At 37.0% G+C, this 144,179-nt stretch overlaps 13 protein-coding genes across 21 annotated transcripts in view; 5 read left to right on the top strand and 8 right to left on the bottom strand.

Moving 5' to 3' along the window:
* LOC124389930 (BTB/POZ domain-containing protein 7-like) overlaps positions 1–14,250 on the bottom strand; it is a 30,710-nt gene extending 16,460 nt beyond the window's left edge. Inside the window, exons 1-3 of one of the 2 annotated variants that reach the window (XM_046855536.1) lie at positions 13,866–14,250; positions 2,001–2,223; positions 1–759 (exon numbers count right to left, since the gene is read on the bottom strand). The exon at positions 1–759 is cut by the window's left edge and continues 423 nt beyond it. In XM_046855536.1, the coding sequence (XP_046711492.1) occupies positions 1–759; positions 2,001–2,082 (841 nt within the window). In that variant the 5' untranslated portion in view covers positions 2,083–2,223; positions 13,866–14,250. Of the gene's footprint in view, positions 760–2,000; positions 2,224–13,319; positions 13,461–13,865 lie in introns of those variants that run through there. The other variant, XM_046855537.1, reaches the window with a different exon arrangement.
* Positions 14,251–24,300: 10,050 nt separating this feature from the next.
* Positions 24,301–60,895, top strand: LOC124390359 (protein unc-79 homolog). Its single transcript, XM_046856251.1, is given in 52 exon segments — positions 24,301–24,857; positions 26,786–26,906; positions 29,638–29,951; positions 30,686–30,856; positions 31,892–31,914; positions 31,917–31,986; positions 32,081–32,136; positions 32,221–32,281; positions 32,284–32,349; positions 34,029–34,093; positions 34,779–34,867; positions 35,239–35,279; positions 35,551–35,579; positions 37,440–37,669; positions 38,091–38,262; positions 38,545–38,775; positions 38,868–39,058; positions 39,882–40,005; positions 40,606–40,746; positions 41,134–41,349; positions 41,427–41,654; positions 41,782–41,914; positions 42,085–42,164; positions 42,237–42,385; positions 42,622–42,779; positions 44,385–44,566; positions 44,776–44,977; positions 45,181–45,360; positions 45,676–45,744; positions 46,133–46,434; positions 46,607–46,789; positions 48,996–49,161; positions 49,267–49,416; positions 49,615–50,862; positions 51,414–51,515; positions 52,092–52,425; positions 52,993–53,133; positions 53,320–53,358; positions 53,475–53,587; positions 53,697–53,782; positions 54,627–54,800; positions 54,893–54,961; positions 55,079–55,189; positions 57,646–57,750; positions 57,837–57,914; positions 57,997–58,086; positions 58,245–58,420; positions 58,518–58,701; positions 58,805–59,008; positions 59,818–59,895; positions 60,036–60,077; positions 60,172–60,895. Coding segments are annotated over 52 exon segments (8,178 nt in total). The 5' UTR covers positions 24,301–24,835; the 3' UTR covers positions 60,361–60,895.
* A 5,060-nt stretch (positions 60,896–65,955) lies between these two features.
* Positions 65,956–74,492, bottom strand: LOC124389607 (proline-rich membrane anchor 1-like). 2 transcript variants are annotated; one of them, XM_046854990.1, is made up of 4 exons: positions 74,142–74,492; positions 72,629–72,770; positions 71,029–71,155; positions 65,956–66,441 (listed from the first exon to the last, which is right to left on the bottom strand). In XM_046854990.1, the coding sequence occupies exons 1-4, from the start codon at positions 74,322–74,324 to the stop codon at positions 66,348–66,350; spliced, it is 546 nt and encodes a 181-aa protein (XP_046710946.1). In that variant the 5' UTR covers positions 74,325–74,492; the 3' UTR covers positions 65,956–66,347. The 2 variants fall into 2 exon arrangements, with proteins under 2 accessions (XP_046710946.1, XP_046710947.1); XM_046854991.1 differs by having other exon boundaries at positions 73,824–74,284.
* A 4,733-nt stretch (positions 74,493–79,225) lies between these two features.
* On the top strand, positions 79,226–81,257 carry LOC124390525 (protein FAM181A-like). The gene is made up of 2 exons (XM_046856524.1): positions 79,226–79,741; positions 80,029–81,257. The coding sequence occupies exon 2, from the start codon at positions 80,080–80,082 to the stop codon at positions 80,905–80,907; it is 828 nt and encodes a 275-aa protein (XP_046712480.1). The 5' UTR covers positions 79,226–79,741; positions 80,029–80,079; the 3' UTR covers positions 80,908–81,257.
* Positions 81,258–81,394: 137 nt separating this feature from the next.
* asb2b (ankyrin repeat and SOCS box containing 2b) lies at positions 81,395–88,455 on the bottom strand. Its single transcript, XM_046856522.1, is given in 10 exon segments — positions 81,395–82,159; positions 82,299–82,446; positions 82,886–83,214; positions 83,217–83,485; positions 83,959–84,130; positions 84,854–85,099; positions 85,607–85,762; positions 86,231–86,394; positions 86,626–86,706; positions 88,301–88,455. Coding segments are annotated over 10 exon segments (1,851 nt in total). The 5' UTR covers positions 88,420–88,455; the 3' UTR covers positions 81,395–81,992.
* A 671-nt stretch (positions 88,456–89,126) lies between these two features.
* si:ch1073-416d2.4 (coiled-coil domain-containing protein 42 homolog) lies at positions 89,127–92,466 on the top strand. Its single transcript, XM_046856523.1, has 9 exons — positions 89,127–89,439; positions 89,624–89,681; positions 90,546–90,722; positions 90,924–91,081; positions 91,185–91,276; positions 91,379–91,551; positions 91,674–91,784; positions 91,913–92,029; positions 92,144–92,466. The coding sequence occupies exons 1-9, from the start codon at positions 89,333–89,335 to the stop codon at positions 92,351–92,353; spliced, it is 1,203 nt and encodes a 400-aa protein (XP_046712479.1). The 5' UTR covers positions 89,127–89,332; the 3' UTR covers positions 92,354–92,466.
* Positions 92,467–93,378: 912 nt separating this feature from the next.
* On the top strand, positions 93,379–95,114 carry LOC124390405 (ubiquitin thioesterase OTUB2-like). Its single transcript, XM_046856313.1, has 5 exons — positions 93,379–93,851; positions 93,927–94,051; positions 94,127–94,211; positions 94,414–94,605; positions 94,684–95,114. The coding sequence occupies exons 1-5, from the start codon at positions 93,771–93,773 to the stop codon at positions 94,894–94,896; spliced, it is 696 nt and encodes a 231-aa protein (XP_046712269.1). The 5' UTR covers positions 93,379–93,770; the 3' UTR covers positions 94,897–95,114.
* ddx24 (DEAD (Asp-Glu-Ala-Asp) box helicase 24) lies at positions 94,894–99,550 on the bottom strand. Its single transcript, XM_046856311.1, is given in 10 exon segments — positions 94,894–95,349; positions 95,441–95,570; positions 95,759–95,947; positions 96,029–96,104; positions 96,310–96,630; positions 96,632–96,820; positions 97,021–97,174; positions 97,252–97,677; positions 97,949–98,730; positions 99,138–99,550. Coding segments are annotated over 9 exon segments (2,487 nt in total). The 5' UTR covers positions 98,721–98,730; positions 99,138–99,550; the 3' UTR covers positions 94,894–95,119.
* A 1,137-nt stretch (positions 99,551–100,687) lies between these two features.
* serpina10b (serpin peptidase inhibitor, clade A (alpha-1 antiproteinase, antitrypsin), member 10b) lies at positions 100,688–103,293 on the bottom strand. The gene is made up of 5 exons (XM_046856017.1): positions 103,137–103,293; positions 102,243–102,853; positions 101,816–102,089; positions 101,512–101,659; positions 100,688–100,901 (listed from the first exon to the last, which is right to left on the bottom strand). Exons 2-5 carry the CDS (start codon positions 102,832–102,834, stop codon positions 100,710–100,712), a joined length of 1,206 nt encoding a protein of 401 aa, XP_046711973.1. The 5' UTR covers positions 102,835–102,853; positions 103,137–103,293; the 3' UTR covers positions 100,688–100,709.
* A 214-nt stretch (positions 103,294–103,507) lies between these two features.
* atxn3 (ataxin 3) lies at positions 103,508–111,562 on the bottom strand. The gene is made up of 11 exons (XM_046856018.1): positions 111,470–111,562; positions 110,735–110,899; positions 110,599–110,643; positions 109,201–109,286; positions 109,037–109,103; positions 108,709–108,796; positions 108,464–108,596; positions 107,999–108,162; positions 107,273–107,420; positions 107,092–107,150; positions 103,508–104,951 (listed from the first exon to the last, which is right to left on the bottom strand). Exons 1-11 carry the CDS (start codon positions 111,491–111,493, stop codon positions 104,914–104,916), a joined length of 1,017 nt encoding a protein of 338 aa, XP_046711974.1. The 5' UTR covers positions 111,494–111,562; the 3' UTR covers positions 103,508–104,913.
* LOC124390208 (gamma-aminobutyric acid receptor subunit rho-1) lies at positions 110,910–122,542 on the top strand. 6 transcript variants are annotated; one of them, XM_046856016.1, is made up of 10 exons: positions 110,910–111,055; positions 116,114–116,164; positions 116,619–116,713; positions 117,616–117,683; positions 118,321–118,544; positions 119,388–119,470; positions 120,373–120,513; positions 120,590–120,742; positions 120,980–121,176; positions 121,674–122,542. In XM_046856016.1, exons 2-10 carry the CDS (start codon positions 116,133–116,135, stop codon positions 121,968–121,970), a joined length of 1,290 nt encoding a protein of 429 aa, XP_046711972.1. In that variant the 5' UTR covers positions 110,910–111,055; positions 116,114–116,132; the 3' UTR covers positions 121,971–122,542. The 6 variants fall into 6 exon arrangements, with proteins under 6 accessions (XP_046711972.1, XP_046711970.1, XP_046711971.1 ...); XM_046856014.1 differs by having other exon boundaries at positions 116,607–116,713; XM_046856015.1 differs by lacking the exon at positions 110,910–111,055 and adding an exon at positions 113,402–113,486 and having other exon boundaries at positions 116,607–116,713.
* Positions 122,543–125,098: 2,556 nt separating this feature from the next.
* fam98b (family with sequence similarity 98 member B) lies at positions 125,099–130,335 on the bottom strand. Of its 2 annotated transcripts, none has more exons than XM_046855038.1 (8): positions 130,193–130,335; positions 129,577–129,722; positions 129,325–129,438; positions 129,069–129,247; positions 128,795–128,875; positions 128,333–128,449; positions 127,153–127,320; positions 125,099–125,884 (listed from the first exon to the last, which is right to left on the bottom strand). In XM_046855038.1, the coding sequence occupies exons 1-8, from the start codon at positions 130,228–130,230 to the stop codon at positions 125,615–125,617; spliced, it is 1,113 nt and encodes a 370-aa protein (XP_046710994.1). In that variant the 5' UTR covers positions 130,231–130,335; the 3' UTR covers positions 125,099–125,614. The 2 variants fall into 2 exon arrangements, with proteins under 2 accessions (XP_046710994.1, XP_046710995.1); XM_046855039.1 differs by having other exon boundaries at positions 129,325–129,435.
* Positions 130,336–136,007: 5,672 nt separating this feature from the next.
* spred1 (sprouty related EVH1 domain containing 1) overlaps positions 136,008–144,179 on the bottom strand; it is a 22,983-nt gene continuing 14,811 nt past the window's right edge. Inside the window, exons 3-6 of the mRNA XM_046855762.1 lie at positions 143,060–143,228; positions 141,330–141,376; positions 137,111–137,266; positions 136,008–136,996 (exon numbers count right to left, since the gene is read on the bottom strand). Coding sequence (XP_046711718.1) covers positions 136,343–136,996; positions 137,111–137,266; positions 141,330–141,376; positions 143,060–143,228 — 1,026 coding nt within the window. The 3' untranslated portion in view covers positions 136,008–136,342. The remainder of the gene's footprint in view (positions 136,997–137,110; positions 137,267–141,329; positions 141,377–143,059; positions 143,229–144,179) is intronic.

Here is a 144,179-nt window from a genome sequence, read left to right as displayed (position 1 = left end):
CGCTAATCCCGCCGACAGCATCACAAGCTTCTATACTTTCAGGCTCAGAACAGAAGCTGAGTACAGAGTCGTAGTAGCACATGGAGTGAAACAGCATCCTCATGTCTTCCTCCAGAGGGTTAGGCATGCCAAACTCCTCACTCAGCTGCCTGAGGACATCCACGTTCCTTAGTCGTGTTTCCGCCTCTCTGTTAGCATCTCCTAGATCACCTGTGTACAAGAAATGTAGCAGGGCAGAGAACAACAAGACATCCATTCCTGCTGTGCCCACATCAAGAAGCACCTCTGGTCCATTGTAGCTTAAATTGGCTGAACCTGTGGATGACAGCAAGCTTTTGAAAAAAGGGCAGCGGGCAGCCAGGATGGCACGATGGGCAGGGAAGCAGGCATCCTGAAAGAGCAGGTCCACATCAGCACAGTGTTTATGCTGAAAAAGTGTAGCCATGCAGGATCGCAGGGTGGCAGCTTCAGGCCGGGCCAGACTTGAAGCCAGGCTCAGTTCTTTGAGGGCAGTTGTGCCCTCATACTCTTCCACAAGAGCATTGACATCACAAACATGCCAACCTGAGAGCAATTCACGCATATGCCGGGCATGGTCGGCTGAGCGACTCGCCCTGCGACGCCGGATAAAGCGGCGCTTAAGTGTGGCCAGGCCAGAGCTCTTCTTCTTCCGCTCTGGAACACGGTCATGGCCGCCATGCTCTAGACTGTACAGCTTTGGCTCCCATGTGTAACTCTGCTGAGAGTATAATGATGTGCCTGACAGGATGAGACAAAGCAATGTTAGAACTCTGTACATCTCATTAGCCTTAAAATGTCATTATGCATGGTTTCATTTTCATCATCAGTCTAATCCGAAACATTTCTTATTTCGATAGTACATCTGTATTCCTCTTAAAGTGATTTTGTATGCATTTTTTTGAGAATGGGGCCATGCAGATAAGTATTAGGATTTCGTACCGATGTACCGATGCCTATGTTTTACATTTTCCAGAGGGCTTAAAACCTAAAAGCCAAGTTTGGTACAAAGGTGAAGTTGAAAGGTATTTGCTCTGCTTTGTGAACAAGTTCCCAACTTGAATTGATGTGATAATACTTGCAACAGTCTGCACTGCAAAATGATCTAAAACATTTACATTAAACACACTATGACCAAGAAGAAAATCAGTCCTTTGAAACAAAGCAGCACCTCATACAGCTTTAATGGGTTCTTATAAAATTTAAGGGTTATACTAGAAAATTTTGCCCTCTAGTTTGCAGTGGTTTGTAGTATTGTACCGGGATGGCAGTCTTTCAACAAAATCAAGATTTCAACTCATTTTTACTGAAACAAACAACGACTTGTCATGTACTATGTCTGTAAGATAGACAGTCAGCGCTTTGCCTGCCATTAATTTCCAGCCTCTTGTCTTGAAACACAAAATTACTAACCATTTAGGGTGAATGAACACATTTTCCTGGAACTAAGCTGACCTGAAAACTCCAGCTACCTCAAAAAAAAAAAAAAAAAAACCTACACAAGCAGCTGAGTAGGCTTCGGCAGCATATTAGCAGTTTCTTCTCTTAATGGTTTTGGTGACACTCTGTTAATCACAGTCTCCAGCTCCATTTCATTGGTAATTGAACTGCACTTTCCACAGTAAGGAATTAAAAATCATTACAGAAATGCCACCAAACTTCACAGGGTAAGGTTAATCATCAAGAAAAAGCCATAGGCTCCACTATCCTTTACATAAACTGGCAAGTGCTGAACCAAATCCATTTAGTTTCTTTACTACATTTAGAGCGGTAATCAAAGCTGCCTCAAAACACTCCATCTAAAGTTTAATCAGTGAGTGAGTTTCTGTTGAAGCCTTAAATGTTTAGAAAATGCCTTTTCATGGTCAAAAGAAATATATAATTTTGTGCAATCTGACATTCACTGATGAATACTTCAATGAAAATGGATTATATATGCAGTTCCAGAAAGTGTTTACCAGCTTGATTATTTAAATACCCACCAATGAAGGTCTGCTGAGCCTGTGTGTTTCCACCAAAGCGTGGAGAACACGAGTGTGGGTAGCTGGAAACATTGGCTCCCATCTTTTCCTTCCTCTTCCTTGTCACTTCACTTGTCTCCTCATCATTACAGCCCAGCGGGGAGCTCGCTTCCTCAGCTGCCTTCTCTAGAAGTTAGTGCCTGGACTGGAGTTGCAGTCGAAGTGAAGCACAAAACAGCCATGCCTAGTATAGACAAAGGGTGGGGACAACCAAGAGTCATGATACTAAACTAATCACTGAAAGCAGCTTTAATCTGATCACAAAGACAATTCAAGATAAGGATTTTGATTTCAAAGTACACTGTATCAATGAGATATGAAGGGGTCAGAATCAATTGTATGTGATTTAAAGAGTTTAATATTTGGACCTTAATCAATGCAAAAAAAACATCTTATAACAGGATTTCCCAAACTAGTAGTCATGAACCAACAATGGGTCGCTTGGTTTCAGATGTCCTGAAAGGGAAAAATAATTTCCTTTTCATTTAAAGTGAATATCTTATCTTTTTCACCAAACAGTTTCAGTTCTGGAGTTTGAAGAAAGTTTGAGTCATTCAGCTCATCTCCTTTTTTCCACAGCTATATCAACAATATTTATGGTTTTGAAATTGTATGTCTGTCAGATGTCCAAATACTTTTGGCCATATAGTGTATATCTTGAGGGAGAAATTTCAGTTGAGTGACACAAACATCTCCATTCAGCCTTGTGCATTTTTAAAAATAGGACACAAATATTTAAATCACTATTTATTGTACGGCTTCACTACTTCATGAGATTCAAGTTTGGCATGTGGCTCCACTCTAGCACAGACTTTTCATTTTCACAAACAAGCTTCTTTAGATCCTGGTAAAAACGGTTGAGCTGTTTCTTGTGGTGAAGAATGTTTTGTCTATCTGGACCCCTGGTATGTCTGAAAAACTGCTCAAATGCATGGCTACGTGACCTGGTGGAGGTGAAACTATGCTGAAATAAAAGCCTATGATCTGCTTATCTAACCAAAATCATTTTAACAGTAAAAAAAACCTCACACAGTAGAGTTCATGTCTCAGTGAGGGAAACTTGTAAGAGATGTGATGAGTTAGAAAGATTTCAGTCACAGTATCAGGTTTTATCAGAAGTTGCATTTGGGTCTTTCCAGTTTAAGATCACTGATCTGTAACAAGACAGAATCTAGCTATGAAATTAAAACTAATATTAGCAGTGAGAAAAACTGTATTAAAAAGATTCCACTCAGTTTCATTTTTACAGTACACTTAAAAAAAAAAAAAAAAAAAACCCTGTTAAATGTTATTTATAAGTTGTTATAAGTGCATAAAGCAAACTCTTTCAAATGATAGTGGTAGCATCAAACATTGTACATACAAAAACCACCGCACCATGAAAATACACCGGATAAGGGGTGGGTGAATAATATTATATATAATATATAATATATATAATTTGCAAACATTGCTTTGGCACATGGCATCAATCATGATAAATAAAATCGTTTAAACGTATTGATAGACACCAAGAAATGTGTCTGTACACACATACATATACATGTGTGTAATATATATATTTCCAATCTTTAGATCTTGTGTCTGTGTGTCTGTATGTAGACCATGGCATACATATCAATTATGTGCATCAATTTTCAAAAGTTAATGTCACAATATCAGTATTATTACGGCTTCTCATCCAGTCCTACAACCAGCACACAATCCGAGTAATGTGTTCAAAGCAGGTTCTTGGCCATTATAAACAAGTCAATACTTTTTATTTGAGCTAAACAAAGAAACACGTTCAGGCTCAACATGAACAGCAGGGGTTCATTCTCAGGCCGTGCATCCCCAATAGAGTTACTACAACAGTGTTGATTACTTTAGGTTGAAGTTTAGTTTCCGCATAAATGTTTTAAAGCTACAGGTACACACTATTTTCCTCTCCTAATACAATTAAATATCCTTTCCAGAGCTGTGCTGAATTTTATAAGCTGTGGTTACATTTGCTGTCATTACATTACTGACATCTGTGGTTCCCAATAGTGCCCCTGGGGATTGTTTAAAAAAAGAAGACATATGTATTCATCTGTATGTATGACTGTTTAAGATTTCAAAATCAATAGGAAAGGTGGAGCTAGAGAAGTGCAAAATATAATGCAGTATTGCCAACACTGGATTTTTCCCGCATGTGATTAATAAGGGGTTAACGAGTAGGGAAATACTGTGCTGATACACACTGTCTAATGTGCAAGTGAGAGGAAGTGAACGATTTTATTTCAGCGAGTCATTATTTAAATGGCAGTTTTTGCTAGCCTATGGGACTTCTAATACCCTCCAAGCTGATTTGTTCTGACACCGACTCTGCCTGCACTGTCGGGAGAAGAACAGTAATATGTCTTTACTAGAAACAGCAATTAGGCTCTATAACACGTCATCCTGCTGTCAGGGAAGCAGTGACCTCCTACTGTCTGAGCAATACTGAATCATTCTGAACTGATTATTGCTCCCTGATTTAGAGCATTATTCTGACTAGCATCACTTAATCACTAATCGTACAGATAATTTCAAAATCTTAAAATGTTTGCATGCTGTGAATATTTAAGTGACAGTAAATATTCACAGTTTTTTTAAAAGCCAGATACTTCAGTCCTGCTGCTCCAAAAAAAAAAAAAAAAAAAAAAAATCTCCACCACTCCTTTTTGCAGTGTGTAAAATGCCAGACTTCCAAACACTTATTTCCTTATGCTCAAGTTTACTGCAAATCTATAGCTATTAACATTAAGAATGCTAACAGTTTGACCTCTAGAGCATTTCCTGGAAGTGGTCTATGAGAAATGAACCAAATACTCTGACTAAATTGCATCCAGCCTATAACTTTAACACAAAGCATTTTTTAACCCACAATGGTAAATTCATTTCATTGTTCAGCACTTAATCATGGCCAAGAAGGATCTTGACATTTCTCTCCAGCCATGTGCTGTTCTCAACATTCCATGTACCTCAAAGGTCATTCATGAAATTCTCCTGATAAAATTTGTATACAAAAAAAAAATTATTATATATATATATAAAATGTCTGCTTCTTGCATACACTAAAAAATATTGTAATCTTTCGTTTAGCCATGGTTTAGTTAATAGGTTGCATGTAGCTGATTCTGGTAATCTTAGTTGGCTTGCGATTAATAGCTAACCAATTCAAAATCAAATAAATTATTATTTACATATCATTCACAGCACTTTACTCCACCATTTTGTTATGTTATTGAGCTCAAGTACATCCTGTTACCACTGATCACCCTTGAGATGTTTCTACAACTTGATTGGAGTCCACCTGTGGTAAATTTAATTGATTGGACATGATTTGGAAAGGCACACACCTGTCTATGGTCTCACAATTAACAGTGCATGTCAGAGCACAAACCAAGCCATGAAGTCCAAGGAACTGTGTGTAGACCTTCTTAGAACCTTATCATCACTCTGAAAGAGCTCCAGCTTTTCTCTGTCGAGAGAGGAGATCCTTCCAGAAAAACAACCATCTCTACAGCACTCTGAATGGTAGAGTGGCCAGATGAAAGCCAATCATCAGTAAAAAGGCACATGACAGCCCACTTGGAGTTTGCCAAAAGGCACCTGAAGGACTCCTCCAAGGAGACCATGAGAAACAAAAATTAAACTATTTGGAATGTGACAAGCATAATGTGTGGAGAAAACCAGGCAAACACCAACCCTACAGTGAAGCATGGTGGTGGCAGCATCATGCTGTGGGGATGTTTTTCAACTGCAGGAACTGGGAGTTTAGTCAGGCTCAAGGGAAAGATGAATGCAGAAATGTACAGAGACGTCATTTATAAAAACCTGCTTCAGAGCGCTCTGGACCTCAGACTGGGTGACTGTTTATCTCCCAACAGGACAATGACCCTAAGCACACGAGACAAGATAAAGGAGTGGCTACAGGACGACTCTGTAGATGCGTTTGAGTGGCCCAGCCTGAAGCCAGACTTGAACCTGACTTAACATCTCTGGAGAGATTTGAAGATGTCTGTGCACAGATGCTCCCTGTCCAACCTGATGGATCTTGAGAAGTTCTGCAAAAAGAATTGAAGAAACTGCCCAAATATAGGTGCCCAGCTTGTAGCATCATACTCAAAAAAAGACTTGAGTCTGTAATTTTGTGCCAAAGGTGCGTCAACAAAGTATTGAGCAAAGGCTGTAAATGCTTATGTACGTGATTTTCTTCATTTTTTATACATTTGCAAAGATTTCAAGCAAACTTCTTTCACATTGTCATTATGGAGTATTGTTTGTAGAATTTTGAGGAAGATAATTAAATCCATTCTGAAATAAAGCTCCAACATGAAACGTGGGAAAAAGCGCTGTGAATACTTTCCAGATGAACAGTCTATTTTTTATTTAAGCAAAAACCTCAACCATAATAAATATTAATCAATTTCAACCACCATCTACAACAAGATATTACAACTATTCCCCTGAATAAACAAAGTGCAACACTTGTGGCTGTGTTCGTTTATTTGTCATGCAGCATTAAACAGGAACATTTAACCGTTGGATTATAGTTGTTGGAACAAGAGCCGTTTTTTCTATAAGTAACTGTTCTCAGCTGATGCTTGATTTTTGGTCATTAGTATTTAAGAGAAATGAAGTCATGAATGCAGTAAGCAATTAAGACTGAATAAACAAACAAGCAACAAAACAAGAAAAAAAGTGACTGAAATTATTTAATGGTTTTGAGAAAAGCAGTAATTAGAACAAGAACTGTGCAGGTAATTGGATTCCAATCATACTCATTTCATAACCAGGTAAAACAAAGCACATGATTATTACTCAGCAGTGTTCAGGTAGGTTTTGTGTCTGGGTTACTCGTTTTATTAATTCATGCTGTGAGCAAAAGAATAATAGTAAAGTCCCTATTGAGGTTCGCAGGACTAAAGTTTCTTTGTTATGCACATTTAAAATGTGTGTGCTTCACAGAGGTGCAACACGTTCTCCACTCCTCCTGTAACCAGAGTGCAATATTTTTGTTTCAAATCCTGTTGTCATTCATCCACACCTCAACCCTGGTCTGATCTGTCTGAAAACTTACCAGGCTCATTAATTATTAGGCACAGATGACTGATGATCCTTTCAGATTCAGGCACAAACAGGTGGATATGCTACAAAAATAAAAAGACCATACCAGGCACAAATAACGTTGTTATATATAAATAGGATTTGTGATGTGGGGGAAAGAACAGTGCAGTTCATAGATAAAACATTCAACCACAACAGAGCGAGCTTTGTTGAAGGTAAAGACACAATGTGCCTCGTAAAAAAACCTTTATCAGGGGAGGAGAAGAACGGGCTACAGTTATACTCTCCCAGAAATTCTTTTCTCTCGGTTTGCAGTAATGCGTTTAACTACCTGACTAGCTGGCCATATGTTACCACATTATGGTAGCGACCATTTTTATTCTTTTCAATTAGGTTTCCAGGCAACCAAAACACGAGACTGGACAGACAATAAAGCTTCTACTGGCCCAGTAGGCTAGCTAATTATTTATGATTTGTCCACCATTGACTATGTTAGACAGATTTACTACATCTTTTTGAGCTTTATGTGCACATTTCATTATTTCATCCCAGATGTTTTAAATGAATTTAAAAATCTAGAACATATAAAAGCATGTGTTCATGAGTATAACAAGGGCATCAGTAAGTAAGAAGAAAACGAGACCAGTTGTTCCTGCCAACTCGGATTATTCCTTATATTCATACAACACTGCAAAACAGTCAATAAGCCAATATTAACCAAGCATACAGATACAACACACTTACACAGAGACACACCGACACACTTTCAATTGTGCAGGTGCTGAGTTTTCTTGGGATCTGTTTTAGCTCAGACTACTATTTATATCAGTTTCACATTCTCGTGTAGGCTAATGAGCATTTGTGTGTGCATGTGTGTGTACTGTGATGAATCTTCTCAGTTGCACAGCCAGTCAATTGCTCAGCAGAGTGAAACGCAAGCTTTTACCCAGCGCTCAATCTGTACTCAGGATTAATCCACCACCGAAATCACACACTCCCTGCTCAAAACCTGGCATTATATTTAACATACTACAACAAATGAAAACGCAAGTACACAAGAACAAAAAAAAGGCTCCATTAAAATAAAAAAAAGGACAAGTCTAACACTCCAAAGTTATTTGTCAAAGAAAACAAATGCATTCAGTGATTACGGCTACGGTAACCTAAATTCAGGTTAAAAGTGTGTGTGTGTGTGGGGGTGATGGGGCACTAAGGCTGGGCAATGTGACACTAATGAGAGGGGACAGAACCAGGCTACAGGCAACTGCCTTAGCCTCTTCTGGGAGTGACCCCATGGACCATCACCAACCCCCCAAGCTAACCTCTTTCTCCAATAAAATCAACACTGAAACATTTGAAAACAGATGAAGAACAATGGATTAAGCCAATTCTGAATGGGGAAAGATTTTTTTTTTCTATCTTGAAGGTTAAAGAAAACCCCTTATCATTATGGTTAACAAAAATGACCTACACTGAAGAAGAAAAAAACCCATAAAAAATAAAAATCGCATGCATTCTCTCATTCGTAGTGCACATGACTGCTTTGATTACATGTGATAAGGATTTTTGACTCCACATTAACTCAATAAGTACTTTAGTATGTAACACTTCCTAAGAGGAAAAAAAATAAAAATTAAATAAAACAAAACAAGTTACCACTAGTATGAAACAGCTTCAAACTAACCAATCACTCACTTTTACACATTGGTACAACAAACCTAAAGCCTCAATTGTTTAAAATATGCAACTTGATGCAATGTGGGACTGAGATTTACTAACTTGCGATAAGAAGCATTGAGCTTTCAATCATTTAACAGCTTACCTAAGCCTGAGGCTCATGATTCAAAGCACTGATATGGGGAAAAAACCCACAGGTGTTTGAAAAACTTTCCGTCAGGCATGCAAAAAAAAAATAAAAATACTCTGCTACTGTGCGCTTGTTCCTTTTTCAAGTACCTGTAGTCAACAACTCGTGACCATAACCCCATCAACCCAGGTGGCCTGGTAGCATTTTCCATCACACAAAAAATTGTTCATAACTTGTTCTTATAGTGAACAACATAAGAACAAAAAAAATATAAATAAACAGTGGCAATATAATACTTCATTTGAGATGACAATTGTTCAGAGTATCGACAGCTCGCTATGGAGAATCAGAAATTCCGATACTGTTCTCCACTGAGCTTTAAGTATAGATTTTGTTTTTGATTGAGGCAAAGAACTATCAGTAATACAGTTTAAAGGTAGATAGTGAGCTCCATGCAGCCACTTTACAACTGCAACCTGCCACCCGAGAGCCTCATTGTACACGTAACCAGTCTCATCTGAATGAGCAAATAGAGCACTAAATTATTAATAAGTTGTGGTGCTAATACTTTCATCAAGAATGGTGGGCAGTTTATACTTACTTACAGTGCATTCATATATGAAAGTCTCCATTTTATTTAGTCATAGAGATGGTCAGCAAAGAAAAATGATTAAAAAAAAGCCATTTATCTTTGCATCTTCATGAGATTATATAGCAAATCATTGGATATTGCACCAAGTAGAACACAAATTCAGCCAAGTTCTGAATAAGACCATCTTTTTTTTTAAATCATTTCTTTTTTTTTTATAAATCAAATGACCCTGGGCTGATTGTGTTGATCTGCACTTGAAGGTGGCTGCAGTCCTCAATGCCCAATTGGACAGAACATAAGACGTTCTACTGCTCTGGAACACATCACACTCACATTCCTGCAGTGCTACAGCTCTGTACTATGGCCCAGTCTGTGCCTTGTGGGTCTGCATAGCCATTCATCTCAGCCGTAAATAAATAAATAAATAAATAAATAAATAAATAAATAAGTAAAGTAAGTGTTGCTCACAGCCCAAAATAGACAGCATGTTTGGTTCACGTCCTACAGGTGGCTGAAATGCTCTCTCTGAATTTAAAAACATACTCAAGTTCACTTTTGAACTGAACGGAGCCCAATTTGTTTAGACACTTGTTTTGGTCCGTACCAGAGTGCGATCACTCTGTTCTCACCTGCGCTAAAAGGAGATTAGGGAGCAGGATTCAATTCACAAAGAATAAATGCATATGTGCGTATGACAAAGCACTCCAACGTTGTTCCGAGGCAGCAGGACCTGATTGGCACTCAATAGAAATCTACATGCCCTACTTTCAAGAGTCCTGTTAAAACAAATTCAGGAAGCAGGAATGAGCTTTTCTTGTTCCGTGCCAATCTGTGTGAGCATGCCACTGCTAGGTTATGTGCCAGAGCTGCTGAGACAAGCCAACAAGTTAAAGGAAGCGTCAGAGCATGCACACAAACAGCTGGTTAAAAAATAAAATAAAAAAAGATTTATCAGTGGCTCTGCTAGACCTGTATAGCAGATGTAGGCCTCGGAGGTGTGCTTTACACCAAACACACACATGCTAGTGCACACATGCTAGCATCAACCACTGCATCTGCCAACAGATGGTAGAAGTACACACCCTGGTCTTGCTTCATCCCAAACCAAATGAGTTACTGAAAGTTGAAAAATACCACAGTGAATAGATTTTCATTCACTCCGGCAGTATTTAAAACTAACAATCAGTGCAAAGAGCTTAATTGAAAAACCTAATTCAGTAAATATGCCCAATAATGATGACGCTAGCGATTCTATTTCTTTATATTTAAATCAAAACCTCGGAGTTCATTTACATTTTTAAAAAGAGATTATTCAATTACTGATGAATAAGCGCTATAATGAAAAATACAAAATCTATAAAATGCCTACTTGAAGTTTTTCTTGCCATGTCAGTATCCCCCAACCCCCCCGCCCCCCTCCTCAGTAGAGACTGCTGACTTGACAGTTTTCAAATTTTGCTGCTGCACATGCCACCTAATAGGTAACAGGCAGCTATAGGATTCCCTCAGGCTAAAACGCAACATACAACGTCAACACTTCTCAGTCAGAAAGAAAGGCTAAACAATGGTGGCCTGTGTGGACTGCACGCATATTCAGCCCACACAGGGTCAGGTGGCGGAAACTACACAAACCACACACTGTTAAAATCTACTGGGGACAAAAGCATGATGGATAACGGATTTAAAAGGCAGAAAAACGGTTCGTGTCGCACGATTTGAGTACGTGTTTAATAGGCAAAAAAGGTTACAAATTTTACATAAATAAATAAATAACCTCACAACTAATAAGTTCAGTAAATGTGTGAGCCTGAGGGTACAATGATAAAATGAAAAGGCACTGATAACTTGAACTGCTAGTTTAAAGCAAAAGTAAATAACCTTGTTCTAGAACCTTCAAGCACTATCAAGAATTCTAGATAAATCAACAATTTATGCGTGTGGAAGAAAAGCTCATGCTCTCTCTCTTTCTTTTTAACCACAGAGTTACAACAAAGGCACTGCAGCACAAAAACTATTACATTTAATAGATCATTCAGGGAGAACAGAACAATTTCCACCGCTAGCTCCTAAAAACAAAAGAGCAAGAATTCATCTCACTCACCTTCATCATAGAATAATGAAAAATCCAACAAAGTAACAGAAACAGCAACATCGTAGACAAAGGAAGACATTTCCAGAACACACAACTGCTTTCCAAGCTGACCTGCATGACTGTTGATTGTGGATGCTAGTATTCGCAGGAGCGTGGACGTTTTCGAAGAACAGACTGAAAAACAAAAGCGCTGCTGCATCTCAGTAGAAGGTAGACGAACAGCATTGTGGGTGATGTAGGAAAAATATTAAGCAAAACTAAACTAAAAATAAAAATAATCTCGGAATGTGTTAAAAAATAAATAAATAATAATAAAAAAAAAAAATCACGTCATTCAGAATGGATTTTACATTTTAAATTATTGTACGAGTCCATTTTTATTCACAGCTGAGAAATAACCCAAAAAACATCATTTAGAGTTTCTAAGATCCCGATATTATGACGTGGTCGCGCATCGTTTACATCACCGAGACACGTTTTTGCACACGAGTTTCTTTTTAAGTTTGAAACATGGTGAATCGGAATGTTGCTCGAACTGCTCCGACCAATGAATACGATTTACAATTATACAAAACAACCGTAAAAAGAAGTGATTTAAAGGAGAGAAATTAACAAGATTATTATTAGTATTTTCCTTTACCTTCATAATGATGCATTTTGTTACAGTCATAAGCACAACCACAGTTTCAAATACACCAATGGTCAGATGTTTTATGATCTATGAGACGGCCAATGAGATTTTTCTTTGAAATGCTACATTTAGTTTGTGCATTTTAGGAATTTCCCTCTAGGATTAATTAAAAAAAAACAAACAAACAAAAAAAAAAAAACTATCCATCTATCTATATTGATTTTTTTATTAGCCTTAATAAAAAATCTTGAATTTCTAATATCATAAAAACATGAATTTGTGAACCAACCCTGAATGAAGGTAAAAAGGTCTCCCCAAGGAAGAAGAAATGCAAGAGTAGAGATAATTAATGGGTCAGAAATCCAACGCTCAAATTATGTTGAAAGCCGTCATTTGAAAGACTTTCATCGCCCTACATGAACGCAAGGCAGGACAACAGTGTACACATCTTAACTGAAATAATAATAAGACACCTACAATAGTAAGTTCCCACAGAGTGAAACTGGAGGACGATTCCTGCACAGAGGGCGTTCGTTTTAAAAGCACAAAAAAAGAGCATTGAAGCTATTGTGACATTTTGTTAGATGAGCTCTTGAAGCCTTAAGCGTTGGATTCAACAATCAAGTAAATTTCAAGAGCCAAGCTCGCCCAAAAGGCGCTGGAAGATCATACTTCATTCACCACTCGCCTGTGAAAACAGGGCAGTTCCTGTAGAGTCTGCATAGTGTGTGTGTGGAGAGAGGTATACAAATCCCCACCACTCAAACCTTCAGCAGAAGTAATCAGGGGTACGCATGAAGAGCCATCAATATGCGTTTGGCCAACTCCCATGAGGTTCTAAGGTGGCACCGAATCAGTCACCTCTATTTTTATGCTCTTGATCTCTCCATAGGATCACAGCAGCTGCATTACTTTCCATTCTGGGACATTGGGAATGAAATCTGGTTGCTCTTGATTCATGGCAGTGCACTGCAACATTCCCAGAAACCAAAAAAACATCCCTCTGTGATCTGTGTGCTCCAGGTTCCAGCACACACACACACACACACACACACACACACACACACACACAGGGCTGAACCTACCTGCTTGGCTACCTGTGTGTGGATGCTGCACGCAGTGTAATGCTTTTGTACACCTTGGAGTCTCTCATTAGATGTCAAATGAACGGACAAAAGATCTTGAATAGGCGATATAATGAGCTGTTAGAGGATTAGCGCACACACACACACACACACACACACACACACACAGCATGCTGGATCTCCAGAGAATAGAGGACAGTAGATGGGATGGCTTTGTCTGCACGAGCCGCTCTGTACACCGCGAGCTCGTGTTACATGCCGGAGCAAAAGCCTTTTCTTTCTAATAGAACCGATTAATTCGGATTCGTTCAAGTGCAAAGGATTCGGATGAAACCCGGAGAAAAAGAAACAGATGACAGTGTGCAGATATCTGCGTGCAACAAAGTCGCCGATCAAGCGATTTTCTCAGGGAGTCCGGGCTTTTAAGCTCTCTCACACACACACACACACACACACACACAGAGACAGAGACAGAGAGAGAGAGAGAGAGAGAGAGAGAGAAATGCAAAGGGAAAAATGAGTTCAAAGTTGAGGATAAACCTTTACCTTTTCATCGCTGAATCATATTCCTTCGACCTGAACGGTGTGTGGAGCTGCAACCCCCTCTCTTTATCTCTCTCTCTATCTCTCTATCCTGATCTTTATTAAGTTCAGAGATTCCTGTTCACTAACACACATATCCAAACACACTTTACGGCCCGGATCTGGATCTAAAAATATTCCCACGGCTACTTAAAACCTCACTTTTGGTCCATGCTCGCCTATCCAAAGTAAACACGTTGATACAGAAGTGTTTTTTTTCCTTTTTTAAAAGGAAAACCTTCCTCCTCTTCCTGCTCCTACTCCTACTGCTGCTGCTGCTGCCCGGATCAGCTCCGTGTTATTGTGGCCTGCGGTGGCGAATGACGTTACTGAGCTGCGTTTCAGCGACTCTACCGATCTCTCAATGGAAGTCTGCGTTATATGTATTTTGTCGCCACTCAGCGGTGAACAGAAGTAATGCACGGTCCCTCACGCCCCATTGACAAAAATGAAAAGTTCCAAATCTAGAATGGTTTCCGTAGTGAACATGTAGTGCACTAGAAAGCGTGTGGATACTATTATTGTACACCCTTTATGGGGCATTTGTGTAGGGAATAGTGAGTGAATTGGGATTTAAAGAAAATAAAACACATGACAAAAGTGCTATACACCCCCCACCCCCCCAACAACCTTAAGTCTTACCCAACCTCTCTCTCTCTCCCCCCTCCCCCTAATCTTTTTTTAAAGATTTGAAAGAAAATATTCATAGCTATGAAATTAATCTGGACAGTTTTTGATTTTCCAACTTATCTAAAAGTTTTAATAAATAAAACCATAACACACGATAAAACCATAACACCTGTGGTGGCAAATGTTTACATTAGGCTTACATTAAAATGATTTTTTAACTGATTCATTTTTCTCATTTCAAATTTCTCAAATTTTTTTTTGTAACCTTAATTATATTTTTTAAACCATTTTTATATATAACATCGTATATTTAAAACCAATTTTAATATGAAATTGTATATTTAAAACCATCAATAAATCAAATTTCAATAACAAGAGATAAAATCTTTCTCCAAATTCATCATCAGTATAATTTATTATCATTTATTATAATTTTTTATTTATTATGTGAACACAACAGAATACGCAAATTCGACTGTATATTATGATGTTGGTCTAAGCAGCATTTTGTAGTTAATTTCTTGCATTCATTTCCTACACTAACAACAGGATTTTCAAAAGTATATGTTTTTTAAAATAAATTTTATTTTTCCATATCCAATATTTTTAAAAATTTAATATGAATATATGGGAAATTAATTGATAATATGATAAAATGATAACCTTTCCTTTTGGAAGAGCAGCATAACGTAGGGTAAAATATGAATCAATTAATTATAGATTTAAAATTACAGACATGCAAAAATATATTTGAAATATGCTATATAATATATAATATTACATAGAATTACACATATATTTAACTATAATTAGATACGGTAAGTAACACTAATAAAAATCTGCATACTGAGTAAAGTATATATAATTAAAATGAAATCCATTAAGTAACACACTAATAAAAATCTGCACACCAATTAGTAAGCATAAGTATCGTTCCAAGAGGGCAGAGATAGATTATATTAATGTGTAATACTTTACTGGAAAACCCTTCTGATACCAATTAAACCTTTGTCCCAGTAGTATGCCTGAATTCACCATAACTGTAAGAAGAGAAGTTGCAATAATACAGTTAGTCGGATGAGGGCGACACCAGGTTGCGTTCTCATTTGCTTCAAACTAAGAAAATGAAAACGTGTAAATAACTAAAGTAATATATTTTCAGTTCAGTTCAGTTTCTATATGTTCAGATTTTCTTTCTCTTTAATAAATGATTATTTTAAAATAAAATAATGATTAACACAGTGTTGTTCCCAGTTGGACTCAGCCAGACATGCCAAAACAAGGGGTCTCAAGCCAAATTTTGCTCGTGATGACCTTTGATTTGACCCACCATGCCATTTATGAGAAGAGCAAAAAAAAAGGGAGAAAATGCCACTGACACAAATCTTAATTTCTCTCTTAATATTTAACACGTCAAAAGTTTAGTTTTTGTAGTTGTGCAACAAAAACTTTGGCAGTAACTCCTAGAAGCAAAATAACCTACACTTTGTCAGCAAGTCAGTTGCAGCCCAATTTGTAAAACATTTTGTATAACAAGGAGCAGTTACATGCCTCTGAGAGGTCACTGATAGTCAGTGGTGGACAGTAAGTTAGTAAATGTAAAAATGTTAAAAGTCAAATATCGTACTTTTAACTCAACTTCATTTTGTGAAATCAGTTGTTCCTTTTTATTTATTATTGGATAAACACGTAACTGGTCAAGCACGCAGCGAGCCACCAATCAGGGTAGAGCGCATGCTCTGTTTTAAACTAGTTTTTAGTGGTGGTATCTACGCATCACCAACATGCAGTTCAGCATCAGATCAACAGCAAGCAATACATTTTAAGAGTAATAAATGATGGAAGAACCTCCTTACTCTAACTTGCCACAACATCTGTGGCCTTATTTGCACGATTTTTTGTAGTAGTTAAAAAGACGGTTTTGGGCTCTTGATACTTTTAAAAGATATCAATGTGTTTGACTTATTAATATCATTCTATTAACAGATTGGTCTTCTAAGAGTAACATTAGAGTTTTTTCCACATAAACTGAGTTGATTAAGGAAGAGTCTTGTGACAAAAATTATAATTGGTACATTATAGCCATAATAAATCATAGTACTTTAGATACTTAAATACATTTACTCAAATAAAAGTTTAAAGGGAACACTTTTACTTTTCCTGAAGTAATATTTAACAGAGTGTATCTCTACTTTAACTTAGTTCAAGTAGTTGACATGGTTTGTGTACTTTGTCCACCACTGCTGATATTACAAGCATAAAGCTGTGCTGCTTATAGCTTGAATTGTATTAGGCTTTGAACTCAATTGTACTATAAATGTTTCCTTGTACTATATGTTTCACTGAAATACATAGAAGACTTAGAAAATGTAAAAAAAATTGCATTAGTGAAGCAAATTACAGAGTAATATTTTCTTTTTATGTATTTGTTTATTTCTACTTATTATGAAATCAGAAAATAGGGGAACCATTGCAAATTTAATATAATATAATATACTATTATTTGATATAATGCAACATTAACTTTTGGCCCACGGCCATCAGGTTAGATCATTGGCCCTTTATAGGAAAAAGTTTTGGCATCTCTTGTCTACACTTAAATCAATGTTCAATGTATTATTCCCAATGATGCTTTAGTCAAAGAGCATGCTTCATCTCCTTCTATAATACATTATAGAATACTCTTCCATAATACATAACTAAGCATTGTGTTATTATTTATATGTTTGCAGCGTCCACAGAGTTTATATACCCTTCTAAAAAAAGGGCCATCTGTTGTGGAAACTTAATGACTTCAGGCTTCCTCTTGAGGGACACAAAATCCAGCTGTTGCTACATAATGGGCATTATTTTGTTCTTGTGCAAAATTAGACTGAGACCTAGTGCTAATAATCATCATCTTCTGTTCACCATTCAGAGATGGATTTCTGTAAATTCAGTGATGGACCCAGGCTTTTGCTGTTATATTATATAGCAGCATAAATTCGTAAATTCATTTATGTATTTATTTCCTATGTAAAATACAAGTATATAACAGAAAATCTATTTGCAGTTATTCTCCTGAGACAGCGGATAGAGCAGATTTGTGGATCGTGACCACAGCCCAGGAGTGAAGACTCCTCCCTGATGCTAGGATAATGACTGGTTTTGCTGTAGTTTCTAAACAGGATGTGTATTTTCAAGTCACTCTTGTGGTTCACACACATAAATCATTCAGGATCTCCCTGGGAGCACACATTACTACTGTACATAGAATTATCATCAAGCATGTTTTCAGGCCTGCGAGGACAAGTCAGAGCCGTGGTGCGTGTGAAGCTGGCCAAACAAGAGCACAGATCAAATATCTACTGCAAGCCACCTAAGGAAAAGATTGGACCTGGGGTAAATATTTAGATTACCACTGTCATGTTTTATCATCTCTGCATGGTATCTGATATCTGCTTTAAGCTTACAAGAACAGGAAAAATTGGCAATCAATATGTGAATTTTTCATTAGATATACTATAAAAAAAAATAATAGACTTCTCACCTTCTAAAGCACCATCTTTGCCAAAATAAAAATCTTCTAGTAGAATCTTTTTTACATTTTAACATTTCAACCCAGAAATACAGCATTAATGGTTTAAACAAATTCTAAATGCACATTATTTAGGTATATTTAATGTTCATATTCATGCTATATAATGTCTTTTTTAAATATAATGTTGTATATACTCTATTTGGCTTGTTATTTATTTATGTAAGTTTTATTTCTTACCACCTCTGTATTAATAGTAAATGATAAATGTTATAGTTTAGCAGCGTTTTATGTCTTTCTTTATATGGTAGTAGTTAATAATTGTATTTAATTATAGCACAATAATATATAATAAAAAATAATGTTGAACAAATCTTTTAATGGAGTCTAGTCTGACTATCTGACTCATAAATAATACTTATTATTTATCACTGCAATTGAAAAAACACATTTTTCATTAAAAGTTACAGTTAGACAAGCAAGAGACATTTGGTGAGTAACTGCAACCGAACTGGAGTATATATTTTTATTTTTCTTCTTGGCATGGGAAAAAATGCCTTAAGTGTTAAGTTAAGTGTAGGTTTCATGACTCAATGACTGGTGGGTTTTGCTCTTAAAATAAACTTTATTGTTTATATATTTTTTATTTAGATATTTTTCCACTTAATTTCTAGTTAGCTTTGTTACAAGTTGGCTTAGTTTCTGTTTAGATGTTTAAAAAACAAATTCCTTGTTCAATAATTTATCTAATTGCAAAAGAAGTGACATAAAGTGTTTGTAAATAACTAGTAAGTTTCTCTGATCATAGATTTTTTATAAGACATGAACATATTGGGGTACTGCTGCATTCTGAATTGATTTTCGCATATTAGGATGACATGAAAAAAATACTTTTAGTTCTTTCATAATTTGTTATTTAATATTAGACCATTTATCCCTGGGTATCTTAAACAATTGCGTAGACTTAAGAGGGGAAAGTGGAGTATGATGAATGTAAATATAAGTGCTGAGAAACAGGGGATGAATAAATCTCACACAGTTTAATCAGAGTTGGAGAAACACTACTAGCCAGTTTTTAATCTCTTACTTCCCACTTGTGTCTCCACAGCAGACGGTGTTTACCATGTCCATGTTTGCACTTGGTCTCCTGGTCCCTGCTGGTTGGATCATGTACCATATTCCAGTTTACCGGCAAACACCACCTTCATAAGCCTGACTATATGGCCCACCAACCTTCACTCACCCTCTGCCACATCACAGAGCTTGTTGTTTGCTAAAATAAAATGTGATTTGTCATGAGACAAAATCTAAATACAACAGTTTTGCAGATGTTTATTTACTATTGGAAATAACTGCATAATCACACTTATTAAAGTAAAGTAAATGCAAATATGTATTTCAGTCATTGTGGAAAAACTGTAAACTCTCCTTCAATTGCATGTGTTTTTATTTTTCAGGACCTTAATAACAAGTTTGAAGTAACATTAACAATTACAACAACAAAAATAGATTTCAAAGTGTAATTTCCTTAACATGCAAAATTTAGAAACCAGGTGGAAAAGTAGTATGCACTATGATTCAATAACGTATTCAACCACCTTTAGTAACAATACCGTGCAGTGAAAGTGTTCTGAGTGTGTTCTGATTTGCAGAAAGTTTAATCCACACATTCTTTAAAAACATTGCTTCAGTTCATCAAAGTTTAAGGTCCAATTACAGCATCTGAAAGTGTTGAGGTGTGGATATAATTTTCTTGGTGTACTTGGGATCATTGTCCTGTTGCATGACCCAAATGTAGCTCCTGATAGGTAGATGGGCTCATTTTCACAAAAATATTCTGACAAAAAAGGATACATTAATGTCTCAGTAACTGCAAGTTTACCCGAACCTGTGACTGCAAAACACGTCTACATTAAAATCCCTCCATCACCACGCTTAACAGTTGGAATGAGTTGTTTGATGTTTGACACCCTGTTTGGTTTTTGTCAGATATGGTACGGTGCAAGATGACCCAACATACTTGGTCTCATCAGTCCAAAGGATATTGTTCTATAAATGTTAGTTTCTTGGAATTCAGTTTTACAAAATATAAATGATGCTGCAATATACTTTTTTGGAGAATTTTTTTGTCTCCTAGACTCCCCCTCACGAGAGCCATACTACGTACATACTTGTCATTTTATGATGCTGCTGTCATGTACATAAACATGCTTATAGAGGCCTGTAGGTCATATGTTGTAGCTCTAGGGGTTTCCTTTAGCATTTAACGATCTGACCTTGAACTGAATTTCCTGGGATGCCAACTTTTGGGAAGATTTGCAGCTGTCTTGAAGGCTTTCCATGTTTAAGCTTAAGTAAAGAATGATGAATTTCAAATTACTTGGAGAAAACCTTATAAATCTTCAGAGACAGATGAGCACCAACAGATACTCCTCTGAGGTCATTCCCAAAGTCCTTTTACTGGGTATAATGTAGACACATAAGCAAAGTGCTCCAGAACATGAAACTTTCTGCTTTTATACAGGCAATCACAGTTATTGTAGATTTAATAATCTTATGCATTTCTTTAGTAACATTTGGCTGCTAATTACTTTTATAATAACTGTGGAACTAGAAAGTGTGTACCTGGTTTCTGAATCTTGACTTAGAAATTAATTTGTTTTTTTCTGAGGCTATATGTAGCTACTGTATTGCACAAAAGTGAGTACACCCATCACATTTCAGCAACCATTTTAGTAGATCTTCTCAAGGGAATACTATAGAAATGAAACTTGGCTATATTTCAGAGTAGTCAATGTGCATCTTGTATAACAGTACAGATTTACTGTCCTCTAAAAATAACTCAACATACAGCCATTATGGTCTAAATAACTGGCAACAGAAATGAGTACACCCTAAGTGATGACAGCTGTACGTCATGTAACCATGGAAAGCCACATGTACTATTCATCATATTCATGTTTTTGTCTGCAACACAAATGTGATATTTTGTATTAGAGCAGTTAAAATTTGGTGTTTTGAGTTTAATTCTCCCATACTGACCACTAAATGTTTAACATGGCACCTCATGGTAAAGACTCTCTGAGGATTTGAGAATTAGAATTGTTACTCTTTACAAAAATGACCTAGTCTATAAAAAGATCAGTAACACCCTGAAACTGAGTTCGAGTGCAGTGGACAGAGTCATACAGAGGTTTTCCAAGACGGGTTCCACTCGGAACAGGCCTCACAAGGGTTGATCAAAGGAGTTAAGTCCTCTTGCTGTGCATCAGGTGCAGAAGCTGGCTTTAAAAATACAAACGCATGAGTCTTGCTAGCATTGCTTTGGAGGTTGCAGAAGCGGAAGGTCAGTTTGTCAGTGCTCAGGCCATATGCTGCACACTGCAACAAGTCAGTTTGCATGGCTGTCTTTCCAGAAGTAAGCCTCTTCTGAAGTTGGCTCAAAAGAAAACCCGCAAACAGTTTGCTGTAAACAACATGTCCAGAAGCATGAATTACTGGAACCATGTCCTGTGGTCGGAAGAGACTAGGATAAACTTGTTTGGCTCAGATGGTGTCCAGCAAGTGGGGTGATGCCCTGGTGAGGAGTACCAAGAAAATTGTGTCTTGCCTACAGTCAAGCATGCTGGTGGTAGTATCATGGTCTGTAGCTGTATGAGTGCTGCTGGTACTAGGAAGCTGTGGTTCATTGAGGGAATCATGGATTCCAACATGTACTGTGACATTTTGAAGCAGAACACAATGCTCTCCCTTCAGAAACTGGGCCGAAAACCAGATTTCCAACAGAATAACGACACCAAACACATGCCAAGATGACAACTGCCTTGTTGAGAAGCTAAAGTTGAAGGTGATGATGTGGCTAAATATGTCTCCAGACCTGAACTTTATTGAGCACCTGTGGTGCATCCTCAAGTGGAAGGTGGAAAAGCGCCAAATATTTAACATCCAGCAGCACATGATCTCATTATGGAGGAGAGGAAGAGCAAGAACCTGTGCAGCTCTGGTGAATTTCATGCCCAGATGGATTAAGACAGTACTAGATAACAATGGTGCTCACACAAAATATTGACTCTTTGGGCACAGTTTTTACATGTTAGGGTGTAGTCACTTTTGTTGCCAGTTATTTGTACAATAATGGCTGTATGTAGAGTTATTTTTAGAGGACAGTAAATCTGTATTGCTATACAAGCTGCACATTGACGACTCTAAAATATATCCAAGTTTCATTTGTATTGATCCTTGAGAACATATAATAAAATGGTTGCTAAATTGTAATGGGTGTACTCAATTTTGTGCAATACTGCACATATTTTATTATTATTATGCAGATTATTATGCAATTACTGCGCATGTAATTTGCGGAAATGGGAAGTAATGAAGTCCAAATACTTTGATACAGTACTTATGTAGATTTTCTGGTATCAATACTTTAATTCACTATTTATTTTAGAACTTTTTGACTTTCTTTTTTTCTTTTTTCTTTTTACAACAAAAAATGTCTATTTGTTAAAAATGTCGGCTCGTTACTTTAGTTTTAATCGATTTAGTGACATTATCATTATTATTTTTTTCTCATTCGCATTGTTTACAAAGCTAACAACAAGCAAAGCAGGAAGCAACAAGAAGTTTGGCTAACGTGGATGAGACAGAGGGAGTCAGTAATGTAAACATGACTGAGAACAGACACATTCCTGATCACCTGGTCATCATCATCTTTTCTCTGCTTGTGGTTTATATGGTGGATGTTCAGCCTCGATACATTCATTAGATAACAAATTCTTTTGTATCAATATATTAATATGATGTGAGGTCCAGTTACCAGTGTGACACTAATACAGGTAACAGTAATGTCTACTATTTAATTAAGTACATGTACATGTCAGAGCCCAAACTTCTTACTTTAACTAGAAAAAATGAAGTCAGTAGATCAACTTTTACCAGAGTCTTTTAAAACATAAGTATCTCTACTTCTAGTTGATTGAAGGATTTGTGTACTTTTGTCACCTCTGGTCATTTGACCTTAGAATGAAGGTGTAAGTGCAATCTACGTACACGTTCCATTAAAAAGGACAATTGCATTACTTATATTACAAATATCCTTTATGTCTAAACGCATCCTTAGTTACAGTTATGTGTCATTGTTTTAACCATTTAACACTATGTGTAATACTCAGTACAACTATTGTGCTATAATATATTCAAAGTACACATGTGCAATAACAATACTCTAAAACCGAGCAATATTACCTGTGTGCAATATGTTTGATAGCGTCATTTCTTACTTGTGGTCTCTTTTTTCTTCTTTTGTATTTATACATTGTGTTGTGTATATAATTATCTTAGGGTTGTGTATATAGTATCTTTTCATATCATATCAAATCATATCATTTCATATCATATCATATCATATCATATCATATCTCAAATCATATCATATCATTTCATATCATATCATATCATATCATAAATCATATCATATCATATATCTTTTCATATCATATCAAATCATATCATATCATTTCATATCATATCATATCATTTCATTTCATATCATAAATCATATCATATCAAATCATATCATATCATTTCATATCATACCATATCATATCATATCATATATCATATCATATCATTTCATTTCATATCATATCATATCATAAATCATATCATATCATATATCTTTTCATATCATATCAAATCATATCATATCATTTCATATCATATCATATCATATCATATCATATCATATCATATCATATCATATCATATCATATCATATCATCTCAAATCATATCATATCATATCATATATCATATCATATCATATCATATCTTTTCATATCATATCAAATCATATCATTTCATATCATATCATATCATATCATATCATATATCATATCATATCATATCATATCATATATCATATCATATCATATCATATCATATCATATCATATATCATATCATATCATATCATATCATATCATTTTATATCATATCATATCATATCATATCATATCATATCATATCATATCATATCATATCATATATCATATCATATCATTTTATATCATATCATATATCATATCATATCATATCATATATCATATATCATATCATATCATATCATATCATTTTATATCATATCATATCATATCATATCATATCATATCATATCATATCATTTCATATCATATCATATCATATCATATCTTAAGTATATGGCTATTCTGCTTAAAGTAATTTGTTCCAAACCAACTGTTGCACCTTCAGCTCACCTTACAGCACACATATTATAAGGGACAACCACCTTATGCATTATTTTATTTTATTTATTTATTTTGAAAAAACCTTAAAGAGATGAGATCCTCCTCCACCACCACCACAATCACCGAAAATTAATATCATCAATGGAAAATGTTCGACACGGAATAGTCCATTCGCGGTACAAAGGTGAGTCGGGTGGACTAGACTACCTTTTTTTGTATTGTTTTTACGAGAAAACCAGAAATGCCAAATAATCATCGAGGCTGCCTTAGAGGAAAAAAAAGGACACGTGAGAAAACGACAGACTGAAGTGAAATGTAGAGAGTGTTCAAGCAGATTTGGGTTAGAGAACGGCGTTTGGAGATGCCGTGGTAACAGTGGTATAACCTGCGTGAGCCGGAGAGCGAGGGGGGGCTCCGCTCACTTTTTTTCAAACACGGACGGGGAAGAAGACAGCAAACACCGCAGGGTTCAATACCGTCTCCGCTGTGACTCCTCTGTGATGCTCGTCGCGCTTTCAACATGTCCACGAAAGCAGAACAGTGTAAGTACATTTTGGCACATGTTTGTGTTTTATGTCACGCCGCCGTGATGGTGGTGGTTGTTGAATATAGGATGTGTGTAACGTAGCTGCCCTTCGTGATGAGAGAGAGAGAAAGAGAGAAAGAGACCCTAACCGAAAGATGAAGAGAGAGAGAGAGAGAGAGAGAGAGAGAGAGAGATGTTGCTGAGGCACAGCAGGCTGCAACACGTCCTCCAGACTGCAGGACATGAAGGAGATGTCTAGGTGATCAAGGATCAGGTGATCAGGTGATGGATTCTGATTGAAAGGTTAAAGATTTGGGGAAGATTTGAGCATTTCTCAAGGTCGAGCTGGAGAATGGACTTTTAAATATGACTAGTAGAAAGCTCCAGGTGAACCTTCTGCATGTTCAATTCAAGGGGGTAAAAAACTAGCTTGTTTATTAATATTATTATTATTATTATTATTATTATTATTATTGTATCTGACGGCAACTCAGCATAAATGAATAATAATTCCTATGCAATAAAATCAAGCTCAATGCAAACAGCTCCTTTCCTCTCTCTTTTTCTCGCTGTTGCTTTCTTATGGGTTTGCATGTTATTTTTTGCTCGACTGCATGATGTATGAACAGACTATGTGTGTTCGGAGAGTTTGCATTTCATACACATTAATGTGAATCAGAGGAAACGTGGAATTAATTTATGGGTCAACGCTGACCTGAACGACCTCAAACTAAATGCCACATAGTGCGCACAGCTCAGAACAACCTGAATATTTTACTGAACATGGCTACAAGATCATGATGCCACAAAACAAAAAATAAAAACGGCTAACATATGGCTCATTTATGAATTTATGCAATGGTTGAAGGTTTGGCCCCCCAACACATGTTACTGTTATGAGTCCTAAAAAAAAAATCAGTGTTTTTATTATATATTTTTGTTATTTTCAACATTAATTATTGAAGACATCCAAATTATGAAAGAAAATGTATGGAATTATGCAGTAAAAAAAAGCCTTGTTAAATAACCAAGAATGTGTTTTATATTTTCGATTCTTCAAAGCTCTTGGCATTCTCTCAGTCAGCCTCATGAGGTAGTCAAGTCAAGTAAAGAAGTAAAGTAAAGACGTTTACTTCAAAATGTAATAAACTTAAAAGCTAACAAAGGGGTTAAAAAAAAAAAGCTGGGTTGTCCTCTAATTGCTTTTTTGGAACACATTACATGTGATTCACTGCAGCTTTCAGGTTTTGAATTACCTAAGATTTTCAGCCTATGAGAGAGTTTATCCCTTCTCAATGTCATACACCTTCATAGACATTAATGGATGGAGACAAAATGGAAAGACAGAAGTTTTGCATTTCCCTCATAAAAGTGCCTTTGAGCAGGAATAAATAGTTAGAACTTGGCTAGGTGGTTCCAGTGATTTTCTAAACTAGAGTTTGCGATATGTGTAAACAAGAGAAAAAACACATTATATGGAACACCAACATTTAGCTAATCTGGGCAAGGAGGCTTTTGAAACCTTCAGAAAGCATCTCTCTTGCACCAGAATTTAGATGTTCACATTGTGCTTGTGTTTTTTGTGCACACAACATTTTTTGTATTTGTTTAAAATTTGAGTTTCAAAAAAACAGATAGCTTTGGTTATCATTCGGCAAAATAATTTTTGTAATCTGGGTTTGTCTTATATTTTTGGTGTCAAATCTGAATATCATAAACACTATAAATTGAATAGCTTCTGGGATTAAAAAAGCCGCCATGACAATGATCATATACTTTGCCATCACTTTGTGTGTAAGTGTGCATGTTCTGTCATGGTGTACAGTGCAGTTAAAAGCAGCAAATCTTTGCTGATCTATAGTCCCAGCTTTTTTCTGTAATCTTTAATGAAGGCATTGAGGCCTTGCCTGCTGTTGATCATGTATCACTTTGCTCTTTGTTTAGTTGCCTCTAAGATTCGATACTTGCAGGAGTATCACAACCGTGTTCAACACAATATTTACCCTGTGCCGTCTGGGACGGACATTGCAAACACACTGAAATACTTTTCTCAAACCCTGCTCAGGTAAGTGTACTACGCTTGGACCAACAGGTGAAGTAAAGATACGCACTACAGATATTTGTGTTATTTGAGTTTTAGTGTTCAGCTATAAATTCGCATTAAGGCATTTAGGCACAATAAATATCTTGAGGTATATTATTAATGGTATTGTAGTGTAGAGACAATAGTGGCAATGGTACAGTACAGATTGCTTGACTGTTAGAAGAATGCCTAGTTCTATAGTTGTGTATTGTTCTATTGAGCCGAAATAACAAAACTATTTTAACATTTGGCTTGCTCCATTCTCTATCTGTTATCCATACTTGAAAAAAAAAAGTAACTTAAATATATAATACTTCAGAGTGTTTATACTGTACCACAGTGCTGCTGAATGCTTGATTCTGATTGAAGAAAATTCAAGTAGAAGCTTTTGATCATTTAGATTTTTATAAGTGCATTCATTCTAATATTTTGTCGGTTTAGAAGTAACATCTTGCACAAACACTTGTAAATCAGACTAAGAAAGTCTTCAAGTAAGATGGATTTTTTGGGGAAAAAATATTCTTGATATGTATTTCTTAAATTAAATGACCCTGGCATTTAAAACACCTAGAGAATAAAACACATCAGGATTTGGTCATATTGGAAAATAATCAATACCCTTTCAGGTTGGAAATTTATCACACCACTGTGTCATTGATTATTTTCCTATAACAGCATGCCCCATTGTGTTTTATTGCTTACCTAATAGAGCATGATGTAGCAACCTTGCACATGGGTTGGTTATTAATTGTAAAATAATAAAAAAATTATTTGGGCTTTTATGCTATATATAGGTCACAGTACAGCAGCACTGATGGGGCCATAAATCACTTTGCAAAAAGATACAGTTTAAAAGTAATATTAAGCTTATATTTTTTCAGACACCTGTTTTACAGCCTGGGGTAAAAAACAAGCAGTGAAGCTTGAGAGCAGGATGGCAGGGACACAGCATATGTCACAGTTTTAGAGAGAATATCAGCCAGACAGAGAGAGGATCGAGCAGCCAAATAGATATTTGATACACGGCAACAGTAGTGCTTTAGCAGGACTGCTGCAGGGGGCTAATGACACGTAACTGAAAAGGGCAAGAAGTCTTGTGGGAAATTTTATGTTGTCTGAATCAGGAGACAAAAAAAGATTTGATTTGCTATATAAGTAGCATAATTGTATTATTATTATTATTATTATTATTACTATTATTATTATTATATTGTATTGCAATATTTAATCAAATAATTTGTATCAATTATTTATCAATAAATACTAATTATATTACAATGTAATTATACATTGTGCCAATAAGACAGGATCCTTTCCTTTCTTGCTTGTAAATGGAATCTTGAATTAGACATGCAGAGTAGCATCGGTGTATATATGTGTGTGTGTGTGTGTGAGACTGAGATTTGTGCTGAAGAAAATATACTGATGATTAGCAAATATTATTATTTTAAACCTTAGTTATGACTTAAGATTATGTTTTTTATGATTCAGTGTATTCTGGTATAAATATCATGTGTTGTCCATTATGTATTTGCAAAACATGACTTATTATCTGATAGATTATCATATTAAGCTGTTCTGTTTTTGTATTTGCATCACTGCTATCAAGAACTAGAAATGTACATAATTTTACATGCATATGTTTATAGTATAGATAATTGTTTTTAGAGTTTGCACTTTGACCAATGACACATCACACTGTTTTTATGTAATGTGCATCAAAAGACAAATTTTTCTCTTCCCAATGCTCTCAAGCCAATAATAGATCAATTAAATTTTTGCTGCCATTTTCCTTCAGAGAATTAGGGAAAAATACTCCCAGGAGACAGCAAACACAAACGTCCATCCCCCATTAGTCCACAAGCATAATGCTACCAGCCATTCCGTTTGAAGCAACCTTATTCCTTTTCCATTACAGATTCTTCCCTAACCGTAGACTAGCTACATTTATTTTAGAACTGAAATCCATATGCTTGTTGGATCTCATTAGTTCTCCTCCCCAATGATACTGAGCAAGTATCATAATGTACTTACATACTGACATTATTTATTTATGACGCAATAAACATGTGTTGTGATAAGAGAACTTTTAGTCGAACCTCACATACATGTTTATTACTGGCTGAAGCATGTTTCAGAAGTGTCATCTCTGTATTGTGCCCGAACCAATTTGAAATTGCTCTCATCTTTGACAGCCCCTGCCATTCTTTTTTTTTTTTTTTTTTGAACAAAGCATGGTTATTTGGCCTCCTAACTGATTTGACCTGCACGGCTGCCCCGCAACTGATTTAATCAGAGGGGTCAGTGTTTATTTAACGCTTTTCCTCTGGAGAAGTACGGGGCTGCCACTGAAAACATGCCATATTTTTTTTTTTTATATTTTGCTCCTTGTTACCAGATACGCATGAGATGCAGTGATCATTGCAGTTCTTTGCAAGTTTCTGTTGGCATCTTTTTGTTTTTCAATAAAATTAAAATTAAAAAAAGGAAGTAATGCCTCTTTCAAGTTAAAAAATTATTTACAAAATGAGAAAAATGAAAAACACATGCTCAGTGATATAAAAGTAGAGACACTGCATCCTATGTGGGATTTATCTGGGTTTGGTTCTTTTCTACTTACACTGTCTCTGTAGAGCCATTTCAATGTAATGTGCTGTTTCTTTGTGTCTTTGTTGTCTCTTTTTTTCCCCTGTTCCCCTCTCCCCCGGAGCAGCATCCTGTCCCGTACAGGCAGGAAGGAGAGCCAGGAAGCTTCCAATTTGGCCGTGCCCATGACCATGTGTCTTTTTCCTGTGCCATTCCCACTCACCCCATCTCTAAGACCACAAGTCAGTTCCATCAACCCTACAGTTACTCGCTCCCTCCTTTACAGCGTTCTGCGGGACGCCCCGGCCGACCGGGGGGGGACCGCCCAGCAGAGTCGGGACGCTCAGCTCTCAGAGTACCCTTCTCTGGACTATCAGGGGCTTTATGCTACCCTCGTCACCTTGCTTGACCTGGTGCCCCTGCTGCAGCACGGTCAGCATGGTGAGTGATCCAAAGTCAGAGACATACTAACATGTCATTCAGTCCAATAAAACAAAAAGTGTAGGACCAAATTTGTACACTTTGGATATACATAAATAACTATATATATATATATATATATATATATATATATATATATATATATATATATATACACCGTATATCAGAATTTTATTATATTCTGAATAATGAATGAAATCTTTAGATTCTTAGTAATCAAAGAAACTCTGACCTGATAGCTATGATTTACCAAACTTCATTTATAAGTTGTATATTCAGAGGTAGGTATTATAAAAAATAATAACCTCCTCTAGTGTCTTTGCCAGCATTTTGGGTCTTTGCATGGCATGAATATTTTATCAAACCTTAGAGCACATATTACTGGTCAAATGCTCTACACCCCTCTGAAGATCAGCTGTCGATCGTGGATATTACTGAGCAAAGAGTGATCCATACTTTTTAAGTCTTTTATTAAAATAGCTGTAAAATTTATTTTTCTTTATGCCTTAAATTCTAAAATTTGCTGAGTGTCTGGTTTTATACCAGTGTATATACAATACATTTGCTTACAGTATTGTTTAATATAAACAATGTATATAATTTTGATGATCTTTACCAATTTTTTTTTACAATTTGCATAAAATTATGTGACTCTAAATCCATATGGAGACCAAGAGTATGTTACATTAGTTTCTTCTCTCGTTTCTTTACTTTTCTACTCTTCCCCTCATCAGATCTGGGGCAGGCCATATTTTACACGACAACATGCCTACTACCCTTTCTCAGCGATGATATTCTCAGCACTTTGCCCTATACTATGATCTCCACCTTAGCCACCTTCCCTCCCTTCCTACACAAAGACATCATAGAATATCTGAGCACGTCTTTCCTTCCTATGGCTATATGTGAGTATTATGCTGTTATTTATATAAAGGGCACTGCTTGCAACTTTATATTCAAAATCTATTATATCAAATGTTTTTTATTTTATATATATATATATATATATATATATATATATATATATATATATATATATATATATATATATATAGTATTTCATTAGCAGAGTTCAAATAGCCAAATAGATCATGCACTATATGGGCATAAATGGTTTGTTCTTTATCTCTAAAATAGAGCAAGGGATGACAGATTGGGGGCTTGTAAAGACCAAGGGCCATCTTCAGTAAAGTAGATTTCACATCTAGAGCCAAGTAAAATGGAACACTCTGTCCCAAAGATCAACATGATGTTCTCACAGCTTGAATTCCCAGGGTATTGGTGACAGTGACAGTAAAAATGTACACATCTGTTTGTTATAAAAAAATCATTTTAATGCGAGGTGAATGCAAACTACAAACATTTGTGTTATTCAGTCTTCCAGACAATAGTTTTTCATTTATTCATACAGCATATTTAAACTAATAATTAATACATAATTAAATTATAATAAAATAAATTAGTTATCTATTAAGACAACTTACACACCAGTATATCACTCAAAGTTAAAACAATTTTTATCTATCTATCTATCTATCTATCTATCTATCTATCTATCTATCTATCTATCTATCTGTCTGTCTGTCTGTCTGTCTGTCTGTCTGTCTGTCTGTCTGTCTGTCTGTCTGTCTGTTTTATATATATATATATATATATATATATATATATATATATATATATATATATATATATATATATATATATATATATATAATACATATATACATATATACATATATTTATATATATGTATGTATATATAAATGCAGACATTTTAACAATTAATTATATTAATATATAAAAATATATATACTTGTTTTGTTATTTCTTATGTTGTTTTCCTGAAGTTTCTTTTACCTGCTAACTCATGTAGTATTTTAAATTAAGGTAAAGCTTACCTATGAGATTTCCATAAACTGATGCCTTTTGATTTTTTAAAGTGGGTTCAACTCGGAGAGAAGGAGGGTTCCTGCATACGTCAATCTCTCTGCTTCATCTATGCTAATGATTGCTATGCAGTATACCTCAAATCCAGGTAGATATATTGTTCCTTTATGGAAAAATGTATACAATGAATAATGACAAGAAAATAAACATAAGCTGATCAGATGCTTTTATGCTCATGTTAGTGTACCACTGTCAGCTTTTGGAGTGCCTGATGAAGTATAAACAGGAAGTGTGGAAGGTAGCGTTTTAAGATTCTATTATCTTTTGAGAAAATTTACATGCTAAGCATTGTCTCTCAAAATGAATCTTTTACTGTTTTAAGGACCTTCTGTACGTAATATCCTATGGCCCATCCCAAGTAAAACCTCCTGCTGTTCAAATGCTCTTCATTACTGGCCTAATCTCAAGCCTCCAGGTGCTATTAGTGAGTACAGGGGGCTCCAGTACACAGGTGAGTCATTTTCTCCCATTGTGTTCTGTATATGTAAACAATCAAAGGTTTATACAGTGGGGAAACAATTATTTGATCCCCTGCTGATTTTGCTAAATTTACCATCTTATAAATGAATGAACAATCTAGAATTTTATGGTAAGTTTATTTTCTATTCAATATTTTCTATTACTAGTTCTATTCAAAGGTCTTCACCACCAAGGGCAGGACCAAAGAGCTGCCAAAGGACGTCAGGAACAAGATTGTAGACCTGCATAAGTTGGAACGGGCTACAAGACCATCAACAAGAAGCTTGGTGAGAAAGAGACCACTGTTGGTGAGATCATTTGAAAATGGAAGAAATATAAGATAATTCAATCGCCCTCACTCTGGAGCTCCATGCAAAATCTAACCTAATGGGGTAAGGATGATTCTGAGAAAGATGCCCAGAATTACACAGGAGGAGCTTCATGATCTCAAGGGAACTGAGACCACATTTACCAAGAAAACCATTGGTTCCCTCTGCTCAAGAATGCACATGAACAGGCTGGTCTGAAGTTTGCCAATGAACACCTGATTGATTTAGAGAAGGCTTGGGAGAATGGGATGTGGTCAGATGAGACCAAAATTAAACTCTTTGAATTCAAATCGACTTGTCATGTTTGAAGGCAGGAAAATGCTGAATATGACCCCAAGATCACCATCCCCACTGTCAAACATGGAGGAGAAAACATTCTGCTTTGGGGCTGTTTCTTTGCTAAGAGTTTAGAAAGACTTCACTACATAAATGGGACCATGTGCTGTAGAATCTTGGATAAGAACATTCTGGCCTTAGCCAAAAAAACTGAAGATGGGTTGTAGATGGATCTTCCAGCATGACAGTGAACCAAAACATACAGCCAAGGCAAATGTCTGATGGTCTTGTAGCCCATTCCAACCTTGTGCAGGTCTACAAACTTGAAACTCCTTTTACAGCTCTTTGGTCTTTCCCATGGTGGTGGAAAGGTTTGAATGAAAGAGGTTGATTCTGTGAATGGTGTCTTTTACACACATAATAAGATGATATTAGGAGTTATTCCTTAGAGGGACAGTACTAATTTGCTTGTGTGGGATTTAGAATTCTTGCTGGTTGGTATGGGATCAAATACTTATTTTACTCGATCAAATGCAAAATATTTAATCACCTTTATTGATTTTTTGTTATGGATTCTTTTATATTATTTGTTAAAATAAACCACCATAAAAATTCTAGACTGTTAGGGGGTAAATTTAACAAAATCAGCAGGGGATTAAATAATTATTTCCCTAACTGCACATACCTGATATATATTTTATGATATTAAGAGCAGTTATTGTTGTATAAAACTATTTTAAAAAATTTGTTTTGGAATCCAAATGTGTTGAGCAGTTATTTTGTAGTAATTATAGTGCTTAGGACATGTGAATTGTTTTTCAAGACAATGGAAAAAGCATTTTTTATAGCGCTATGAAGAGAATTTGTACGAGGCTGTGATGTCAACGAAGTTTTCAAAAAATGTCTAAAATATTTAAAATAGGAATAGAAAATTATAAACCTTTCTGCATTTAAGAAGCACTCTAAACTATTAATCAACAATTCACTATTGTTTCTCTTTTTTTTTAAATCACTGCATTAAAATGTTCCTTTCTTCCTCCTTTGCTCCTCTCACCCACTTCTGCAGCCTGGAATCCCATTCACTGCCAACATATTGAGTGTCATAATTCAATTAATAAGCCAGCAGTGAAGGTACAGTAGAATCTGGTTTACTAATAATGAGCTCATTTGAGTATGTACACATTTATATGTATCTGTTTTCTTTCATTTACATTTTTCACTATATAAGGGCTATATAAAAAAGGCACGCACCTTTGCAAGCATGAGTAAAAACACACATACAAGCACACCCACGCACTAACGTCTCTAATAATGTCTGTAGCCATTTGTTCTTCTTTGTCAGTATTGACTCCGCTTGCACACTCAAGTGAAAATGAAACAGGAATAGACATGCCCCGCATTTCAATTACTGCAGGTCTGAGAGGGGGCAGTGCGTTCTGAGCTGGAGGTGGGGAAGCTTAATTGGAAGATATGACCCGGTGCGGCCGGAGGATGGGGTGATTGCATGAGTAGAAGAGCTCTGTAAATTACTGGACATTGTATTAAGAGCTGCCGCCCAACTGCTGAAACCCTTTAGGGCTTCAATATGGCAATAAATTAAAACCAACATATTTCAGGATGTACGTGCTTGTGACGTTTAAATCCCAAATGATTCAGATGTCAACATATCCTACTTTTAATTGCTAAATGATGGACAACCAAAGTGCATCATCCTGATGTTTTTTCCTGTTAGTAATATTGTCTAATCTATGCGACAGTTATTGTGATAATGTGGGTCTGGAGTCCAGTAACATGCCTGTTGTATTTTTCCACTCAGATGTGCATCGACCCAACTCTCTCGGTTGCTCTGGGAGACAAGCCTCCTCCTCTGTATATCTGTGAAGAATGCAGTCAGAGGATTGCAGGGTAGGCTTTATTTCTTAGGTACATTCTAGGAAACCAGTGGTCTGTAAATGTGTGCCTGACCGGTCATGGTGTTTGCTCACCTGAGTAGTAACCATGGTTATATTATCCCCTCTGTAACATTATCATTGTTAATTAAACATCTGTGGGCTTTACCCTGATCATTAATCTTGCCTTCCACGTGACCTCATGTGGTAAATGACCTGTAGCATTGTGTAAAAAGATATCGAAAGAGTAATGAAATTGAGCCACAGTACGCAGGGTTGGTTAGAGGGCTATGGGTTGTCAATATTGTTTTTTAAACAAATCTTATAGGAGGTATAAATCTTTTATGTGTGTTCTCCTGCTCATTTTTCTTATGTTTGCATCTGCAGAGACCATGCAGAGTGGCTGGTTGATGTGCTCTTACCTCAAGGTCAGCATTATTATTATCTTGTAAATATTACATGTTAAATAAAAACACACCCAACACATGAACACACTTACAGAAACATAGTCAATTTTGGTACACATTAATAATTTTTGCCTTTTTTTCAAGTGTGCCAATAAACCAGTTGCTCATTTTACTGTATAAATAATTCACATATAAAGCTTTCACCAGATAATTAAGTATGTTGCACATTTAGATTGAGCTGTGCTGGAACATCTAGCATATTAATAACAATAACCTATGTTATTTCACACAGCTGAAATATCTGCTATTTGTCAGAAGAAGGTAAGATTTTTACTGATGTCTATTATTATGGTGTATTTGGATGAATATAATCATGTCACTAGGACATCGTGTCTTTCATCATCGAATTGGGTCATTCATTGTGCAGAAGCCTGTGTTTTCCAATAGAATTACAGTTTTTTGTCTTATATTTGCATTTTTTACAGAATGCACTCTGATAATTATATTCAGGTTGCACATGCTGTATTTAGACTGGTTCACATTGTGACCATTCTAGTGTGTTGCCTGGTGGTTGCCATGGTAGTCAGATTCTCATCTGTAATAGATATAATCAGCTCACGTTCTTACATCTGCGTGCCTGTTACTGCCGCTTGGGCAATCAAATATGCAGCATCAGCCTGAAGATTTTAAATGGCTGAACAGTAAACAATAAATATTTCTGTTCAGTCATTTTCAAGACATAAGTAAAGACATTAGAACTGAAACATATCTTATCAGTCTGAAATAAATTCTTTAAACTTTTATAATTCATTTTTTTATTATTCATTTATTCATTTTAAAGCATACTACTCAGTAACATCTATGAATTATTCAGAATGACACTGAAAGTAATAGAAAAGAAATGTAGGAACAAGAGTGATTAATATAAGTATGAATCCATTGACAAGTCCTTGAGGCTTAAATATATTAATGCTAATTTATCGATAGAAATAAGGAAAATATATGATGTAGACTGTGCATCATAGATATCAGATTATATTTATTTAAAGATTACATTTCAACATGATAAGGTTGATCAGGTAAAAATGCATTCATAGTTCTTTTTAGAACTGTCCTTGCAAACACACAGCATAGTGTTCATGTTCATCATGGAACTAGAAGGCAATGATGATGTGTGTCCTGGAAAACTTCCTCACTGTGTTTTCACAGTGAGCCAGCAAGCAGTTGGTGGTAATCTCAGGTACAGTGCCTGAAACAGTCACACTGTGTTTTCAGTACGAGGCAGCTGTCCGGAAGCTTAAAGTGTTTTGCTCATTTTTAATCCACAACCTTTTAAATAGGCTTTGTCATTGTATAATGCAAAACGTTATTTTCTACTGATGTGCATACTGGGCCAGGTTTCTCATTTAGATAAGTGTATTGCTTAGAATGCATCTTATTAATGTGTACTCTTACCATTGTACATCCTTTAAGAACCAGTAATAATGATGATGATAGTAATAATAATAATAATAATAATAATGTGTTAATAATTTTTCAATCATGATTTAATATGCCTTTATATCCTAACCAGTCGAAAACAATTGCATTAATTAGCATTTCTAACACTAATATTCTATAATGCTGGATTTTGGACAATTTTGACCATCCAGACTTTTATGTGTTTTTAGCACAAAAACATATCACAGCCTGATAATCAATTCAATGCCCAAACATTTGTGTCAAAACCTTGTTTTTAAGGATGTCTGCAAAGCGATGGGCAGCAATCACATGCTCTTAATGTTTTACTGACAAATAGACCCAGTAAAGGAGTATCCAATATTTTAATAACTAATGCTTCTTTTAATACTTAATATGAATAATGCATATTTTAATATAACAAAATAACACTATATTAGGAATGCGCCAGAAATACTGAATGATCAGGTTAAGGTTGTCTCGTCCTTGACCATGCTTCATATTTTTTTCGCAAAATGATGCATTGTTGGTTCTTTTTGTATTCCTGGCATCCCTGTATATGCATTGCTAATAAATAACTGTGCTTCTTTTATGTGACATGGATGGATTTTATTGATTTCTTTTCCTCTTGCCACCTCCTTCTGGTCCTCTGTTTCTGCCTGTCTGTCTGTTGATTTACTTACCCTCTCTGTCGCTGGCTCTCTCTCTGTTTCTGGCCAACAGAACTGCAGCTCTCATGTGAGACGGGCTGTTGTCACCTGCTTCTCGGCCGGCTGCTGCGGTCGGCATGGCAACCGGCCCGTTCGCTACTGCAAGCGTTGCCATGTCAACCACCACAGCAGTGAGGTGGGTGCTTCAGCAGAGACTCATCTGTACCAGACTTCTCCTCCCCCTATAAACACCCGTGAGTGCGGAGCCGAGGAGCTCGTCTGCACTGTGGAGTCTGTCATCAGGTACCCACTCTGCAGTGACTCGCACTGAGCTTAAAACTGTATGATGTACGTAGGATTTACACAGTAACAGACTTTCATGTGATGCATTATATATTATAAGGTCCTTTTTTTTTTTTTATTGCGCATAATTATTCCTATACAACTGGGTACTAATAATAATTCACATAAATGTTAATAAATTATCTTATACATGTATGTATCAAATAAACTGTATATACAGAGTACATTATTTATACAATTTATCAATTTACTTGTCAGCTCAAATCTAACACTGAAGCCTCATTCCCCTATTTATTAACGCAACGCATTTTGGTTTACAGGACAGTAAAAATATGGACTTATTGACATTTTTCTGTATTATTAGCTGAATCGTTCATTGTGTCATTAGGTCTTGTCTGCTATTTGTCTCACACTGTGTTAGCCTGCTAAAAGAGGCAGAGATCCATGCAGAGCAGCGGGAGTTTGAGATGAACCGCCGGCGTCAGATGGGCCTCTCCACCTCCCACCACTCTCTCGACAACCTGGAATTTGATAACAAAGAGGATGACCAGCATGATCAGAGGCTGCTTAGTCAGTTTGGCATCTGGCTCTTGGTAAAGAGTGTATCCATGTTCTATATGTGTGTATTGGATTCTGTGTAAAAAATTGTAATATGCTCAGGTTTTCAGGTTTTTTTTGGTATTATAATGATAATAGACTGCTGTATTCCACAAAAACATTATCACTCTATCCTTTACTAAAGCAGTCACTCGACTAATGCCATATCAATACAGCTAATGCACTACTACAGCTGTACTAACAAGTTACCTGCCCATCTTTCAAACCTTCATCTCCTTTCACCTATCCATCCTTCCATTCTCTTTATACTGCTTTAGGTGAGCCTGTGTTCCCCAAGTGAGAACACGCCCACAGAGAGCCTTGCTCGTCTGGTTAGCATGGTCTTCCAATGGTTCCACTCCACTGCTTACATGATGGATGATGAAGTGGGCAGTCTAGTAGAGAAGCTCAAGCCCCAGTTTGTCACAAAGTGGCTCAAGACTGTCTGTGATGTGCGTTTTGATGTCATGGTCATGTGCCTGTTGCCCAAGCCAGTGGAGTTTGCCAGAGTAAGAAGTCTTTGCTTATAAAATTGCTTTAATGGCTCCCTTGACTATATGACCATTAGTAAATGCACTTATTTGTGCATGTGTGCTTACAGGTGGGTGGCTACTGGGATAAATCCTGCAGTACAGTTTCACAGCTAAAGGAGGGCCTGAACCGAATCCTGTGTTTAATTCCCTATAACGTGATTAGCCAGCCACTTTGGGAGTGTTTTATGCCTGAATGGCTGGAGGCCATACGTACTGAAGTGCCAGACAACCAGCTAAAAGAGTTCCGGGAAGTCCTTAGGTATAGTTATTAATTTTTAATAGAACACTCAGTATTATTTTATTATAGTTATTTTTAGTTACTGTTAATCAAGCAGCTTTGCTGACTTTTATTATAAATAACATTGAACATGTGGTTTTGTCGAATGAGTTTGGCAACAAAGCTCCACTGTACACATGGTGCTGTTTGTTTTAAATGATAATAACTGTATTTGCTGAAAAAACAAGTAAAAAAAAAAAGTCAGTCACACATTTTACACTCTTCTTTTGTTCTAAACACACTTAGATTTCAGATTTCTTAGGAATTGGGTGACTTCTGGAAACTAAAAACTGATGAGACTTCTGGATCTGAAAACACTACACAGAATAGAAAAAAATGCACAAAGTGGAGAATTTGTGTGCTATACATAGGATGCCATGTATTTTCAAGTGTGATTAACACTCAGGTGTTGTGATGCATAGCTCAAAGAAAACCCCAATGGCTCTCACTTGGCCTGTCTTAGTTACCATGGCAACCCACTAGGTGCTATTGACCTTCATCACGAATAAGGTCAAACATGAAAGCCCCTTTGGCTCTGTGGAATTATTTCTGTACTAAGCAGCCTTATAGAGGTCACTATTAATGAGAAGTTAGCAGTTTGTATGCCTTTAGCTAAGTCTCCTGTCCTCATTTGTCTCTATGAAGAATCCTCAATGAGTTTACGTTTTAGATTAATTAAGTCTCTTCATTAGACTTGAAGTTAATGTTGGACCTAAATATTTCTTTCATGGGTTTGACTTTATTGTGAAGCAGGTGTTGCCATGTTGTTCTCTCTTACCTCTTTGTATTTGCTTTTTTCCTACAGCAAGATGTTTGATATCGAGTTATGTCCACTGCCTTTCTCCATGGAGGAGATGTTTGGTTTCATAAGTTGTAGATTTACTGGCTATCCTGCCTCAGTACAAGAACAAGCCTTACTATGGCTACATGTGAGTATATATATATATATATATATATAAACAATATGTATATGAGAATACTACATATGTCCACAATAAACATACATAGGCAATGTGGTAATCACAGTAACAATTTCTGGACCTTGATTCTCTAGTCAACTTTAAGAAATAAGTTTGTACATGCCATGTATCTATTTTAAGAGGATTATGGGAAAAATATATATAAAAGCATGGCACATGCTGAGTAGGGATCTGGGCCAGTGGTATCTTGAGACAAACACATTGAGCCAAAGCTCCCAGATTTTAGTCTTTGATGTCACATTTTTTTAGCTACTGACTTTTCTTGTGCATCCTAAACACTCAGCAGAGAGCCTCATCTTTAGGTCCATCAGTGTCATTAAAAAAAAAAAAATTTACATCCATGTAAGAAAGTGCAATGATGTCATCCCTAAATTTAGGACACTACATTGACATGCGTTGACAGTTTTTAAAGTGTGGCATCATGATGCTTCAGTTTTACACGTAACCATCTGTGTGTATATTTGTGTGCTTGCACTAAACCTGATGCTTGATGTAGGTCTTTCAGACAATGATGTCATAATATATATTTTTATTACTCAATGGGTGCAGGTGCTGTCTGAGCTGGACATCGTTGTGCCCCTGCAGCTTTTGATTGGCATGTTCTCAGATGGTGTGAACTCTGTGAAGGAGCTGGCTAATCAACGGAAGACTCGAGGCACAGACCTAACAGGAAGTTCTGGGGCCCGAAGGGTATTTATTAACTCAATTAGATTCTGTATAGTATTAATAATAGTACAAATAGATAATAATAAACAATAGCAGTGTGCAGATGCTTGTGCAATGTGCAAAGACTGCTCAATTATTGGGTGCAATATTAAAGGGAGGCCGGTTGTCATGACAACAGGGCAAAGACTAAATATAGTCTCTTTAAAAGGCTTGATTGTTGGCAAGGAAGTGATACATCCAAAACCACTGGATTACTGAATGTAAAAGAGGATCATGGTGTTCAATGCTAATACATTTTAATAGTGTTTTTTAAAAGACAACTAAAATTTAAAATGTGTGAAGAATCTGTTTTAATTAAGTAGGCTTATATCATTTGTAATGATCTTGCTGTGTCTGTGTATCTGTATGTAGGTGAGTGTGGTGTCAGACCCTGGTAGAAGAGGGCATAACAACACCCTAAGTCCTTTTCCCAGTCCTTTCCGAAGCCCATTTCGCAGCCCTTTGCGTTGTAGCCCCTTTAAGAACCTGGGTCATGCCACAGGGAACTGTGCTCTAGACTTGGACTGTGATGATGATGACATGAACCTGGGCTGCTTCATCCTCATGTTTGATCTCATCCTCAAACAGGTGAATAATGCAACAGGACTATAAATGACACTACTTCAGAAATTGTAAGTGATTCCAGTGTTTTATTGTTTGTGTAGATGGAGCTTCAGGATGATGGAGTGACTCTAGGATTGGAAGGCAGCCTGGGAAGAGACATTGTGGGGATCATTAACAGTGTGTTTCAGGCTCCCTGGGGTGGCGCACACACCTGCCAGAAGGACGAGAAGGCTATGGAGTGCAGCCTGTGCCAGTCCAGCATCCTCTGCTACCAGCTGGGCTGTGAGCTACTCCAGAGACTCACACCTCCTGAGGAGATATGCCTAGTGGTGAGATAGCATACTTAGAAACACACACAAATCAACATCAGAAGAAAAAACATGCAAGGAGTTAATAGTAGTATATAGTAAATAAATAAAGTAGCCATATTTGCTTTCCCATATTTGCTTTTTACAGGAGCCTGCAGACGGTCTTGAGGAGAGTCTGGTCTTTCCGAGATCTGAACAATGCCTCAAAGCTGAGAATAGCACAGAAGAGGGGGCATGCCAGGACAACCCTGTCAACCAGAGTGAATCCTTTGATAATCAGCGTATGTTTGCATTATGGCTATCAGAAAAATTAGATAACGTGCAGCAATCAGTGATATTAAGCCATATCTGATGTGATGTTTTATGCAGACAGCAGTACCCTGATTGAAAAGACCATCATGATTCCATGTTGTATTCCTGTTTTCATGTTGTATTATCTTTTTTTCAACAGCTTTAAAGAATAACACTGAAAGGAAATTTTCATATCAGCAGCTTCCAGCTTCTCTTAGGCTTATTTATACCATACTCCAGGTAAACATCAATTTCACTTGTTTAATAGACTGCACACAAGACTTTCAGGTAAATACTGTTTTTCCACTGTAGGAGATGGCTAAGTTTGAGGAGCCTGACATCCTCTACAACATGTTGAACTGTGTGAGGATTCTGTGTTTGCATGGGGAGTGTCTGTATCACGCCCGCAAAGACCACCCTCAGTTTCTGGCCTACATCCAAGAGAAGATGCTTATTCCCAGGTATTAATTAGAGCAGGGATAAGTAATAGCCTGAATAATATTATCCTTTGTATGTAATGAAAATTATGTCTACCCCATTTCTAAAAGCATTGTGTTACATAATAACTATAACCATAAATCTGCTTTTTGACTTTTGAAAGCATTTTGGAAAATAGGACAATGGCTTATGACAAAAAAAAAAAAAATTTGTTCGTCATTGTGTATGTGTGTGATCCAATATCTGCTCTGGTGCCCAGCCTGTGGTCCATGCTGAAGTCTGAGTTCTGCCAGCTGGCCTCCCTAGCAGTTCCTCAGCTGCTCCATGCTCTCTCGATGTCCCATGGAGCTGATATTTTCTGGAAATTGGTGGACAACAGTTTTAACAACAAGGACTGGAAGATTCGTTTTGAAGCAGGTCAGCTGTATTTGCAAATCTGGTCTTTTTGTTGTTTTTTTTCCCCGTTGGCTGACTAAAGGCAGCGGTATTGTGTCAATCCTAGTATGAAAAAAATGAGATCAGTAAGCCAATATACTAGAAATAGGTATGCTTTTTTTCAATTTAACTTTGATGTCCTCTTTTTGAATACTGCATCAGAGTTCACCGTTTTACTAATCTAGGATTGTGCATATGTGTGTTTGCATGTAAGTTCATTCTCTATTGGTTGCTATGGTTACCAGGCTGGCTCCTACAGCGTTGAGGAAGAGTGGGATTAAAGAGGCTTCTTATGATGATAGTCAGAGAGCAGCTTTGATCTTGTAGGGGTAGTGAGAGGATGTTTGACTTGATCATTACATAGTAAAAGTATGCTTGAGATAAAGTGAATAATGGTGAAACAGAGTATACAGTCTACAGCTTATTTTGTCTTTAAATATTTTTCTCCGTTTTATCCTCAGTGTGCTAGGGTTAGGGTCAAATATTTTATTTAAGCTAATACACTATAATAATAATAAGCTGATACACTATATTACCAAAAGTATTCAGTCACCTGACATTTCCTGCTATATGTGGGGTTTTTTCAAACTGTTACCACAAAGCTGGAGGCATTCAATTGACTTTAGATGTGATATAATAAAATCTAGCATTTACTTGGAACTTGGAAACCCAAACCTGTTCCAGCATAGCAAGGTCCCTGTGCACAAAGTGAGCTCCTTGAAGATACATGCTTTGGAGAGGAAGCTCTTGAGTGGCCTGCTATAGAGCTCAGATCTCATCCCTACTAAACACCTTTGGGATGAATTGGAAAGCTGACTGCACCCCAGGCCTCCTCACCTACATCATAACCTCCATAACACCCTTGTGGCTGATAAACACAAATATCCATAAGCACCCTCCAAAACATAGTGGAATGCAATGCTCAAAAATCACATACCAAACTTATGGCCAGGTGACCCAATACTTTTGGCAATATAGTGTATATCAGCAGGGTAGAGCACCCTATTCAGACAGAAAGTAATAATCACTTTTCATAAGCATGCAGTATTCAGAGTTGGCTTTTTCATGCCTAGTGATTATTTAATATTAGAATCGTGCATTAGTGCATTAGTACTCAAACCTCATTGTTTCATGCAACCACAGAATTTCACACTGAAAACTGTAAAAACATTGAAAAAAATGGAACGCTATTTAAACAATGTTCATCTAAAATGATTTTTACAGATCGCTGTAAACATAGCAGATTAGTTGTTGGTCATCTTTTTCCTTAAATCATAGGAACTGTTACTTATGTAAATGTTGATAATCATTTAAAAAACAAACATCATTGTTGTGTTTTTTTAATTCTGTAATTGTATGTATATTATGTAGTATTATAATAAGATATAAAATGTAATGTGCTCTGGTGACTAGTCTCAGAAGTCATATATGGCTGATTATAGTGCGCCATCTACTGATGCTGCAGATTACATGTAACCCATCTATTAAGGAACTAAATATCCAAATAAATGAAAATATTTGAGAATAATTACAAAAAAGGGCCTTTTATCAAACTAGTAACTGAACTGTAAGTATATGTGTTTACAGTGGAGCGAGTTGCAGTGTTGTGTCGCTTTCTGGACATTTGCTCAGTAAACAAGAGCCACTTGCTGAAGTACTCACTGGCTCAGGCTTTCTGCTGCTTTCTGGCTAGTATCGAGGACGTCAACCCTGCTGTGGCCACCAGAGCCAGGCTACTATTAGACACCCTTAAACGACCATCACTGCAGGTGCATGCACATGCACATGCACATGCACATGCACACACACACACACACACACACACACACACACACACACACATGCACAATAATAATTGTCAAACCATAATAACTATATAACTATTACCATAACTGAAATGGAACCTGCAGTAATGTTAAATAGTATCGATTCTGTGCTTTGTGATATTGTGTTTTAATGTCTGTTCATTTCCCATCAGGGCCTGTGTCTGTGCCTGGACTTCCAGTTTGACACAGTCGTGAGAGACCGTCCTATAATCCTAAGCAAATTGCTTTTGCTGCACTCATTAAAGCCGGATATCCCTGCACTGAGCTGGGAATTCTTCGTTAATCGTTTTGAGACGCTGTCCCTTGAGGCTCAGCTACACCTAGACTGCAACAAGGAATTTCCTTTCCCTACCAGTAAGCCTGCGTCTATATGTGTATACTTGCATGCTTTATAATCACAGCTTCAAGGCATTAGCTTCTTGAATAGACACAATTTGGTCTCACAATCTGTTTAATATCTGTGTCTTTCCTAAAAACACATACATTTTTGAATGCAGTTAGAATGTCTGCATTGTGCTGCTTTAGTAACGGTTTGGTTTTCTCCTTAATAACCCAAGCCATCACTGCAGTGCGAACTAATACAGCCAATCTGAGCGATGCAGCCATGTGGAAGATCAGACGAGCTCGTTTTGCACGTAATCGGCAGAAGAGTGTCCGTTCACTCAGAGACAGTGTGAAAGGAACATCTGGCTCGAAACGTGCCTTTTCTCTGCCCGAGACATTTTGCACCAAGCTGCGTGAGTCATCTCACTTATCTGTCACTGAATTTGACTCTTTCCTTCTGTATACCTTCATCTTTCTGCTGCCTTACTCACCACAATGCTAGGATGTATTAATAATTTATAACTGTCAATTTTTATCTTAATACTATAGTCACTGCACACAACACTTTGAGTCTCAGAATAAAAGCTCACAGACAATTAGTCATGGAGTATAAGTAAAAGTTCAGAAATAGGCAATATTTTGATGTAAATATCTGTGGCATTGGTTAAATTGTGGCTGAATAGTGTGCTAATATGTGAGTCATTATATTCCTATTTGTGATTTCTTAGCGCTAAAGCTTACAAGACAGGAGCATTCGGCACCCACACTTGGAGATATGCTTGAGAAAGTCTTACCAGGTAATTAATTTTGGCAACTACCATTGGTTTTCATGAATAAATTAAAAACCTCTTTAATGATGCAGCAATGATACTAATCATTCTCAGTTAAGCAGATAATCAGCTCATCACTTTATTGATAAGGTGTGTTTATGCTTTTTTTTTTGCTTTGTTTAACCACTTACCATTTTGAAGATTGGTAAATCTTGCTGTATCGATGGTACATAACACGGTTTTCACGGTAGACATTTACAGTGATAACCTTAAAATTAAATGAACCAGTTCTTTCATCCACCTTAACCTTTAGATGAATCACTGGGCTAAGTTTAGCATTCAGGTCTTATGACTCAGTTTATATTCGGAAGCCCTCCAATCAAATACTGAATATGCAAACCTCTACTTTTTGCAGCACATCTGCCAGCTCAAAGCTCTCCTCCTGAGGATGACTCAGGCATTAAGGACCTCCTCCCAGAGGACACTGGCATAGACCACCAGACTGTTCACCAGCTCATTATGGTACTTATGAAGTTCATGGCAAAGGATAAGAGCAGTGCAGAAGCTGACATTGGCAGTGCCAAAGCCTTTAATACGGTCAAGAGGCACCTGTATGTATTACTAGGCTACGATCAGCAGATCGGCTGTTTTATGATCGCACCTCAGAAAATGCGTTCCTCCACCTGCTTCAACGCATTTATTGCTGGCATTGCACAGGTGAGATGTTCACCAATTCTGTTCATTTATCACCAGCCTTGAAATGAATCAAAAATCTAACAAAACAGAATTATTCATTTTAACAACATCAGCAAACTAATAAAAATATATTCAAATAAATGTTTACAATTAAAGCAAATATGTATTGTATTTGTGTTAATGCTTCTATAAGGTGATGGATTACAACATAAGTTTGGGGAAGCAGTTGCTGCCTCTTGTGGTCCAGGTGCTGAAGTACTGCACATGCCCTCAGCTTAGACCTAATTTCCAGGAGGCACCACGCTGTTCACTTTGGGCTCTGAGGCCACACATCAGGCAGATGTGGCTTAAAGCTTTACTTGTCATTCTCTACAAGGTATAGAATTTCCTTTTTGTCCTTCTTAGGCACCTTGTTTTCAAATACAAATTTTTATGTGTTTGTAGATGTAAGTCTTAATTTCGAATTCTCAAACAATTACAAACAAAAGTTTTTTTTTGTCAGTAAAGAAATATTTGAAATTAACAAACCACTGTCCAGACATTAAACATAATAAAGGATTTTGGGTTTTGTGCAAAAGTAAAAGTCACTAGAGCAACTGTGGCAGATTCTCCAAAATGCTTAATACAACCAGTTATTTCCATATAAATATTCACAAACTCTACCTGAGACTTATAATCCATTTTAAAAAGTGAAGGTTAACCACATCTATTTTTGACCAGTATAGTTTATTACTGATTACTTTTTTTACAGTCATTTTGTGTTGAAATGATTAGTCCTTTTTGAAAGCATCTTAGCTTTACAACATTTTATGTTGCATGTGCCTAAGACTATATATTATTTATTACAAATATGCAGACAGATGACTTTTTTTTTTGTGTAATGAAAAACATATAACTTGTGTTGAAAATTGTGGTAAGCACCAAATTTGACCCAATTTGTTGAACCATATCCTCAAAAATGGTATATGAAGCTTGTTCCATTTATTATAATTGCAAATATTTATAGAAAGTGTTCATATACCTTTTTGATACAGCTGTATCTCTGCTTGTATTTTATTCATAATAGAACATAGAAAGCATATCAACTGTCTTATCTGTGGAAATATACAGTTTTAAGGAATAAATTAGGTAATTTTTTTATTTGATGGCCATAACATATCACAAAAAAGTAATAACAGGGCAATGTTTACTACAGTGTAGCATCCCCTTTTTTTTAACAACAGTGCATATGTGTCTGGAAACTGAGCAGAACAAGTTCTGGAGTTTTGGGAAAGCAATGTTTGTTCACAAATGTCTAATACCAAATTCTATCTGCTTAATAGTCCTAGGTCTTCTTTGTAATATTTTCCTTGATGTGCCAAATGTTTTCAATCAGTGAAAAGACTGGTCTGCAGGCAGGCCAGTTCAGCACCTTGAGTCTTCTACTATGAAGCAATGCTGTTTTAATTAACGCAGTATATAAAACCTATTCTGTTTAAGATAACTAAAAATAATTATAGAATGCCTACAAAATGGAACAACGTGTGATGCTGATAAAGCTAGTATCTCCACTTCTTTAAATAAACAAGCTCCATTTATATTTTATATCAAACTTATATACTTACATATACTTTAGTATTATATACTAAGCATATTATTCAGTAAATACTTAGTATTAAGCAATAATTAAAGTAAAACTAATAGGAAAGGTAGAGGACATAATCAATAATATCAGTAGTTATATTAATTTCACTGAATATAAAAAGAAATAAAACACACTACTGAATAAATGCCAAATATTTAAAAAACCAGCCACCAAAACAAACTAATGAATAAATACCTCTTTGACCTGGTATAGTTTTGCCAGCTTTACAAATATGAAACTAATGATAGCGTTGCAATTATAGTCATTTCATCATAGGCCAACGCTCAAAGATACATAATGTATATAAGGAACACAGACCCTGGACCCCAAGCAATGGAAATAAGCTGAAATTCGTAATCTTTCCAGCATCACCTCAAGATTACATTTGTACGATTGCCGACAATTCTTTTCATGTATTTTGCAATCGTTTAAGTTCAATAGTGGATTTATGTGAAAATTGTAATCAATTTGTAAAATTGATTACAATTGTGAAAATTGTAATTATTATTATAATAATAATATGTAATATGTAATATTATATGTAATATGTAATATGTAATATGTAATATATTAGAATATGTAATTATTATAATTATTATAGCAGCCAACAAATCTGAGACAAATGTACAGGATCAGGTGCATCAAATGCCTCGAACATTCCTTTTCCCAGATAACATTCACAGATACATATGGTACATACATACTGCAAAAAATTATTTAGGAGTGTTTAATGAACACCTGGCTGCAGGCAACTATCCTTAATGCTCTCCCCAAACACCAGATTTTTAAATGCCATTATACCTTTTTGGAAAGTCCTGGAGCACTGGTTACATTCTGGTTATTTGGATCCAAGGATGTAAAAAAGAGAAAAATATATATGTTTATGTTTAAGTATATGTTGCTGTGAATCTATGCTGTGGTTTGTTGATATATCTTCTAAATACACTTCCTGTTACAGTACCCATACAGAGACATGGATGTAAGTAAAGAGGTTGTGCTGCACCTGATCCACATCACCATCAACACTCTAAATGCACAATACCACAGCTGCAGACCTCATGCATCAGCTGGCCCACTCTACAGTGACAACTCCAACATTAGCCGCTATAGTGAGAAAGAAAAAGGTAATATTATAGTTGCCCCAGTGAACATTACAAAGCTGAAAGTAAATTTAACATTTTATCTTGGTTTGAAATTATTACAATTCATTGTCATGGCTTGTTTTGCAGAGGAAGATAGTGTGTTTGATGAATCCGATATCCATGACACTCCCACTGGAGCAAGCAACAAGGAATCACAGACCTTTTTTGCTAGGCTTAAGAGGATTGGAGGCAGCAAGTCTGTCAAGTATCAGCCTGTGGACCTCAATGCTCAAAGAAGTAGGTGCCTGTATAGTATGCAACGAATCTTGTGAGATTTCTAAATAATGCAAAGGTTCTTTTAAACAGCACTGCACACAATCAGACATACAAGTAACATAACCATGTTGTTTAATGTTTCATAAAATTTTTGACGTTTTTGATGTTGCTTCCAGTTCGGTCTTAAAACAATCGCTTAAGCCTGACAATCTGTTGCAGGTGAGATTGAATTGGCAGAGTACAGGGAGGCAGGAACCCTACAGGACAGTCTGCAGCAGGCAGCACGAGAAGAGAGCAGCAGCAAGAAAAAACGACTACAGGCCATGCACAAACAGAAATCTCTTGACATTTCCAACACAGACTCCATCCTCTTCAACCTTGATGAACACCGACGTAAATCCTGCATTGACCGTTGTGATTTGCATGGGCCTCCGCCTCCACCACCCTCCTGTTCTAGCTCAATAACCAGACAATCACGCAGAGAATGGCGTGCCAAAGAATCCTCTGAAGGATCTAATCTCCATTTTGATAACATCAGGCCTGTTATTCCAGAAGTGCGTCTGAGCTGTATGGAGACTTTTGAGGATATATCCCTAGGGCTCGAGTCTTCCCTTGTTATTTCTTCCGACCCTGCTCATGGTAAAGAAGACGGTGACCTAATTGATCTTTCGTCAGATTGCACTTCAATACCAGAGAAGCGCTCCATTCTTTCACTGTCTGACAGTGACTCACTAGTCTTCGAACCCCTTCCACCACTGCGCATTGTTGAAAGTGATGAAGACTTGTTTGAGGCACTTTCAAAACCACCAATTGGAATGCAGATTAGATCTGAACATCCATCACCATCATCTGCTAGCACTATTCTACGCCTGTCTCCTCTTGTTCAAGTGAGTGTGGAGGATTGTTCTAAAGAAAAGACAAAAAAATCTAGCAGCCCTGCCAAAGAGAGTCCTCTGCAGGCACCTCTGAGTAGAAATCCCTCAATAACCCCAACAACTTCTCTGGATCTCCCAGATCCCTCATATCATCCTGGTTTAGAGAGTCCCATGACCCTGAAGCAAAAAAGAGATCTGTTAAGAAAGTCACCGCATGTACCAGATACATCTGTAGATGATGGGTATCTGGAGTCTGAAGACAAAGCCGGAGGAAGCCCCTCTGGTAAATCTGTCTACCTCAGCATCCCTGAGGATACACTGGAAAGCCTGGACCCACTGAAAGCCAGGAAAGAGAAGGAAGGAGGAGCTAAAAATGAGGAGGAAAATTATGCTGAAGATGATGAGGATACTGGCGATGAGAGAGAGAGCGATCCAAAGCCAGAAGATGAAAGCGACGAGGCTGAGTTTAAGATTCAGATTGTACCCCGTCAGCGAAAAGAGAGGAAGATTGCAGTCAGTGCTATCCAGAGGGAATACCTGGACATTTCATTCAATACTATGGACAAGATAGGAGAGCAGACCACAGATTCTGGTAAACAATTTTGTGACATTGCTGTGTATTTTACTTTTATCTGCCTGTTATTTATTTATTCATTCATTCATTCATTCATTCATTCATATGCAAGTAAACAAGTGCACGTTGTCCTTGTGTCCATGCCCATGTTTTTATGTGTATAAACTGTCCTAGCATGTAACCTCCATGAATGTCTACTAATCAGAGAAAGTAAAAATATTAATCCAATTCAATGCATTTTAACATAGTGCCTTAATTGAGAATACTTCTAAATGTATAGAACAACATAAACAAAGTAAATAGAAACAAATACACATTAAACCAAATAACACCTGCCATTTGTAAAAGTGTCTATAGTGCTATATCTATAACTCTAAGCCATCTATACGTCTGTCAAGTTGGTCATCCGCTACTGTCACTCCTTGAAATATGAACTGTTTGCTGATTTGAAATGATATATTTTCTAGTTATCATTCAAATAATTATAGAGCCACCATAAATTAATTAACATTTGAATATAAACAGTTGGATGCAACCCTTTGAGATCAAAGTCCTGAATTGCCTTTCAGATCACAAAGCTCTGTCCAAGCTGGAAAAGCCCAGAGAGTCAGCCTCAGCCCCAGCACTCGAAGCCACAATCCCAGAAACAAGCAACCGCTCCTCAGTAACAAGTAGGAGCTAAATACCCTCTCATCCATTACATGGTGCTTATGGCTCATAAAGCTGTCTTCGATCCATTAGGATAGCCATATATCTAACTCAATCCACTCATCCTCACATGTAAACATAATGGTGTATTTTTTACTGTCATTAATGCGTTTGCTTAATTTATTCTCTCTAGATTGAGACACTGTGATTTTAATAGATGCACATACATTTTCTCAAATCACATAGATATAATGGAGATTGGATGATTTCCAAACAGTCTTTACATGCTGAAACTAAGCACCATTTCAAAATATGTTCTTTTTAAGAGAAGGAACAAAAAAAAGTGTTAATTATGTGTTAAATCTAAATTTGAACAGAAATAATACATTTCCTTATGCCCATAGTACCATAACGTATGGCTAGAATAAATGCCAGTGTTTTTTTTCAGCGAAATTAAAAGTTTGATTGAGGTTAATTAATTAATTAATTAATTAATTAATTGTTTTGTGCTCAATATCAAGTCGTATCCTGCTGTCGAATTTTGTCTGACTTGTTTTTCATTCCTACATACCTGTCTGCATCTCTGTTTTGTCTGACAGCTCAGTACCGCCTGACAAAGCGAGGCTCTCTGGGAGCTGTGACAATGAGCCAGCTGATGAAGAGACAGCTGGAGCATCAGTCCAGTGCACCACAGAATATCAGCACTTGGGATACAGGTTCTTACCCACCCTGTAGAAAAAAACATTTCCAAAACAGTGTTCACATTTTCTTTTGATATAGACAGACTGAGGAAGTCCTACTGCTAAACATTAATGATTTTGTCTCACCAGGTCTCACCAAAACCAGCCTGTTGTCAGCTCCTAGCACAGTCAGCATGTTTGTGTCTGCGCCAGAGGACTTTTGTGATGACCAACCAATGAATATGTCTGACAGGTGAGTTTATTTGATGTGCATTTTTTTGCGTATGGCTATAAAAAAAATTTCATTTATTTTTAATGAATAACTGTTATTATTAAAGAGTATTTTCTATAATATTTCCCCCTTTTCCTGAAACTTCTGTAATGCAGATTACCAGTCTACATTACAGGTCTAACCTAACATTCTGCAATGCATTGATATTGTGTCTGGAATGGGTCATGGGTCTTATACAGTGCTCATTTTGTTTACTTTTTTTTACTCTGATACCAACATCTAATATCATGTGCTAAGGAACTTAAAATATGAAATAAAAAGCTTTCTAGCATAACCAGATGTTTCAAGTCACACCTGATCCCTCAATACTAAGTTAGTCATTCAGTAAGGTATCAGTATCTGTGTTGGTATCATTGATTCCCAAACCACTTGTATTTGTACTTAGTCTAAAAAAAGCATATTATTAGTGCATAACAAACAAAAATGGACATAAAAAGCCACAATGATTATTCAATTATGTTAATTTGTGTGTGTGTGTGTGTGTGTGTGTGTGTGTGTGTGTGTGTGTGTTTGTCTTCGTGTGGAAAGGTGTCGAGACTGTGGTGCTGTTTTAGAAGAGTATGATGAAGAAACCCTGGCTTTGGCTGTAGTCGTTCTCTCAATGTTTACCCACCTGAGTCCAGACCTGGCTGCTCCACTGCTCCTCGACATCATGCAGTCAGTGGGCAGGTAAAGTTCAACAAATCAACACATGGCTCACCCTGCACAGCACATTGTGCACACTGAAACCATCTACAGAAAGCACATAAAATCCACAAAGTGTGAAATTAAAAATGCTAACTGATAAAAACATGGTGCTGGGCTGTGAAATAAATTAACCTCTTCAGTATGTTCTCCAAATGTTTTGTATTATAGGTTGGCATCCAGTGCCAGTTACTCAGGCCAGGCGGAAAGGTAGGTGTTTGTGTATTTGGCTTTGGGTGTATGTGTCTAGGCTTTATGTCTTAAGTGTGTATGTGAATATGCCTGTTTACTCTGCAACTTATATGTGTCTTAACTTATCATTCAAGCATGTTGATCCCTGGTAACGCTGCCGGTGTAGCTAAGCAGTTCCTGCGCTGTGTGCTCCATCAGCTCGCCCCCAATGGCATCCTGCCACAGCTATTTCAGAGCAACATCAAAGGTAACCAAACATCTGCTCATGCTTACTCATAAGCACACTCCTTATGTTCACTTACACACAAAGCAAAAAAACAATGAAAATAAAACTTCGAATATATTTTGATTTTCAGATGGAAGCTTCCTTCGTACACTGGCCACGTCTCTCATTGATTTCAATGAATTGAGCTCTGTGGCAGCATTAAGCCAGCTGCTTGAGGTAGATCCTAAAATTATTGTTCTTTTGTGATTTTGTGAAATCAGGCGTAAGATCAAAGCTCTGAAAAATATGCAACATTTAAAAAGGTTCTTCTCCGAAACCAGTTTGTAAAAATGGGACAAGAAGTCTAAGCCCTTTGCAGTGTATTACTTTAGCAAAAGAGAATTAAAAAAAATACCACTGCACCAGCAGATTTCTAATGTCATACCTATTATTGCTTTGCTGTGTCTACCCCAGCATAAGCTGGCCCATTTCTCGCCAAGAAAATAGTAACTGGGAGAGAAGAGGACAAAATGGCCTATGTCCAACCATATTAGTAATTACGCCAGCATTATTCTACTAATCTATGCTGGCACATGCAGATGTCCAGATGGACACAAATGCACTCTGTAGGAGTTAATTACAACACACTGTAGGTGTTAACACTGGAAATGTTGATGTGTAAGATTTTGACCCAAAGCCATTCTTTATCCTATGAGCTGTTCTGTTAGATTTTAATAGACAATTAAATTTACCCACAAGTCGCCAGCAGATGGCACTATTGTCAAAGAGTCAAATCGTTAATTTTTTATCATCAGCTCCCAGGGAACATTGTGAAAATGGGATTTGCATTATATTTACCTTTGATGTGTAACTTTTCAATTATAGCACAGGAAATGCCTAAATGTGAGTCTCCTCTATAAAATCTAATAAACTTGCACTTGATACTATTCTATTTCTGTCCCTAAATGCAACTGTGCAGTTTGGCTGTTTAATAGTGTACAGTGTCTTATATAACACAAATATTGTTTATATTAACTAAACAATCTTCATAATAATGCGGTGAGATGTACCTTCCTTGTAGGGTTTAAACAATAAGAAGAGTTTGCCTGCAGGGGGCACTATGCTCCACTGCTTGGACAACATTGCCACCTTCATGGAAGCTCTTCCTATGGACTCCCCTAGTAATCTCTGGACAACCATTTGTAACCAATTCCAAACCTTTCTGACCAAAATTCCTGCTGTGCTTCCTCTAAAGGTATTCATTTCTGGACTGTTTGGCTTTTAAAAATGAATTTATATTGTACGACTTTTTTTTATACTCTTAATCTGATTTTTTTTTTTGTTAAGTATCCACTGGACTCCAGTTTGAGAATCATCATCTGCTTACTAAAGATTCCAACTACGAGTGCAACCAGAGTAAGCTCATTTGACCATACACATAATAATGCAAATTACATTTAAAGTGAATGCTGGAGGCTTGAGGTTTATTTAGGGCAAGGCTAAGATGTTTGTATGATTTTTTTTTTTTGCCAGAGTTTGCTGGAGCCTTCCTCTAAGCTGCTGAGTTTTGTAATTCAGTATGGTGTTTTTAGTCTCTCATACCTTGTTGAACTCTGTGGCCTCTGCTACAAAACCTTCAGTAAGGTAAGCATACAATCAATAGGCTAACGGTGCATGGGTTTCTGGGAGTAAAATGGAAATATCAATTATTTGTGGAGTATGTTGTAATGGACAGCTTAGCAGTGTTTATTTTTATATTATATTATATTATATTATATTATATTATATTATATTATATATATTACAACACAATTAATTTATATTTCTATTTTATATATATATATATATATATATATATATATATATATATATATATATATATATATATATATATATATTACACAACTTATTCGCACATTTTTATCTGTTCTAAAAAGACCTTAAATTAATACTTTTCAAATTTTTATTAATTTAATCAACATGGGCATGAACAAATATATAGATGCTTTTTGTGAATTAATGTTTATTTATACTGAAACCACTATAAACATAGAGCATATAGAACATAGACCTGTTTCAAAAACGGTAGACATGCTTTTTAAATAACTTTATAATGTCTATTTAACACATGGAAAAAAGCACATAGAAGAAACACAGGTTCCCATTACTTCTCTTTCTTTGCACTGTTTACATTTTCAGATGACAGGAGAGCTCGTAAAATAATACACTTTGAAATGTTTTAAAGTAATTATGATGTTTTAAATTACATAAATCATCAGGACACCAAACGGAAATTTTGCTATGTTTCCACACGGACGGTTTTAATTGCCGGATGTGTGCATCATGGCGGATTTTGGTGCTTGATTTAAGACTTGGGGCATCAGTAAAACAAATGCTTAGTGAATTTTTTTTTATTTTATATTTTTTATTAAAATTAATGCTGTTAAAATTAATTTGCTTTATATATATATATATATATATATATATATATATATATATATATATATATATATATATATATATATATATATATATATATAGAGAGAGAGAGAGAGAGAGAGAGAGAGAGAGAGAGAGAGAGACACACACACACACACACACACACACACACACACACACACTTCATATCTCTGCTGAGCACACTACCCTTTTTGTCTTTGTGAAATATGGCCTCCTTCTCACAATCTCTTTTCCTACCTACCATTTGAAGAATTCCATCAGTGTCTATTGATTTTCATATTTTAAAAAGCTGGTCTAGAGGAGGATGATATACATCCACTTCAGAGGTGTGCTGTTAGTATCATAAGTAAATCCCTGCAGACTTTATTTTCCTCAGTGTGGGGGATTTTCCCTCAGCATGGATTTCCATAACGTCCCATCCATCAGAGTTGTTTTTAGTGCTCACAGTAATATTGATTTTTCTTAGGCAGGTTCCCTCTCAGTGTCCCACAGTAATTCTTTTTCATTATGTACTTTAATGGATAGTTTTGATATTCTGATTTAAGAAAACAATTTGTATACAACTGAATAATTAGACTGTGCAAAATGCCATCCCAACATGACATCCATAAACATAGCAGAAATAGTTTCATTGCTATAGTTATGTTGTGTGGCAGTGGCAGGCCGTGCATTTGGTACCTGGGCCTTCAGTGAGGACTTCACCTCTTCACCTCTATAATTCACCTCTTAATACCACCACTATCACATCGCTAGCTAGCTTCAGGTTTGGTCGACATCCTCACGATGTCTAGCTTTTCTGGAAAATTAATTTTTAAGTATGTCCGAGACCAATTCAATTTCTCTTCCTGCGTAGGCGTAAAAAGTATAAGAGCACTAAGTCGTACTTGGCTGTAACAGTTTCCCTTTGACTAACCAATCAGAGGATGGAAAAATGCTGACGCTATTTTTGGGCCAGCTAGCTGTGAGGCAACTATGAAGAAACAGACTCATTGATAATATTCTCTATGGTAAAATAGCCAGCAGGACAGACTTTGAAGGATTAGATTGACTTGGCAGCACATAGAGGCTGAAATCTGATTTGACAAAACATCTAACATCCACATACATGTACTGGAAGCAGTGCAGCCAAGAGAAACAATATGAAATTACAAGAATAAACTGTTGGGAATAAATTGATACAATTCCATGGAACAAATATTAGAATTTATGTTCTAAATGTGGGTCAGTGCTTCTGATAGTGTTTAGGCCAGCAGAGAAGGCTTTGCTGGCCCTGACCGCCCACCACTGTTGTGTGGGCTTCTCCTCGTACCCAGAAGGTTTAAATATGCTGACATAGCTTCTTCTGCTGAGAAAAAGTGAGAAGGAGCAGTACAAATGGCTTTTTATCTGGGCTCAGGCTGTATAAGTAGAGCTGGGCTGACTGCCATTTTAATCTGCTGGTCTTCAGCATACAATATGGATTAAGAACATTATACTGCCTGGGACAGCAAGTAAAAGATTATTAAGACATAAGAGACAAATAGTCATATCGGATAAGGAAGCAGAGGCAAGAACTGGGAAATGAAGAGACATAAAAATAGATTTTTTTACATTTTAGTGTACAATTTCTCTTTCTGTACCTTTCTACTGTATTTTTGCAGGAAAGAGATAAGTTCTACATGTCCCGTGTAGTCGTTCTGGAGTTGCTACAGGCACTTAAGTTCAAGTCGCCAATTCCTGACACTAACCTACTACTACTGGTCCAGGTATTTTGTTCTCTACTAGTTAATAAGTTACACTGAGAAGCTGAAATATACTAAATATAATTAACTTTTTTTTTGGTGTAAATAAGTTTGTATGTGTCGACATTGGAACCCGGCTATCTGAGTCTACCATCCTCCAAAAACACATGATCTCATTGTTACCTGTGGTAGGTGGCGTACTTTATATTATTATTTGATGTCCTTTGATTGATACTAATATTTAAGACTTTTATACCTCTATTTTTTCAGTGCACAACAGCTGCCATGGAGTGTTTGAGGCAATACCTAAGTGAGCTGCTGGATTTTATTGCAGACATGCACACTTTGACGAAATTAAAGGTTCAGTATATTTTAACCAGAAGAGATAACTAGACATAAGATTCATTATCTGTTTTGCATAAATTCTGAAATTGTCAATGGTATGAATAAATTTTAATTCTAATTATTGTTGAAACATTATTTTGTAATGGGAAATGCCCAATGTATCCGTCCCCTAGAGTCATATGAAAGCTTGCTGTCAACCACTTCATGAAGATACTTTTGGTGGAAATCTAAAAGTGGGTTTGGCTCAAGTAGCTGCCATGGAAATCAGCAAAGGTAATCACCGGGATAACAAGGCTGTGAGTCGCTATCTGCCATGGCTTTACCATCCACCCTCTGCAATGCAACAGGGGTGAGATCATCATGGTGACCTTCATGCTATTTTTAAAGTTATGTGAGTACATTTGTTTAACAGGTTGACAGAGGTTGTCTTTATCTTTCTTCTTCAGGCCCAAAGAGTTCATCGAGTGTGTTTCACACATTCGGCAGCTTTCCTGGCTCCTGCTGGGCTCTCTTACCCATTGTGCATTGCATCAGGGTTCGACGTCTTGTATGCCCATTCCACTGGATGCTGGCTCTCACATTGCAGACCACCTTATTGTAATCCTTATTGGTTTTCCCGAGCAATCCAAGGTACATCTGTAGATCAGCTCAATCCTAATTTGTTCATCCTTATGCAGCCTTGACCAAGAGAATGAAGCAATGGTATTACTGCTTTTTTTTTTCTTTTCATTAGACATCCGTGCTCCACATGTGCTCCCTCTTCCATGCCTTTATGTTTGCTCAGTTGTGGACTATCTACTGTGAGCAAGCAGCTGCAGCACCAGCTGGGCAGAACCAAAACCAGAACGAGTTCTCCTCAAGCGCTATTCTTACAGGCCTGGAGTTTTGGAGCCGAGTCACACCCAGCATCCTCCAGCTCATGGCACACAACAAAGTAGTAAGATCATTTACATTTCACTGATATCCCCTATGTACACTGTATAAACAAAAGTTTATGGACATGTGACTATAAAATACGCACGTGCTTTCTGAATATCCCATTCCATGTTTAGCCCCCATTTGCTGTTATAATTACCTCCACTCCTCTGGGAAGATGTTCCACTACACTTTGGAGTGTGCTTGTGGAGATTTCTGCTTGGTTAGGTACAAGGGCGTTATTAAAGTCTCGACTAAAAAGCTGATATAAGGTGAAAAAACCTGGGTGCAAAATCTTTCACTTCAACTCATGTTAATGAAACATCTTCATGCTGGAACAGGTTTGGATCTCCTTTTTCAAGTGAAAGAAAAACTTAATTATTACTGCATCCAAAGACATCCTTAAAACTGTTAATGTTTGGAATATGGCAGGAAAAATCAGCTGTCCTGATACTTTTGTCTATATAGTGTATTATTATACCTCATTTTCTTTATTGTCATACACCGCATGTTTATCTTTCTTATGAGCTAATATAGATTTATATTATATTGTGAGAATTAAATTTTTTACAGCAACAAAGATAGTCGGAATCATTACATAAATAATTTATGTATTTGGTTTTTAGAGCACAAAAGAACATTTGTCAAATAAATAACCTGAACAAATTTCTGGCTTTGTAATCTGATTTTGCAAAATAATTTATTTCCAGACATTTAAAAAAGATCTTCTCCAGGAGAGCTGTGCTTGTGATTGCATGATTTGACGCATAATGCTATTATGTAAATTCATCACAACAGCTGTTCTAAGACTGCCTGATTTCTTCGTTTTAGATGGTAGAGATGGTGTGTTTGCATGTCATCAGTCTAATGGAGGCTTTGCAGGAATGTAATTCAACCATTTTTGTAAAAGTAAGTTTGGGATTTTTAAACATCTTTAAATGATCAAATTATTCATGTTGATTAAACAGACCATGAAGGTCAAACGTCTTAAGGCTTCCTTCTCTCATCTCTGATGTTTAACCTGATTCTCTTTTTGCTTTTTGCTTCAGTTAATTCCTATGTGGCTGCCAATGATTCAGTCCAGCCTAAATGTAAGTATTCATCATACAGTGTTATGCCACTACACATAATTCAGACAGCAGCTGTTTTACTGTTAGCCCATTAACTTGGTGTATTTATTCGCAGCACCTATCTGCTGGTCTCCAGCTGCGTCTCCAGGCAATCCAGAACCGAGTGAATAACCAGTGTCTCCAGAGTCCTGCTTCCAGTACTTTTCCCTTTGCCTTGCGCAAATGGCTGCAGTGTACTCAGTTTAAAATGGCTCAAGTGGAGATCCAATCGTCTGAGGCCGCCTCTCAGTTCTATCCCATGTGATGTATAGAAGCTTCTGCAAGACCAGCAACAATCTGTGCCAACTCAAATGTAGTATTTTGCAGCAGTGCTTTTGTATAAATATATATGTTATATGAATAACAGAAATATATTACAGTCACACTTAAAAGGTGTGAACTGTAAACACCATCTTCAAGCTCTTACTGTCTGCATAATTATCATCATCATGCATAAGGGGAGAGACGCTGAATTATAAAGTGCCAGAACAGCAGTTTATGTGATGCATACAGGCGCAGGAGTCTTCCTTCTGTGTGTGTGTGTGTGTGTGTGTGTGTGTGTGTGTGTGTGTGTGTGTGTGTGTGTGCGCAAGGAGGGGGGTGTGTTTCAGTTAAACTTTTTAAATAGTGTGAATGTTGCACAATGTAGAGTACACACCTGTAATATGCATCATCAGAGTATATGTGAAAGGTAATCGTGAGAATGGTGATTGATATTTAGGGCATATATATTCAATTTGTTTATAATATAGTATGTTTATTTCATTAAAAACAAACAAATAAAATCAATATGTTTTTAATTTGTACTCATTTTGTCTGAATTTATACTTTAGAACTTATTGTCATAGTATATAGACTCATAAAAATCTAAACCTCACATAAATATAAACCTCACAAAAATCATTAATCGTCAACTATTGCAGTGCAATACATCTGAGTGATTTCTTTATAGTTTCTGTAAATTTTTTTGGCTTAGAAATAGACTCCACTACCAAAATGAAAGCTGTATTTGACTCTGCGTCACGGCTTCGGATTTCTAACTTCCAACCAGGAAAAGCAAAATAAGTCCCCCTCAACTTGAAATTCCTACCCAACAACTACAGCAAATCTTCTTAACTATGAGATTTTCCACTTTGTTACAGTGATATCAAATCAACATGGCGAGACACAGCATTAGAAGTACAAAAAAGGAGCACTTCTTTGAGTTATGTAGTATTCTGCATATGTGCTTTAGATCTATAAAGACACAACATATTCACTTATTATATTTATAACATTGATTATACAGACCATTGTTTGAGGGGAAATTTGTATGACACAAACAGAAAGTGTACTTAGTTTTTTTTCATTTGTATAACAGCCAATATACAGAACTTTTACAATATTACTGATCGTTCATAACAATATACACACTGAGTGAATAAATAAATGTGAATATCTTATTACAGTGGTGATGAAACATACTGCCCATTTCAAATGTATGTGTTGGAAGTAGGAAAAACAGGCATCTAGATCTAAGCACTTTGTCAAGGGTCAAATTGTGTTGACTAGATGACTGGATCAGAGCATCTCTATGACAGGTTTAGTAGGGTGAATCTCTCACTGGTGCATGTGGGAAGCTTAAATGTGCTGAGCAAAGAAGTCCAATCTATGTAGGACCAATCCCACAACTTACAGATACCAGAGCACATTCAGAGATGTTGCTGAGTCTATGACTTGGTGGGCCAGAGCTGTTTTGGCAAAACAAGTGGTTATTAGTCAAGTGGTTCTATTGTTCTAATGGCTGTTTGATGTATATCTCAAACTGCTATTCAAAAAAGATCGAATACACATCTGTTAATAAAGGACAGCAAAATGCCATATTGCATGCTGATCTAATTAGCCATGTGGACCAGTACCACCTGCCTTCTGTTCATGTTCTAACATCAGGTCTATCTATATCAGTACAAATCAATCAGACCACAAACCAGGCCCAGGCAGCTGTGTAACTCAATAAAGTGTTCCAAACAGACAATGGAGATAAACAAGTCAGCTGAAGCTGGAGAGTAGTGTTTTCACTCATTAATCTGCCATGCGTTTTTTGGAAAGATAATTACATCTGCTCAAAGTGATTCTGTGCAGGTCCCATTAAGTTACACATTAGCAGCATTCCCCCATTTTTCATCCAAAATTTTTGTGTAATTTATTTTTTAGCTTTGGATTTGCCTATAAGCAGTCACACTTTTATTATGTGGCCTTCATTACACAATAACATTGGCATAAATACGATTAAAATAATGATCTCTTTAAAAGTATCTCTAATATTCAGAATTGTATTGATACTGTGTTACAAACGTTCTCACTCACATAAGCACACAGCATCTCTGGTGATTTGCCCTGCCCTCAAGGAAATCAGAGGGTTAGGCACGCTTCCCATCAACCTCTAAACCCCGCTCATCAAAGAGACCCTGTGTGTGTGTGTGTGTGTGTGTGTGTGTGTGTGTGTGTGTGTGTGTAATCAACTCCCCATGCTCAGATGCAGCATATGCCAGACGCCTGCCATGGTCGTTTGAACTCAGAGCCCTTTCAAATATCCCACTCATTAAGAGCTGCTTATATAATCATTCTCACAGATACTGGCTCTGCTCCTGCCTGATCCTGCCTTGCCTCCAAAGTCTGAACCATATGTGTGGATAGCTAAGATGATGAGCGGCCAGCTGGAGGTCAGTAATTAAAGATGGCCAGAAGATTTTGAGAACCCTCAGAAAAATATCTGAGTGTCTTGGGTTTGATGAAGGTCACTTTCACCTTGCAACACTGTCTGATTTTGTCCAGTTTCTGTGCTTGAGACTGAACACGTCACAGCACATTTTACCATTTAAGTATCAATTCTAACATGCCAACATAACATTGACATTTTAAATGAACGTTTACTGCATGCTATAATTGCAACCTAGCCTTAAAAAAAAAGGAAAACAACACTGATTGTCCAGTGTACTGAACATGATTTTAAAGTATAACGCAATCAATATTTTGACATCCTGATCCAGATTATTCAACATGACTCTACCAGCACTGGATAATATATGTGGGAAATGTGTGTATTGTCTAACAGTATTGAATTGACATACTGTACACTCTCAAACAACAATCTCAAATATGTTACAAATGTATTTTCTTCACTGTCAAAAAAAGAAAAAATATAAATCAAAATATATAGTTATGAGTTTCTTATATATACACAAAAATAAAAGTGCCAAACTGTTTTCCTTGGGATTAGAGTGGTACTCTACCTTTTGTATGATTTGTACATTTAGTGTAAAGATATATAAAATATGTACCCTTGATGGTAGCACCTCAGGGACAAAGAAGAGTATAGTTTGATACCCTTATTTCTGAGAATGTAACACACTGGTCAACTACAGTATGTGTGGCTTTCACTAAGACTACAGCTCTCAGTAATCATTTTTTTGTTGTTATTTTACAATGCAGGAAAAAACAATTATTTTGCTTATTCAAGTATATGAGGTAAAAGAATTACCAATTACCCTGATAGACTAGGGACTAAGTATCCTGTGCTCTTACTGCTGGATTTGATGCCTGGGCAGAGAACCAACCCAGCCCCTGGGGGTTACACAAACCAATGCACTCTCAGTGCTCATCCCAAGCCTGAATAAAATAACAGGATTGATCAGGAAAGGGTTCTTGTGTAAAGCCCTGTGCCAAATCCAATATGTGGACCAGTGAAGTGATGTGGAGTGACATAACGGGAGTGACTGAAGGATGATTGTTTTATAAGCAAATAATTTCTCTGCTGTCATGTATTTTACTCAGTCATATTTATTCATTTATTCAATCATGTATTTATAATAACTTTATCCTTGTCAGAGTCACAGTGGATCTAGATCTCATCAATGGAATATAGGGTGCAGGATGGAAACATTATTCCTTGATAATTCCGTTTAATTAAAGCACATCACACTTTCACACTTTCACACTTTCACACACACACACACACACACTCACACACACACACACGCGCGCGCTGCATTCGGGCGATTTAGGGTCTCAAATGAATATTTCAGACAAGTTTTAAGACATTGGGCGGGAATTGGAGAACCTGAAGGAAACTCCATGCAGGTAGTAACCGGGCTGCAGGATTAAACCAAGCGCCTCAGGACATAGCACAGGGCACAGCCATGCATTACGCAACCCTTGAATCAGATGCAGTCACTTTTAAACAATGAGACTGTGTGCCATCTAACAAGTAAATCATTTAGATAAACATGTCAGCTAAATGTGAAAATTCTAAATGTCATAATTAACCCCAAGTCAAAATGTAAGCATTATGCAATAAATCATGATTAAATAAAAGTGAAAAATAAACATAATGGGGAACATAGGCTTATCTCTGATACTATGTAGATTAACATTAGTAAATGGCTGCCATTGCTTTTAATGGCTTTGATGACTAATAATCATAAAAATAAATACATACATAAAAAAATCTCATAATCCTGAGAATGAAGACATTTAGTTATTTGGCCATAGTATGTCATTTGAGACAGCAACTCATCACAACTGCTATTAGCATACTTGGATCAAACAACATATATCTATACATTATATAGATGACACATAACTGCATTATTAACTGAACTATCTGTTTGCATGGTTTTATTTCTACTATGTATAAACATATTTAGTCACTCTAGATGAGTGAATAACAGTCCAGGAAATACAGTATGTTGACATCACTGTTTACATTCATGCATCATTCCCTCTCAATTGTACATATAATACATTATATATATATATATATATATATATATATATATATATATATATATATATATATATATATATATATATATATATATATATATATATATATATATATATATATATATATATATATATATATATATATATATATATATATATATATATTTTATATATATATATATATATATATATATATATATATATATATATATATATATATATACTGTATATAATAGCTGTTTGATTTTCTAGAACACAGTGCAAATGAAAACAACCATTACAATTGTATTTTAGATAGACATAGAGACATCACTCAGACACAGAACATGATGTTCAAACCACTGAAACAAACCATTTGCAAAACATATACCCAGATTTGACCTTCTATTGTAATGTATTTTTTATTAATATTTAGCATGATACCCATTATAATGTCTTCAGTATTACATTAGTTCTTTATCTTTCTTATAGTGGCATACATGACCTTATGCTCACTTGAAATACTGACATCCTTCTGCAATTATTCATCAGTGAAGTGCTGATGTTCATCAGACATCTCAGAAGACTTGTTTGGAAGGGCCCTTATCTGGTGGATTGTGAAGGGAACAATTATCTTGATTGTCCACTCTTCTTGTAATCACTAGTATTTTGCACAGACAAGGGATTGTTTAGAATGCTAGCCCTAAGAAGGATACAAGACAGGCATTAGTAGTCTCAATGCAAATATAATACCATGCTATACCACAGAAATAATGCAGAACACCAGGAAAGACCTCCAGGGTTCGTCCTAGAATGATGATGTAACATGTTGTGTAAGTATCTGTGCATAGGCTCGTCTCAATGTTATATCATGTTTAACATTTATAAATACAGCAACAATATGAAGCCACAGCCTTGACTGTGCAATGCAACCGATCTTCTGAACATATTATAGATTCAGTTAAAAATTTTTACAGTGAGGATTTCAGTTGGATGTGCACAATATACCATGCAAACTCATTTGTTCATATTCTCTTAGACACAGCTGAACAACACAGCCATGTCCCTTTTTTTTAACATCTCCTCATCAGAAGACATGCACTGTTCCATAGCAATGTTGACAAAATAAATGTCATAATTTATTAAATAAATAGAAACCGCTATGCTTAGAAATTAGATTAAAGACCAGTGTGTCAAATGTAAAATAAAGCATCTGGTATTATATATTATATATTGATATATTGCCATTGAAATAAGAATTCATGCAAATATATGTGTCATTGTCTCTATGCCACAGTTTACCAGTTGTGCATTGGAGTGGATCTCTGAGAAAGCAGAGCAGTAGTGTAACAGACCTGGCTGCAGTCTTCCAGCAAATTAACCTTCTCCATTCTCTGCTCAGTCTTTGGAGGTACACTATAGTTAGCACTTCTGCTGCACATTGGGTCAGTAAGTGCTAAGAATGCAGCAATGCAGAGACATCATTAGCTCTTTATATGAGTATCTGTTTTACACTACAACACTATTAGTGGTCTTTTTCTTGCGGCAGCTCATGCCATATTCTCCACGACTGGTGCCATTCTCCTCTTTTTTAAGAGGTTTCCTGCAAAAAATAAAAAAAAAAGGTGCTGAAACATTTTCTGATCTACATATATTTGCCACAAACACATATGCACACAGACACGAACAAACAAATGATAGACAAAAACACAATCAGGTTGGTACAACAATTTTATTCTAGCACAATAACGAAATGAACAATCTTAAAGTCCTCCTACAGTCTCTCTAGCTCTCTAACATGAACAAGGAATGGAGTTTGCTACGCCCACATGATGCTGGATGTCTCTTGGTCTGTGTAAGCATTATTACTCAACATGGACTATTCATCCATTCCTTCATCTCCCTTTCATTACCTCAGTGGTTATTATATTTCTCCACTGCACTATGCCTTATACGCCAGCATTCATATTTTGCGTTACATAACACAGAATTGCAATGAATACAGTTAGTGCAGGCATTGTTTCTTATACTACTATACAGTATGCTCTACTGATGCTAAGATGCCTAAAGCTACATAAGAACATCAAGGTTTAAAGAAAAAAAAATCCAGTCTAAACCTGAATTCTATATGTTGTGTGATTGTGTACAGAAAAATGCTTCTGAAGGACAGCTGTCTCCAACAACATGCTGAACTAATGCCATTGTTCAAAACATCACTGCTTGAAGCTTTATCATTCAAGATTAATACATTCAACCCAATGAATATTCATAGATATTATTATTCATAAATTCAAATCAAATCAAATCAATATTATGGATGGATCGATATGTTTTTGGACATCAACTGAAACGCTGACTTGTTAAATAATTTCTGCAAACTTATCACAAAAGATCATTATGGTGATTTACAATTTTGTTGATTGTTTAACTAAATGTTAAACTCTGTTTATACTAAGGTCAAATGTCCATTTGGGCATCTAATGAGCCTTGTACCACCCAGGCTCCTCAATAATAGATGCCATTAGTTGACAGATGACATGTCGTGACATAAGACTTAATATTTCATACGAAAGCTGTTTAAGTGCAGTTCACATCCGTGTTTTCATGTTTAGAGGAGAACTTTGATACCAGTACAAATGCTGGTGGGTGGATTAATCTTCAAAAACATTCAAATAAATGTTGTTTTATTGTTCTTTTTATTATATGCACCTTTCAAAATTTAAAGTTGTTGTTTTTGTGTTTAAGGTCATAAGCTTGTTTATGACATCTTACTTGAATTTTACACGTTTATGTATCTCCAGTGTTTGCATGTGTATGTGAATTTGATAGCAGCTGAACCCGTAATTTATAAAGCCTTGTCAGGATTTAATTCATGGGGGTGTAAAGACAATTTCTGAACATTGTCAGTGACTGATGATTTGCTCAAGAAACATACATGGCTTACAGTCTTAGTCAGCAGAAATTTCCAAAGCAGGGTCTCTTCTGACAGTAGCATTTGAGAGGATTGGCCCTCAGCCAGGTCAGATTTATTAGGAAATTCAGTGGCTGTAGAGACTATAACACTTTCTTTGAGTCTGAATGAATTTCATCTTTCTTCTATCCCTTTTTATTGCCCTATTTGTCTTCCAGCATTCTGGCCTTACTCCCTCCCCCTGAGAATAATATTTTGAAATTAACTGGAAAACCATTCCAATTTAAAAGTATTTATGCACTTACGTGCTTTTGTCTTCTTGAGCTTTGTTTGTAGTAGAAAACTTATCAAAAATGTGTGACTTTGTGCTAATAACAAAGGTATAGCAAGTCAACAAAGCACAGACTCACCATCTTTCTCTAATTTTAGTTCATATTGTACTTTCGATCCCATTTTAACCTTTATTGTGTGCATCTAATGAAATAGTTCGCTTTCCTACCCTGTACCTGTCATATGCTTTACCCCAGCCTGTTACCAGATTGGATGTGAAGTGTTTTCTGTTATTGGAAATGGGATTGCTGTCAGATCAGACTGAGACCAGCACCATCAATCTTCTGCAGCTTATTTATTTTTCAACCCGATAGAGAGAAGAAGGCAAACAGGCTTAAAATTGTGAAATGGACTTCATCTGAAGCAAGAACAAAGAGTTAAGGACCAAATTTCAGCTTCTCAGTGTATTGAAACTGTAATGAACATAACTGACATGTTAAATGTAAAAATATTGGCCAGTATTTAGTTGGCCTAATGTAGTATTATGCTGTTTATATTATTACTTTTATAATAACTAGTATAACTTGTTATTATAATATTTGTAATAGAAAATAACGATAAATGCAAAAATGCAACAAATAAAACGGTAAATATATCAAAGATTTTTTGTATTTGTTTCAGATTTTTTTGTAGGTCTAGCTACCAACCTATCTCTCTCTCTCTCTCTCTCTCTCTCTCTGTCTTTGTTAGTTTTGTTACACTTTAGTTTTCCCTGTAGATTTTCAACCACAAATGCTATTGATAATTTGATTGGCATGTTCTTTGGTAGGTGTTTTCATCTCATCAAATAAAGCCTGAATACAACACTGAAGTTAAATTTACAGATGATAAAATTGGATTAAATTCAATACAATACAATTGGATAAAGCTATCTTGTGTGCCTTATCAACTCAAAGCTAAGTTTACAAGGCCAAGGATAGACTTGTGCACCTACCACAAAAAGGAAGCCAATGATTTCACCACATCCACCAAGCCAGGGAGCAAATTGGCCATGCTCTCTAAATGAGAGGGATTGCATACATTCTCTGCTCTGTCAATCAAGCAACTCTATCCAATCATGAGCATCTGTGACTGCATGTTTTTGGAGGAAAGCCGATGATGCTTTTCTCAGAGTTATTTTGCTGGGCTATGATGCAGCATGGACAGCAGTTGGGGTTGGCAGGATTTATATGTCTGTAGTATTGGCTGGCTGGTAGTTGGGAATTGGCAGCCAAACAAATTTGGGAAAAGATGCAGTAGGGGGTTTGTAAAAAAGTGAACTTGAAAGTTATACATAACTGAGTCAAAGTTTTTATTGTGGTTATGTTGCTCTCTTGTATTTATTGTGGTTATGTTGCTAACAGTTCTCTATGTTTATTTATTTTGTACGTAGCTGTGTAATAAGTAAGAGCCAGCTTTCTGCTTCATGCCATGATTGAATGTCCTTTTGTGGATATAGTTAATTAATAATAATAATAATAATAATAATAATAATAATAATAATAATAATAATAATTGTATACTTGTGAGTGCAATACTGTATTTTTGTTCTTTTTTTTTTGCACAGACTTTTTAGTAATACACCTGCAACAAAAAATGTTGGCCATATTAATTATTGTTTGCATTCACTATTATAGCAGCCATGTCTCTGGAAAAGGAGTACAGTGTTAAACTGAAGATGCCCCTGGGCTACAGTAGGCTGGAGAATTGCCATGATGAATTTCAAGGCCAGCCACACATTATTTCTGCTACTTGCATTTGTCCCTGCTTTTCTCAGAAAGCAGGGAACATGTCCTTGATGAAAATGTTCATGATAAAAACCTTGTGTTTTCCATTTCACATGCTGATAAGGTAATTTTCTTTTGTCACCTTAATGGATTAATTTTTCACCTCTGTGTGGGTAATAAATAGATTTTTAACATGATTAAAAACAGTGTTACGAGTCCAGAATCTGATTCTTTTCTGGCTGGTTATTCTATGTGATATCAGTAAAAATGTTAAATTATTATTTATCAGAAAGCTGTTGCATTGAGATAATTGACTGGGCAGCTGTTAATGAGCTAATGCCCATAGATCATAACATATCTTGTGTAGCAGCCATAAAGGAAGTGGAAATGTTTCCCTGTTGTTAGCCATCAGTATCTAGGCATGCACTGGCAAAAGCACTTTATGGATCTATATGTAATCAACCCCTGATAATTCGCAGTTCGGAGCTCGCAGCTCGGAAAATTTGCAGGTTCTCAGCAAGTTGCAGATTTTCTTAAAATTCGCGGGAATCCGCAGCGGGACCGAATGTTCAGGAACGTTAGGAATAACATTTTAAACTATGTATTCAATAACAAAATCCATATGTAATGTGTTTAAAACACATTATTGTATTAAGGTGACATAATGTCTAGATAAATCCACTAAGGTACCATAGGGGCTGCGGGGGTGCATCCAAAATTCGCAGTCTTAAATCGTAATGTTCCGGGGGACCACTGTAAAGTTTAGTTTTATACATACTATATATATATATATATATATATATATATATATATATATATATATATATATATATATATATATATTTTTTTTAGGTCAATACAGTAATAGGAGATAAATCTACAGAGTCAAGTTCATCCGAATTTCACTGAAATAAATACATTTCTCTAAGATGGTTAAATAGCCAACAAACTAGATAACAGAGAGCAGACAGACAGAAAGTGGGTTCTACTGCAGCTAAATCAAATGCACTATATAGAGTTGCTAAATAATCAACCATTAACTATTAAGGTTACTGTTATAAATTCACTGAGTGGCAGTAGCAGTAGATGATTTAAATGGATGTAAGACATTTAAAGCATATTAAATTACCCCAATAAAAACTACACATTTAATAACAGCTAGTTACAATGACAGATGTTAAATATTTTCCACACTGAATGTACCGACATTACATTTAAAAAAAACAATGAATGAAGTAAATACCGTTTAATGGACTTGTAGCAGAGGAGAAGAATTAAAAGTAGAAAGAAAGCCGATGTGCATCCTACTGTCACAACCAAAATGAAGTCCATCCACCATGGCCTTAGCAGAGGAACTGGAGGCTCAGCCACTGAAATCACAACAAAGTGGTGGATGATACAAGAATGAAATTCTAAAAAAATTTAGCCATTCTTACCAAGAAAATTCAATCATAATAAAAACTGCCCCGTGTGTACATATTCCTTTTTTCCTGTACACACAAGATCATATTTCCACATGCATTCTATTTCAGATATAAGTAATGGATCACTATCTTTATTTACACCCCACTGAAGAGCAGAACATTCTACACAGCTAGCATGAAATACAGTTTTCCTCATGATCATTTAGAAAGAACGATCATTTTGCTAGATGCTTTAGGCTTTATCGTGTGTGTCCTGAGGTGCTTTTCAACTCACTACAGTTGTGTAGAGTGGTCATTCATGGCAGCTTCAACCAGCCTCACTATTCTCTGCTGATTTCTCTCACAAAAAATAAAAAATAAAAAAGGCTTTTCCATGAAATCTCAAGAGATCAGCCATGTCTGGCACCATCAACAATGGCATGGTCAAATTAACTGAGAACACATTTTCCTTATTCTGATTTTATCTGAAGCTCTTGACATCTTGCTGGTGCCACATGATTGGCTAACTACACAAATAAGTAAGTGTGCAGGTGTTTTCATTAAAGTGAAAAAAGTGACAATATTTCGAAGGTATAAGATTTAAGACACTATCTTTTAGTGCATGAATTAGGAAGGTTCATAATTTAAAAGGATTTCCATATTACCTGAACCAGAAATGACTAAGAGTAATATGATACTGCATTACTAGTGTAATGTGTAAATGGAAAGTGTAAATGATTGCTCCTTTGCACTTTACAACTTTTACAAATACACACTCAGTTTGCAGTTTGTTTAACCTTCAGTCCTGAATGTAAAAGTAGAAAAAAGTATATTCGTTTTTAAAATGGCCCAATTCTTCTGTATAAAATTTGACTGCACTGTTGGCTTAATTCGTTTTCTCCCTGGCTGTATTAAAACACTAATATAATTAACTCATCTGAGTTTTAATCTGAGGCTCCTCCAGGGAAAGCTGACTAGAGTGCCTGGCAGAACAGCATGCACACATCTCACAAGCTGCTTCAGGCATATGGGGAACTCCCTAAGGGTAACCAGGACGTGATTATTCCGCTGTTTGTACGATCACTGCACAAGAGCAAAAACTTTCATATCTGCAGTAGAAGCAATACTCTCCAAATCATGGTCTGTCACAGCCAGAGTTCTTAGTGAAGCAAACTCTATAAACCTTTAAACAAGGTTCTCTATTAGTTTCCTGAAACAGTGTTTGTTGACAATTCGTTCAACTCAAACAGCATTCCTGCACTATTCATTTAATTCATTGACGACATGGCACCATAAAATACACACAAAAATAAGATACATTAGAATAGAATAGATTACAGCACAGTTGGCATTAAATCACTACTAATTAAAATTCTTAGTTATAATTTGTGTGGCAACCAAAAAATTCATACCAAAGCAGATTTGGTTACATGTTCCTACCTGTTGTTATAAGTAGCCGAGGAGGGGGTGGAGGTGGTGGTGGAGGAGGTAGAGGTGGATAGTATCTGCAGTGGCACAGTGACTGGCACTGCTCACCTCGTCTTTGAGATCCAAGCTGTGAGCATGACCTCTGAAGCTCAGCCTAAGTGGCAAAGACAACGGTGAAGGAGACTGTGTGGGTGGCAGTAGGAGAAAATGGATGAGAGCAAAATGAAGAGAGATATATGCCTCCACAAACCATGCACATACTACATGATAAGTTGTGTGGGCTGAAAGGCACGCAGAGTAGATCTACTATCAGAGTGAAAATGCCTGTATGACTGTGACCTAACGTTTTCACAGCTGATAATATGTTGAAGCATGACAGCTGACAGATTGATAAATACAGTAGATGTGTAGACTGATGATCATTTATTTTCACACATTTGATTAGGTCCCCCGAGGTGAAATAGAACCGAAAGTGCTTTGCTTACAGTAGAATTTAACATAGTGCATATTCAGCACTGTGAAGTGCTTTGTAAAAGAACCTCCTACCCATAAAGTGGGATTTTTTTATGCTTTCAGGAGTGCTAGTGGGAGGCCTTTGGGATATGAGGAGAATACATTACACTTGACCCATCTGTAGCCTGCAGGATCTCACTAGCATCTGTGTGGGCATTTGTGTAAAGGCTCAAAATATGTTCACAAATATTAGGACTTTTAAAACTATATGACCGTTCATGTTTTCCACAGTTTAAAAAGCAGTCATTATGTTCTTTAAAAACACATTTTTCTTATCACATTTTCTCCCATATATTAATATGAACCAGACACTAGAAACAGAGACTGGATTCATATTGAATATATGAAATGCATATTAGAGAGAATGGCCATTTCATTTTTCTCTAAGGATGCCACATGCCAGGTCAGGATTTAACTCTACATCTCCAGTCCTGTAACTCTACTTCACTGCACAGTTTGAGAAATTGCCTGTTCAGGTGGGTCCTGAATTGGAACAACTTGAACCAGGACAGGTTTGAGAAAACCCTAATACAATAAAGTCTACTCTGCACAGTAAGGCAAAACCTTCTAGCTTCTCAGAATTTAGACAAACCCCACTACAAAAAGGACCCTGAACACCAAACCAGACTTTGCAGAGTGGACGACGCGCAAAACTCCATGTGATGGTCAACAATCATCTTAGAAACCAACCTACCTGGCATAAAAGAAGAAACGACGAGAAAAAGCAGTGGCCTAACAGAAATGGCCGAAGCCTTGATGTGAAAGGTGTTCTGTCTTGACTATGCATCCCTCCTTCGTAAACAGATCGGCGTGTGAGCAGGCGAAAGGGCGCATAGAATTGGAGCTGGATCAACCTTACAGGATCCAAAGGACACCTGAGCACTTCACACCAACGGCAGCCACACGAATGCAGGATTCAAGATAGATAGGCATAATACTTTTTTTTCTTCTTTCAATTTACCAAGGTCTTCCACGGAAACTTTCCCGAGTTCCCGAACGTCAATCATCGTACCCATGCAAGTCGCAGGTTCATCGCTGCTTCGTGTGCGTCTGCTTCCTGGTCGAAGCGCGTGCAGCTCCACAGCATCTTCTCGCTTGTGTAGTGTGAGAAAACGTGCATGAGGCAGGCGAGTCGAGTGGTCACACGAACTAGGTGGATGTATTCCTCCCCGTGTAATCCGCACGAGCTACGCATTGGTCTTTTCGGAATCACGTTTCATGTCCGAAATCCTGAAATATGCAATTCCGAGTGGAGTGTTTTGATGCCAGGCGAAAATAAGTTGGAAATCAGAAAGACGCAAAGTTTATGAGGCGCGGCTTGTGCGCTCGAGAGCCTGTTTGATCACACACACACACACACACACACACACCAGGAAAGGATGTGGTTGCACAAACATCCAGGCAGAGCAAGCAAGGAGGAAAAATACTTTCCAACTGTATTTGACTATTATGGCATTTCCCATTTAATATCTGACATTCATAGTTTTTCATAATTATCATTCACCAAAAACAACTTAATATTATCTTATATTATATATTACATACTATATGCTACAGGTGCAATGCTATTAATGTTTATCTGGTTTACAATACAAAATCAGTAACAACATCCCCAGAGTGGATAGAGTTAATAATAACATTCTGTTAATAATAAAGAGTTTTGTTTAAAAACAGAGAAAATAACTGTGTGAACCTCCAGGATACTGTACATCCAGTTGTTCTGCCTTCCTTTTCTGTCAATTCAGAAAGGTCACTTACACTAATATTCATGTTCCCTAGTCACTGTTCCTGATGTAATCATTGTTCAAAACCTGACTTTTTTAATAGTAACAAGGTTTAGGATTGGTGTATATGAGCAGGGGATCAACAGATTTTGTTCAGTTCCAGCCTTCCGGGGTTAAATCTATGTGCGCTATACATAGCTGAGTTTCAGAGATCCACTGTGGTGTTTGCTTACTCATCTATAGGAATTTACTATAGGGATTATACAGTCAACTGAGTAACACTGATAATAAGCGTGCATTAGGCTATCCAGTGTAAACAAGAGGTTCTTCCCACCATGAACTCTGTAACTCATGGACACATGAGGACTTCTTAGGAGATTAAACATGTCAGATTTGTTATATGTATATATTAGTACTTGATCTGCAGCAGTCACTTAAAGGAAGGATGTGACGAAAGGAGAACTAGTCAGAGAACCAGGTTCTTGTTCAGTATATTAAAATCAGTCATTCCATTTTGATGTTTTACAACATCAGCAACAAGATCTTTTGCAAATAAATACACCTAAGATATAACTTTTCCATTCCAAAAACACTCCTTATCTCTTGGGTCCATTATGTTCCACATATTCATCATTCAGAGCTCATTCATATTTTTATGAGTATACTTTTGAATTCTTTGCCTTCAATCCATTATCACCCTTCTGATGCTTGTGGATAATGCTAATGGAGAACGACAAGCTATCTGACTGGTTATTAACTGTTACTGAGTATTAACGGGCGTTTTGCAGTGTGTGGTCAGATATGAGCAGTGCTAATGCATATTAGAATTCTTTTATCAGTGACTCATCTTCTAATTTGAGCAATTATAATGAGTTTTGATAAAGATCACACTTTATTTTATTGTACATCATTGTCATTAATCAGGAGGGAATCCTACCTGCATTGTGTTGTAGATATGAATTCTTCTGAAAATATAAAATGCAGACATCTGGAAATCTTTGCCATTTGCCTCATTTACACAGTGCCTTATATAAAAAGAACACATGTGCCACAAGAGTATTACAAACTCCCAGAATGGCAAAATGTCATTTACTGCCCTTTAAATATCATTTTAAGGGCAAAATTCATGAGGCGTGCTTTTTTTTTGGACAAATCGTGGCTAGATTATTTTACAAAGCATTTTCGTTGTTGCAGCATAGTGAGCTGTACTTGCATTTTTCATGTGTCGATTCAACAGAATTGCCACATATAAGAACCATTATAAAAGAGAGATGTGCTTCAGCTCACATTGCACTGCTGCGAGGCATATTCCTATTCTATAACCAGCTTGCGTGTTTTGAGACACGCTGGCTTCTGTTCAGTACAGGGGGCTCCAGCTGCTCCACACCATATGCCATTCTCCACTCTTCCCCTTCACCTTCTAGACAGACAAATCACACATCTAAAATACTGAAATGCCAAAACACAGACCGACTTTGTACAATGATATAAAGTAGACTGCATTTGGACCAATGTTAATAATCAATTCGCTTTAATTAATTAGAATTAATTTTGTAGAGAGAAAAAACATAATGGACATGAAATAACATAAAATGTCCACTGGTTTACTATGAGCCCTAGATATCATCTACTATACTACTATGACTTTGAATTGAAAGAGCTATTGAATTGTATAGCTTTATTTTACCACTTTGGGCCCTGCACAAACTTATTACAAATATTAGTGCTCTCACCCTTTTAATGTAACTGATTTAACCTAAATGCAACAGCAATGCAGAAATGTTTACTGTCGAATAGCAGCTCCAGGTGGCAAGTGGCTTTTTAGTCAGTGTTTAAAATGTGCAAGGAGAATAACAGAGCTGCAAGGCCTTTATGTTATTAGTGATAAAGAGCAAGGTAGACCTGACATTTAGAACTCCTAGCCTTGCATCAGCCTAATCTTATTTTGCCCTAGAGGATGGACCCAATAAAAGCTATGCAGAGGTCTGCCAGGTATCATGCGCAACTAGAGGTCTCCGAAAATACTATTAGTGTTGGAGGAGCTATGTGTCAGCCTTCCCACTCTCATGCAAGCACTCATATCAGGCAGTCAAAGAACAGAGATCTAGATCTTAGCAGTAAAAGAAAAACAAATACAAATATTTGTATACTTTTTACTAGTGTGATCAATTTTACCTAAAGTCATGAACAAATAACAAATAATAATAGTAATCATAATAATAATAAAATGTATCATAATTATCATAATTAACATAACAACCATTAACATATACATTTTCTAGGAGATTTAGTCTGTGTTGTTCTGAAAAGTATAAAGCATATGGAATAAAATTTCACAGAAATGCTTTATGTTCTCGTGTTGTATTGAAGAATAAGTATATTTATTATTTTATTGTTGCCAAAGCAATGCTGGCCTCTAGTGGGAGATATTGGTAACACGGTCCTTTAAGAAAGCATTCATCAAAATGTATGCATCCTATTAGCATTTATTTTTGTTTCGAAGAACCTGTTTCATTAACCTACAACTGATGCTAATTATCTATTTTCAGATGCTGAATTTTACAATAAAGATATCAGGAATCATATTGTGCAATGCCGCAAATGTAAATATTGGCAGAAGATATCAATATAGACGTCTTATGCTGACTTTAAAAGAAGTCGTGACGACGCATTAAAAAAAATTTAATTCACTGTAGCTATTGAGGTAAAGTGTCTTGTATATTTACTCAACCCCTTGACTTTCATTCACTAATTTACAACCTGCAATAAACTTTGTCAGAATGTTTAAAATTTGGTTAAACTATCCAACGACCCAAATTTAAGAAAGATTTCTTGGCTGCATCAGTATTCAGTCCCCCTGAGTCATTACTTGGTAGAATCACTTTGGGTGCAATTACATCTCCAAATCTAGAATATTTTGCTGACTTTGCTTGATTGTGATATTTTTGACCATTCAAAATATTAAGCTGTGTGACAAGATAAATGTTTTCCTTTTTTTTTATGTATTCCAAGTCTCCAAACTAGCATTTGGTAAGCATGAACTTGCCACTTCTTTTTGCCACTCTTTTATAAAGCTTAACTTTGTGTTTGTAGATAAGGCTTGCAGTACTTAATTCTTGTTAGAGAGGTCTATAGGTCTTTAATTAGGTCTATTGTGGACAGCATCTATAGAATAAATAAATAAACAATGAATGAATACATACATAAATACATCCATATGTACACTTGAAGCATTATCTGTAGCATATATGAAATCCACTTTTACATTCATACACATTCACACCACGAGTTAAAAATGAATCAATCATCTGTCCTATAGACCACCCATTCATCTTTCTCAGGCAATCAGAGCAACTAGGAGAGGGTAATAGCCCATCTTCCCATCTCACTTTCTCCTTTTGGCCCTTTTCTTTGTCACTTCAAAAGAGCAGGAATGAACCATACAGCCTTGAGAGAAGTGTGCTATTGTTTAATTGGCCTTTTGAAATGGTGAGAACAAAAAACAACAACAAAAAAGAAAATGGTATTGCAGTCATGTGAAAGAGCTGGAGTGCTGCTGATGCTGGCACATGACTTGAAAAGTTGCCTCTCTCTCTCTCTCTCTCTCTCTCTCTCTCTCTCTCTATATATATATATATATATATATATATATATATATATATATACACACACACACACACACACACACACACACACACACACACACACACACACTAATGATATACATGTGTGATGCTTTGTGCTGTAAGGACCACCATGTGAAGATTTTGGCCCATGCTTTGAAGAGTGCTGTCCAGACAGCTGCTTCCTCACAGCACTAACAGGCCTCTGTAGAAAGAGGTGGATAGGTAGTCTTCTCTCTTTTCCCCCCTTTCTCAATGTGGGACGGAGCTCAATTAGCATTTCACAAGTCCCTTTTTCCTCTTTTTTGCCGCGACCTTCCCCGCGGAGTCCGTGCTTTTTTTCCCCCCTTACGCGCGCGGGGATTGTCCTGTTTGCGGCCCTCGGTGCGGTTGGCAGGGTGACAGTATTCGAGTGTGCAAACTTGCGCTATTGTCCGCGGGCCAGAAGGAGTCATGGAGACCCCGCTAATATGACACGGGAAAATGTTTGCTGATGGCAATTCTATGGGCTTTGTCTAACTCTTTCTCCTTCACGACGACTCGATTTAGGTCTCTAAATGTTTGCCTACAAATGCGGGGAGTGCTATCCAGGCTCCTCCGCCTTTGTCCGGCGAGGTTTGAATGAGTAATTCAGCTTTTGTGCGGCTCGATTGAGGGGGCAAACAGAAAGACAAGATTCTTGAGCGCTCAAGCCCCCTTTCCATGGTTATGCCCACCTTTTTAGGAACACCCCCCTCCTCCCCCTCCCTTCTCTTCTCTTCCCCTTCTTCAAAATCCAACTGTTTCTGACATCACTCTGAGGTGGAGAGGAGAGAGGGATAGATCGGAACAGTTGGCCCCGAAATCCTAAAAGGCGCGCTTTGTGCTTTTGCCCTGAAGCATGCCAGCACGGGGAACAGAGCGTTTGATGGTTTTAAGATGCCCATAAGAGGTTGCGCACCGGGCAACTTAAAAAAAAAAAAAAAAAAAGTATCCGAATAGTGTCTAAAAAGTATCCGAATAGAAAACATCAAAGAAAAAAATCGCAACTATTAGTCGCTTCATCTCTCGAGATTGCCATGGCAACAATATGCACGGGGAAAGAATGCGCTGGCGGGGAGCGCGCGAGCTCATTGGGGGGCATTGAGGGCGGATTGAGGTCGCTGATTGGCCCAAAACGAAGCACCATAACTACACGAAGTTTATATTCATTCAGCTTGTTCAAGTGGTTAAACTACTGCAGTTAGAGGGCAACCAAACCCGGACAGCGTTTCTGCACAAAAACAGTGAGTTCTGATCAAATAAGATTTCATTTATTTTTAAACTTTAGATCTATAAATTGGCATCTCTAAGAGCAAACATCATCTACTGGGCCTAATATTCTATAAACTGGGCACCATCAGACCCATATTCATCTTAACCTGCACTGCAAACTGTTTCACTAGGACGTGTGATGGTTCATTTCAGGAAATTGCTGATGCGGCAAAAAAAATCTTCAGAAAGATCCTCCAGGAAAGTTTTTTCTTTTTTGTATATGAAGTGAAATTGATTTGTTGTTGTTTTTTTAATGCAGATTGACCACTGAAAACGCGGGATGTCTTGAAAGCCAGGTTCTATCATAAAAATGGCAAGCTCTGACAGCGAAGTGAAAACCTTACTTAACTTTGTGAATTTGGCTTCAAGCGACATCAAGGCGGCTCTGGACAAATCGGCCCCCTGTCGACGCTCCGTGGACCACAGGAAGTACCTTCAGAAGCAGCTAAAGCGCTTCTCGCAGAAGTGCCCGAGGACGCCTCGGTGCCACGCGCACAGGATCAGCGATTCCGGTGCTGCAAAACTGATCGAGCGTGTTGAGTTTCCGCAGCAACGAGCTGAACAACATCTGAACGAGAAGCAATCTGCTCATACACGTGGAGAGGAGAACGCAGACGGAAACCCGAACACCGAGAACAGGAGCGCACCGGGTCATATTCCCATGCGCAAACGCCAGCTCCCTGCGTCCTTTTGGGAAGAACCGCGCTCATCTCACATCAGTTTTGAATACGCGTGGAAGAGCCACTCGAACGGGATTGTAGATTACGGATCATCAAAGACTGATCGAGAGAAAAGGACCTCAATTGAAGATGAACTGAAAACTAACTCGTGGATGCGGGTTCGGCGCGGATCTTCTGATCTGGAGCCTCTCAAGTTGGATCTGACTTCCACCAATGTGGCTGTGTGCGCGTACTGTCCGCTTCAATGCCACGGACACCGGCTCCTCCACAATCACTTCATAACGCCACATAGTGCATTCACTGAGCCAGGGCTCAGGTCTAAAATCCCCGCGACTGAACTGGACATGCTAAAAGTCAAAGATGGACTGAAACACCGTTCAACAACACACGTCGTGGTGAAGCCCATTCCAACGAAACCGGTTACCTCGTCCATTTTCAGTGTGTTCGGTTTTATTTAGAGGTCTGTGGAAATGCCTGAATATTCATTAGAACAAATAACAAAGACTACGAACTGTAAATACTTGATCATTTCAAGGGTTAAGTCTGTATTTGTCTTAATGTAAATACCGCAGATAGAAATCTCTTGGCCTGCCAATGACTTAATGAAGCACTTAAAGGGGGCAATAAATATGTAGCATGCTCAGAACAAAAATAAGCTATAATCTCATGTTACTGAGGCTGGGTTTAGTGTTTACCAAGATCGTTTAGAAACATTAACAATTTATAGGCTACTAACCTCGTTGGAATAGTGAGCTAAATACTGGGGGTTAAAGTATATAATCATTACGAGATTTATGGGTTTTTTTTCTGTAGAGGGAATGGGACATTTCTTAACACAAGCTCATTCCATACAGCGATAGTATACTACATGTAAACATTGATATAGTGAAAATGTTTAGAATTGGCTGCCAGCTACCTCAAATTATTAATTTTCAACAAACCAGCTTAAAAATATTATTTTAATACCAATGTTTTTTTTCACAGTTCATTGTTTGGCTTCATGTACATCCTCTTCACACATCTTACATTGTAGTCATGTTATACCTTACCAGCACAGAACTTCCACACAAATATATTCATATTAACATTTCAGAGCAAGCAGGCTTCTTTTCATTCCTCCTGTATAATTAATGCACTTCACTGAGAAAGAACATTTTGGCTTGAAGTAGGGCCTATGATATGATAAAAACTACCAACCCCTGACCACAGACGTATCACATGTTAAAAACAAAACTTTCAGTAAAGAAAATTTACATTACGTGTACATATTTCAGTCACAACCCACATGAAGCTTGTTCAGCTTCTCTGTTCCAGTGTAATGAGTACAAAGTATGTAAATAATTGTCACTTTGTGTTTGTTGTGGATAATGGTTACTTTCAATTGTATATTACACCATCATAAATTAGAAGTACCTAAAATGTTCTCTCTCTTCTCTTCTTATAAATAGATAAACTGTGCACAACCATGTAAAGGCATGATTGATACAAACTTCTCACAAAGTTGAATTAGAAATCTCAAGTAACTTGCAAATTATGTTTGAGTTCACCCGAGGTTAAGGACTGTATATTCAGTATTGCTGTCCTGTGAACAGTACAGATAGTGGAGCAATCTGCCTGGTAGTGGAAGAGTATTTAAAAATGTCAGTCTTTGGGCACCAACTTGCTCACGAACCTTCAGTCTGCACAGATGCATCAGTGGACGAGGAGATGCTGTGAAGATGTTTTATACAGGTCAGCACAATAATTGAATATGTTAAATGTTTTAATAATGCCAGGTCCATGTAAATGATAAGTAAAAATAATCGATATATAGTTTTTTAAAGAAAAGATAAATTACACTTTTACTTACATGCTTTTACCTTAATTGCAGCCCACTCTTCTTTGCTTTTTAATTGTTCAATGACTCTACAACACAATCGGACATTTCCAACATAATCTAGCAGCAAGCTGATCAAAGGTGCAGCCATATGGCTCACAGAGGAAATCCACTCACAAAACTGGAGGTGGGGCACAAAGAGAAGAAAAAAATATTTAGCTAGCAGAAGAATGAAATATATAAACTACTATGCACAATTGTATAGTAGTGTATGCATATTTGTTTAAAGTAATAACACAGAATTTATCACAGTAATATATATATATATATATATATATATATATATATATATATATATATATATATATAGACAAAATTGATCATGTAGATAATTTAATAAAACATTTTTTAAATAGTTTCTTAGCATTATTTTTTCAACATTAAGTACAGGAAGAAGTTAGTAGTGATTTATGGAGATTTTTTATTCTACTCATCAGTGATTTCAACTAAATTATCAGGAGAATTAAAATTGCCAGTTGAAGTTTCACTGCTTTTGCAAGTTTTCACATTAATTCATATAATCCCAATTAATAGCTACAAAGGCAAAATTTTAATTTTACCTGAAGATTTCTGATTGTTGATTCTGTACAAACTGTTTGCGATGGAAATATTTCTCCCATTATTGAGTGAGTCCTCTGGCCAGTGTCCTCACTTCTGCTTTGGCTTGAAGTTTGCCTGGTGTCTGTATGGTCACACCTGAAACACTCCTGTGCCTCACATCCATTGTCCAGCAAATACTGTAAAATCTCCATGCTATGGGTATACAACAGCACTCCTGGAAAATCAGTGGGATGAGCTGGTACATGAGCATTAACATCTGCACCATGTTTCACCAGTGTGGATATAGTCCTAAAACAGCCTTTGCGTAGGGCGACTAGAAGTGGGCTGAGGGGTCCAAGTTGGGGTTTGCACCAGCTTTGAGCAACAAGTCCACAACTCCTCCATTACCAGCTGTAACAGCACAGTACAGAGATGTGCTGCGGTGATCATGAAACATGGATGAGCGTTCACGGGACAGCATTGCGTTCACATCACAGCCTGACTTAATCAAAAATTTTACAACATTTTCCTTGTTGAACTCAGCTGCTAGATGAAGAGGAGTGATGCCACTTTGTCGTAACTTTGAACGGCTAGTGACAGGCAGCAGTAAGGACACAATCCTAGGAAAATTAAACAAGTAAAGTAATAGTTAGCCTTCACTGAATATCTAGTTATTCATCCTATGTGTTAGTATATAGGTATAATTAGTATATTTAGTATATTTATTAAGATTTGCAACTTTAAAACACTTGAGTAATAGGGTCATTCTTGGCAGCTGCATCCTAAAGCACATGTTTTGTTGCATCACCTGTCAAGGCAGGCACTGTTGAGATAAAGCACTTTGTCACACCACCTGCTCTTCTACTCAACCCCATCACACAAATGTTTTGCTCCCCCTAAAAAGGGGCCATGACATAAAGTCACGGTAGGGTTATGTCATACTGTTGACACAACACCTGTCACTAACAACAACTTCTACTCCAGTTGTATAGAAGCAGCTATTTTAAAAGCCATAGAATGGAGCACATTATTAATGTTAACATTTTTATGGGTAATAGACAGCTATTCGTATTTGGCAGATGATTGAGCTTACTCTTCATGGCCATGCTGGGCAGCAAAGTGCACAGGCAGAAGTCCAGTTTTGGAGCCTTTGTTTGCATCTGCATGGTGTCTGAGCAAAAACTCCACTGTGTCTGTATGGCCATGTTTACAGGCTTCACTTAGAGCCGTAGTCCCTTCACATGATTGTAGGTTCACACCAGCACCTTTGAAGATAGAAAACAGGTGTTCTCATGGACTTTAATGTTCCAATCAACATTATATAGATAAAATTTATTCCAAACAATGTAACAAAACTATTAAAATACAGAAAAATTGTATTTGTGTAACAAAATATCAATGATGTTCACTTCTTTGAGATCTAATGATCGTTAGTTATTAGAGTAAAACTGATATTACACTTATTACTGTATTATATATACAGCAAAAAGGGTATATAGGCAGGTCATAGCAATCTGATAAACCTTGGCAAACCATTGGACATCTGATAAACTGCATTTATATACACATACAAACAGATACATATATGTGTGTGTGTGTGTGTGTGTGTGTGTGTGTGTGTGTGTGTGTGTGTGTGTGTGTGTGTGTGTGTGTTTATAGTATAGTGACTATATTTTAAACAAAGTGTACCATAGGATAGTAAAAGTTTTTTTTACTCATATATCGCATGGTGCAAATCTTCTGCAGACACCCGATGTAACGTTTATACAAAATGCTCAATAGTTTTGAGCTTGATTTGAAAGTTTTGATTAGCTGATGTGTGCTGTATTCGTAGAAAAGGCTAGGAATCTTACGGTGCCACTGTCACCCACCTCAGCAAATTGAACACTAAATATGAATGTCCAAATCGATGGCATATTACATCTGCACTTTAAAACTGAAATACCTCCTGTTAGCCCTACCAGTGATGCTAAAGTATCCCCCCCTACCTTTACTAATGAGGAAGTTCACAATATTTGTCCGCCCATGCCGAGCTGCCTGTATGAGTGGCGTGATGCCATAAGCATTGGTGGCATCAATGACAGCTCTGGCTTGTAGGAGAATCTCACAGAGCTGTGTGTTTCCCCGTGTCGCTGCTTCATGGAGAGCGGTCCAGCCACGATGGCAGCGCTGGTTTACTGAACCTCCAAATGCCAGGATCACCTTCACTATATCAATGCTCTCTTTTTCACAAGCTGATAATAGAGACAGAAGACAAAAAAATTGGAAAAATTAATGGATTTAGTGTTGATTTGGATCCTCTTCTTGACAGAAAAAGGGTACCTACATAGTAATAAATATATTCTGGCTAATCACATGTATGTTAACATGAAACATGTCTAAATTTACAGCATTTACAATTCAAATCATATTGTCTGGTCTTCCTTTGAGACAATTCTTTGCACTACAAACAATTCACCAACTGATGAATATCTTTTGGAAGACTGATATCTATCCCTCCTGTACAGTTCCAGATACTTGTAGAATCTATGCTAAGTGACACTAAATCTATTCTGGTGAATCTTGTTGGACCAAGATCTTAGTAAGACACTTCTTTTTCACGCATTTGTAAATAGTACATGTGCAGTGTAAAGCACAAATTTCTGTTATAACTTTCTCACACCGTTTAACAATGCTTGTATACCAAACACACACACCTATAACACAAAATGTTGATGTTTATAGAATGAAACAGCTTTTACCTTTATAAAGTGGTGTCTCTTTGTTTTTATTGCTGATATCTGGGTCTGCACCTGCCTCCAGAAGACACCTCACACAGTCCAGGTGCTTCCCATTAGTTGCAATTAGAAGAGCAGTTTGCTCCTGGAGAGTGCGCTTATCTACTGAAGTGGGTTTACCTTATCAGGAAACACACACACACACACACACACACACACACACACACACACACACACACACACATACGTGGGTCATACTTTCCTTGTGAAGACCTTTCAGTTTATAAATGAAAGGCAAATAGTGTTGTAGTCAAATTCTAGTGAAATGCCCCCACCACTGACAGTCAAAACTATTTCCTAACCCCCAGCCCCCCAACACACAGAATACTATTCTGAGCTTAAACTTATCTACTTTATAAAGCAGATGATAACGGCAAAGACACAACAGTCGCTCAGCTTGCAGAGCAAGTTTATCTTTCCATGCAAAATTCATCAGAAACAATTATAGCAATAAACTCTGTTCCACTGCAATCTCAAGCCGCCTTCGCTTTCATAAGCTACGTCCGAGAGGCATAAACGTTTTTTTGAGATTTAACATTTCTTAAAATTTTTCATTCTTATTTCTTTAAAAGTCCTAAACATGTTTACCTTTAAGCAGAGCTTTTAAACAGGCAGCTTTCCCATGGTATGCTGCTTCATGTAGGGCTGTCCAGTCTTCTTCTGCACTGTGGGTTTTGATGCATGATATTGATGTTGCAAGTTCAGTCACTGTCTGTACATCACCTCTCCTTATTGCCAGCATTATGGGCTCACTGGAAAATGCAACATATGTCGATTGACTTTTGATGATTTCATGACATCATGACATATTAAGTAGTCTGAATTAAGAAATCTAATCGGGTATCACTGGAATGATCTAAAGTAAAGAGCTGTGATTTAAAGTGTCACCACAAGTCTATACTGGAAACCGGATAATGCACATTGTACATGGAGGCAAATAAAAACCATCTGCATTAAACAATAACCAAACACAAAGGACTCACTGTGATGGTGCTCCCGTGACGTCAGAGGGATCCTCGCACCGTGCGCCGCTGTCAGAACCCTGCCGCTGACTCTTCACTCCACTGGAACGGAACAATGAGAGATATTCGGTATAACTGAATCGAGTCATGTTCACGTAGAGCAAGCAATAGAGACAGAGAAATGCGAGAGAGAGAGAGAAAGAAGCGTGGACGGAGAGAAAGAGAGTGTTGGGGCTCAGCTGTTGCCGGAGGTAATTTTAGCCATTGTCATGTGGGGGGAGGCCGCTGAGGTTTACCATCTATGAGCAGCTCACACTATCAGAAATGACATCATGGCGTGGGCGTGGATTGTCCTCGTGTTTTGGTTTGTGTGTTGTGTCGGCGCAGGCTTAACTGATTACCACGGTGAGAAGGGTGAACCTTTGAGAAACTCACTGTCTTCCTCCTCCAGCTTTACTTGAATTACCTCTGCAGAAATTCAACAGTGTCGTGTGTGAATGGCACTAATGGCACGCATTTAATACCCTGGCTTCCTACGAATTCACTACAATAGTGAAAAGTATACGTGATCCAAAGTCATTTTTACCAGTGAAATGGAAACGAAACTAACCTGCACAATGAGGTTTTTAATATAATGACAAGAATAGATTTGTATTTGAGGTGATATTATTGTATATGGATTGCTGTGCAAAATGTGATATTATCATAATTCTTGGACAAATTGAAGAAAATGTAAAAGTAGAAGCTTAACTGAGATGAAGAGTTCTTGGCATTAGGGCAAAGTTATTTATGGTAAAAAAACAACAACAAACAACAAATATGTTCAATCCACTGAATTTGCCTTAAAAAAAATATAATAAGTAAATATTTGTAATTTAACAGTTCCCCAGTCCAATCCTTCAAGCATGTTGCATGTCATTTTAGGAAGTAGGCCAGCAGGCTGAGATAGGGCTGATAACAAATTGGCCTTCCCATAATTAGACCTCTGAAGATAGAACTTAACTGTCAAGAGACAAACTTCTAGCAAGTTTCCATATACAGTGGGTATAAAAAAGTCTACACACCCTTATGAAATTGCAGTGATTTTTTTTAATATAAAAGAAATAACAAGATAAATATCAAATGCCACTTTCTACATCTTTAAGATGAAAAAAAAATGTATATCCACTGTACAGTGTGTAATCAGAAACACTGCATTAACACATTAACACATTAATCCATGTTTTGGGTGCAGTGATTGTCATAAAAATCTAGCATTGGAAGAGCTAGGATCTTTTTTGAGAGTAAAAAACAATACCATTCTAAAAGCCATACCATGTCATTTACAGCATCCCAAGTTGATCTAGCGGAGAAGGGGGGATTATTTGGAAATGCAGCACACTTTCTTACGAACACGTCGGATGGTTGTTTAGATAATTTAATCCATTAGATAAAATCTTATATGGGAACTTTTGTAATGTAATGCCATAGATTATCATCTGTCATAAATCATTTGTAATGTTTGTGGTTTGTTTAAGCCAATCAGTTCTATTGCACTGCATGCATACAAGACAGTATGTAGCTGACTCTAGAGCTGACAAATACAGCATGAGAAAAGATAGCAAGCCACTGCACACAGTATTGTGTGTTAGAGCATGAAACAAGTACCACCACTAATAGCAGACGAAAGATAATTTTTACAAATCTCTGTACTCACGTTGGTCTCATCCAGTTCTTCTGTCTAAATGTGTGCATCTGAGAACCCACTTTCACTCCCTTTTTGAGTTGACAACCAAAAGCTGCCCTGCCTGAGCTACAAATACCTTTTAAGGACATGCTGAATGTTGCTTAGGCTCATTTGTCTCTGCACTACAACCCATGCACTTAACCGTGTAAAACTAAATAAAGAGGCAAAGCTGAACAGTGTGGTTATTATTAGATGAATGGAATAAGGCATGGCTGCTGGTTTTCTGCAGAATATGCATAATATCAATCATTAATCAAGCTTTAACATGTCAGTAGCTGAACGTGTTATATTGTATTGCTCAGTGAAATATTAAATGATTGCAAGCACATACTGACTTCCCAAACAGAGTTTATTCTCAGTGTTCCTGGAGGAACCAGTTACTGAAGTTGAACGAACTCAATCATGTATTGAGAAGGGGAAGTGGTAGCTCAGTGGTTAAGATGTTGGACAGTGGAGTTGAAATCCCACCCGCTGGGCCGTTAGCAAGGCCGTTAACCCTTAACCGCTCAACTGTCCAAATGAGGTAACTGTAGACTTATCTGGAAAAGAACCAAATGCCATTAAAGTTTAAGAATAATCCACAATTCAACAATATCCAGCCAGTGGGGAACCATTTACACTTGTGCATTAGGTAAATGGTGGGTAGGTGAGTGACAAATTTCAAATAGTGAGTGATAAAGTGTTTTCTATGGCAAAATAGATCTCAACTAAAATGAACTGGTCACATTTTAAAGGGAGTAGTAGTTTCTTCACAGCAGAATGCCGGATAAGGTATTGAGAGAAGGCCTCAGGGTTGTTGCTGTGGCAATGGGAAAACGCTCCCCCTCTCACTTTCCACGGTCTCTTGGCAACAGTGCAACACAAGATCAGATGGACACAAAACCCGGAAAGGATACAAACTTCTCGAGAGACCTCAAACAAATTGAACTATAAGGATCGTGGACTATATTTTTCTAATCTAATTTAACAACTAAAAAAAGCAGGCTGGCTACCTCAGCAAAAATGGATACACTCTCTCTCCCTTTGCTGGATAAGGATGACCCGCGTTTTCAACTGAAAATGGAAAACAGGCTGAAAAGTATTTTTGTAACACAGCTGGAAGAGCAGGGGTATGATTTTTTGTGCATGTATTCTTTAAAGCTAAAATGAACAAAGTGGAAAAAAACTACTTGCATGTAGTTTAGTTGTCGTAAACACACAGCTGGGTATTCAGTTAGTAGCAAATATCTTTGCAACAGAATTACCACAGAAATGCATGTAGCTAATTTGCATAATAGTTGTTTTCTTACATAGTTTTCCTCATAGCAAAGAAGAGGGAGAGAATGTGAAACTCATCCCCATCATAACAGAGGTATGCATGTTTACACCACCTCTTTAGTAGACAGTGAACTCTGGGTTTGCATGCCATTCACACTTTGTTGTGCTGATCTCATGCTTTTAGATCTATGTACTGAGCTTTTACATTATTACTAAACTGTAGAAGTGACATCAGGTGATCAAAATGTGAATACCTAGAGACCTAGAGACAGGTGAGAGGAATCGCAGGAATTTCCTCTCATTCATCTTGAACTAATTAATCTGTGAAGCATAAAGTGTCTCTAATAGTAATTGTATTGGAGTAAAGATATGCAAATATATACAAAATATGCATTAACGTGTTATATAAAAGTTATATGAGTTATATAACAAATAGATTATAACTATAAGCTATATAAGCATATTTATATAGAATACACTGTAGCTTATAAATAAATATAATTAAAAACACTGATTGATTAATTGCTCATATGTTCATATCAAAACACATTGCATTGTTTTCTTTATTTTTATTATTGAATTTATTACACCTCTAAACATTGTGACATCCCAATGATGACATATAAGTAACATTAAAATAGATCATTCTAAATACTTCTACTTAAATGTCCTGAGAAAAAAAACATATTTACAAGCTGGTAAGTTGAATTTAGTCTTAAATGAGGTTGAATCATAGCAACACCTACGGTATGCTATTTTTGTTTGATATTTTTGGCTGCAGTGGAATAGAGTTTGCCCTATTAAACAAATAGGTGCGCAATGATGGATCTGATTGACATTTTGTTTGAAAGTTTCTGCATGGCTATTTTGAGCAAACAGCAATATTTACAAAATTGTCATGATAGCACATGTTGAAAACATACTTCTGCAGACTCTAACCTTGAGTGCTAATGTGCAGTCATCTAACAGAATCCTGAAAACAAGTGTCAACACTCTCCAAAAGACATTGATACTGAGGACACAGGTGCAGCTGGATGATGTAAACAGGCAGCTAATGCAGAAACGACTCCAGTTCAAAGATCGAATGCAGGCTCTGGAACAGAGAAGGGCAGCACTACTGGAAAAACAGGAAGAAGTAAGTTGCCAAGTAAATTCATACTTTTTCATACTTAGATGTAACTACTTGTTTTATCTGATGAGGTTTCTGCTATCACGAGGTTATTTACTGCAAATCAGTACATTATTAATGGTGGTCACATTTTTTAAATATAAAATATCTACACCAGCCGAACCTTAGAAAAGAATAATTAAATTAGGAATTGCATCTCTTTCACAGACAAAAGAAAAAGCAATGAAGTTTGAAAGGTTTGTGGAGGATAATGAGGTAAAGCGGCGACGTGCCCTGAAGAAATTCCAGCTAGAGAAAAAAGAGAATGAGCTCAGAGAGGAAGAGAAATCCAACCTACAAAAAGAACTTGAGCAACTTCAAATCAGGTAAGATCAAGTAAAAAATATATCATTTCTGTCTATTATTGTCTCATATTAGTACTTATTTATACAACATATTGTTACATGTCATTTCTTTCCCTATCCACAGGCATCAACAACTAAAAGAACGTGTTGATAAATATAAGATTTATGAAGAGTATATGGTGAAGATTCTGGAATTACTTCCAGAAAGTAAAAAATGTAGGTTAGATTTCAATACAGATGTGACCCTTGTACAACAATGAACCTGCTTTAGACTTTCGTGCTCATGAGAAATGAGAACTTGCATGTTGTTATTTGCAGCTTATTCAGAGAATGGCTCAGATTCTTTGGTGATGCCCATCATCAGACGCCACGAAACCCTGTCCATCACTCAGCAGGACTTGTTGCAACGTCTCAGCAGCCTTTCAGAGGAACTAGACCAGGGCCGATGCAACCTGGACTCAATTACACTGGAGCACAATACAAGCAAACTTGTATGTCGCATATAATTATAAGAGCAAGTGTAATTTGTGATAATGGTTACTTTTAAATGTAGTATATCACATAACTTTATGGCCTCAGATGAATTTACAATATATTTTATTTCCGGAGATAGATGTCTACTAAGGAACTGTCAGAACAGCAGAGCCAATGGGAACAAATACGAGAAATCAACAAACAACTGGAGATGACCCTGTACACTCAGCATGATCAGTCCAGAGACCAGGTGTGATATCTAATGTATAATTTCTGCAGTACAATTCATTAAAATGTATTGTAACACAGACTTATAAATATGCAGATAAAGGTTTGTATCTTGTCTAATATAAAGCTTTGTTCCTTGTGTTTGGATAGATTGAGGAGATTGGGACTATTTTGCTAGCGGTGAAAAATCTGGCGCAGCAATGCCACCAGCAACACTATGGACCTTTAAATGAGATGGACTTGCTGACCATGATGGACATGATAAAGGTATCAGAAATACCTAGAAAACAATGTGCAAATGAGATATCCACCTGGCCAATGACATGATTTGTATTGCGGTAAAACCCAAAAAACGAAGTCTGTTCATAATTGTTTCTGCAGGAGTTCATTCTGGAGACAATGGATACAGAGAAAAGAGCAATGCAACAGCAGATAAGAGACTCCAGCACTTCAGAAGTGATGAAAAGGAGCAGACACAGAGGAAGAAAAGGAACAGCAATAACTGTAAACACGTCCAGAAATGTTAACCTACAGAGCAATAGCAAAACCAGCGAAAATGAACTCCTTAGCTCCTCCAAGACAATGCAATAAAACACTATTCATAACACAAACTATTGTGAGATAATATACAATCGCTTCATCAATATATTGTTTTTTTAGACAGTACATTTTCAGCAAAAATAAATTCAATTTAATTCATTTAATTTTTATTTGTATAGCGCTTTTAACAATGAACATTGTCTCAAAGTGGCTTTACACAGATAATGTGGTGATTAAAAGTGAACATGTTCTTTATAAGCTTAAGTTTGTCCCTGATGAGTGAGCCGGTGGCGACTGTGGCAAGGAAAAACTCCCTGAGATGGCATAAGGAAGAAACCTTGAGAGGAACCAGACTCAAGAGAGAAACCATCCTCATCTGGGTTGCACCGAATGTCCATTTATAGCAGATATGTTTAAAATGAAAAAGAAATGTTTGTAAAGAAAACACATTTTGCACAGCGATTAGAAGCATGATTATGTTCCAGCTGGACATTCTTTAGTGTTCAAAGAATACACCTGCATTTTTCTAACAAACATGATAACTATGATAACTTTCATGCCTTCCTTTAAAGACAACAGGACTAGAGCAAAGGTAAAAATGTAGTCCTTAGCACAAAACATGACCAATCCCTTGATTTATTTACTAACATGTAAACTATAAAATAGGTTGCTTGTTAGTTTCAGTTACAGAATAGTTTCAACTGAGATTTAAGAGGTTTAATTTTATAATAAAAATCCTAATTAATGTTTCCCCTTTCACTGGTAATTACAATATTTGTAACAATGTACAACTTAAAAAAAATGTAGAATGGCACAAATCGAAATGTCCAATTTGCTTTATGTTCAAGTAAAGCATAAGTGGGTTATGGCGCCCCCTGCCAGGCCACAGAGTAAATTAAAATTAAAAACGAAAGATAATTATACATACATAAACATACAAAAATTAAATAGAAAAAAATAAAATTAGAAAGAAATAAAAATGAAAGCGCAGTTAAATCTACACTTTGCGTTTTTATATTGAATCACTTTGTCCTTTAAAAGCGTACTGCCTCTTTAAGAGAAGCACGCGCTTAAACATCCTGGTGGTGGCCAGATCTTCTAAAAACACTGCTCGCGCGGATGGACGCAGTTACTAGACGCCCTCGGCTCGTGGCGTGCAGGTTGTTTTGCGTCATCACGGAAGCTACCATTTGTTTTCTGTCACGCTCGACTTTCAGACCTTCATCCTGCGCTTTTTCTTTGCGGGTGAATTCGCTTCCATTGTACTTAGGTCTAAAAACTCTACAGTGTGAGCGTTTAAACGGAAATGTATGCTGGATGAAATCAAGGAACGACTCGCACTCGTCGACAAAACCCAGATGTTGAATTCGGCGACCGAATACAATCAGAATTTCCGTGAGGGTCTCGCGCAATGTGTGACGTCAATTAAGAGGTGTTGCAGTCCCAACCCCCCCGTCCGCAGGTTCAGATGGACACGTCCAAATTGGTCTCTATCAAGGAGGCAACTTCAGTTCAGACACTGGAAGCGTCAGAAGATCAAAAACACCAGGTATATATAGAGATCTTGAATTATCCATAGATATAATACTTGTCTCCATGTCAATCTATTTCTTGTGTCTTCCAGGACATCTGCCAGCAGTTTGGGTTCATCCGCAGAGTAAAAGGAGATGGGAATTGTTTTTACAGGGCTCTCTGCTTTACACTTGTAGAAAGTTTACTGTACAGCGAACACACGCACCCTATAGAAAGGTACATGCCACTCATACTCTATATTTCTTTGGAACTATATTAACCAATAACGTCTATATTCTCTTTATTTCTCAGATTCAGGGAGAAGCTAATGAGAAGTCAGGAAGTGCTGCTCTCAGCTGGCTTTGATGAAGGTGCATTTGAAGGTTTACTCAACGCAGTAAGTGCATACGATCAAAACACCTTATTATCTACAGTGTATCAATAGATTCTTTGTTTTATTTTCTTTGATATTTTTTGTTTTGTAACAGGGATCCTGTAGAATGACAGTGTAGAGTCTGAACACTACACTACAGGATCCCTGGTACAAACCAAAACAAACAAAAATAAAACAAAGAATCTATTGCTATTATTTTTGTAAGTTTAACAGAGTACTGGATCGACTCGAAACAGATGCCTGTGAAGAAACGCTGTTAGACCTATTTAATGACCAGGATACCTCCGACTGCATGGTGCAGTATCTGAGGCTGCTCACTTCTGCACACCTACAATGCCGAGCAGATTTTTTCCAAAACTTTGTGGAGGCCCCAAATTTTAAAGTTTACTGTACTCAGGTGAGCTCTATCACTATCACACCTCCTACAGTTATCAGATGAGATTTCCCATGCAATGATGGACTTGTGTTTTCTTAGGAAGTGGAAGCCATGTCAATGGAATGTGATCATGTGGAGATCCTGGCGTTATCTGAGGAGTTGGATGTTAGTTTGTGTATTATATCCATGGAGGGGAGTGATGGCCATCTTACGTACCACACCATTCCTGAGGGATCTCAACCGTTCTTGTATCTTCTTTACAAGACGTCTCATTATGACATTCTTTACAAGCACAGAGATCACTGGAAATAATGCTTGGACCCAACAGGCTGGAACAATTTATGGATGACCAACATTTTGCACAAGCCAATGTTTTTTTTTTAAATCATGTAAATGGCCAAAAATAATCTTTACACTTTTCTGTTAAGGTTGACAAATGTAATAGGAAAATGCATAGACAGTTCATGTATCTTGCCATTTTGTATAAAAGAATTACATCAACCTTTACATTAAAATATGACTAGATCTGCTGTTTTCATTTTCGTTTCTTCTGTTTGCTTTTGTCTTTTTCTTTCGTCACACTGATGAGAGCTGTTTCTTGTGTCAACATGAGCTCTGGCAGATGAAGTTTCCCCATCTGAGTAGGGTATTTAGTCTTCATGTAGATTTTGAAGACTGGCTGGGACAGCAGGTGCTTCAGGTGTTTCTTTAAGCCTTTCACATGTTTCTGTTGCTCTGTTTCATCCTCTTCATCCCTGCCTCCTCCTGCAAGGTATAAATCACATTATTACCTGGTAACAGAGACCTATAATCAACACAACAATGTAGAATACTTTTACAGCTCAATAATACACACCCAAAAGCATGTCATCATCAAGGTCTATGTCCATTTCCTCTGCCGCTTGTCTAAACCAGGAATTGTGCTGCTTTTGTCGGCTGTTGTAGAATTCAATCTTTTCTATTTTTCTTGCCACATCGACACGTTCCTGTAGAAGTGAAGGATGGTTACCTACAACTTAGGTCAGTTTTATTTCCTAGTCAAGTTCTAAAAAGCTGAATTAAAAACATTCTAATTGTTTCTCAATACATGTAATTACTCGCTTCACAGATCCACAAGTACACGGAGATTTCATTAAACCATTTTCCCTTTACAGATAGAAGGCAATATTTATACCTTAATGGCAGTCATGCATTTGTTCTGAACTGGAAACATCGGAAGATCCTCATCCTTGCCCAGCGTCCTATAGATTTTCTTATAGTTCATCATATCATCTGGACCAATCAGAAGCAAACTGAGACCCTCTTTTGCAGCACGAGCAGTACGCCCACTCCGATGGACATACGTCTCAGAAGTGCGGGGGACCTTTATTCCAGAATCACACAAATATTCAAGTAGGCCACAAATTTCAAAAGATATAAAGAATCAATTGCAAGTGATGGTTACCTGATAGTGGATGACATGCTGGACATCTGGAATGTCCAGCCCTCGAGCAGCAACATCCGTTGTGAGAAGGACACAGCTATATTTGAATAGACAATTTTAAGTCCACAATTTAAAAAGGTCTTAATATGAGTCTGAAAAAAAGATTCTAATGTACAAAGTGAAGAACATTTAAAATTGTATTAAAAGAAATAAAAAAAATACTACATTGTACCAAACACTATGAATCGGCTGAAAGTATTGGAAATAATTCCTACATATAGAAAGAAGTGATTGTCTCTCACCTCTCCCTCTCTGCAAATCTCTCCAAGTTTTTCAGTCGCTGTTTCTGATGCATGTTAGCATGCAGTGGCAGTGGGGTGCAGTCCAAAATAGTTAGCAGAGAATTAAGCCTCTTGATGCAGTCGATGCTGTTGGCAAACACCATAGTGCGCCCAGGGTACTGCAGCAGGAAGTAGTAGAGGTAATAATCTTTCTCCTCCGCGACACACTGGATCCTGGTTTCAGTCAGCGTCTCCACTGTGGCTTCTTTCCTGCTGAGGTCGATCACTTTAGGCTTGCCTTTGATCCCTACTTTTTCCATTAGCAGCTCCAGTTTGCCGCTGCTCCAGCTTCTTTCCTTTCTTGTGTAGCACTCGAGAAGGGAGGCTGTGGATCATGGTCAGTGTGGCGGAGAACACAAAGGTCTGTCTCTTCGGGTTGAACTGGGATGTGCTGAGCATTTCCAGTAGATTCTCAAGCTCAGCAAAATGACCTTTTTCAACCATGCGATCAGCTTCGTCAATGACCAAACACCTGAGGAGATCATTAAGCGCATGTTATACTTCTGTTCTATACTTGAATAGTTATAGTTTAATAAGAGTCACTGTCACTGACCATTTAAATGAGCAGTTACAGGGCTGTATTATCTTTTAATTGGGTAGCAAAAGATACACAATAATAATTTAAGGCAAATGAATGCAACAGGAGTAGTGAAATTGAAACACTGGCATTACCTGAGCTGCTTTAGGTTGCACAGATGAGGATGTTTATCCTGAATCATCTCCCACAGACGCCCCGGTGTTGCGATAACAATCTCTGGCCTGCGTTTTAACATCCTGTCTTGTTTCTGCGGTGCCATCCCGCCCACCAAAAGAGCAGTCCTAATATCTGTGTAAAGAGATCACAATCAGTACAGTCTCCTACACATGAAGCAAACCATTGTAACAACTTGCACTACCACAGACCTGTAAACTGTGCTACAGCATCAATATGATGCTTGACTTGCACTGCTAGTTCTCTGGTCGGAGTAAGAACAAGTCCAAGCAAAGGCTGTTTTCTGTCGTCTTTTTCTTCTTTCTTTGTTGTAAAGCTCTTGCCTTGGAGTGCATCTTCCTCATCGCCTGGTACGTCATCTTCATCTTGACAATGACGGTCATCAGCGGAACCGCAATCGTCATCCTCCTTTTCACCACTCACGATACCTTCATCCTCTGTAGGATTCGTTTCATCTCGTTCATCATTTAAAACTGTGACTGAAGGCAAGTAAATGCTATGCACCTCTGCAACAGAATCAGACTGTTCCTCACTGGCGTTTTTACTGTCAAGGGTTTCCTTCCACGCTAATATACTGTGGATGATCGGAATTCCAAAAGCCAAAGTCTTTCCACTTCCTGCAGAGCAACGACAAAAGTTTAAGTTCAATATAGACATCAGTACTACAGGTGACATTATTTAATGCTGTCTTGGTCATATAGGATTCCAAGTTCCTGAGCCTAATAACCTTCAGCTGTTTCAATTGTAATTATAGTTTATGTAAAAATATACACGTTTATAAAAAAGAGCTTCATCAAATGTAGATGCAAATGCACTTTACTTTCTCTTTATCAACACTAAAAAGCAAATGAAAGCTTCTAATTTCCTCCCATGCACTTGTAATGTTACCTGTTTCTGCTGCACCAAGAATGTCCAGGTGATCTCGAATTGCCGGAGGAAGAGCAAGAGCTTGAATTGGTGTAGGTGCAGAAAATCCAAGTTTGCTCAGTGCCTTTAGCACAGGCTCTGGTACATAGAGATCTTTCCATGCCGATACATCGGCGTCCTGACCTGCTGGTTTCGACAAATCCGCCCAGTTCTTGGATTTACTTTTAGATGGAACCAGAACAACATTAGCAGGGTCTACTTTATTATCAGTCAATGATTTTTCTGTAGCTTTCTTTTTCCTTCTCTTCTTTTTTTTCTTCTTGGTCTTTTGTGTTGTCTCTGCAGGAAGCTCAGTGTACTCATCAGAGTCTTGTAGTGTTTCACTCTCTCCTTCATCAGCCAAACTCTCCATGTGTTCACGCTCATCATCAGTGAGCTCATCATCACTCTTATACTGCTTCGTTTTCTTTTTTCTCTTCTTCGCAGGACACTCTTTGGATGACAGATGTTTCATTTCGTCCTGATCTTCCTCTAAAGCATGTTCCTCCACCTCAGTGGCTTTCCTCTTCTTTTTTTTCTTCTTTTTGTCCTCCAAGAGCCCAGGGATGACTCCGGCCTTTTTAGAGTCAACCAGGGAATAATTTGAGAGTTCCTCAAAACACACCACTTCTCCCAAGGTCTCATGTGCAAAAATGCTAGGATCGAGCTCCACGGCCTTCCATTTGCCCTTTACTAGGATCCCTCTTTTGGAAGGTCCAAAGCGCTTTGTCGCCTTCACGCCTTTGGTCTTCATCGTTCTTTATCTGAAGAAATGAGAGCAGCAACAGAAAGAACTGTTAGATGAGAAAAAAAAAACAACTCAATAAACTACGTATTGTTGTTGGTATAACTAAACTAGTTTTGCTTTTGAGGATTTCCAAACCAGTCTTAGCTTGCTAGTTACCTAAACAGTGTTCACTATGACCCTTTGATGAATCAAGGAACAAACATTGTAATCAAAAACTGATAAGCTACAAAACTTTACCCATGTGATTGTCATATAGGTTTCTCAATACATTAGACTCAGATGTCTAGGTCTAGATTTCAGATGGCGTTCATAGGCTAATACTAACACAGTATTTAATCACGTGCGTTCTTAAAACCTTGATGTTTAACACAAAGCAGAATTCCAAAATGAGTTATGTCTTAAAGAAAGACATATAATACTCACCAAAATGCTCACTTTTGTAATAAGCTATAACACAGAAAGCTATTCCTCGTGCACATGCGCTACACGAGGGCGCTTGCTGTAGCAATGGCGACAGGGGTCGAGGTTGCCAGGTCTTCACGAAAAACGCTTCTGATGTTCTCCCAAAAATGTCAAGTCAAAAGTTTGAACATACCATCCCTTTCAGTGTTTTTCATTTATGTATTTTTTAGTATATATTCATCATATGTACAATAATAGTGAATACATCCAAACTATGAATAAATTGGAATTATGTAAGAAACCAAAACGTGCTAAATAAAACAATGTTTTTTTTTATTTTCGATTCTTCAAAGTAGCCTCCTCTTAGTAGTGACCTGGAATGGTTTTACAACAATCTTGATGAGTTCCCAGAGGTGTTGAGAGTTTGTTGGCTGCTTTTCCTTCACTCTCCAATCCAGCTCACCCCAAACCATCTCAACTGGATTATATCATGTGCTTATGGAGGCCAGTTCATCTGATGCAACATGGCCAAAAAACACTAAAGGAGAAGGTCTTGTCCAAACATACTGCATATGAACTGTATGTATACGTTTTTCTAAAAACTAAAGGCGTAAATAGATGCTGTGTGCAGCAAAACTACATTTTTTTTCCAGTCATATATTTCTGTCACACACCTCTTATCATAAAACATTAACTTCTAGTCCATTTTGGGAAGGGACAAGGAAACACAAAAATCCCTCATATGTACATGTTAAGATCAAAATTGAATGAGCAAAGCTATGCAGTTATGGTGTATAAGTAATATCTCTATAGACATTATTCTTAGTTTATCTAACAATTAATAAATTAGATTACATTTATAAATATCATTATGTAATGGGATGTTCAACAAGCACATTTTGATGTAAAGGCCAGGTGTCAAAACATTTGGCTATATTGTTTTGAAAAAAATTAAGCATAAATATTTTTGCACCAATAAAATAGACTATAACTGCTAAAGATGTCAAATATAGACTACTTATGAAAGGTTTCCTTATAAATCATCACCATATCTCACATCATACAGACTATGAGAAACTTGGTCAGTATCAGCAATCTTACCATACTCTCATTCATTTTCAGTAACCACTTATCCTGTTCAGGGTTACAGTGAGTCTGGAGCTGAGGGGAGGAAAACCACAGAGGAAACCCAGAAAACAGGCACAGGGACATTAACCTAGAATCAGTATCAAACTGTGAACCTTGTAACTTTGCAGTTGCATTGCTACACACTGTTCCACTGTCCACATACTTCAGCTAGTATAACTTTGTTTACACAATGTGTATCACGATAAAAACAGGTTCTGAATATACAAATCATTTGTCACATAAATGTAAGGTAACATTTCCTATATATAAAATCACCAAATAAATAGGATCTACATCAAAACATGTTTCACAGAAAAGAATGAATGAACCACTATTTTTTTATGAAAGTGATGAACAGAAAATAATATTCTGCTATAATACATTTTAACCATCTGTTTACAGGAAAGAAGATTTTATGAGCAAAACTGAAATAAAGGACTTAATTCATTTGATAGTATAAATTTTTTATTTCTTAGTGGGGTCAATCACCCTGCCCATAAACAACAGACTGTTGGTTGCTTCATGGTAAATAAAAAAGAAGAAAGGTCTGTTCACAGTGAAGGTTTCTGGCATAGAGTATGGTGTGATGCCCACGCTTGTGGCTGCTGCTGCTGTGGTGCCTTTCTCATTCACCTCAATCACTGCTTTGTGCAGAACCTGAAATCAAGAGGAAAGCATGCGTGTCATGCCTGATTAAAGGACAAATCTTCCCTGAATAACATGAGATTTTAACTCCAGTGGGATTATTGCTGCATTTGAATGAACATTTCAGTTTACTTCACTTGGGAAGTCTGACCTCCGACATCATTATGATTTTTGCATATGAGTGCATTTGGAGCTACAAAATATGGGAAAACTGGGAAATTTCTGACTTTTCAAGAGGGAATTTCAAATTGGAGGGGTATTTGCTGTAGTTTTGGAGTTATAGGCATCAAACCAGGACAGCATTACAACAGTGCTGTCGGCATCAAGTCTGTCCAGGTTCTTTACCTTGCTCAAACAGATTAGGTTCCAAAACATCAACTTTTATGCCACCATTATGCTCATCATACTAAAGATTGCAAGACAGTCACAATGACTCTGCCATAACTCAACAAAACTATAGAGTTGAATTGCGTTCTGAAGTTAAACTATTTTCATGTTCAATTTCCCATTAGTATGATACTGAGTGTCACTGAAAAATTTACAGTTACTCAAAAGAAAATGTTTTTTACCCCTCTGTAACTGCAAGCAATGCAATGATACTTAAAAAAAAATGCTCATTGACCTGGGAGACTTTCAAACCAGGCTCTTGGCTCATGCCTTTAAAGTTAGCAGTATCCTTGAAAACTTCTTTAATGCCCATGGCTGGTAGAATGGTGTGTAGAGCATAAGACTGTTCCATTGTAAATTTCGGAAGCGAAACCTCCAGTTTCCTGGGAATGAGACAGTGGGATATTAAACAGCATCAAATGTTCTGACATAAACATCTCCTCGATCTCAGTACATGCAATTGAAACACTCAAGAGAAGACATATTACTGAAGCACAAAATAACAACACAAACGTTTTACATTTTGTCATGAAACCTACCTCTGCTTCATATTCTTGATCCAGCTAAGGAATTTGTCTGCATTGATCTCATCATCTATAGTTGTGTAATCAGTATGGAGGTCAGGCAGAACAATGAGCATAGATGCACCCCCCAAATATGGGAGTTGCAACACCTTTGCCTTGAGCTCATTATCAATGGCAAAAGAGAACTTATCCACATTGAACATCATGGGAACCTGGACGATGTTGTACTTGTCTACATAAAAGCGACCATTTTCAGTGTTGTTTGGCTCAAAAGGATACTTCCAGATACCTATATATATATATATATATATATATATATATATATATATATATATATATATATATATGAGAGAGAGAGAGAGAGAGAGAGATATTGTCTTTATTAGACCAATGCATTCAGAATACACAACAGAGTAAATGATATTTACCAGATGCCACCTACCTTTAAAAAAAATTGTATTTATTAGCATCATTCGAGTCAAGGGATCAATGTTAGTCACCATCTCCTTCACTTTACCACCGGTTTTCTCACTCACATGCTTATTAATGATCTCCTTAGCCATTTCAGATTTTTTAAAGTCCACATTTTCAACCTCAGCATTGAAAAATAACTCAAGCTGATCCCCAAAAGCCTTCTCTATTTGAAAATGAAGGTCGACAAAGAGTGCTGTTCCCTGTTCTAGCTTCAGTGCTCCAGCTTGGCTGATGTTTCCCTGCAGGTGCTGGAAGAGCTGTGGGATGAGCTCCAGCTGCCCAGCCTGTTCCAACATGTCCAGATTCAGTCCATGAAGAATTTCACTGCGAGTGGAGTTCCTGGCTGCTAAAGAAAGTGCAGTGAACACTGTAGATACACTCAGTGGTGAAAAGAAAATGTTGCTATCATGGCGGCTTGCAATCTTCCGATAAAGGTTCATGGCAAAGTCAATGTTTTTAAATGTGAGATCAGTGATGTTAGGAGTATGGGGTTCTGGAGATTGAAGAGAACTTATACATGAGGAAGCACTGATCAGTAGGAAAAACACAGCAAGCTCCATGATGTCGGCTTGGTTTGACCTTTAAAACAAAATTGCAAAGCTCTATATATCAGCATTTAGTAATGACACATATTAGACTTGGATTATACGGTTGCTCATCTGATAAAAATTTCTATTTAGATTAAATACACTAAATTCTTTTTTTACTATAATTCTTTAAAATTATAAATGTAGCTAAACATTGTTTTTATTTCAACAGAAAGGAAATAAGCGCTCAAATAAATATTAAAACAGAGGTCATACGTCCAGTTATAAAAAATATAAAAACTATTATAAAGAGAATTCTCAATTTATTAACTTACCGACAGACGTCAGTCTCTGCTGGTCTGTTCCTTGTGTTTGGGGAAGCAAAGTACAAGTGTACACTGAGGATTATCTATTAACAATTGGGTCAAACTTGTGGAATCCAGAAAATAAATGTAATCCATAACAAATCAGAAGTGGAAGGAGCCGCTATTAATTTAAAAACAAATCATCCTGTTGTCTCTGAGTGTGATGGTACTGTCAACTTTTTATGTTACACTTTGTTATAGATCATACAATACAATGTGATATTTAAAGAAAATAACTACTAGCAACATGACACTGTATTAACAACAGCTCTGTCATAGTGCTGAAACAACTGTAATACAATTCTTTAAAAGAAGAGAGATTAGAAATAAGAGACCATTCGTGGGAAAAAAACATTTAATTTTAAGAAAATTTTTAAAAAATGAATTGTGATAAATGAAACTGACAGCACTGGTACATAAGTATAAAGAACTGACTTATAGCAAGAGTATGTTCCAAGACAATGGACTGTAATTCTACTACCTTTTTAAAGGAAAAAATAAAGCAAAAAAAAGTTTGCAAGTACTGTTCATTAAATTAAAAAAATAATAATAATAAAAGTAAAATGGTTGGGGGGAAAAAGTTAACATTTCTTAGTAGCCTATTTATATACACTACCATAATACATCCATTATAATTACACATTTTATATGACTCTTAATGTGCTCACTTAACCCTCAGCCTCCTCCCTAAATATTTGCACCACTGGGCAGTCCAGTGTGGGGTACCTGTAAACAATCTCGGTAAAGATTTATTACTTTACCGCATTGGAAGTGCAGTAAATAATAATTAACGTCCTAACGGCCCTGGTAATAGTTGGTCTTCCAGTAAGTCCTGGGATGGGTAGTCTTTGATTTATATTACACTAAGTGTAGCTGTTTTCCCCAAGAATTCTGAAAAGTATTTGAAACCCAAAAGAAAAATGCAAAAAAAAAGTCATTGTTTGGTTACAACTTTAATGTTGTGTCTCTGGATGATCAGCTAATCGTCACTTCTGAGAATCAATGTAAGAGGGTTTTCTTCTTTAATAAATGGTATGTTTATTACTTTAATGCTAAACTGACCAATTTCCTCATGAACAGAAAAAAAAACTAATCTAAAATACAAGAAAGGTCATAATTAAAGAATAATAATTCCCTTTTGTGAAAAAATAGATGTCCATTTAAAAAAAAATTACCAGAACCTACTGGATGACCTAATATGTAGTCTACTTATATTCCAGTGATTAATGCAGATTATCCTGAAACAGGTGTGCTCTCAGTGGGAGCTTGGTGCAAATATATAAGCAAACACACAACAAACAAAAAGGCTGCTGAAAAATGAACAGCAGTATCTGTTATATTATGGAGGATTGCATGTCCATACAGTACAAACACTGTCTCTTCCTGTAGCCTCCCATATACATGTGACATTATTTTGGAAGGCTTCAATTTCAACTTCAGGTGCGAACATAACCCTAGAATGAAATTACTATACTGAGTTGTTGAGCCCTCCCTTCATAACCGTAAAATTAACAACAGTAAAGAACGAACAGGCTTGATTTCCATGTGAATGTTAGTTGTGTCCATATGATTCTTTTAATGAGTGGACCCACAGAGCGGTGTGTTAATGGTGAATGGCCATCTGCTCCTTCATGTCATTCCCAACCTGAAGCCATTTTTAGAGGCGAGAGGCTGCACTTTTTAAAAAAGATGGACAGGCAGCTAATTGCGAAAGAGGTTTGGAAATAAATCCGCATAGCCTCTGTGTTCACTGGCTGCCTTGACTACCAGTGTCCTGTTCTCCACCTGAGGATATAAATACAAAGGACAAAAAAATATTACTATATTTGCATCTGTACATGCATAAACAAGAACTGGTTTGCTGATGTGACTTATGATTCCACAAATATGAGGAATCGCTAGAGTGCTACAGGATCCTTAGAGCAGGAAACAGCAGCACAAAAATATGAAATAAAAAGAAAAAGGACATGTTCTAACTACTTCTTTCGGCTTTTCCCATTAGCGGTCACTACAGCAGATCATCCGTCTCCATACCCCCCTGTCCTCTACATCTGCCTCTTTCACACCAACGACCTGCATGTCTTCACTCACCACATCCATAAACCTCCTCCTTGGCCTTCTTCTTTTTCTCCTTCCTGGTAGCTCCACCCTCAGCATTCTCCCACCGATATAACTCATGTCCCGCCTCTGCACATGTCCAAACCATCTCAATCCCGCCTCCCTCACCTTGTCTCCAAAATGTCCTACATGCACTGTCCCTCTAATAAACTCATTTCTAATCTTGTCCATCCACGTCACTCCCAACGAAAACCTCAACATCTTCAGCTCTGCTACCTCCAGCTCCACTTCCTGCCTTTTACTTAATGAGACTGTCTCTAAACCATACAACATTGCAGGTCTCACCACAGTCCTATAAACTTTCCCTTTCACTCTTGCAGATACTCTTCTATCACAAATCACTCCTGTCACTCTTCTCCACCCACTCCACCCTGCCTGCACTCTTTTCTTTACTTCTCTAACACACTCTACATTACTTTGCAATGTTGACCCAAGGTACCTAAACTCCTTCACCTTCTCCACCACTTCTCCCTGCAACTGCACGACTCCACTGCCCTCCCTCTAATTTACACACATGTACTCTGTCTTACCCTTACTGACTTTCATTCCCCTTCTCTCCAGCGTGTACCTCCACCTCTCCAGGCTCTTCTCAACCTGCTCCCTACTCTCACCACAAATCACAATATCTTTCGCAAAAATCATAGTCCATGGAGACTCCTGTCTGACCTTGTCCGTCAACCTGTCCATCACCACTGCAAATAGGAAAGGGCTCAGAGCCAATCCTTGATGCAGTCCAACCTCCACCTTGAACCAGTCTGTCGTTCCCACCGCACACTTCACTGCTGTCACACTGTCCTCATAAATGTCCTGCACCACCCTTACGTACGTCTCTGACACACCTGACTTCCTCATACAATACCATAACTCCTCTCTCGGCACCCTGTCGTATGCTTTTTTTTAAATCCACAAACACACAATGCAACTCCTTCTGACCTTCTCTATACTTCTCCATTAACATTCTCAAAGCAAATAATGCGTCTGTGGTGCTCTTCCTCGGCATGAAACCATACTGTTGCTCACAGATGGTCACCTCTTTTCTCAGCCTGGATTTCACTACTCTTTCCCATAACTTCATGGTGTGACTGATCAACTTAATTCCCCTGTAGTTACTGCAGGTCTGCACAGCTCCTTATTCTTAAAGATTGGTACCAGCACACTCCTTCTTTATTCCTCAGGCCTCACACCTTTCAAAAATCCTGTTAAATAATCTGGATAAAAATTCCACTGCCATCTCTCCTAAACATCTCCATGTTTAGTAGAGATGTTTAGGTATGTCATCTGGTCCATCCGACTTTCCACTCTTAATCCTCTTAATTGCTGCTCTCACTTCCTCCTTATGAATCCTATCCACTTCCTGCTTCACCATCTTCACACCATTCAACCTTCTCTCTCTCTCTCTCTCTCTCTCTCTCAAAATACTCCCTCCATCTTCTCAACACACTCTCCTCACTAGTCAACACATTTCCATCTCCATCCTTTATTGCTCTAACTTGCAGCCCATATTTCCCAGCTCAGTCCCTCTGCCTGGCCAATCAGTATAAATCCTTTTCTCCTTTCTTAGTGTCCAACTTCACATACAGCTCCTCATATGCCTTTTTTCTTCGCTTTCGCCACATCCATCTCTTCAGAGCTAGAACCTCTGTTACTGGAGGATGACCCACTGTTCCAGTACCAAACGTTATATTGTTCTGCCAAACCCATGCCTACATATTTTCAAATTTATCTTATGTAGCAGCTAATACAAATGTTAAAGTTTATTTCAAATGTGAAATAGTCATTATGGAATATTATTAAAAATAGTCCTTACCGGAAGGTTTTTTGTCCTGCTGATGTGAAGTGATGGACTGAGCTTGTTGCTGGGACTGTCTGCATTATTGAGCAAAAAAACAAAAACAAAAAAAAAAAAACAGGAAACCACTAAATTCTAATAAATTATGTGCATATGGATTAGGTAGTATAATGAGAAAGAACTCCCAGAATGTTCTTGCCTGTCAAAGTAGGCTTGTCTTCTCTTGCGGAGCTCCTCTGCTGTTAGGTTTTCCGTCTTGCCTCCTGTAGTGTTTTCTTTGGAAACTGGAGCTACTGCAGCACTACTACTATCTTTGGGATCTATAGGGTTGCTGCTTCCTGAAGCTCCTGCAGGAGAGGGGGAAAAAAGGGAACACATGAATAAACCATATGCAGAAGAATATATTATTTTGTGCAAAAAGATCTTCTAAAAACACTATTTTAAATTGGCTTGTAAACCACTACAGCTGTACACGGCTCTCCTTAAGACAGTTATATCCCAAACCTTGCTGATTACATCGGGGTATAAGACTGCCCAATGCACATGTCAAAAATCTGGTGGGGTTTATACATTGTTCAGGACTTGTGTGTCTGCCTCAGAGAGGCCATTTTCACTGCACTGCTAGTGGGGTTTAATGATCAGGGACAAAGGTCCACATTTGTATTCTTTTTCAAGCCAAAACAAACAGCTATGACTCATCACACAATGACATTTGTGCCTATGCTGAATGTTAATTAAAAAAAAGTTAAGAAATAATGAACAAATATCTGTTGAACTTATTTTAATTCCAAAAATAATGGAGAAAAGATCATTGATTAAAAAGGTAAACATTCCTGTGTGTACTGAGAGTGTACAGAATTGACTATGCATGTAAATACAAATAAATCTAAAGTTAAATTTCTAATAGTTTTAAGTGCTTTCTTACCCTGCATACTGAGCTGTATAGCTCTGCGCAGATCAGCCTCCTCATCCTCCACTTCTATGTCTTGTCTACTAAGAGCCAATGCCTTTCTCAGCTCCTCATCATCCTCATCGACTACACCCTGTTCCATAGCATGTTGTGTCTCCACTCCCTGTTGTACAGTGGTCCTGAAAAATGAGAAATGACTTGTTTAACATCAGCAGTCTGGGGTTTAAATTGTGCTCAAAGCATGTTCAGCGCAAAACCATAACTTAGCTAACCACATCACACTGTTATCGAATTTAAGATCAACCCTCGGCCATATGATACTACACATGGACCGTTTTGCATTCAGTACAAATACAGGTAAAAGTAAAAGAAAAAAAGAGATTTGAATAAAGTACTTAAGCCATATTAAATTTCAATCGGTCTGAAAACATAGAATCTAGATAGATCTAGTGTGGACAATGCCAGGCTGTAACACCTCACCTCTGCCCGCTTGTTTGGGCCTCGTCCTCTCCTATGAGTTTTGGTCGTTGCTGTTGTTCCACCCTCATTATCTGCAAAAGTTGGTCTGCTTCACATTCAGGCAAATTCCCCCGAATCACAAAAATGGAATAGCCTAAAGCCAAGAGAGAATAATACATACATTATAAATATATATTACACTGAGGCTCTTCTTTAACAATAGTCAATGAACATCAATCAGTAGGTGAAAGATAAATCTTGTTTACCTTCTTGCTGTAATTGTGCTAGGAAAAGTGCAAGGTAAGTGTCTGAGATCAGCTCTGGTCCCGTTAACAAGGAGTTCAAATTAAACCACTGCAAAAAGCCCAAAAACAGACAAAACAATATAAAATATATTTGCTTTGCATTACAAGAAAATAGTATGATATGGTTTTATATTCACCCAAGTTTTGGAAGTCACATCAGTGATACCTTCGAATACTGCACTTAAAACCAATGAATGTTTCTCCTTAGATTTTTTTTTTTAATTAGTTTGTTTGGAAAATTTGTCTGTGATTTGTCTTGATAAAATGTATTATTGTTCAGACATCATACCTGATGTCCCAGTTTTCGTACTGTAAACCAATGCTCTTTGTAGTTACATATAAAGGCTTTTTCATTTCTGAAACCACAGACGACAGTCTAGTTAATATGAATTATATCAATCACAGAAAAATTATTAGTAGAAGGATTAATAGAAAGGCCTAAAAAAAACTTACATTGGGTCTATCATTAGTTCCTGGTACTCACGGCCGTTGAAGGGGATCAGCTCCAAACCCCAAACACTTAAAGCGTTACTGATCACCTGCCATTGCAAGAAAACAGCAAAGCAGTCAGGTTCCAGTGGTCCATTCCAGTAGTAAACAGATCAAATCAGAAACAGCTCCATCATCATCATTTGTAAAATCAAAGTGTATGCCTTGTCATTATCATCAGCTTTAGTTGTGATATTGTGATGCCACCTGAATCCAGGTGAGGGCAGTGTTAAGGCTCGCTATCATGCACAAAACATCACTTCAATTTTCTTTGGGATATTCAATAATAATAATAATAAAAACATCTCATATATTTAACATTGTGTCTATGAAAACCTTTCAGACATTAGCATTGTGTATGCAACTAGAAAACCCCAAGACAATATAATACAAATGTTGCACAGTGCTAATCAATCATCAGAATCAAAATACTTTATTGATCCCTGAGCAAATTGTTGAAGGTAATGGGTCACATCTACCTACACAGGAACTAATTTAGAGAGAAGCCTCAGAGTTTCGACTTTGGAACTGACACCCCCAAATGATCCAATCAGCCAATCATGTTATAATATCAGCACACATCATCATAAATTAATCACTCTTTACATCCATGGTGAGCAGAAAAGAATCTCAGAATGTCACACATGACAAAACTGAATGCAGATGTGCTCTAACAGCAAATCACTATGCATCTGATCATGCACTGAAGCCACAGTTGGTTCTGCTTTGTCTAACCTACACAGCTGATAACTGGAAAACATCAGGTGTCATCATCATCAACATCAATGTCTTTTTCCACTATATCAACGGTCCAATGTCTTTTTCTTGGCTAAGTCAAGTTGCCTTTATTGTCATTCCCACTATATACAACTTTACACAGTAAAACAAAACACAGCTCCCCCATCACCAGAGTGCTACATAAGACACATAATACACAAAACTATCTGGGACACGACATAAAACGCACGTATGTGAAATTTAGTGCAAAGCACAGCATAGGACACTAATATACAAGTAGACACAGTGACACTGCAGCACTGAACAGTACAGAAGATTTGTTTTAGTGCAAATAAATTGTCCAAATAATAAAAACTGTGCATGAAAACACTGAACTTAATTGTTTGAGCAGCAAGACAGCATGACTGAGTGGATTGTGCATTACTTTATAGACTGCCATAATATATTTTGCTTGTATAACTCCACTCATGACCAGGAGCATAGGTACCACGTTAAAGGATAATATAGGATTAATATAATATAATATAATATATATGAGAGAGAGAGAGAGAGAGAGAGAGAGAGAGAAAGACACGCACAATAACATACCCGAAAAGTGTACAGAAGTGTAAAAAAAAATCTTACTTGAATGGAAAAGAACCCGCTGTCATCCATGTTTCCAGAAGGTTGCTAAAAGGAAAACATGAGACATTATCAGTTTAGTTTTTACAATCTGACATTACTGAAGAACAGCTCCAGACAAATCAACTTCTTCCCATACCTCTAAAAAAGTCCTGTACTCCTCACTCAGTAAACCACCTTCAGCCATCCTCATCCTCTCCTCTTCATCCAGCTGGTGTGCGATAGATGACAGATCGACAGGGGTGAAGTATTCTCCCTGCAGCAGGTTGTTGAGGCAGTGCTGCGCACACAGAGAGCCTTCTTGCTGTAAAAGAAGAAGAGTTTCACACATTTAGCTGACACTGGACAGAGCGAAAACACGCGGATGATCTTTAAACCAGAGGACAGAGGGAAAACAGAACATAGCAATTAGTTATCTCAATCTTCAGACAAGAGAAAACCGAAATCTTCAGCACAAACAGTGAGTGAAAAACTACAGCATTTTACTCCTGATGTGGGTAAGCACCGAGCTAATGCTAGCCAGCCCGTAAAAGCTACTTCCGTAGCATGGAAGATATATTGGAAATCTTCTAATAAAACGAGCGGGGTTAGAAAAAAAACACAAAAACATGAACACGCACATGTAAACAAAAACTATAAACAAGAGCCACGTCATACACACGAGACTCTGCCTGGGTTGTTTGTTTGTAGCCAGTTAGCACGCTAAGCTAACTAACAATTTAGAAACCTGCCTGGGATAAAAGCACAAACCTCCGAGACAAAGTTTTCTTTTTTTATTATTATTATTTTAATAACACTCCGCTCTTTACAAATACAGTTTGAAATAAAAGAACACTGGTTCTCTTCCACAAAGAAAACAAACAACACAACTCACTTTTTCGTGGAAGATAGACTCCATGTTTGACTGATCTGTGGAGAATCATAGCGACCGCCGACCTTTGACCCCCGGTGCTCTCAGCCAATCACGAGCAGGCAGCCGCTGCTCTCAAATACACCCAATATTAGCGTTAGATTGCTGCTGTTGCTGTAGTATATGATTATTTAAATGTGTTAAGAATAATAAAGTATTTACATGGTGCCACTTTATAACCTCCTGCTATTGTTAGGTTTTTATGATTGCTTATTGTGAAATAAATTGCTATTTGATTATATATATATATATATATATATATATATATATATATATATATATATATATATATTTACTTATAATGTGTCAGTGGAAATTAAACACGTTTTAAAACATGTTTGTTCATGAATATGTATTAAATTATTCTCAGCAGTCTATTCTCTTCATTTCAAAGCTTTTCTCTTGGTTGTGCTGCTTCAATCCGATCAAATTTCAGCCATCACATCACGTGTTACCGGGGTCAAAGGAATCTGCAGTGAGACCTTATGTAGCTTCAAATCCATAACAATGAAGCTGTTGCTTTAACCAAACAAATTTTGAGTTGAGCCTCCAAGGCCATCTAACAAGTTTACTACAACATGGTCCTATTCATGTCCTTTGATTGAATGGTCAGAGAGTGCACTATTCGGAGCTCGCAAACAGCATCTGTAGCAAAGTACACAAGCTTAACTATATATGTGTGGATTTAATATCTGTTTATTCATGCCACAATGGCTTACAGAGGACAAGGAATTGATTTGGTTGCAGATACACTTACAAGGCCATTCTCATGATGAACATTTCAAGAAAAGTTAGGCATTGTGAGAAAAGGTCAGCCAAATGTGATGCAGCGCTCTGTTATACTGCGTTTGGCCTGCATGGCCTACCACGGATACAACTAAGGTTCCAAAAATTTGGGACACTGTGTAAAATGTAAAAATAAGAAAAACTGCAAGGAATGCAATGATTTGCAAATCACATAAACCCATATTTTAATTACAATAGAACACAAAAAACATATAAAATGTTTACAATGCATAAATGTACGGTTTTAAGAAATAAATAAGGAAATTTTGAATAACACTTTACAAAACATTAGGGACTGGGGCAACAAAGGGACTTTAGAAAAGAAAATGTTTTCTAAAAAGAAACAGCTGGAAGAACATTTTGCAATTAAATTGGATTATTATGTGAAAATCAAAAATGGATGCCTGTGATTTTTGGGCCCTCGTGCAGCACGTTGTTTAAAACAGGCGTAATGGAAATGGAAATGGAAATTCGCCGTCATCCACCAATTTAGGTTAAAGCTCTATCATGCAAAGAAGAAGTCATATGTGAAGATGATGCAGAAACGCAGTTTCTTATCTGGGTCAAAGCTAATTTAAAATGGACTGAGGCAAAGTGTTGTCAAACAATTTGAAATTCTTTTTGGAAACCATGCACACAGCGTCCTCCAGACTAAAGAGAAGAACCATCCAGCTTGTTGTCAGCGCTCACTTCAAAAGCCTGCATCTATGATGGTTTGTGGGTCCATTAGTGTCTACGGAATGGGCATCTAGAAATGTACCATTAATGCTGAAAGGTATATAAAGAATTAGAGCAGCATATGCTTCCATTTAGTCTTTTTCAGGAAAAGTCTTGCATCTATTACTATTTCAACTGTAAGGCTTTATAGCAGAAGAGTCAAAATCCTAGTATAGTATACACAAAAGAACAAGGCAGTACATCACCACTTTGTCATATCATTATTGTTTAGATGTTTTCTTGATTAACAGAAGATTAGATGAGCTGAGTAAACTTAAAAAAAGGGAGGGGGTGGTGTTAATATCTTCTTTTTGGTGCAGCTGTACATCTGTGCAGGATCTCTTCTATCCTTGTGACTGACCTCACAGTTAAATTCAGTACACTGGATCATTAGGAGAATTGGTTCGGGGCGGTGAACGCAACACATCCACCACCGGAGGGATCAAAACTGTGCCAGCTGACGCTCAGGGATTTATGGGTTAGTGAAAATTGCTTTTCCCAGTGGGGAGATTAAGAACTGAGTGGTGTTTATAGTGAGGGCTGAGTTGTGTGGTCTTCCTTGGCTCCTGTGCTAAAAGAGAATGTCCAAGGCTGTGTATTCAGGATCTGTGTGTAGAGTCTGACTGGATGTGATTGCAGGACCATGTGCACTATGCAAATAGATGCTGTAATTTTCCTGATCTATATTTGTTTAATGGGTGCTTCTGGGAAGTCAGTCCACCAGAGAGGTTATAAACCTGAGGCCTATAAACAAAGCAGGTAAAGTGGCTGTTTGCGCACTATAATTCTGTGTGTTTGTGTATACAAAGTATATTTTTTGTTTGCAGTAACTTTACTTAATAGTATAGTTTCAATTGTTAAGAAAATGTTACTTATTGAACTTGATCATCTACATGTTAAGTGTTAAAGTGATATCTCAAACACAAACTTCAGACTTAGGTCATATTTATCATTAGCAGTTAAAGAGGAACATATGGAAAGCAATTTTGCTAATACAACCTTTCTGTTTATTTTTTTACAAGGCACGTTTGATAGAAATATGTTTGATAGAACAACATATTGGGTAGTGTTGACACCTCAGGTTCTTGGTCCCTGATTTGAGTCTGAGCCTAGGCTCAGCTTACTTTCTTTCGTTGCATGTTCTACCCATGTTTTGTGGGGACTTTCTATGTGTTCTTTTTTTCTTCGTACTTCCTGATACATGCATAGAGATGGAGATGATGGAGATGCTAAAAATGCCCCTAGGTTCCCTATGATGGGATGCTCTAACACCACTGTGGCATAGTTTAAGTTGTTACTAAAAACTTAAGTGTGAACTGTCACAAATAAGTATTTTGTATTGTGTTAATATTGAATTATTTCAAACAAACAAATTAATGATTGGAATGGAAATTTGTTTCTATGGATAGCATTCATAAACCACTACACTCAGGGCAATAAACAGAAAGCTGGATTGTGTACTTATCTTCTACATTGACAGAAAAAAATAAATTACCACAAAAAAATCTAATCATTCATTGTGAGTTGCAAGGTTATAGAAGTAAGCATAATAATTTTACATTTGATTTCACTTAATATCCTAATGGAAAATTTTACCTAAATTGACCTATATCAAAATATTTAACTTTTCTTTTAGTGTATAAACAAAAATAATTGCATGGTAAACTCCTGGTGTATGACCAAGACCACAAAATTCTCAAAGGATTGAAAATTACAATACACAAATTGCAATGGCCAGGAACACCATTTGTGTTCTGCACAAATATCCATTAATTGGGAACACATTACTTATGGTAATACCTGACAGCACAATATGTTTAATCACATCTGCTTCACCTTGCTTGTTATATAACCTGAGAATTTGTATATGCGGTACATAGTAATATACTAATACTAGTAAGACTCATAGCCTCTTAATGTGTTTAAATGGCAGTTTGCAAATACTCAGCTTGTTAAAAGCTATATTTACACACAGCTTTTAACACAAAAATGAGTATTTCAAGTGATGACATATTTAAAATATATGTGGAGGTCAGTGCACATCCTGAAGTGAGTAGACCTGCAGATTTGTTCACTGATATAGGAGTGGATTAAACAGACCTTAAAGCCAAAAGGGATTAGTAACCAGCTGCTGAGTTGGACAGAACGGAAAAGCAGTTGTTACCACAACACTCTCTATTTCTCCCAAACAGCAACACCCTGCCTTCATCATTTCAGATTATATCAAATATCACTTAATGCTTGGCATTCCACTGCCTGATATAGTCTTGTTCCTCCAGTAATCTATTTTACTCTTTCATTTTAATGTACTGTGATCTTTTAAATCCTATGAATGCAAGGCTTTTTTGTTCATTACCAACAAATCCATAGGTGATGTATAAATAATTTTAATTTCTGAGCAGTATACCATAACTGTATTGAATTCTTGCCTATGATTGGTCAGAAGGGAGTAATAAATTTCCTTTAACAGCTTTAACAGTAGTTCAGGCAAATCCCAGGTTTATATTAAATTGTGCTCATACTAATACATGATCATTAATACATTAGCTATAGCTATAGTTACAAAAGTATTTGTAGTAAATGTTTCATATAAACAGTTTTATATGAAACATGTAATCAGCGAATTGCTAAGGTATTTAGGTATTTTGAATAAGGTATTTAGAATTTCGGCACTTCCTAAAAATCTTGTAACATGGCAAAGGTTTAATCATGAAGGTCTTTGCGGTTTCTCTGAAACTTGACCAGCTACTTATTTTTCATATTAATTCCACGTGAGAGAATAAAAGAAAGGCTGCTGCGAGAATAAGCGATAACAGGAACTTGTTTTGTGGACATTTCACAATATTAGATGTAATTCAAATAGGATGATGGATGGACTTTAACTAGTAAAAAGGAATTGCGTTGGTATACAAGGAACAAAACATTTTAGGATAGGCTATTACTGAAACATAAACTGCTAATATGAAAATAGTAAAAGTTTAGTAAAATAAATAAAAATTATAATACAAATGCATTATTTTCTTATAAGAGCACACACACTTGTAATTTTCAAAGTGTTATTAAAGTGTAATTGTAATAATGTGACCTGGTTTCCTTCATGTGTAGGTCTCGGAGAGAACTAGAAATGGTAAATGGAGGAGCTCACAAGTCTGGCAGGTCTGAGATTTTGCTTCATTTTACTTGAAGTTTGAACTTGAATTTAAATTTACTTGAACTTCCAGAAAATAAATCTAGCTGAAAACAAAGCTGTTTGAATTATCGATGTATTTGTTAATTTATATACATATATCTAGGGTTTTAGATATGGCACATTGATTTTTATTACATTCTCACAGAGCTCACAAAGTTTACCTGTTATGTTTTAACTTTTAAGCTGTGATGAACCCAAGTCAGTGAATTACTTTATATATTTTATACATATACAATTGTATATTTTAAATATATAATATAATGTAAGATTTTAGATAAATGGTATACAGAGCATATTAAATAAATGTGCTAGAGATAATTTCATCTAGTGAAATAATTGTAAAAAGAAAATCTGATTTGTTTGCTAATAATAAAAAAATATATTAATTACTTTTAATCACTAAAACAGTCCAATTTTCAGAAGAAGTCCAGATCTAACAAAATCTCCTGTGACAAAATCAGAACAATTACTAAGAATAGAAGACCATGACTTTACAATGAGGCCAGCATTTGGAGGTGAGTCTGTTTTTTATTTATTTTTTTTTTTTATATATATTCAAAATCAAATGCTTAGTATCAGTCAGTAATAAGAATAAATAAAACATGGAGCTAAGACATTCTGTGCAAACTCAGGCTTAAATTCCAGGTACATACTGTATAAAGAATGAAACAAAAAAATATAAAAAATAACAAAAACACAAAAAAACAAACAACAACAAAAAAATTATATATATATATATATATATATATATATATATATATATATATATATATATATATATATATATATATAATCTGGAGCACTCATAGCCATGACTGCTGTCTGAGAATGTGAAGCTAAATTTACATGCTAATCTGCTTGACAAGAACTCAGACAGAATGAATACACTGATACAAGGCCGGGATTCTGTAGTAATATTTGAATACTGCCGGGCTGAGCATGATTGAACAATTTGTTTGTGGTTGAATGGTCAGTTCACAGGGATTTAGTATGATTACTGTACATGGTGACCTGGATAAAAAATTTGCATGTGTGGACACTTTTAGCATTTTGCAATGAAAGCAGAAACCATAATATATCAGTATATTCTTACAACAAAAGATATTATACCAGGAGCAACACAGCAATGTTACATCAGCTGATGACTGCTTTAAAATGGCCTAGTTAAGGCAAAACAGAGACATGATCACAAGCCAGATTTGGGAACTTTGATCCACTGTGACCTAAATGTAATTATTTTATTATTATTATGAGAGAGAGACAAAAACTAAAATCGAACAAATTCCTGTGTACCATGAGTAACATCAAATCCTGATCGATTGCGGAAACGTTTTTCCATACAGATTTGTAAAGAATATAATTACTCAAAGTTTTATTTGTAATAATCGTATTATTTTCTATACTTTTGCACTTACAGGACCTCCTATACCAGTAGGGGTAGATGTTCAGGTTGAGAGTCTTGACACCATCTCTGAGGTTGATATGGTGAGAACTAATCTATAAAATAAATGAGAAATAATGTATTCGAGAATTTAAATAACAAGGCAAACACATTGTAAGCTTATAGACCTGCTCGGTAATAGCTGTGGTAATCTGGGTATGAATTGTTTTGCACTTTAACAGATAAATAGCAGGACCTATGAACATAAAATTTAAGTTTTGGATTACATAATTGAATCTCAATTCTTAGACGTTCTCTGCTAAACCTGTAATAATGTCACATGGTATCTAGTCAGCTATCTCAGCTAATGCATGTTCTGTGGCTAAAGAGGTTGGGCATGGTATTGTAACATCATTACTCTAAACAGCCTTTAATTCTCTAATATTTAAGGTATGTATTTTGGTATTCATTTTAAATAGAAAATGTGACTTGTTTTGTTAAAAAATTGCCCTGAATACCAATCTACATGCATTAAATTATAAATTTAATAAAAATTATATTTCTCAGGGTTATTTTAAATGAATCCTAACAATGTACTGAAAATACTAGTTGAATCATCAACCAGAGTGGCATGATTTTATGTGAAGAATGTAGTAAAGAATGTGAAAACTACATACATGTAGTTTTGATAATCAACATCAGCCAATTGTGGTGCATAATGCTGTAATTTTATGTCCCCAGGACTTCACTATGACTCTTTATCTGAGACATTATTGGAAAGATGAGCGCCTTTCCTTTCCAAGCACTAACAACCAGAGCATGACCTTCGACAGCAGGCTGGTAAAGAAGATTTGGGTCCCAGACATGTTCTTTGTTCACTCGAAAAGATCTTTCATCCATGACACTACAACAGACAACGTGATGCTGCGGGTTTATCCAGATGGAAATGTGCTCTACAGTTTACGGTACAATTGCTCCAACCATGTGGGATTATTATTATTATTATTATTATTATTATTATTATTATTATTATTATTATTATCATACTGAATGACATTTTTAGTTTGTTTTGATTTATTTATTTCATGCAAAGAGAGATCCTGTGGCAGTTTTAAGGTTTTTCATCTTGCTCAGGGCAGAGCAGCAGGAGGAAGGGATCAGCTGGAGAGCAAACAACTATGTCCAAATGTTCCTGCCTGCAGGCTACTGCTGTCCACAATACACCACTTTTAGTTAAATTTAGAACATTCCACTCAATATTGAACTCATGGACCTCGGATCGTGCCGCAAGGGACAGCATCATTGAGCAATCGCCTTCTCTTCTCTTCTCTTCTCTTCTCTTCTCTTCTCTTCTCTTCTCTTCTCTTCTCTTCTCTTCTCTTCTCATGATCACACACTTAGCAGCTACACTACATGTAGGTGTCAACTGTAGCTCAGTTCATTCCTAGAAGTGGGGCTTAAAGAGGAAACATGGCCTGCAAAGTGTGGCAATCAAGAGACACTAACTATTTATGCCTCTCACATAGATTATTAAGTGAATAAACCCCATTCTAATAAACTAATGAAGTGAATAAACCTCAATCTAATTAGTTGTAAAATGTAAACACAATTTTACACTATTTAAAGCTTTAGCATTTTTGCAATATAACTGCATTCTCTTAAAGCATGGTAAATTGTTACCTAGTCATACAAATACTTTGTGGGTAATAAAGAATATTACCTATGTACATCAAGAATATTTTACAAGACTGTGCCAATGATATTTGAAAAGATATGGGATTAAATTATGATGTCATTGTGTTCCACAGAGTAACAGTCACTGCCATGTGCAACATGGACCTCAGTCGTTTCCCCCTGGACACACAAACCTGCTCACTCGAGATAGAAAGCTGTATGTAAAAATAAAAATAAAAATTTATTTATTTAATTATTATTGTGAAATATTGCATAGATTTCAGTGACAGTAAATTAGAGTACAGCAGTTACAGTGATCACTGTTGGTTGCCAGTTCATTGGTCACAGCTCCTGTCATCAAATATACATGTAATCTAATACATGCTGATTTACAGATCTGATTTATGATCTAAACCAGTGAATGTGGCATTAGGCACAAAAAAAATCCATCTTAGTGTGACCAGTCAGCCGTCAAACTGGTCAAGCTGGTAGAATATTTTTGCCAGGTGAGGAAAAATAAAAGTTTCTAAGAATTTAGTTGGTAATGGTATATTGCAATAACACAATACATTTTTATAATTTTTTTATTCTTATAATAAAAAAGATGGAAAATATCTTCACACCTGTCAAAGATAGTCATCAGCTAGACCTGTGTTTTGGCTGCACAGATCTGCTAAGATACAAAGATATGCTAACATACAGCAATGGAGGCAGGAATTAAAGTGTGGCATTTTACTACTACACAGTAATACCAATGAGACACACTGAAAAACAAATATATGGCATAGTGTATTGAAACATCCAAAATACCAGTAATGTACTAAAGGTTTACAAGAACAACTCAAAAAGTTGTAATTGCTTCAATGGCCTGAATAGTCCCTGAAGCTCAGTATTATCAAATAAATAGGTAAGCTGATAAAGCACATATTATTCCTGCTTTATTTTTATTCCCAAAGAACATCCAGAAATGTGTTATTTTGAAAGCCAAAGCAGGAACGTGTTAGTGGATGGGTATACAGTACTTAATAAACTGGCGACTCACTGGACAAGCCATGCAAAAAAAAAAAAAAAAAGGCAAAATAAGTAGTGACCAAGAAATCTGTTGAATTACCACTGTAGATGCATACACTGATGATGACCTCATGCTGTACTGGAAGAAAGGGAACGAGTCTTTGAACACAGATGACAAGATCTCACTGTCCCAGTTTCTCATCCAAAAGTTTCACACAACTACAAAGCTGGCTTTCTACAGCAGCACGGGTAATCCATCATATTGTGTTACTGTTACTCTGAAAACTGGCACCCACTATGTTACTAAACTTTTTTTTTTTTACAGGCTGGTATAATAGGCTGTACATCCACTTCACCCTCCGGCGTCACATCTTTTTCTTTCTGCTGCAGACGTATTTCCCTGCCACGCTTATGGTCATGTTGTCCTGGGTGTCATTCTGGATTGATCGCAGGGCTGTTCCTGCTAGAGTACCTTTAGGTTAGTTGAAAGAAACATACTTTAACCTAAACCTGACAGAGTGCAGTAACACAGCTTACTGTTATTCTAGTCCAAAATAGTTATGATTTGGACTAAATATTACTGCTGCATTATTTCACCTTTTCGTTGGTTCTATTTACTTTTTTCTGCTGTAAAAAATTCTTACATACTGTAAGATAAAAAATGAGCATCTGGAAAGATCATACTGCCATCATACAGCTGTTTACTGTCACTTAGGTATTACTACGGTTCTTACAATGTCAACCATCATCACCGGCGTCAATGCCTCTATGCCACGTGTGTCCTACATCAAAGCAGTGGACATCTACCTGTGGGTCAGCTTTGTGTTCGTGTTTCTCTCTGTTATTGAGTATGCGGCTGTCAACTACCTGACCACCGTGCAGGAGCGCACAGAGAGGAAGCTCCGAGAGCAAGTGAGTGGACACAAAGTATCAGACAGGTTCAACATTAATACACTTGTTTTTTGCACAAAAAGCAGTATTAGTTCAAATTTCATGTTATCCTTTTTAATGCCAGGCACAATATCTGCCTCTTGGCTAAAGTTAATTTAAACTTACAGGAATGATCAGTTTAGAGTATTGAGCAAATGATTTCACTTGATTAAAAAAAATGGTCTATCTTATTGATTCCATTACAGTGGTCCCCCGGAACTCGCGGGGTCCCTGGAACATAATAGTGTACAATATTTGACCAAATACATAGTTTAAAATGTTATTCCTAAAGTTCCTAAACTTTCATTTAAGATATTCCACAACTTGCTGTTAGTTAGGTTTCAAATGAGAACCCGTGAATTGTTTACAATGTTGCTTTCCAGAAATGTTTCACATAGATGCTCTTAATTAAAAAAAAAGATAAGAATCGACTCACCCACCCAACTACTATTCATTCTGTTAATGTTCTGACTTTTTAGTTACCCTGCACATGTGGTATAGAGCACCCAGATGAGAACATGATGGTGACTACCGCCTATAGTGACGTGGACCAAAGCACAACAGGAAACTATGGGATGCCAGAGAACGTAGTGAGACAGGAGAGGATCTTTGCTCAGTTCACGTTAGCAGACAATCAGACCACCAGTCAGGTGAGGAGCTTGAGGAGCTACGTCAACATCTGGATAGACACTCATGCCATAGACAAGTACTCACGGGTCATTTTTCCTGGTGCATACACCCTCTTCAATATCATTTACTGGTCCATTTATTCCTAACACAACACTCGGCTACAGGACTGGAATGGTTGGAACTTTTTAAAGGCTGGGATAGACTTTGAAGAACATGGAGCAAATCAGAAGATATCACTATATGCATTTGTACTTTTTTGTTTCCAAAATGCAAAAGGGCAATTTTGAAATCTTTTAAATAATTGTTTTATTTGTTTATAGTGTTTTTTCCCCCATTGTACTTAAATAAAAGAAAGTGTTCCCCTTCAGAACCACTGCTGTAGATTACAGAACATCAAAAGACAATGGGTCTGGGTTTTAAAGACAATACACCCATGTAGAACTCACGCTCCTTGTCCTTAATTCCGTATTTCTCCTACAATTGTTTTGAATGCTTTAAATTTTTAATCCACTGCATCTTAAGTTTATCCTCTAATTCAAACACTACACTACTATGATACAAAGGCTATGGCTTTATGGGTTATTCTGATTGCCAGTGTGTTCCAAAACAGAAAGAAACCCTGAAGACAGATACCTGAAATAAGGCCATGATGTTGTAGTTGATGCATGTTATTTTATAACCACATCAGCATTATTTAGTGTTGGAGCTGTAAAACTTATATATATACAGTATATATATATATATATATATATATATATATATATATATATATATATATATATATATATATATAATTTATATTATTTATTATTTATATAGAAATTATTTCAACAAAATAAACCTATAAAAAAGTTTATTTTGTTGAAATAATTTCTAGTTTCAACATTGAATGAAGTAGTTTGCATGATTTTTTTATATATTGCATACAAATATCAGCTTGTTTTGTGTATTTAGCCTATTTGTTAGTATTCGGTAACAACAAAATGTCTGGGGTTGGTCAGATGGTGTAATAACAAACAACTTTCCACTTGAGATCAGTATAATTGTGAGTTGTTTATTATTGTTGTGAGTTTTTTTATTTCTTTACCTGAAAAATTAACTTAGTTTGCTTTGATGTTTTACACCAGTTGTTAATATTGTCATGATTTATGAGAAATGCAATAAACTTGTTCCTAATACAGATAAAACCGTTATATACTATGAATCTAAACATGCATTATTTTAGGACTTCCTCCACAGAAGCGGCCTGCAACTTATTTGGTAGTGACATAAAAGAGATGTAGAATCCACACATTATGCATAGCAGGTATTCAAACTCACAACAAGGAACATTAACCATTGAGCTTTTGCTGTCCATGGAGATGACTCAGTAATACTACTGGAGATGTGGCCATTACTGTAACAGAGAACGTTTGGATTGTCACAGTGAACGATTATTAACAAATTTGGAATCACTCAGAATGTCCAGTTTATAATTTGAGTATAGATTATGAACGCACTGTCAAAATATACTACATAAATACAACAAACATTTAGGTTTACTAAAAGAAATATTAAGCAAGTTAAAATTTCACCAGTATATAGGCAAGTTTTGTGTGAATCTTCCATTAAATTAACAAAAAGATTTAGTTATCCTGATTATATCATTGACTGTATCGTTATGCCATAAATAAAAACAAGATCTGAGCACAATATGCATGATTGTAATAGATTTAAAATTTAATGTAGATTAATATTTATTTATCCTATTTATATCTCAAATTGTAGGCTATGGTTTCACACTTTCTTCCAAACACGAATAATTATTATTGCATTTTATTCTGTACAATTGTGAACATTAATTTACTAATTAATTATGTTTATTTTAACCAACTTACTTTGTAGTTGATCTGTGACCTTTTTTTTATATTTTATATTTTTTTATATTTATTTTGTCCATGCTTTAGGCACCATGCGTGATGGGTAATCAGCGTTGTAGATATCAACATTAATGACTTAATTGTTTTATATTGCACATTTAAAAGATTCAAAGCTCCTACTATTTCTGGGAAAAGCAGTATCAGAGTATCAAAGTATTATAGTCAAGCATGCTACAAACATGGTTGAAGCATCAGAGAAGGAAATGGCATTATGATATATGCATATATGTTACAGTTATGACACTAGATTATGTTTAAGGGCACAGTGGTGTAGCAATTAATGTTGCGATTTTACAGCTCCGGTGTTCCCCATTTGATCCTAAGCTCAGGTTAATAATCTGCAGAGTTTTCATGTTCACCTTATGTCCATATGGGTTTTATTTGGCTTCTTTGATTTCCTGCCACCTCCCATTAACATTCCAGTAGGTGTAATGGGTACATTACATTGCCCTTAGGTTTGAACAAGTAGGAGTATGTATACATGAATTTGGTTTTAGGGTGTATTAATGCCTCATGCCCAGTGTTACTAGGATAGGCTCTGGCTCACCAGTGAACTTTATCTAAATAAAAAAGTTAGTAAAGAATATTGATTGAAAAATTGTGTAAAAAATGTATATGGTTATGTTAAAAAGGCTTTACCTTTTGGCTGAACAAACCTTTGATAAATATTTTGATATTATTAAATGTACCCTGCACTACATGGGTGGTCACTTCAAGCCTATTTTGTATTATTTATAAGTAATGAGGCGCATTTAGGCTTCAGCTGCAAGTCAGTTTCAAGTGCTCTTACCTCAGATTCAGCAATAAACCAGCATGTTCATGTTTTCAGCTCGGGCCGTTTTTAGATCCCCAAATAATATACCTAAGGAGCTTTTCTTGACACTTGCATAGAACAAATTCAGATCTAGTTTTTCTGCCTTTTTAAGCTTGACATCATATGAACAAGCTATTTGAATTACTATAATAAAAAAAGATGCTTCTTTCAGACTTCCACCTACTAGTGTTTTTTTTTTTTTGAGCTTTTGTATGGATGAAATGAAAGATCTAACAAATTGTTTTGCTTGCCCACACAAACATTCTACCAAAACTGGCAGACTTTGTGCTACATTTCAATTCGAAACGCTCACAGACTAAAATAATCAACATTAAAGTTTATTGACTGATCTACCGGCAAAAAGATTTCTTCACATTGCAGTATCTGACATACATGCATTTTCTTAAATAATAATCGGTTTTCTTTTCCAGTAGTGTGTTATGGATTTATCAGAAATACATTTATTCGACTGAATAAACTTGAGTAATGCACAAAACAAAAAAAAAAAGCATCGTAAAATAAATGTCACCTGCAGAGGTGCTGGATTGTAGCAGCTTTATTTGGACAAAGTGCTGCCCCGTTATAGCAACGTCATGTCTTCGTTATTCTAAACTAATCGAACAGAATGCTGATCCCCAAGATCCATTACACATGTCTAGTTGAAAATAAAAAGTGCATGCAAGTACCACAAAAGATGAATTTAAAAAGTGAATGTGCCCCGGAAAACTAACAAAAACATAAAGCTAACTACATCCGTATAAGATTACAGACATGTTTCTCACCTTTCCTATTTTCAAAATCATGTAAAAATATGTATTGTAGGTTATTATCTCTATTTCTATAACCTTCTTGCTTTTTTTTTTTGTTTTTATCTGAACCAATGCATTGCACTGGAGTAATTTAAATAAATTTATGTTTTCTGTTTCAGGACACATTCAGTCTCTGATCATGTTTGTGATAGACACAAAAAACAATGCAACACACCTAATCATATGCATGTTCATTTAAATACTGTACTTATTGTCAGTAAAAAAAATAATAAATAAATAAAAAACTATTAACGATAATAACCCCCTTCACCGCCCCTTCTCCCCTGGTTTCGACCTCCACCTTGGCCCCATCCACTCCCATGTCCACCTCCTCCATATCCTCTACCCCCATGTCTGCTTCCTCCATATCCACCTCTGTGTCCTCCGCCTCCATATCCACCACCCCCTCGTCCTCTTCCTCCTCCATCTTGTCGCTTCTGCCAGGGCGGCATCTCGGGGGGAGGAGCTTCAATCTCTGAGGGTCTTCCACCTCGATCAGGAACCCTTCCCATCAGCACCTGGGGATTAATTAGCAAACAGAAAAATCCTGAGCTGAGGAATGGCTGGATTTATACTATTTAATGCAACATGGGAATTTATTTTAGTTAACTAAATAATGGTTGACAGAGCTTACAAATAACAGAAACCAGTGGTAGATAAAGTACACAAACCATGTAGAGACTCTCTGTAAATTATTACTCTAGTAAAAACGCTCTCTTTAAACGTTCACATGAGTAAAAGTACAAAAGTATTTGCCTTTAAATTAACTTAAATATACAAATTGTATTTATTGATTTATTATGGCTGTAATGTTCTTAATATAATATAATATAATATAATATAAAGACTCTTCCAAAATCAACTCAGTTTATGTGAAAAGACTCTGTTATTCTTAGCACACCAATCTATTAATTGAATGATATTAATTAATCAAAACTGTTTGATATCCATTAAAATAATCATGCGCCCAAACCCGTCTTTTCAACCACTTAAAAAAAAGTTGTAGGTTGTGTTGTGGCAAGTTAGAGTCTGTAGATTCTTCCATCATTTATTCCTCTCAAAATGTTCTGCTTGCTGTTGAACTGATGCTGAACTGTATGTTGGTGATCAGTAGATACCACAAAGCGGCTATCGAAACTAGTTTAAAACAGGGCGCGCTCTACTCTGATTGATGGCTTGCTGCATGTTTGACCAGTTACATTTTTTCCACTGATAAATAGAAACGACTGATTTTGTAAAATGTAGTTTAGTAAAAAGTAAAATATTTAACTTTGAAATGTAGAAGTTAAAGTGGAAATACTTAAGTAAAGTACACATACACATAAAGCTACTTAAGTAACAAATTACATTTATTTCCTTACTGTCCAACACTGAGAGACACCAACTACAATTCCTTTATGCCTATTACTGTTCAGATTTAAAATAAAGACACTCAATGATTATATATCACCATGGTATGAGAGTTCATTGAGACTGCAAAAACTGAAGTGTATATATATTTATATCTATATCTATCTGGTAAGAAAGATTTGAGACAAAGAAAGAAAGAAAGAAAGAAAGAAAGAAAGAAAGAAAGAAAGAAAGAAATGTGCTTTTTAGTTGTCACATGTACTATATTTTACTTGTTACTCTACTTTACAGAACAGTGAAATTATTTTTGCATATTAAAAAAAAATTGCAAACCTGTCTCCTGTTTCCTCCCTGTACCCACCCAAGTGTCACAAATATATACATCACCACAAAAATACAGAGACGCTTAAACTGCCACAATCTGATTTGCACTCACCTTGTTTACAGCACAGGCAGTCCTCTCTCTGCACGACTTGCTGGTACTTTTCACCAAGTTGCAGATGTCGTCCCGTGCAGCCAGGAGGTGAGCAAGGCTTATTGATGATTTTAATGTTAGTGAGTGTCTCTTTGGCTGATAGGCTCTGGCCATTGTGTCAGTTTTTGCCTGATAAAAAGGAATGAATGGAATTTACTCGGCTGATATTCACTGCCCACTTCATTAAAAAACGCCTGTAAGCCTGGGCATGTATGCACTTCTCCAATCAAGCAATCATGTGGCAGCATCATGCATAAATCACACAAGTAGAAGTTGATGATTTAATCAAACATTAAAAAAAAATGATTATGATTATGGTTTGAGCTGGCATGAAAGTTATAATAAGTCAAATAACCAAAACTGTGGTAAGGAAAAAAGCATTGCATTACACAGACTACAATAGCTAAACACCATATCTCGGTCCACCCATATCTGCTAAAAACAAGACTATGAAGTTGCAGTGGACACAAGCGCACCGAAACGTCAGCTTGTCTGACGAATTTGAATTTCTGCTGTGCCATGCAGATGGCTGGGTTAGAATTTGGCATCAACAGCCAGAGATCATCAACCTAAAAAGACTTGTGTTAACAGTTCAGATTGGTATTAGTGGTATAATGGTGTGGGGAGTGTTTTGTTGGCACAGACTGCACCCATAAAACCAATTTTATGCAGCATTATTCGAATGCCACAGTATATGAGTGGTGCTGCTGACCACACATGCCATCTGCTAATAGCTACTCTCACTCTAATCAAGTCACAGAGGCAGAAATTCTCTCCAACTGGTTCCACAACAATGAGCTCAGTGTACTACAATGGTCCACTGAGCATCTTTGGGGTGTGGTAAAGCAGGAGACACACAGCAATAAAGTGCATCTGACAAATCTGCAGCAATTATGTGATGCAAATGACTGTTTCTGATATTAATGAAATCCATTTTACAAAAGAAATGAAACCGATCTGACAGCAAAGGGTCATACTAACCAATGTTACTACAGTGTTCCTAATAAAATGGCCTGGTAAATGAATACTGGATATGAATTTCTACTGACCCTAAACTCAAAACTTTTTACAATACTTCACTAAGTGGTGCCAAAACACAAACAATGACAGAAAAATAACAGAAAGCTGCAGTTTAACATGCCTTGGCTCTGTCTGACCAGCTGAAAGACTGCACAGTAACATCCAAGCGTTTGATCAGCATGCGCCGGCGACACTCATAGTCTGCCAAAAGAACACTATTCATTTTCTCCAGCTGCCTCTGAGGGTAAAAACAAGTCAATTATTAGGACTTACAATCCATAAAATGTCACCACTTACACTGGCGGTGTTCATATGACTGAAACCCACTCACATTTATTTATACTGATACAAATTTTGTTAGTAATTTAAACAGCTATGCTGTTAATGAATATGGTCTTTCTTAATCCTCTAGTCTTCATAACTGACTATCTTTTATTGCAGAGGGTCAAAAATATATATATTTTTAGGGGTTCCACAAATGCACACCTCTAAGTTATAGAAATAAGTTTCTAAAACAAATATTCACTATATTCACTATTATGCTGCTATTCTGTAATACTAAAGCCTGTTGTGAAATACTTACCCATTGCTCACTGTTAAGGGTCTGCTTTAATACTGGTTTTCCAATGTGATTCTCTGGAACTTTCTTCAGCAAAACCTTTACCTAAAGCAACATTTGAAACAAGTGCTCAACATTTACACAGCAAAACAAAAAAAACCCCTGCAAAATGCTTTATACTGTTGTCACAAGCCAAAGATAGATTTTGGAGTATATAGATTAACACTGTGATAGCTCATATAGAACAAACAAACAAACAAAGTTAATTTCTTTAATGCAAGAAGTGCAGTAAACTTACCTCATTTTCTATATCTGCAAATAAGTCTGTTGTTTGCTGTTGTTCTGGCTCTGGGAGTTTTAGCACTTTGCAAATTGCTTGGAGGTCTTGAAGAGGCGAGATCTTCTCCTCACCTTTTTTGTCTCGAGACGTTCTGCTTGTTAAAATCTGTGCGGCCTGAAGTTCTGATACTAAAAACACTGCAAACAAAACACTGTTTAATAAAAATAGTAACTCTGAATGACTGTTGTGGTGACGTTTGGGTAATAAAACTTACAAAGGATTTTCAGATGCTCCTTTTTGGTCATCAGTTCGGCCTCAAGCCCTTTATATGGACAGGACAGCTCTTTCAACAATTTGCTTAATTCGAGATTTGCCTTTTCAGGATCTTCTGTAAATATACATTGTGGATTAAAAGTGTGTAAGCTTATGAAGTTAGAATAGAAAGCAAAAGACAAGGGTTGTGGTCTATATCTTACTATTCTAAGAGCCTTTTAAAATCATAAAAAATACTTGATGTAAAAATTACCTATAATTTCCGATTTCTGATCCTTGCCATCACAGTGCTGGTGAAGTTTTGATGATATCCATGTACACACATGTGCAAACTCCTGAGAGTAAAACCCTTGCTCACATGCCGCTGAAAGCGTCTTTTCATCAAGGGAACCACTGTACCTGTGGAATATATATACATACAGTATGGTCTACAAGTCAGCATCAGCAATAATTAAAAAAAGACAGTGCTGCTTCAGTGCCCAGAAAACAGATTTCCCCAATATTCTAGCTATAGTTGGGCACAAGAGGGTTCTCAGTGTGCATCCTGAGGAACAAGAGGAACCAGTCATTTAAAACCAAACCAAGAGCATTTAATATAATCATTTAAAATACAGCCCTTATAATTTTTTCATAATAATTTAAGGTGTACTTAGCCTAATTAGCTGATCACACGGGGTGTTTTCAACGAATCATAACTCGACTTCATACTTTTAAGTTGTAAACAGTACTTTTCTTTTCTGAAACAGCAACTATTGTTATTATCAGGTTCTTTTGCACAGCACAGACTAACGCACCTAGCTAACGTTGCTAAGCTGCTAACGTGCCAAATACTCAACAATAAAGGTATCAAAATGTATTCTATTACGTACCCAACTTGATCAAGTCCATCAAGTATGTCGCTTTCCATTGTTTCACAACTAATGACAAGTAACGAATCTAAACAACCATTAAAGCAGGTGGGAAAGGGTGCTGTTTTCGATTCAAGCGCGCACCACGCGTGTGCATCGGTAATACGTCCGTAATGCAACACGAACACCGTTCCACAGTTCCGTTAATATCCGGAATGTGCATTTTTTTGTAACAATATATTTTTTTACTTGTTTATATATTTTTTATTCGCTTTCACCTCTATCAAACTGAATAAAGATACTTTACAAATCTGAATGTCACACAAGATGACGAAGTGGAGAGAGTGAGAGAGAGAGAGAGAGAGAGAGAAAGAGAAAGAAAGAAAGCTTAAGGGCCTTGTCCAGGAGCGGAAGCTTTGGTTTATTATCTTCTTGTCATTATCTTGTTGTATGGTGAATTAGTTTTTTTTGGAAGCAATTTTGGAAGGTATCCATGTTAGTACTTTCACCAGGAATAAATCCTTTCCTGCTCCAAAACACCTCCAACCCATTAAACTTCGACCTCCCTTTTAGCGTGTTGGTGAGAGGCAGTCTGCTAACATCTCTCCTATTCTTACATAGGTTCTTCTGGCCTAGTCAAATTTATACTCCACTGTCCACAGAACATTTTTCCAGTCATTTACTAAAATAAATATACACCAATCAGCCAATACATTGACATTATAACCTTATAACTAGTGACGTGAAAAACTGATTATCTCTTTCTCATGGTACCTGTTAGTGGGTGAGATTTATTAGACAGCAAGTGTGTTGGCTAGACAACTGGGTCAGAACATCTCCAAAACTCCAAAAAAAGTTCTTGTGAGGATTCCCAGTCTGTAGTGGTCAGTATCTATTAAAAGTGGTCCAAGGAAAAAACAGTGGTGAACAGGCGACAGGGTCATGAGCGGCCAAGGTTCACGTGATTGATGCACGTGGGGAGCGAAAGCTGAACCGTGTGGTCTGATCCAATAGACGAGCTTCTGTAGCTCAAATTGCTAAAGTAGTTAATGGTGCTGATGCTCGATGGGTCAGGACTGTTTTGCCAGCAAAAGGGGGCATATATACATACAGTGGGGGAAATAATTATTTGATCCCCTGCTGATTTTGTAAATTTACCTCCTTACAAAGAAATCACAAGAACTCTCTGCTAAAGAATGCACATGAACAGGCTGGTCTGAAGTTTGCCAGTGAAGGCTAGGCTTGTGAGAATGTGATGTGGTCAGATGAGAGCAAAATTAAACTCTTTGGCATCAAATCGACTTGGAGGCAGAGAAATGGAAAAGAAAATTCTGGCCTCAGCGTAAAAACTGAAGATGGGTTGTAGATGGGTCTTCCAGCAGGACAATGACCCAAACATATGGCGAAGGCAACAATCTGATGGTCTTTTAGCCCATTCCAGCCTTGTGCAAATCTACAATCTTGTGCCTGATGTCCTTTGACAACTCTTTGGTCCTGCCTATGGTGGTGGAGAGTTTTGAATGAAGAGATTGATTCTGTTAAGGGTGTTTTTTATACACATAATGAATTATTTCCTAAAGGCACAGGACTAATTTGGGTCTGTGGGAGTCAGAATTGTCGATGGTTGGTAGGGGCTCAAATAATTATTTCACTAGATCAAATACAAATTAATTTATAACCTTTTTTTTTTAAATAGTTTCTTTTTAATATTATTTTATCTTTCTGTTCAAATAAACCTACCATTAAAATTCTGGACTGTTCATTTCTTTGGAAGGCAGTAAACTTATCAAATAATAATTCCCACCACTGGGTATATATATATATATATATATATATATATATATATATATATATATATATATATATATATATATATATATATATTTATTTCCCCCACTTATAGTTACATACAACGAGTGCCTTCGCAAATTTTTCTAATAAGTTTGAAAAAACTTATTCAATTAACTTTATGGAATTTATAAAAATAATAAGTGATTTATAATGTATTCATTTGTAATTATTCATAATTGAGCCCAATTTTAAATCTGTCTACATATATATATATATATATATATATATATATATATATATATATATATATATATATAAAATATAGATAGATACTGTAGATAGTTAGGCTTAATTATAAAGCTAATTCAGCAAACCTAAAATTTAACTACATTAATAACTTGGTTCTGCTAGAAACCACACTTTATTAGGAATACCCTTGATACTTGCTCATATATGCAAATGATCTAATCAGTCAATTAGGTGCAGGATGTACAGAAAACAGATGAATGTACAGAAACATGAGGACACAGATAACCTAAGATTTCTGTTTTTGTCTGGCCAATCTCCTCTGACCTTTCTCATTAGTAAGGTTTCCACCTGCAGAAATGCTGCTCAGTGGATGTTTTTAATACCATTCTGTCAGTATATTTCTGAAATGCTCGAGCCAGCCCATCCAACACCAATCATATTAATTATAGAATTCTCGTCCAGCATCAGAATGTGCAAAAATACGTGACCATTATTTGATGTTCCTGATTTGTATCTGCATGATTGTACTGCAATGCTGCTACATAATGGGCTGAATAGACTGGATAATTACAAGAATGAGCACAATCCTACTAAAGTGGTTGGTAAAATATATTTGTTGTTTGGATGTACATCTCGTTATCATAAATATCTGCTTATCATCAGTGGTTTTATCTTGCACTTGCATTGTAGAACAATACTTAAACACTGGCATTTTTGTTTAATAAACAGTCAATTGAATATTGATATTGTTGGCCTATTGCTTACTCGTTTCCCATTCATGAATATCGGTTCTTTAACAGCCACACACACTCGGAGCCAAAAATACATTAAAACTCACCTTTTATTATGGTAATGTTATTTTATATGTCAAATTACAAGTGTATGATGTAACATAAAAACAGTTACAAACATTTGTATGCATATTTACATTATATATTTATGAAACTTAACAAGCTACATCTGTATAAAGAAAATACAACTATGACATGAGTTACTGAACTATAAATATTACATCATATACTTGGTATTTTTTTCAAACCATGATACAAATACCTAGCTGTGTATAAATCAATACAACCATAGCAAGAGCAGGTTAACGATTCGGATGGAAATTCTGATGGACGTGAGGCACTTTTTTTTTCTCGAGGTTGTCAGTGGGTGAAGCAGATGGCACTAAAACTCAAGAGATGCAGATAAAGAACCAGGCAGTGTTCATAGTGGAATCATCAGAGTACCATTTATACGGCAATTACCATAACACAAATGTCTTCACAACTGCAAACTAATCACGTGAACTTTACATCATCAAGCGCTATGGAAAAAGGGGGGTGGTGGGAATAAAAGCCTAGCTACATGTCAGTGCACCAAAGCATCGAAGAATTCCAAAGAAACCACTAAACTGCTGTGAACATAGTTGCTGTTGTTTTTCCTCTCTCTCTCTCTCTTTTTTTTTTTTTTTTTGATACATCACACTGAAATGACAGATTTACATAAGCATTTCTCTAAACAGTAAAGAATGTTCATCTTTTATGCATTCCCAAAAGTTATACACAAAGTCCAAGAGTTCAAAAATAAAGGACTAGCAGCAAGTGGTTTAAAAAAAAAAAAAAAAAAAAAAAGAGAAGACGGATAAATGCAAAGTTAACGGCAAAGTGGAAAGGAAGCAAAAGAAAGCGGACAGGTTGCATATTAAATACAGCACATTACATGTGGCTTCTCCGTGCTGCTTAATGCAGAATGAAACTAGGCATTACAGTTTCTGTTTACAATATAATTGTATGGATGTGGCATATTCTACATGTCCTCTCAGCCAGCAAGTTTTGTTAAGGTTCATCAAACCTTGGTTCAGCTTGCGACATTAAAAAGGGATCCGATACAATATGGGAAAGTTAAAAAAAGAAAAAAAAAAAGAGAAAGGACACATAAAAACGGGTGTGCTTAACGAAAAGATGAACAGTGAACTTTTTTTTTTTCTCAAATAGTTTTAACAGTCAACCATTGCTGAATTTTATTCCTCTCAGCACAAAATTAGTGATTGTTTCTAGCAGCTTGATATGATAACATCTTGGAGAAATGGACTGAGACTACTGTACCTTCTCTAGCCTTCTTTCTGCATTACAAAACTAGAGAGAAACTCTAGTTTATTTTTATTTATTTATTTATTTAAAAAAGCTCGATCTTTTTCATCATGTACGCCCCCTACTTTCAATGTGAAATAATACTAAAAGGTGACCTATGTACATAATGCTGTCAACTCAAGCTATAGTATATAAGACAGCAGTGATAAATACAACTCTCTCTTTTAAAAATTTTGAATGGGATTATTATTGTTGCTTAAATATAGTGTTACATATTTACATAAGATTTTTGAGTTTGGTACCAAGATTAACATCTACAATATTAAAGTGTCATATCACCTACTTTTATGAATAGATCTAAGTGTTTTTTTTTTTCTCATGGAAATATATTTGCATAGAAAGTAAAGTGTGTTGATGTTAATATGCACAGGGAGATCAGAGAACTGGAGTATGAAACTCCCCTTTTTTTGGAATCGGGACTTCATTTGGGTATTTTTTTTTTTTTCCCGTAGAAAATGCCATGTATAATAATTACTAATAACGACTTGCATGATGTTGGATTTGTGAAAGTGCAGACCTTCTTTGAACCATGTGATTTATAGTGTTGAGAGAATTTTTTGAAACATGTCTGGAATCAGGTCAGTTTGTGTTTTTTGTTTTGTGCATTGAGGAATGAAGAAAAGTAATGCACAAACTCAAAACTATGACAAAGACTACATACGGGATGGAACAGAAAACAAGGACATGAAGCTGTAACCAAAGCTTGGAATTGAGTGCTTTTTTATAAGGGGCATTTGAATAAAGAAAGTCAAATACAGGGATGTCCAGTTTAAAATGAATACAAGTGCCTTGTTTGAGAAAAGAAATTGGACACCATTTTAACTGTGATCGTTAAAATACCAAAATGTGTCATGTCATCTAATAAAAACTTGCTGGTTGAGCACCATTTCAGCTTGAAAAACAAGTTAAATTTATGTGTGTGTGTGTATATATATATATATATATATATATATATATATATATATATATATATATATATATATATATATATTTTTTTTTTTTATTTATTTATTTATTTTTCAGATCAACGGGAAATGGATTTAAAAGTGAACCGGTTCCTGGACTTCCTCCTGACTAATTGGTCTATTAATCTATTGCTGACCCTGAAATGGAAATGAACCAGGAATAGATATGGACAGCTGTATTATGTCTTCAATCGCTCAATGCTGGAATGCACCTGTGTGGTCCAAATAATTTTGCAAATCAGAGAAGGATAAGTTTTAAAACATTAGCACGATTAATAACAAAGGCTATATGTCAAACTACCCTTTCAAAATGACCATCTGTTACAAAACAACGAAAAGAAAATGCAGGAAAAACAAAAAAGAAAAGAAAAAAAGAAAAACACCCATCACAGAAATGAAACTCTGTACTGCTAAAACTTGGCCAAACTGTTTTAGTGTAGGTGCCATTATTCATGAGGGTTACCATTCATGGGAAAAAACTTAACTAGTGTTTGTTTTCTTTTGTCTAATAATTACACAGTCAGCGAATGATCCAGTCGAAAGAGAAGGCCACTTTAACCCTACTGCAAATTCACAAAAAGCAAGAAAATATCCCTTTTAGCATACCCATACAGCCGATCCTCTGTATGCACAACCAGTTTTGTTTTCTTTGTTATAGTTTTGATCTCTGTACAAAAGACAACATTCCTTCACAAAGGTTGCACACTATTTGTAATGAAAGTCTGACATTTCTCTGTCAAGTGACTTTTTTTTGGTCTCTTATTTAATTATTTACTTTTGCTCATTTCGTGATTCGAGTTCATTCCGTAAAACGCCTTCCCTTCCGTAACGAGCTCCGTGATGTGAGCTTGAGAGCCCAAGAAGATCCGGTCATTGGCTTCTGCTGCTCTCGGCCAAATCAAATCTCCAAAGCCTCCGATGTGGCGGGTGGAGCACCTCACCCACCTCAAGGGGTGAATGTAAAAAGAAAAGCGACGGCGGCAGTTGTTTCTTCACGTGGCCGTGTGTTGCTCCCCTATCGGCTCGGCTCAGCCGGCGGCCTTGTGTTTGCCGCCGCAGCAGTGGCAGGCCTCCCCGCAGTGGTGACAGGCCCGCAGTGGTGGGTAGCAGCACATGCAGGGAGCGATTATGGAGAGGCCGAGAAGTGCCAGCCAGCGCACACAGAACTGCTCTTCACTGGAATCGCACGAACATGGGTCCGAAAAGTCACCCTCTGAGTCGGACATGCAGTGGTAGAGCATGCTCTCTGCACACAGCATGCAGCTCACCTTGTAGATACACTGCTTAATGGGGTCGGGTGCATCCTGGCACTCCCCACGCCGGTTCTCCTCGTGGTTAAACATTTCGCGGCAATATATGCAGCGCGAGCGCTCGCCGTCCTCCCGCCGCCTCCGAGACTTCTTAGACTTCAGTAGAGGCGAAGGCTGCTCAGTTTTGATCGAGTCCTTGGTGCCCATACGATGGTCAGAGCCTTCCAGAAATGAGTACTCACTTTTCTTGCTGTCCAGTTTAGTGAACATTGTGGAGAAATCAGAGTCGTCTCGCTCGTTGTCCTGCTTCCACATCACCGGGTGCCTGTAGTCCTCATACCCACGAATGAGGACGTCCTTACGCGGGTTGATCCGAACAACCTCTTCTTCGTCCATGTGAAAGCTCACATGGCGTGTCGAGGAGAAAGAGACCTACAATGATAGGGAGCACAATACATTAACAGGAATGCGTTGGGTACAGCCTGAAAGACAATCACCAATCATAAAATTTCAAGAAAATGCACTTTGTCTGAGGCTTCAACTGACCTGCGGGGGCAGATAGCGGTGACTGGGGCTCGAGAACTCCTCGAATGGTTGGGTGCGCACATAACAGCTGCGGAAAGGCTCGGTGGACACCACTCGGCCGTGCGGAGAGAATGGCTCTCTAATGGGTGTGCAGATAGAGGGAGGCTCCTGATTAACCTGCAAATGAAAAATCGATAATTACAATCTGTGATTACATGCATCTTCCCTCACAACAAATCAACTCTGAATGCTATAGCCAAAAAAAAAGTAAAAAACAGCTATGACGTCTCTTTTCTTCCACCAGGGGGAGCCTGACATCCAACAACACCACTAGCATGGGAACATTTTCCCGAGTACTTGGACTGTGTTGTCCTTGCAAGCGTTCCCAGACACATTTTAATATGTGAAGATTCTGCAAGTATGCCCTTATCAAACACAGACACCTTGAATATGGCAGATAAAGGAGCTCAGAGAATAGGAATAAAGTCTTCATCTCCAAAATTCGAACCAAATTGCTCCGTCCTAAAAATATTCTGTTTGTTCATGATAAAAGAGCAAATAATGTAATGTTGACCTTGTTTTAATATATATATCCTGTTAATTACCACTGTAGCTGTATAGTTGGAGACTACAGATGTTTTTTTAATGATTAATTTTCAATCTTTTATTAGTATTCGTTTCTAACTGCTAAATTCGTTACTCCTGCTGTTCGCTAGACATTTTTGCTTGATGGACTGTTTTTAATCCATAAGAAAGGTATTTAAAATCCCAGCAATGCTGCTGCACCTGTAACACCAACCAATGCTACTGCCATGTCCCTCCTGTACTAACATCTCATCAGCAGAGGTTCTGGGGTGGTCTCTTTCAACTGATGGATGGGGTCAGGGGAGCTGACAAATTGTGCATAGCAACAGATGTGCTACAGTGACTAATTATACACATACAAAAGGAAACCATTTGTTAGGTGTAGCAGATAAAATGGGTGTAGCTAGTAAGTAGGTGTACCTCAAACAGGAAATGGTTTGTATACAGTTCAGAAATGTATGCTGTCTAACAGGAGGTTATTCATCCTCTGCATACTCGTAGAATGTTGCCGAGATGCAGCGTGTAAACATGGCACAAGCAACAAAGTGCCGAGCAGCTTTGTGAGTCTGGTGCGAGTTAAAGCTGACCACCTTTGCCGCAACGCAGGAGGAGGAAGTTCCCGAAAAGCTCGTGGAAGTGGGAAGCTATCATGAGGCTAGAAAATTGATATCTAAATTACAGCGTGCGCGTCGGTGAAGCCGCATGAGCTTGCCGCTTTTAGGGCAGGCATCTCTGCCCCCCCAGCACACACACACACACACACACACACACACACACACACACACACACACACACACACACACACACGCCCACACGTGCACACACCCACCTACATCCAGGTTTTTCTGCTCTCTGCATGTGGGGGAGGCTGCTGGCACTGGTTAGTCAGTGCCGTGTGTAAAGTAGCCCACGCCAGTGTTTTAACACACAGCGGAAATCTGGTTTGCTCCCAGCTGCTGCTACAGTAATTACTGTCCTGTGGTTGCTAAGAGATGCTTCCTTTGACATCCCCCCCCTTTTCTTTTAACACAAGTATGCACACACACACACACACATACACACACACACACACACAAGTGTGAAGAAGGGCAAAAAAGGGAGTGAAGTGAAAAATGGAGTGGAGAAAATGGTGCATGCATGTGTATGTTAGAGAGATAGAAAGCAAAAAAAGAGGGGAAGAAAGAGAGAGAGAGAGAGAGAGAGAGAGAGAGAGAGAGAGAGAGAGAGAGAGAGCGGCCAATGGGTCTGCCGGGGGAATGTCATAAACCAGCTCCAGCTGGAGAAACGCAGTCCAGAACTTAAAAAGCCAGATGACAGCTGTGTGCTCGCGTGTGTGTGTGTGTGGTGGGAGGAAGGGAGGAGAGTTAGCCAGTTGAAATGAGAACCAGACTTGGAGTTCCTTTTAAAGCCCTTGCTGCAGAGTAGCCTGAGCCAGAGCATATGCAGGGGCAAATCTGGTTGTGATCTACCCACAGAGCACTGTGGGAGATAAGAACTGAGGCCTGGCAGTGCACCAGCAGGAGTAGAATGCACATTCGCTCACTCTCTTCCCTTTCTTTTGTCCTCCACTTTGCAGACTTGCTCTCTCTATTCATGGCATGTGTGCACAGGTCTGCTTATCAAATACAAAGTCACACGTAATAGCTCTTTTTCATGTGCTCTCAAGGACTTGCAACAGTTTGAAGGGTTTTTTTTTTTCCTACACAGAACACAGTCTTTTGTCTTTAGGATCAAACCACTTTAAGCAAAAGATTAAAACCCGATGCAGAGCGATCGCACATACCCAAGAAAATTTTACATGTGCCGCTCTACAAAAATATCCTTAACAACATTGGCAATTAACATAAAAGACAACTTTTATGGATGGGAAAAGTCTGCTTAATGATAGATTTGGCAAGGCATGCTCTCCTTTTCCGAGTTTACAGCCTCCCCACAAGATGATTTTCCTGTACACAACTTCCTTACTTATGGAGGGAGAGGAGACAGCAAACAAATTCTTGGCTCAAACTAAGATGGCTGCAATCACACCAGGAAAAAACACACTCGGCTCCCAGTGGCCAAATCTTCAGGCATTTTCAATCTATTCAAGACAAGGGAGCCATTCATCTTATTTGTGCACTCTTGATTCTGAAACTTGCATTATTGTTTATCCTATTTCTTTGCAGCACCCACAAGATCTTGGAGAAGTCGGCAGGAAATGACGATCACGATTCCCAAGAAGGGAAGGGTAATTTCAGGTGAGAAATGTCAGCTAATAAAAATAAAAACGCGACTTAAAAAGCCTTTTTTGTGTTGCTTTGGAAGACCACATAACCTCTTTTTGGTCAGAAACCTGTTTGCTAGTCGCAGTGGCTCGGTGCAGGTTTGTGCTTTGGCGAACGTGTAATTGTTTTGTCCGTGCCGTTCTGGAGGCTGAGGCGTGTGAATGACTAAGTGTTGTGCTGCGTCCTGGCTCTGTAACCCCAGCACTGTGCTGGTGAATCACCATGGCTACATCCTCAGTGGCTCCCCGCATCCCTCCTCCATTCTCTCGCCGCCTAGCAACAGCAGCGCCATTGGAGCCGACGCATCACTGATCCTAGGTAATCTCCATGGCCTTTTTCTCTATGAATGAAGTCAAATTCCACCACGGTTGAAGACTGGGACGCAAAAAAATGGCCTTAATCTGTCTCACTATATCACACCTGCTGAACATATTTGAACAACCTACATATTGACAGGATTTACAGCTTTGTGATAAATAGTGAAACCACAGTGAAAAATGTTTTTTTTGCCCAAAACTGGAAAATATCACGGTACATTATAAACATTCATTCTCTCATTGATGGAACACCGCTCTTTAAACAGTACACATTGACATGAAAGATTCACAAAGCCACAGCTTTCTGGAAGTGGGGAAATAAATTTTTAAATATTTTATATATATATATATATATATATATATATATATATATATATATATATATATATATATATATATATATATTCTCCTCTAGGAGAACTTTTTATATGAAACTTATCTATAGTATTTGTGTGCTCTCTCTCTCTCTCTCTCTCTCATTCTCTCATATATATATATATATATATATATATATATATATATATATATATATATATATATATATATATATGAGAGGAAGCCCCATATATATAGAGGAAGCCCCATGTTTTGAAGAGAAAAAAAAAAAAAAAACATTTATTCTGAAATGAACACTTCTAATGTCAAGCTTCTAAACTCATCCGATCAGCAGATATATATACAGTCGAAAAGCAGTTACATGCAGTGATGTTTTGAAAGCGATTTGTTTAGAAACGAGTTTGAACTGACCTATATCTATCGAGTCCATAAGGAGCAATGCACTCGAGACGGAAGATTAGGCCTGTCCACGGGGGAAAATTTCATCACCACCCATTTGCGAAACTGAGTCACGTATCTGTTGACTGCTACACGCTTCTGCCATACCAGGTGCTGATTTCATTTCACACAACATTTGCTAACGGAGGATGGAACGTTCTTCGCTCATTTTTTTTCCCTCCCAGATACCGACCACTCAAAACGGGTGCCAAATGACTAAGGGGCATTAGGCAGGCGTTGTTACTACCTCTCAGTCTGCTAAGCAATGGCCACTCTGCATTAACCTTGTATTTAACTCACCTGCAATCCATCTTCATGAACCTCTGAGTCACTGTACACCGGACAGCCTGTAAGCAGAAAAGTGAATCAATGAGTAATGTGCTCATGGACAAAAGGGATACAGGTAACACATTCTCTAAATGTTTATTGAAAATGCAATTTAAGAATTTATCAATTCATGCACTTTATTTGTCCCAGAGTGGAACATTTTAATAAGAAGGTGTTTGGATTAACCAACTAAGACCTTTAAAGGATTGTGCCCCTAAAGACAAAGCAAACAGGAAGAAGAGTTTCGAGGTAAATTACTTTTGCAGCTTCATTGAGTAAAAACTAATATCTCGCCGTGTAACGATATAGAATCACCCCAAACCTTTAATGTGATTACCAGATCAATTACAGCAGTCATGACCTGCCTTTGTCTGCGCCAGCAGATATAGAGGAGAAAACGACGAGGGCAAGTGACAGAACGACAGCGAGATGGAGCGCAGCTTGGATGGGAACGGCTTTGAGTTTCCTGCAGCACGACTCTGCCGGTGCCAGGCCACTGTGCTGGATGAGCCATGTGCCTGGTTGCTATAGCAACAGCACCCTGCAAAGCTGCCACGCTGCGGTGCGGGCAGTGGAGCGATGCAACAGGAATACAGAGGAACCTGAGCGAGGCATTACACAACACAACCGGGCCTGAAATACATGAAAGCAGCCCACCCCATCTGCTGAGTGTGCTCCGAACCGCAGCCTCCAGAATATTCCAGCAGAACCAAAGCACAGCTCATAGACATCACGAGAACAAGAGTACGGACTGGACTAACACCCAGGCTAGCTCTGCATTTGCCAAAACAGAGGAGATTATTCTTCAACACAAACTTATTTAGGCCCACCAAAAGACTTTTTTGCCCAAAATTCATGCATTGTGAAAAACAGGACAGAGGTGTGTAGAGAAGTGATGATTACAAAAGGACCAATCTTGCTTCTTCTTCCACCATAACAAACATTATTTCTAAGTTTTCTGAACCGTTTGTGCTCATAGCAAGAGTCTTTCTTTGACTAAAAAGCATAACTTGCTATCATAGACATTTGGGAAAGAATACACTCTGTACCAAAAGCTGCTAGACCAAAAATCAACCACTCCCCTGGTTAAACTGGTGTTCCCTTCTCCACACTACAGATTCTGTTTCCTCCCCCAGGTGACCACACCTCCTTTACCTGCCAGCTACCCTTCCCTTCATGGTTACCTACTCTTGGCTTGCATATATCTGATTCAAGATAACACTGCACTAATCAGGTTCCCGAAAGTTGCGCCATGCTCTGCAGGCATTTTAAAGTTAATTAGACAAATTTGGCTATCTGGGTTTCCGATCTGGTCTGCGGTTTGGCTGATGAGGTCTCCTACCCTGCTGTTGGACTGCACTTTCATGTAAAAGGAGTGCACACAACGCTGTTTTATTTTGCATCTAATTCTATAGGTTGAAGCAAACCAGCTGCAGGGATGAGTCTGGCCAAAAGAATAAAAATGTTGAGTCAAAGGAAAAGGGACGATTTCCAAAGCTGGACTTTTGACATGTTGATGAACGAAACACTGGTTCATCATACCAGCTCTTATTTCATCTCACTGATTCTGCAATCTTATACAACAACTCCAAGTGCATGAGACGATGAGACAGGTAGTAGAAGGGTAAAAGGACTCAACGCTGCATACAAGTCTACACACGTTTCACTGTTGCTAAGAGATTATAAAAGGAGCGAGGACAAACCTTGCTTTATGTCCTCCAGGGCTCGCCGTATCCCCCGGTCAAACGCTCTGGCATCGGCTGGACTCTGGAAAGTCAGGCCAAACTTCTTGTTGTCGATTCTCCAATGGTGAAAGATAGGGTTGACTTTGTTGTAGACCAGGTCCCTCTTTATGATGCACTCCAGCACAACCTAATAAGAGACACGGTCAGATTTAGAAGCAGAAAAATACTTGGTATACACAGTAAAGAAATATATTGGATTAATATTATATAAACACTCATCATTAGTAACAAAGTTACTAATAGCTCCAAGTTTATTGACAGTGTAACTTGTCCAAACCAGAGACAGAACACATGCAGTCACAAAGTGTGAGTGCACAAAGGATTATTAATAATAAGAGCTTTTGATCAAGATCCAGCCCTTCCCCTGAGCAGATTAAATGAAATGAGAAACGCCTATTAGTCTCTAGGGTTTGAGTGCCAGTGTGGGAGTCAGAGAGAGACTCTACCTTAGAGAAGCAGAATAGGAAAAAACAAGCAGTAACATCTGCAATTCAATTCTTAGTTCTCATTTCATAACCCTAAGAATTAAAAGGTCAAACCCGAAAACAAAAAAAGTGCTTGTTGCATGTCATGATATAGTTTTTTTTGTTGAGATTGGTAATCGCCGTAGCGGGTGAAGTGTCATGGTGAGACCGTGTAACTGCTGCAAGTAAAATGCATGCAAAACGAGTAGAGAAGGAAGTATCGCTGTTACAGGAGAAGACGCCATTCAAACCGTGCATTCCAACAGGCAAAAAAGCACGGAGAGCAAATGCAGATAAACAAACTGTGGGGGGAGGGTCAGCGGAAGCACAGCAGACAGAAAAGGATGAAAGGCAGAAAGAGATGAAAGGAAGAGCGGTTAAAACAGAGATATAAATGGAATTCCAGTTGGTGTGCGGACGACTCGTTTTAGACCCACTGACTCTGACACTAGACTCTGATATCAGTCTCTGCTTGATTGACACGGGGAGAGAACAGGCAGATGATGACACACAAGCGCACACACACACACACACACACACACACACACACAACCTTGGGGAAAAGAGATATAAAGCAGCCACCATACTGATAGACTCATCTTGTTTAGAAATCA

Source organism: Silurus meridionalis, chromosome 8, assembly GCF_014805685.1.
Source record: "Silurus meridionalis isolate SWU-2019-XX chromosome 8, ASM1480568v1, whole genome shotgun sequence".
Classification (NCBI taxonomy): Eukaryota; Metazoa; Chordata; class Actinopteri; order Siluriformes; family Siluridae; genus Silurus; species Silurus meridionalis.
Note: the sequence above shows the minus strand (reverse complement) of the source record. Positions and strands in the feature narration are given on the sequence as shown.

What these genes read in the sequence shown, in the direction of transcription:
- LOC124389607 (XM_046854990.1), bottom strand. Translation starts at nt 74,324, where the DNA reads ATGCGTAGCTCGTGCGGATTACACGGGGAGGAATACATCCACCTAGTT. An exon ending in TGAACCTGCGACTTGCATGG is followed by an intron (nt 72,771 to 74,141) that starts GTACGATGATTG and finishes TTTGCCACTTAG; the next exon opens with GCTGAGCTTCAGAGGTCATG. An exon ending in TCGGCTACTTATAACAACAG is followed by an intron (nt 71,156 to 72,628) that starts GTAGGAACATGT and finishes TTGTGATTTCAG; the next exon opens with TGGCTGAGCCTCCAGTTCCT.
- LOC124390525 (XM_046856524.1), top strand. Translation starts at nt 80,080, where the DNA reads ATGGCAAGCTCTGACAGCGAAGTGAAAACCTTACTTAACTTTGTGAAT.
- si:ch1073-416d2.4 (XM_046856523.1), top strand. Translation starts at nt 89,333, where the DNA reads ATGGATACACTCTCTCTCCCTTTGCTGGATAAGGATGACCCGCGTTTT. An exon ending in ACACAGCTGGAAGAGCAGGG is followed by an intron (nt 89,440 to 89,623) that starts GTATGATTTTTT and finishes TTTCTTACATAG; the next exon opens with TTTTCCTCATAGCAAAGAAG. An exon ending in CCATGATGGACATGATAAAG is followed by an intron (nt 92,030 to 92,143) that starts GTATCAGAAATA and finishes TTGTTTCTGCAG; the next exon opens with GAGTTCATTCTGGAGACAAT.
- LOC124390405 (XM_046856313.1), top strand. Translation starts at nt 93,771, where the DNA reads ATGGACACGTCCAAATTGGTCTCTATCAAGGAGGCAACTTCAGTTCAG. An exon ending in CAGAAGATCAAAAACACCAG is followed by an intron (nt 93,852 to 93,926) that starts GTATATATAGAG and finishes TGTGTCTTCCAG; the next exon opens with GACATCTGCCAGCAGTTTGG. An exon ending in CACACGCACCCTATAGAAAG is followed by an intron (nt 94,052 to 94,126) that starts GTACATGCCACT and finishes TTTATTTCTCAG; the next exon opens with ATTCAGGGAGAAGCTAATGA.
- serpina10b (XM_046856017.1), bottom strand. Translation starts at nt 102,834, where the DNA reads ATGGAGCTTGCTGTGTTTTTCCTACTGATCAGTGCTTCCTCATGTATA. An exon ending in AAATACAATTTTTTTTAAAG is followed by an intron (nt 102,090 to 102,242) that starts GTAGGTGGCATC and finishes ATATATATATAG; the next exon opens with GTATCTGGAAGTATCCTTTT. An exon ending in CTGGTTTGAAAGTCTCCCAG is followed by an intron (nt 100,902 to 101,511) that starts GTCAATGAGCAT and finishes TCTTGATTTCAG; the next exon opens with GTTCTGCACAAAGCAGTGAT.
- atxn3 (XM_046856018.1), bottom strand. Translation starts at nt 111,493, where the DNA reads ATGGAGTCTATCTTCCACGAAAAA. An exon ending in GAACTAATGATAGACCCAAT is followed by an intron (nt 109,104 to 109,200) that starts GTAAGTTTTTTT and finishes CTGTGGTTTCAG; the next exon opens with AAATGAAAAAGCCTTTATAT. An exon ending in GCCCAAACAAGCGGGCAGAG is followed by an intron (nt 108,163 to 108,463) that starts GTGAGGTGTTAC and finishes CTCATTTTTCAG; the next exon opens with GACCACTGTACAACAGGGAG.
- LOC124390208 (XM_046856011.1), top strand. Translation starts at nt 113,652, where the DNA reads ATGTGCACTATGCAAATAGATGCTGTAATTTTCCTGATCTATATTTGT. An exon ending in AATGTGCTCTACAGTTTACG is followed by an intron (nt 118,545 to 119,387) that starts GTACAATTGCTC and finishes TGTGTTCCACAG; the next exon opens with AGTAACAGTCACTGCCATGT. An exon ending in CTCACTCGAGATAGAAAGCT is followed by an intron (nt 119,471 to 120,372) that starts GTATGTAAAAAT and finishes TTACCACTGTAG; the next exon opens with ATGCATACACTGATGATGAC.
- fam98b (XM_046855038.1), bottom strand. Translation starts at nt 130,230, where the DNA reads ATGGAAAGCGACATACTTGATGGACTTGATCAAGTTGG. An exon ending in CCCTTAACAGTGAGCAATGG is followed by an intron (nt 128,450 to 128,794) that starts GTAAGTATTTCA and finishes TTTTACCCTCAG; the next exon opens with AGGCAGCTGGAGAAAATGAA. An exon ending in GCTGGTCAGACAGAGCCAAG is followed by an intron (nt 127,321 to 128,332) that starts GCATGTTAAACT and finishes CCTTTTTATCAG; the next exon opens with GCAAAAACTGACACAATGGC.